At 38.6% G+C, this 144,179-nt stretch overlaps 1 protein-coding gene across 1 annotated transcript; it reads left to right on the top strand.

Moving 5' to 3' along the window:
* Positions 1–38,762: 38,762 nt before the first annotated feature.
* Positions 38,763–111,091, top strand: SLC27A6 (solute carrier family 27 member 6). The gene is made up of 10 exons (XM_004008652.5): positions 38,763–39,781; positions 53,353–53,556; positions 66,823–66,981; positions 68,260–68,384; positions 89,008–89,202; positions 96,422–96,512; positions 99,947–100,145; positions 101,149–101,246; positions 102,419–102,549; positions 110,511–111,091. Exons 1-10 carry the CDS (start codon positions 39,256–39,258, stop codon positions 110,685–110,687), a joined length of 1,905 nt encoding a protein of 634 aa, XP_004008701.1. The 5' UTR covers positions 38,763–39,255; the 3' UTR covers positions 110,688–111,091.
* The last annotated feature ends 33,088 nt before the right edge of the window (positions 111,092–144,179 follow it).

Raw genomic sequence — 144,179 nt, 5'->3', positions numbered from 1 at the left:
CTTCTGCTTCTGTTAGGTTTCTTTATTGTGCCTATCTTTGCATGAAATGTTCCCTTGGTATCTCTAATTTTCTTGAAGAGATCTCTAGTCTTTCCCATTCTATTGTTTTCCTCTATTTCTTTGCATTGATCACTGAGGAAGGCTTTCATGTCTCTCCTTGCTATTCTTTTGAACTCTGCATTCAAGTGGGTATGTCTTTCTTTTTCTCCTTTGCCTTTCGCTTTTTTCTTTTCATAACTGTTTGTAAGGCCTCCTCAGGCAACCATTTTGCCTTTTTGCATTTCTTTTTCTTGAAAAGTAGTAACATAGTCATTTAGAAACACATTTCTATTTGGCCACAAGATGGCAGCACATGCAAGGATGCCTATTCACAGTAATAAATCTATTGCATGCTCAGTCCCTATGTCTGACTCTTTGAGACCCCATGGACTGAAGCCCATCAAGTTCCTCTGTCCATGGGATTTCCAGGCAAGAACACTGGAGTGGGTTGCCATTCCCTTCTCCAGGGAATATTTGTATTCAGTTCAGTTTAGTTCAGTCACTCAGTCGTGTCCAACTCTTTGCGACCTCATGATTCGCAGCACGCCAGGCCTCCCTGTCCATCACCATCTCCCAGAGTTCACTCAAACTCACGTCCATTGAGTCGGTGATGCCATCCAGCCATGTCATCCTCTGTCGTCCCCTTTTCCTCCTGCCCCCAATCCCTCCCAGCATCAGAGTCAACTCTTCCCATGAGGTGGCCAAAGGACTGGAGTTTCAGCTTTAGCATCATTCCAATACAATATTTGTATTAGTGTATAGTTAATGTATCCCTTGGGGGACATGTAAAGAATGATTCAAAGGTGAATTCCATCTTGTATAATGTAACCAGTTTACATTATTGCTTATTTTATATTTTGTTCATGTTCTTAATTCTATAGCAATGTGTATTTTTTTACTCCATAATTCAGGAGCTAAACTTGTTTCATACATTAAGCTACCTGGTGAAAAATCTATTTACTTTAAGTGCAGTGGGAGAAGACAATATCTTGAATCATGACTTATTTGGCCTTTCTTCTGACTTAACTGACTTAGGGAGGGAAACATCTCAAACTGCTGTTCCCTCCGAAACGTTCCCCCTGATTCCACATGGCTCTGTAATTTTCACTGGTCTCTGCTTAGTTTAGGTCAATCAGTTTTCCATGACTATCCTGTAAAAAGTACTGGCACAATAAAGTCCCTTCCTCCTGTAATACACCTTCTCCCCTCACCCTGATTTGTTGTTAAAATCTACATTCATCATCACTCAGCCTACTTGTGTTGTTGCTTATTTGTGTTCCCATGTAATGAGATGCAAGCTTCACACAGATTTTGTCAGCTTTGTTCATTGTTGTGTCTGCAGCCTCTGGAATAGTTCCTGCGTATGGAACACATGTCAAGAAATAGGTGCTGAGGGGGGTGCCATGGAGAATGGAACAAAGAAGTATAGTAAGATGGTAGGTATACTTCAGGGGTCCCTAGTAGCTCAGCTGGTAAAGAATCCACGTGCAATGCAGGAGACCTGGGTTCGATCCCTGGGTTGGGAAGATCCCCTGGAGGAGGGCATGGCAATCCACTATAATATTCTTGTCTGGAGAATCCTCATGGGCAGAGGAGCCTGGTGGGCTACAGGCCATGGGTTGCAGAGTCAGACACGCCTAGCAAAGCAAAGATGTATTTAAGCAGGACAGGTATTGTAAAGGAGAGTCCTAATCTAAGCTACAAAGATAAATGCTTTATTTCTGTTCTGTTCCACTGATGAGGCACTTGTATTGTTTTTCAAACTTTGTGGGTCTGGAGTTTCTATTTAGTCAATACAGACGATAAAGCCATTTTTACTCACATCTAAACAAAGGTATGACTCTTCAAACATGTGATGACTTCCAAATTTGTATCTCCAGCCTGGAAACCCTTTTTTCACTTCAGACCTCAGTGTCCACTCTATGTCTCTATTTGATGGTCTCATGGGCTCCTCACGTCTAAACACTGAACTCCTAGCAGTTCTGTTTTTTCTGGTGATTCAGGTCAAAACCCATGGGTTTGTTCTTGCCTCCTTTCTGCCACATCCTAACTTCTAATGTATCTGTATACACTTCTAGCTTCGTTGCCTTAAGAGATACAAGCTCTGACCACTTTTCTCCATCTTCACAGTGGTCAGCCAGGTCCAAGGTACTCCCCTTCCTGGAATAGATGAGTGCAGTAGCTTCCTAACTGGTCTCCTGATTCTTCTCTGTCCCATCAGTTTGTTTTTCACCCAACATCCAAGGTGACTTTGTTAAATCGTATGGTAACCTTGCTCTTCTGCTCCCAAGCACCAGTGGCTTCCCATCTCACTCAAGAATGGTTAAACCAGCAATACCAAGCAGGGATACCCTCTGACATAGGCACTTGCTCCTTATCCCTGTGATCTCAACTCATGTCAGTTCTCACCACCCCCACCACTCACTCTCCTTGTTTATACAAAGTTCCTCTTCGCTCACATAACAGGTTCTTTGCCATTCCTTAAACATGCCAACCAGACTTCTCCAGCAGGCTGTTTAGACCTGCCTGGACCACTCTTTCTCTATATACCTGCTATGACTATACCCTCACCTCCTTCAAGCTGATGCTCAACTTTTACATTTTCACAGAGGCCTCTCTGATCACCGTTACTACATTTTATGTCCTCCGATAACCACTATCCCCATGTCCTGCTTAATTTTTCTATAATTCAAGCTACTATTACCTAACATGGTGTATTTTTCATTAGTTTTGCCCATTGACTTTCTTTTCCTACTATAGCATTAGCTCCGTAAAGGGAAACTGTCACTTGTGTTTTAACAGAGCAATTGTGATCATGGAGAGGGCTGACAGTCCGCCACTTCCCTCATCTTATCTGCCGAGAGCAACCACAAACAAACATTTGAATTGCCCAGCTAGAGCCATGATACTTTGTTATGACTAATCACATATGTATGCGCTTTCCTCATTAGATATGATCCTCTTGTCCTTGTTCAGTCTGTACGTTTTGTCTGACTCTCTTTGTAACCCCATGGACTGTAGCACACCAGGCTTCCCTGTCCTTCACTATCTCCCGCAGTTGGCTCAAATTCACGTCCATTGAGTCAGTGATGCCATCCAACCATCTCATCCTCTATTGCCACCTTCTCCTCCTGCCTTCAATCTTTCCCAGCATCGGGATCTTTTCCAACGAGTTGGCTCTTTGCATCGGCCAAAGTATTGGAACTTCAGCTTCAGCATCAGTCCTTCCAATGAATGTTCAGGGTCAATTTCCTTTAGGATTGACTGGTTTGATCTCTTTGATGCCCAAGGGGCTCTCAAGAGTCTTTTCCAGCACCATAGTTTGAAAGCATCAATTCTTCAGTGCTCAGCCTTCTTTATGGTCCAACTCTCACATCCATACATGACCATTGGAAAAACCATAACTTTGACTATATGGAACTCTGTCGGCCAAGCCATATCTCTGCTTTTCAGTATGCTGTCTAGTTTTATCATAGCTTTTCTTCCAAAAAGCAAGTGCCTCTTAATTTCATGGCTGCAGTCACCATCTACAGTGATTTTGGAGCCCAGGAAAATAAAGTCTGTAACTGTTTACATTTGAGATATTTTATTTTGTTTCATTTTTATTTCTATCTCTAGCAAGGTGGCTGGATGACGAAAGATATTCAGTAAACATTTTAACTGAAAGGGACCATATAAAAACATTCATAGTGTATAGCTAGAACACAACAGTATATTAACAGAAACACCAGAATTTATAAGTATAATGGAATATTTCTTTTTTATTTATCTTCAAAGAAGTTTCACTTTGTTACTGAGTCCAAGCTCATACTTCATGCCACATGACAGGCTAATAAATCAAGAGAGAAGCTGTTAGGGCAAGAAATAGTAACTTTATTCAGAAAGCCAGCAGACTGAAAAGATGATGGACTAGCTTTGCCCAGAACTACCTTGCCTAAGTTAGAATTCAGGCTTCTTTTATGCAGAGGGAAGGAAGTTAAACCAAACTTCCTTCTGGTCAGCCTCTGGAGGGGATGTGTTAATTTCTTCCTCCCTGTAGTCATTCAAAGTGGGTCTGGTCAGAATGTTCCCTATGACCTAAACAAAGGTATTTTAGCTTAATGTTCATTACCCAGAAAGCAAGATTCCCAGAGATGGGTTATTATGCATAAATTAAGCTTATAAGCAGTGTCCCTTTGGTCATTAACTTGTGGTGGTGGTGGTTTAGTTGCTAAGTTGTGTCTGACTCTTGTGACCCCGTGCACTGCAGCCTGCCAGGCTCCACTGTCCATGGGATTTCCCAGGCAAGAATACTGGAATGGGTTGATCAACTACTAATAGAATATAAAGGTTCTTCCCTATTACATCTTGGGAGTCAAAAACATACAATTTGCCTTTGTGGGGAGGAACATTTCCTTTGTAATTGCCTTCAGTGTCTGAACTAGATTTTAAAAATCTTATCAATAATGTCAAATCATCCTTTGAAGGTAGATTTGTTTTAAAGGCAACTCAATTTGGAGCTAAATTTAGTGAATACAGCGCATGTCACCTGGAATCCAAAACAAGTTGTGGTGATAATGTAAGATTTATCTTGTCTCATGTAACTTGTAAACTGGCTCTGATTATAAATTTTTAAAATATATTTCAATGATGATGACTAAATAATCCAGTGACAAACAGACCATCTAACCTTACTTGGAAGTGTAATGTGTATTTTTGATTTTTTGAAAAATTAGGAACAGTCTTTCAGGCACATATGGAAACAATCTTATTTTTTCCAAAGAGTAAAAGTGAGACAGTAGCAGGCTTAACTACATATTCCACAATGTCAGAGTAAGACATACTAAAAACAATACAAACTAGGAAAAAAATACTCAAAATCTTTATTGAGGTCCTGAAGATGTTTCTTGACCACATATCCAAGTCATTTCCTGATGTGGTCACATATAAGATATTATATATTTTGGGGACTTATATAACCAAGAGACCTCATATTACTTTCAGTTTTGTTAGATCATTCTACTTGAACTCTCTCAATACTCATTCATTCAATAGACAAAAATCGTCCGTTAGGAGCAAAACATAATTGTTAGCTGGAAAACAGTAAAGTTTCATATACAGGAGTAATTATTATTTAAATACCTAATTAGAGAAACCTGATTAAAGTTTAAAATAATAATCAACGAGATGGAGAAGTATATAATTAGGTGCTAAAATAAGCAGATGAAAAATTAAGTGCTACAGGAATTCATATACATGAGTGCCAAAGATATTGAGATATTTTAAAAACAAATTGGGCTTGAGCTAAAGAGCTGAGAGTTTAAGGGGCAAGCGGCATGAAAAGCATAAGATAAGACAAAGTTGGAAGAGCACAGTTTTGAGGCACAGAGCAGTATTAAGTATTCATAGAAGACATAGGTGAATAGTTGAGGGGAAAAGAGTAGTTAGAAAGCATGTTATAAGCAGGATGGGAGATTTGAGTTCTGTCTTTCAAGATAGCTGAGGGGTTTTGAGGAGAAGAATGACCTAGAATTGGTACTTTAAAGATACTAATACAGCTACTGAGTGAAAAATGGGTTGAAACAGAGATAAATTGTTGTTTTTAAAAATAATAATTTCAAATAAGAAGCTATTGCTGAAATCATCCAATGCTCTCATCTGACTCAACCAGCCGAACATCTACAGCTCTGGCTGTGCACGTTCAGCTTTTGTGTCATCATCAGTCAAGCGCAGGGCTCGCCTGGTGGTTCAGATGGTAAAGAATCTGCCTGTAATGCAGGAGACTCCAGTTTGATCACTGGGTTGGGCAGATCTCCTTGAGAAGGGAATGGCTACTCTTGCCTGGAGAATTCCATAGACAGGGGAGCCTGGCTCGCTACAGTCCTTGGGGTCACAAAGAGTTGGGCATGACTGAGCAACTAATACTTCCCCTTTCAGTCAGAGCATACACGGATGTTTCCTGCATCTATCTACATGAAATGTCTCTAGTACAGACAGTTGTTTTTTTTGAAGTGTGGATTCTGACCACCCTCTAACTCTTGGGTCTATATTGTGGCTAATTCTGTCTACTGCTTGACTATTAAAATGTAAATTAAAAAAAACTCATCTGTGTTTATTAAGTTAGTTTATTAAAAAGAACTCATGGGGATCTATCTGCAATGAAATTAACACACTTATCTTTAATAAGAATATTTTCTAAAATCTTTAGACTTACCATTACTTTTGTAGACTTAAAAAGAAATATTCACAGCCTAAAAGTGACCTTTTCGATTAGATTTTCAATTACTTCATGCTCATGAAACTGTAAATGATTTAAAAGTGGGGAAGTGAGAAATATTTGTGATGTGACCATGAGGAAGGTCAAAATATTCTCTGTTCTATCCAAGCAACTTGTAAACTAGGTCAGTACAGTCCTTGGCTCAATTATTTCTTTCTTTATACTCAACTTTGACTCCAGATAACTTGAGTTAGCCTATATAAAATACAGGAAGATTACTCAAATGCTCAAAGTAGAAGGAGAAAGAAAAAAATAAAACATAATCCTAGGAAACATAAAGTCAAGTCAGTAAAAGCCTTGTTTTAAAAAGATCTATAAAATTAACTTGATTATGGTAGTCTTTTCATAGTGTATACATTTATCAAATCATCTTATTGTACAGTAAAAACATACAATTTCATTTGTCAATTATACCCCAGTGAGACTGGAAAAATAAATAACTAAAGCCACAATACTTCTATATATATATACCAAAATAGATGGATGAAAGATCTAAATAGGTATTTCTTCCAAGAAGATGTATGAATACCAATAGCACATGTTAAGCATAATTACTTATCATGGGAATGCAAATCAAAAGCACAAGGAGACACCACTTCACAACTATTAGGATGGTAAGTAATCAAAGAGAATAATAACAAACATTAGTGAGGAGGTGAAGAAATTTAAACCTTCGCACACTGATGGTGAGAATATGAAATTTGAAAAATATTTTGGAGAACAGTCTGGCATTTCCTTAAAATGTTACCAAAGAGTTACCAAATTATCCAGCAATTCCAAAAAGACATTTGGAGAGTAAGGTGAAAATTATGATTAACTTGCCCTTTTTTCTGGAGAAATGACAGGATCAGGCCTTCATAGAGTATTTGCTTCTCTCTCCACACTCAAAAGGGCTTTCCTTGTAGCTCATTTGGTAAAGAATCTGCCTGCAATGCAGGAGACCTGGGTTTGATCCCTGGGTTGGGGAGATGCCCTGGAGAAGGAAATGGCAACCCACTCCAGTATTCTTGCCTGGAGAATCCCATGGACAGAGGAGCCTGGTGGGCTATATAGTCCATGGGTTCACAAGAGTCAACTTAGCAACTAAACCACCACCACCACCACCACCACCACTCTAAATATCTTCCTCAATTCCTGGAAGTATTATAGAGATCTCTACAGGAAATGTTCAATAATTCCACTAGAGTTCTGTTTTCTCCTCTCTTTGAGATTAAGACATATACATCCATTTAATATAAAGGAGTGAAACTTTACAGATTTTCTCAAAAGATATATAACATAAACAAACCACCATTTGGCTACCATAGCTATTGGAAATGAATTGCTAAATGAAGAGAAAAAAATGTAGGCTAAATAAGGACCTGGTAGTATAGTTTCTGTTTCAAGAGACAAAAATTGTAAGCATGTTAACAAAGCTAATAACTTTGTTATTAATAAAACAGAATAACTTAGCATTCAAGGCAAGAGACAAAAATAAAGGAATTATAATTTATAAAGAACTGAACCAAAATCTCTTGCTGAATTTAGAACTTACAGCATTTCGGGCATTTTATATTAATCCCTTGTTTACCATATGGTCTATATATAAGCAAGTCTATGATTGGTATTTTTTTTAATTTTTTTATAGCTGATCTACAATATTGTGTTAGTTTCAGGTATACAGCAAAGTGAATCAATTATGCATATATCCAATTCTTTTTAGATTCTTTCATTATTAAATGAAAGATACTATTTAGGAACTCTATTTCCTTCTAGTAAGATAAACTGTGCCTATTTTGAAGAAGGACATTTTAGTACATTTACCATTTTGTTAACTTTAACAAAATGATGTGTTAATGTCGCATTCCTAGACCTCCAGGCCTAGGATACACCTTTCTGGGTCTTGCCTTTGCTTCTAGATCAAAGTCATTGACAAGTTCTACATACATTCTTTACTTAAGTTCCATCTTCCCTGCACTGCAATATGGCATTGGCATAAAAATAGACACCTAGAACAATGGAACAAAACAGAGAGCCCAAATATAAACCCATGCATACATGGTCAATTAATTTATGACAAGGGAGCCAAGAATATACAATGGGGAAAGGTCAGTCTTTTCAATAAATGGTGTCAGGAATACTGGACAGTTCAGTTCAGTCGCTCAGTCATGTCTGACTCTTTGCAACCCCGTGGGCTGCAGCACGCCAGGCCTCCCTGTCAATCACCACCTCCCGGAGTTGACTCAGACTCATGCTCATTGAGTCAGTGATCCCATCCAACCATCTTATCCTCTGTCGTCCCCTTCTCCTCCTGTCTTCAATCCTTCCCAGCATCAGGGTCTTTTCAAATGAGTCAGTTCTTCCCATCAGGTGGCCAAATTGTTAGAGTTTCAGCTTCAGCATCAGTCCTTCCAATGAACACTCAGGACTGATCTCCTTTAGGACGGACTGGTTGGATCTCCTTGCAGTCCAAGGGACAATTAAGAGACTTCTCCAACACCACAGTTCAAAAGCATCAATTCTTTGGTGCTCAGCTTTCTTTGTATCCAACATCCACTGGATCACTGAAAAGGCAAGAGAATTCCAGACAAACATCTACTTCTGCTTTATTGACTATGCCAAAGGCTTTGACTGTGTGGATCACAACAAACTGTGGAAAAGTCAAGAGATGGGAATACCAGACCACCTGACCTGCCTCTTCAGAAATCTGTATGCAGGTCGGGAAGCAACAGTTAGAACTGGATATGGAACAACAGACTGCTTCCAAATCGGAAGAGTACGTCAAGGCTGTATATTGTCACCCTGCTTATTTAACTTATACGCAGAGTACATTATGAGCAATGCTGGGATGGATGAAGCACAAACTGAAATCAAGATTTCTGGGAGAAACACTAATAACCTCAGATATGCAGATGACACCACCCATATGGCAGAAAGCCAAGAAGAACTAAAGAGCCTCTTGAAGAAAGTGAAAGAGAAGAGTGAAAACCTGGCTTAAAACTCAGCATTCGGAAAACTAAGATCATGGCATCTGGTCTCATCACTTCATGGCAAATAGATTGGGAAACAATGGAAACAGTGAGAGACTAATTTTTTGGGCTCCAGAATCACTGCAGATGGTAACTGCAGCCATGAAATTAAAAGACGCTTGCTCCTTGGAAGAAAAGTTATGACCAACCTAGACAGCTTATTAAAAAGCAGAGACATTACTTTGCCAACAAAGGTCCGTCTAGTCAAGGCTATGGTTTTTCCAGTGGTCATGTATGGATGTGGGAGTTGGAATACGGGACAGTCACATGCACAATGAAACTGGACTCCACCTGGGCTACTCAAAATAGATTAAAGACTTGACCATAAAACCTGAATCCATAAAATTCTTAGAAGAAAAGTGGTAAGCTTTTCGACATTGGTCAAGGCAATGATTTTTTTAGATTCATAAAAATCGAAAGCAACAAAAGCAAAACTAAACAAGTAGAACTATCTCTCAAAGTAAAAAGCTTCTTTCTATACAGCAAAGAAAACTGTCAACACAATGCAAAAGCAGCCTATGGAATGGAAGAAAATATATCCAAAACATTAATCTGATAATGAATTAACATCCAAAAAAAATCTGTAAAGAGCTCATGTAACTCAATAGCAAAAAGCAAGCAATCCAGTTTAAAAATGGGCAGAGGGTCTAGTTAGACATTTTTCCAAAGAAGACAAACACATAGCCTACAATTACGTGAAAAGGTGACCAACATTACTAATCATCTATAAAATGCAAATTAAAGTGATATTTCACTTTCACTTTGGTTTCTAACTCTTGTTAGAATGGATATTATCAGAAGACAAGAAACTATAACTATTGGCTGGGAATCCTAGTGCCCTGTTGGTGAGAATGTAAATTGGTGCAGCCACTGGAATGTAAATTGGTGCAGCCACTGGAAAACAGAATGGTTGTTCCTCAAAAAATTAAATCTAGATCCAGCAATTGCCTAAGATCCAGCAATTCTTCTGAGTTTCTATTTGAAGGAAACAAAAACAAGAACTCAAATATCTGCAGCCCCATGTTAATTGCAACAGTACTTACAATAACCAAGGCATGCAAATAACCTAAGTGTCTGTTGATGGATGAAAATGTGGTATATACACACACAATGGAATATTATTCAGCCATAAAAAGAATGAAAGCTTGCCATTTGTAAGAGTATGAATGAATCCCAAAGGCGTTATACTACTGAAGTAAGTCAGAGAAGAAAAATATTGTATAATTTCACTTAAATGTGAATCAAAAAAAGAAAAAAAAATGACCACAGAATTAAAAATGCAAAGAACAGTTTGGTGATTACCAGAGGTGGGGGTGGGAATGGGGTAAAATAAGCAAAGGTGGTCAAAAAGTACAAACTTTCAGTTATAAATAAGTTTTGAGATACACTGTACAGCAGGGTGACTGTAGGTAATATTACTGAATTGCATAGGTGAAAGTTGCTAAAAGAATAAATCTTAAAAATCCTTATTATCACGAGAGAAGAAAGTATTCCCGTGTGTGGTGAAGGATGGTAACTAGACACACTGTGGTGATCATTTTGCTAATTATTATACAAATATATATATCAAATCATTTATGTAGTATAACTAAAACTAGCACAATGTTGTACATAATTATATCTCAGTTTTTTAAAATGCACTATCTTTAGCTCTTATATTTCTTACTCTCTAGCAGTTCACAGTCTGGTGTTTCATATTCTCATGGATGAATTCTCTTTGTAGTTCCTGTGGATCACAGCACAGGTAAATTACAGAACAGTGTTTAATCAGCAGATAGATTATGCAGTTCAGTGCATCCTTCATTGCCAAGAATAGACGCTTTGGTGTAGCACACAGGGAGATCAACACGATGGTATCATGAGATACTAGCCCCCCCATAAGAAGAAAAAAGTAGTCTGGCTCTTAATTTGTTCAAGCTAATGATAACTCCCAATTTTAGGGAGACCAGAAAACAAATAATGACAGAATATGGCAACATTAAACCTGTCTAGCATTACTATAATTTGCAAAAATGCCAAATTATAAGCTTATACTTTATAGACCTTTTGATGAAGAATATTTACACTGTGAAAAAAGAAACAAAGCAATTTCTACATGGTTTCTACTGCCTGTTCCTGTGTTTAAACTGAGATACTTCCTGCACTATCCACACGATTTTTTACCAGCCCCCACTGCTGCTTAGAACTATTAGAGGAGCTTATCATATGATCAGAAAATTGAGTCAGTTCTTTAGAAATCAAACTTATTTCCTAGAAAAATAATATTATGCTTATAGCCTATCTGACGGAGAAGGCAATGGCACCCCACTCCAGTACTCTTGCCTGGAAAATCCCATGGATGGAGGAGCCTGGTAGACTGCAGTCCATGGGGTCGCTGAGGGTCGGACATGACTGAGCGACTTCACTTTCACTTTTCACTTTCATGCATTGGAGAAGGAAATGGCAACCCACTCCAGTGTTCTTGCCTGGAGAATCCCAGGGATGGGGGAGCCTGGTGGGCTGCCGTCTATGGGGTCGCACAGAGTCGGACGCAACCTAAGAGGCTTAGCAGCAGCAGCAGCCTATCTGACTCACACTTTGCTCAAATATAGCAGTAATAACACTGTTGATTCCAGCATTGTACTCCAAGCCCTCTCAGGGGATATGCAAAATGAATTCTAACTTGTGATGACAGGAACCAGATCCCACTGCTGTAACTCTTTTGAACTTTTGTTCAATCACAGAATGATTATTAGGATCCGGATAAAGAGTTCAGGGGCTTCCCTTGTGGCTCAGATGGTAAAGAATCTGCCTGCAATGCAGGAGACCTGGGTTCTATCCCTGGGTTGGGAAGATCCCCTGGAGGCAACCCACTGCGGTATTCTTGCCTGGAGAATCTCCATGGACAGAGGAGCCTGGCAAGCTACAGTCCATAGGGTTGCAAAGAGTCAGACACCACTGAGCGACTAAGCACAGAACAGCAAAGAGTTCCAGACATCTGAGGCTTGGGTGAAGGACAGTGGAGAGTGAGAATAGTCCTCTGAGGTCCTTCCTTCCACATCAGCTTCTAAGCACATTTCTCATAAGGCCCTCTAAGGACATTTCTGAGAATGGCCCACTGATTCTCCGTTCTGCTACGCTGACCTGTCCCTCTTTCCCATAGTTTGTCTCCTTCCCCAGGCCACTGCCCTGCAAAACCGAAGTTATTCTCTAGTCTCCACATCTGTAGACATTGTTCTTTGGAGCAGAGGTTTTCATTTAAAAAAAAAAACCTAAGACCCACAGTAATAGAAGCATTTTACATCATAATTAAATAGATATATTCTTATGGCTCAGCTGGTAAAGAATCCGCCTTCAATGTGGGTGACTGGGGTTCAATCCCTGGGTTGGGAAGATCCCTGGAGAAGAGAAAGGCTACCTGCTCCAGTAATCTGGCCTGGAGAATTCCATGGGCTGTATAGTCCATGGGGTAGCAAAGAGTCAGACACGACTGAGTGACTTTCACTCTCACTACATGTATACATAACTGAAAAAAAAAGTTCTATGGACAAAACTCAACATACTATGTGATACGCTCAATGAGAATTTCTGTTCCATTCTAGTGTATTAAAAACATGTTTGTGAAACGAATCGCCAGTCCAGGTTCGATGCATGATACAGGATGCTTGGGGCTGGTGCACTGGAATGACCCACAGGGATGGTATGGGGAGGGTAGTGGGAAGGGGGTTCAGGATGGGGAACACATGTACACCCGTGGTGGATTCATGTTGATGTATGGCAAAACCAATACATTATTGTAAAGTATTTAGCCTCCCATTAAAATAAATAAACATATGTATTAAAAAAATGTTAGTCAATGCTCACTAACTGATTTCATGACTGACTTATAGGTTACATCCCGTTGTTTGAAGAACTCATTTTAAGGTTAGTGGCAGATTCATGTTGATGTATGGCAAAACCAATACAGTACTGTAAAGTAAAATAAAAATAAATAAAAATATATTTTAATAATAATTTTTTTTAAAGTTTAAACTAACAAGGGAAAATTCACAAAATTTCTAAAATGTGACTCTGCTGGTTTGACTCTCTAGGTGTTGAAGCTCATTCCTACTTTTGGAAAATTCTCCACCTCTTGATACCTGAGGAGGCAGGGCTTTCTCCTACTGTAAAATAATCCCTTTTCCCTACCCAAACACCCTCTTTCTCTGCCCGCTGGAAATGAGGGATAAGTACAACCTTCCTCCTTGGTCTGGAGCATGAGGTCATCGGGCAGCCTGAATTATTCTTGGCCACAGACACCATGGTACGACAGTGTACATTATCCAGTGCCGGGTAGACCTGTACACGAGATGCTGCCTCCAGTATCTGTCGGGAAGAACAGCAGTGTCTGCATCCACAGGGTGTTTGGTGGTGTGTTTTAGCCGCAGTCATGCCCAGGCTCCTTCAGTTTTTGCCTTGCCTATGTCTTGTTCTCTGCTGTACTGACAATTCTTCTCCTGTTTAAATCGGCATAGTGTAAGTTGATTTCTCTTGTTTGCAATCAGTTGCAATAATTTCCCTAAGGTTTAATTACATTGGGGATTTTAGCTCTACTTTATGCAAAAAAAATATTCTGTCTTGGCAATTCTCAGCAAAATGTGCATTAGAGAAGTCCAGGAAAGATAAGGTTGGGGAATTCTGAGATGAAAGTTTAACTGGGAGATTGAGAATGTGGCTTGCTGATGAGGCATTATGTTGAGGAAGAATGCATCTTGGAGTTTTCCACCTTTCCTTTCCAATTAGCTTGCTCATTATTTTCCTTCTTATTGACAAAAACTATGGGGTTACTAAAAGATCAAGATTCAAAGTCATAGGCAAAGAAAAGAAAGGAACCCTAGTTGCAGCATTGGGGAATAAAAGCAAGCCATCGTGGTGACTTCCAGAGATAGACTTTCACATGCAAGAGGCCAGTCCCGGGTATGTAAGAGTAGAGAACTATGCTGCTGCTGCTGCTAAGTCGCTTTAGTAACGTGTCCAACTCTGTGCGACCCCATAGACGGCAGCCCACCAGGCTCCCCCGTCCCTGGGATTCTCCAGGCAAGGAAGCTAAAATACATATCTACTATCCATGAGCATTCATCTGAGTAAAAACTAATAATGATTCTTATTAAATAATATAAATACTAAAATAATTAAAATTATTTTATTTTATTGACAGGCTGTGATATCCAGTTTAGTGCTTCCTGATCAAGAGCCAGATTAACAGTATAAATTCTCTGGTTGGTTCATCCGGATGGTGCTCAATTTCTGTACAGTTTCTAGTCAATAGGACTGAAACAAGGAGTACCCACGTATTACAAAGATGCAGGTTGGTTGGGGCAAACACTCATTAAATTCCAGTGCTCCTCTTATTTGAAACATTATGTTGTCGCACTTTGGCCATGCTTACCGCACAAGAGATTTCAGACTAAATGTTTTGTGTACAACTCTAGTACAGATATGTTGAAAACTTTAATTCACACCTCAGATATCACCAGACTACCAAATCTGCACTGGATTGACAGATGTGTAAATGTGATGACTCTTTATGCCTCCTCCTAAGATGAGTGAGCGCAAATACATTTTTGTGAGCAAGTAAGTGCTTATGAAATATCTAGGGAAACAAACTTGAAATACCAATAGATTCACAAAAACAACAACAAAAAAGGATGACGTAAAAAACAATTTCATTTAAACTTAGGCTAATTTATCTTTGGTAGTGAACATATAGGTATAATTAATATAAATATTCTTTTAATGTCTAAATATCAATTTTAATATTAAAAATTTGGAAAGCTAATTTTACTGGCATTGATGTCACGAATTTTCATTAAAAATATAGACTTAGATGTATTTTATTTATTTTCTTAGAAATTTTTCTTTTCTGAGGACTTTTCTTCACCTGCATTGTGATAATGAGTTATAGATATAAGGCAGATATTTTGTTCATATAGACTTTTGTGCAGTAGAGATTTTTGAACAGGATGAATAAATGATCAAAGGGTATTACCTGTCATTTCAGACTTGAGTATAATTAAAGCTGTGCTGCGTGCACTTGATGCAGTTCTGAGATGTGAAGAAAGAGATCTTTAGGGGCATCATCTAGTTTATCCAATAAAGTATTAATGTGTTGGAAAAATAATTCTTGCTAAAGGTAGCTTCCAGAAACTGACAAATAAATGTATCTTCACAAATAGTTACATAATCAAAATGAGAAGGAAAGTACCTAATACATTTTAAGTAAGAACAAATAGTTTTACAGTTTTAGTCTTTGATCCAACCGATAAAAAATAATTAAGGGTTTATCAAAACTATATGACTATTTAAAAATAATGTTTTTGAGTGTTGCCTTCATTAGGAATGAGAAGTTCAGGATCTAAACCTATTTAGAGTCAATAAAAATGAAAATAAATTCTGTTTCTAGAAGAGTTTAAATTAACTTTGGAAGTTATTTATGGAGATTAATTACCTGTGTGTCTGTGGCTAAACAGCTTCTCTGGGTTTACTTTTCCTCTGCTGTGAATCCTGAGCTAGATGGTATGTACTAATACCTGATAAGATTAAATAATCATCTGGTAATGCAAAGAGAGCAAGAATGGATCATATCTACTAGAAACTTACTATCTGCAAAACAATGCTGTTCTTTATCTCATTTATTGTCCATAGTAGTCATGATGGTAAGTGGCTAATATAAAACACAAAGAGACTAAGTAGCCTGGCTGTGTAACAGGAAGACCCAGGTGACACCCAGGTGGTCTGCCTGTGACTAGAGTACCCCTGCTCTGATATGAGAAACCTCAGAAAAGCTCATTTCAAGTCTTACTTCCTTTAGAAAGATTTCTCTGGCTCTCCCAAGCAGTTCAAGAAATGTTTCCTTTTGCCCCATCAATATACCATATTAATATACTTTATACTTTATATTTATTATACTTTATTGGGCTTCCCTGGTGGCTCAGATGAAAAAGAATCTACCTGCAATGCAGGAGACCCAGGTTTGATCCCTGGCTGGGTTGGGAAGATCTCTTTCCTCAGATAGGGGGCTGTGATATTTCATGTTGTATCCCCAGAATATATAAAAATATACTATACAGTAGGTACTAAATGTATATCTATTAAATAAGTAAATGGAATATTTAACATATTTCTATGGAAATAAAAGCTAATAGGCTGATAATCGTGCCAAGTGCATGCTAAGTCACTTCAGCCGTGTCCGACTCTGACCATCAGTTTAAATAAAATAAGACTATTATACTCTCAGTGGGAATGTAAACTGGTACAGCTGGTATGGAAAACGGTACGGAGATTTCTCAGGAAACTAAAAATTGAGCTACTGTATGATCCAGCAATCCCACTGCTGGGCATATATATCCAGAAAAAACCATAACACGCAAAGATTCAGGCACTACAGTCTTCGTAGCAGCACTGTTCACAATAACCAAACCATGGAAACGAACTAAATGTCCATCAACAGAAGAACAGATGAAGATGCGGTACATATATACAATGGAGTATCACTCATCCGTATAAAAGAATGAAATAATACCATTGGCAGCAATATGGATAAACTTAGAGACTGTCATACTGAGTAAAGTCAGTCAGATGGACAAAGATAAATATCATATGATCTTACCATGTGGAATCTAAAAATATGAAACAGTTGAACTTATTTACAAAACAGAAATAGAATCACAGACTAAGAAGAAAAACTTATCATTACCAAAAAGGAAAGGATGGGGAAAGGTTAAATTATAACTTTGGGATTAATATATACACACTACTATATAAACCAGGTAGTCAACAAAGACCTGCTATATAGCACAGGGAACTCAATATTCTATAACCTATTAACACATCCACCAATATCTAATTTACTAAAAGATAATTTGCTGAACTATTGAGAATTTCTTTAATGTTTCAAAGTTTCTGTTTGGCTTATTGCATCTCTGTCTATTACTACCAATATCTCAGGCTTGCCCTTGTACCTTCCAGAGGCCATCAGACAAATACTAGAATGTGTGTAAGACAATTTATTCCAGCCCTGTTTGCTACTTGAGGCAGGGAAGGGGCAGACCCTAGTGCAGGAGCTGGGTGGCATTAAGCTGCAAACAGAATTTAAGGCTTAATATACCTTCAATATGAAAGAGGAGGGTTAGCCAGGGTCAAATGTAGATGGTGGAGCAGAAGAATGGGTAGGAAGCAGGGACACTGGCAGCAAGATGGAAACTTTCCAAATAGTCGAAGACTTTTCTTTCCAGGCACAGCGCTTGCTGTATTTCCTTGCAGTGGATTGGGAGAAGGGTGGAGTAAATGTACAGATTACTGGAGATTAAACTCTGGGAGATAGTGAAGGACCGGGAAGCCTGGCATGCCACAGTCCATGGGATCACAAAGAATCGTACATAACAGAACATCAACAATGGAGTTAGACTGAGGAAGGGATTAACAAATATGAATGAAGTGGTTTTTTTTTTTTTCTTAAAGCATCTTCAGTTCAGTTCAGTCGCTCAGCCATGTCCAACTCTTTGTGACCCCAGGGTGCAGCATGCCAGGCTTCCCTGTCCATCACCAACTCCCGGAGCTTGCTCAAACTCATGTCCATCGAGTCGGTGATGCCATCCAGCCATCTCATCCTCTGTCGTCCCCTTCTCTTCCTGCCTTCAATCTTTCCCAGGATCAGGGTCTTTTCCAATAAATCAGTTCTTTGCATCAGGTGGCCAAAGGATTGGAGTTTCAGCTTCAGCATCAGTCCTTCCAATGAATATTCAGGACTGATCTCCTTTAGGATGTACTGGTTGGATCTCCTTGCAGTCCAAGGGACTCTCAAGAGTCTTCTCCAACACCACAGTTCAAAAGCATCAATTCTTCTGCGCTCAGCTTTCTTCACAGTCCAACTCTCACATCCATACATGACTACTGGAATAAACCATAGCTTTAACTAGACAGAACTTTGTTGGCAAAGTAATATCTCTGCTTTTTAATATGCTATCTAGGTTGGTCATAGCTTTTCTTCCAAGGAGCAAGCATCTTTTAATTTCATGGTTGCAGTCACCATCTGCAGTGATTCTGGAGCCTAAAAAAATAAAGTCCGTCATGGTTCCCATGTTTCCCCATCTATTTGCATAAAGTGATGGGACCGGATGCCATGATCTTAGTTTTCTGAATGTTGAGCTTTAAGTCAACTTTTTCACTCTCCTCTTTCACTTTCATCAAGAGGCTTTTTAGTTCCTTTTCACTTTCTGCCATAAGGGTGGTGTCATCTGTGTCTCTGAGGTTATTGATGTTTCTCCCAGCAGTCTTGATTCCAGCTTGTGCTTCATCCAGCCCAGCATTTCGCATGATGTCCTCTGCATATAAGTTAAATAAGCAGGGTGACAACATACAGCCTTGATGTACTCCTTTCCCTATTTTGAACCAGGCTGTTGTTCTATATTCAGTTCTAACTGTTGCTTCTTGACCTGCATACAGATTTCTCAAGAGGCAGGTCAGGTAGTCTGGTATTCCCATCTCTTTAAGAATTTTCCACAGTTTGTTGTGATCTACACAGTCAAAGGCTTTGGTGTAATAAATAAAGCAGAAGTAGATGTTTTTCTGGAACTCTCTTGCTTTTTTGATGATCCAACGGATATTGGCAGTTTGATCTCTGGTTCCTCTGCCTTTTCTAAATCCAGCTTGAACATCTTGAAGTTCATGGTTCACGTACTGTTGAAGGCTGGCTTGGAGAATTGTGAGCATTACTTTGCTAGCATGTGGCTTCCCTGGTGGCTCAGAGGTTAAAGTGTCTGCCTGCAATGCAGGAGACTGGGGTTCGATCCCTGGGTCAGGAAGATCCCCTGGAGAAGGAAATGGCAATCCACTCCAGTATTCTTGCCTGGAGAATCCCATGGACTGAGGAGCCTGGTGGGCTGCAGCCCACGGGGTCACAAAGAGTCAGACACGACTGAGTGGCTTTACATTTTTACTTACTTGCTAGCGTGTGAGATGAATGCAATTGTGTGGTAGTTTGAACATTTTTTGGTATTGCTCTTCTTTGGGATTGGAATGAAAACTGACCTTTTCCAAATGCTTGTTCAATAGATTAAAAGTAGAGATTCATCAATAATAGAAATGCATATACAGAGGTATCTACTGCTAAGGCAGTCACAGTAATATGTGGGTTCTTTTGTTTGTTTTAACATCTCAGCAAGGCAAATAATTCAGAATTAGTTTATGTGTCTATATGCAAAGTAATATATGTATGTATACATGTATATGTATGTACAGATGTATATTGTTTCACTGTAATATCCAATAATAAGAAATCTTATTATTATTAGTCAAATTTAAATGTTTTTAGGTGACTCAGTGAATTTCTTAAGAACATCTTGTTTGTTTAAACAACTTTGTAAAATATGCTAATATAGAAAAGGTAAAAATTCAAAATGTACAACTTAATAAGTCATGATATATGTTTATGCCTGTGACATCATCACCAGTCAAGATAATGGAAATATCTATGAACCTGCAAAGTGTCTTCCTTTGAAATCCCTCCTTCCTGCCACTCCCCACCACCCCTGCCCGACTCCTGTCCCCAAGGACCTCCTGACAATGCTTTCTCTCATTATACGTTAGTTTGCATTTTCTAGAACTCTATAGAAGGAATCATATAGTGTGCACTTTTGGTTTGGTCTGGCTTCTTTCATTCAGGATAATTTATTTTGTATTAAGCTATTTTGCTCTAAGTGGAAATGACTTATTTCTTTACATTGATAAATAGTATTGCCTTGAATGAACATGTCACAACTTGTTTATCCATCTACCTTTTAAAGAAAATTTGAGTTTTTTCCCCAGTTTTTGGGCATTACAAGTAAAGCTGCTATGAACATTACTGTATAAATATTTGTCTAGACATATTCTTTCTGTTTTCATAAATAAATAGCTGGGGGTATAATGGCTGAGTCATAGGATGAGTATCTATCTAACTTTAGAAGAAACTCCCAAACTGTTTTTCACAGGGCTTGGACAGCTTTTATTCTCATTGACAGTGAATGAGAATTTCAGTTGCTCCACAGCCTAAAAAACACTTAGCAAGCTAAAACATTTTCATTTTAGACATTCTAATATCCATGCAGTGATACCTCCTTGTGATTTTAAGTTTATATCCCTAGTGAGTAATAATGCTCTACTAATCAAATGCTAATTTGACATCCTACAACTTCCTTGGTGAAGTGTCTATCCAAATCATCTGTCTACTTTATATTGTGTTTTTTGTTGTGTTATTTCCTTGTAGAGTGTTGAGAGTTCTTTCCATAAATATTCTGGGTAAAGGGTCTTTATCAGCCTGTGATTTGTAAACATTTTCTCCTAGTTCCTCAGTTTGTGTACTCCCACTCTCATCCCAGTTTTCATGAGTGTCTTTCAAAGAATAGAAATTCTTCATTCTGATGAAGTCTTACTTATTTTTTCTTTTATGATTCATGCTTTTTATATCCTATTCTAGTTCTTTTGCCTAAGGTTTCATAATAATTTCTACTTGATGAATATGAATTTTAGGTTTTATGTTTTCATTTATGATCAATTTTGAGTTAATCATTTATAGAGTTTGGGTATGGATTAACTTCATTTTCTGATATGTATTTCAGCAACATTTGTTAAAAAGACTTCTTTCTGTACTAAATGTCTTCTGCAACCTTGTTGGAAACCAGTTGTCTATGAATGAATGGTTTTATTTTTATAATCTCTCTACTGTTCTGTATGTATCTGTACAGACTTTTTTCAATATTATCATTATTCTAGCTGTAATCTTAAAATATGATATCATTTGTCCTCAAATATTAATTTTCTATTTCAAAGTCATTTTGGCTTTTCTATATCTTTTTGCATTTCCATTTGAATTTTAGAATCAGTTTTTCAATTTCTACGAATAAATTCTGTGGAATATTTATTCAGAAAGCGTTGGGTTTTTAGATCAATTTAGAGAAACTTGATATCCATCTTAACATCATTGATCTTCCACACCAGTAACACAATATATATCTCCACTTATTCAGTCTCCTTTTAATATCTGTCAACAGCCATAGGACTGGAAAAGGTCAGTTTTCATTCCAATTCCAAAGAAAGGCAATGCCAAAGAATGCTCAAACTACCGCACAATTGCACTTATCTCACACGCTAGTAAAGTAATGCTCAAAATTCTCCAAGCCAGGCTTCAGAAATATGTGAACCGTGAACTTCCTGATGTTCAAGCTGGTTTTAGAAAAGGCAGAGGAACCAGAGATCAAATTGCCAACATCCGCTGGATCATCAAAAAAGCAAGAGAGTTCCAGAAAAACATCTACTTCTGCTTTCTTGACTATGCCAAAGCCTTTGACTGTGTGGATCACAATAAACTGTGGAAAATTCTGAAAGAGATGGGAATACCAGACCACCTAACCTGCCTCTTGAGAAATCTGTATGCAGGTCAGGAAGCAACAGTTAGAACAGGACATGGAACAACAGACTGGTTCCAAACAGGAAAAGGAGTATGTCAAGGCAGTATATTGTCACCCTGCTTATTTAACATATATGCAGAGTACATCATGAGAAGTGCTGGGCTGGAAGAAACACAAGCTGGAATCAAGATTGCCAGGAGAAATATCAATAACCTCAGATATGCAGATGACACCAGCCTTATGGCAGAAAGTGAAGAGGAACTATAAAGCCTCTTGACGAAAGTGAAAGAGGAGAGTGAAAAAGTTGGCCTAAAGCTCAACATTCAGAAAATGAAGATCATGGCATCCGGTCCCATCACTTCAAGGCAAATAGATGGGGAAACAGTGGAAACAGTGTCAGACTTTATTTTGGGGGGCTCCAAAATCACTGCAGATGGTGACTGCAGCCATGAAATTAAAAGACACTTACTCCTTGGAAGAAAAGTTATGACCAACCTAGATAGTATATTCAAAAGCAGAGACATTACTTTGCCGACTAAGGTCCATATAGTCAAGGCTATGGTTTTTCCAGTGGTTATGTATGGATGTGAGAGTTGGACTGTGAAGAAGGCACAGCACTGAAGAATTGATACTTTTGAACTGTGGTGTTGGAGAAGACTCTTGAGAGTCCCTTGGACTGCAAGGGGATCCAACCAGTCCATTCTGAAGGAGATCAGCCCTGGGATTTCTTTGGAAGAAATGATGCTGAAGCTGAAGCTCCAGTACTTTGGCCACCTCATGCAAAGAGTTGACTCATTGGAAAAGACTCTGATGCTGGGAGGGATTGGGGGCAGGAGGAGAAGGGGATGACAGAGGATGAGATGGCTGGATGGCATCACGGACTCGATGGACGTGAGTCTGAGTGAACTCCGGGAGATGGTGATGGACAGGGAGGCCTGACGTGCTGAGATTCATGGGGTCGCAAAGAGTCAGACATGACTGAGTGACTGAACTGAACTGAACATTATGTTGGAAGTTTTGTTGCACAGGTATGGCCAGGCTTTTGTCAGATTTATATAAGTAATTCATAATCTTGATATAGCTATATATAGTATTTATAAACTTTTTCAATATCTGATTGTTCATTGTTGGTACAAAGAAGTAATATTGATTTCTACTTGTTAATCTTGTGCCCTGGAACAGTTGCTAGAAAAGACAGAGGAACCAGAGATCAAACTGCCAACATCCGTTGGATCATCAAAAAAGCAAGAGAGTTCCAGAAAAACATTTACTTCTGCTTTATTTATTATGCCAAAGCCTTTGACTGTGTAGATCACAACAAACTGTGGAAAATTCTTAAAGAGATGGGAATACCAAATCACCTGACCTGCCTCTTGAGAAATCTGTATGCAAGTCAAGAAGCAACAGTTAGAACTGGATATAGAACAACAGCCTGGTTCGAAATAGGGAAAGGAGTATGTCAAGGCTGTATGTTGTCACCCTGCTTATTTAACTTATATGCAGAGGACATCATGCGAAATGCTGGGCTGGATGAAGCACAAGCTGGAATCAAGATTGCTGGGAGAAACATTAATAACCTCAGAGACGAAGATGACACCACCCTTATGGCAGAAAGTGAAGAGGAACTCAAGAGCCTCTTGATGAAAGTGAAAGAGGAGAGTGACAAAGTTGACTTAGAACTCAACTTTCAGAAAATAAGGTCGTAGCCTCTGGTTTCATTACTTCATGGCAAATAGATGGGAAACAATGAAAACAGTGAGACACTTTATTTTCTTGATCTCCAAAATCACTGCAGATGGTGACTGCAGCCATGAAATTAAAAGACACTTACTCCTTGGAAGAAAAGCTATGACCAACCTAGATAGCATATTCAAAAGCAGAGACATTACTTTGCCAACTAAGATCTGTCTAGTCAAGGCTATGGTTTTTCCAGTAGTCATGATATGGATGAGAGAGTTGGACTGTGAAGAAAGCTGAGCACCGAAGAATTGAAGCTTTTGAACTGTGGTGTTGGAGAAGACTCTTGCGAGTCCCTTGGACTGCAAAGAGATCCAACCAGTCCATCCTAAAAGAGATCAGTCTTGGATGTTCATTGGAAGGACTGATGCTAAAGCTGAAACTCCAGTACTTTGGCCACCTCATGCGAAGAGTTGACTCATTGGAAAAGACTCTGATGCTGGCAGGGACTGGGGGCAGGAGGAGAAGGGGACGACAGAGGATGAGATGGCTGGATGGCATCACCAACTCGATGGACATGAGTTTTGGTGAACTCTAGGAGTTGATGATGGACAGGGAGACCTGGCATGCTGTGATTCATGGGGGTGCAAAGAGCTGGACACGACTGAGCGACTGAACTGAATTGAACTGATGTTACCTCAAGGTATGCTTAACAGTCCCAGTATTTGTCAAAATTTTGTAGCCAAGGCTTTACATCCAATGTGACAGCAATTCCCTCATGCATATATCATTAATAATCTACTGTAACTACAAAAAAGAGAAATAATATTTTTGACACTGAATGGCCATGATATTCTTTAGACTCCAGAGAAAACTGATTAAAATAAAATCTTTTTTGAAATTGCAAAACCAGTTCTTCTTACACGTGCAGTTAGGAAGAGTTTAACTTGTTGAAATACATTTTTGGAGCTCCAATTCTGCCTGGGAAACAAAAACAGGCCTAAGAAAAAACCTAAAGTTAACTCTTATAAGTCCTTGGGATACACAGCCCACTCTATTTGGGACACCAGCCATAAACAAATTGGTGGAACTCAGAAAAAAAAAAAATATATATATATATATCAAAAAGATATTTTAAATTTCAAGCAGAAAACTATGTCTGTCTGTCTATCTAACTATGTCTCAATGTATGTCTTTCTTTTTGGATAATATGAAGTTAATGAGCTCTATTTAAATTCAAGTTTATATGAACTAAAAAATATTCAATATTAAATATAATGTTTTTCACATGTAAATATAATTTAAATAGATAATTTAAATATAATTGTTTGCTAATCTAATTAAGACATGTCTTAAGTCATCAACATTGTATAATACTTTTATTATGCCTAGATTTAAGGTAAAACTAAATTTGTCAAGAAAAAGATAACTCTTTATATAAATATATAAATAAGATGAAAACTTTTAGATAAACTCTATTAAAAATAATTATATTTTAGAAATGATAAACTAAATGATAAAAGTTTATTAAATAGCTAGGTCATTTTCAAATAAAGTAAGATTTTAAACATTAATTACTGAACACTATCTTCCTCTTACAAAAAGTTTTTCTTACAGAAAAACTAAAGAGCTTTTAGACTATTAATAAATATATAAATATATATTATACATTATATAATATAATAAATATATTCACCAATCTATAAAATGCTAACATATAAGACACTTCATAGTTGCTAAAGAAAAGTAAGACATATGATTTTAATAAAAAATATAAGAAATGGCAAATAAAATGATGAATACAAAAATATAAAAAAGGTTTAAGACAAATGAAAGAGAATTTTATGGCACATGGATGTAACTCATTGCCCTGAACTTTCTTCCTGTTCCTTCTTACATGTCTCGATAGATACAAATTCTTCTTTTATATGGGCCACACCTCTCTGAGGTGAAACTACAGAACATGTTATAACCCACCTGTTAGCTTACTTTGCAATAATGAGAACACCTAATTCTATAAAAACAGACAATGACCCTGCCTATATTTCTAAGCAGTTCAAACAATTTTTACATTCATTCTCTATTAAACAAATTACAGACATTGCTTATAATCCACAAACAAGACATAATTAAACAAACACACTACACCTTGAAATTACAAATAAAAAATTAAAAAAGGGGGAACGCTTCCTTATCCAGAGCAGACTTTACTAGATTCCAATGCAATATATTCTTTAAGCCTGTAACTATTGTTAATATAGCTTTATTTGTTTTAAATTTTTTAAACCTACCACAAGGAGATATTTTGACAAAAGCAGAAAAACATTTTGAGACATTGAAGGACACCTCCCTTCCTCTGCCCATTTGGTATCAAGACGGGTTAACTAATCAATGGAAATCTAGGAAACTAATCTTACAGTGAAAGGGGTATGCTTCTATTTCTCCAGATGGATCCAATGAACTCACATGGCTTTCTCTTTGGAAGATTTGACCTAAGGGGGCCCCCAACATTCAAACTAGAGATGAAACAACAAAAACCCCGGGAGGAAGAAATTCCAGTACAAGCCATGGTGGCTTTAAAGATTTCCAAAAAATGCCACACTAGACGTCACAGACCTTATGATCTCCCTACTTGGAGAGAGATAAAAACCCTTATGAACCAAGCTGAAAATCTGATTCCTCAACAGGGAATGCCTCGGAATCCTGAAAATATTTTTGTCGGTATGCTTGCTTTGCTTGCTTTTTCTTCCCCCGCTCAGGCTGACTTGATTCATCACACTTTTTCAGCTTATATACCTAACCCCCCTTTTTATTGTAGGTAAACAACAGAATGGGAAAGACTAGAGATCTCTTCAAGAAAATTAGAGATACCAAGGGAACATTTCATGCAAAGATGGGCACAATAAAGGACAAAAATGATATGGACCTAACAGAAGCAGACGATATTAAGAAGAGGTGGCAAGAATACACAGAACTGTACAAAAAAGAGCTTCAAGACCCAGATAATCACAATGGTGTGATCACTCACCTAGAGCCAGAAATCCTGGAATGTGAAGTCAAGTGGGCCTTAGAAAGCATCATTATGAACAAAGCTAGTGGAGTTGATGGAATTCTAGTTGAGCTATTTCAAATCCTGAACGATGATGCTGTGAAAGTGCTGCACTCAATAGGCCAGCAAATTTGGAAAAGTCAGCAGTGGCCACAGGACTGGAAAAGGTCAGTTTTCATTCCAATCCCAAAGAAAGGCAATGCCAAAGAATGCTCAAACTACCGCACAATTGCACTCATCTCACACGCTAGTAAAGTAATGCTCAAAATTCTCCAAGCCAGGCTTCAGAAATATGTGAACCGTGAACTTCCTGATGTTCAAGCTGGTTTTAGAAAAGGCAGAGGAACCAGAGATCAAATTGCCAACATCCGCTGGATCATGGAGAAAGCAAGAGAGTTCCAGAAAAACATCTATTTCTGTTTTCTTGACTATGCCAAAGCCTCTGACTGTGGGGATCACAATAAACTGTGGAAAATTCTGAAAGAGATGGGAATACCAGACCACCTAACCTGCCTCTTGAGAAACCTGTATGCAGGTCAGGAAGCAAGTTAGAACCGGACATGGAACAACAGACTGGTTCCAAATAGGAAAAGGAGTATGTCAAGGCTGTATATTGTCACCCTGCTTATTTAACTTCTATGCAGAGTACATCATGAGAAACACTGGGCTGGAAGAAACACAAGCTGGAATCAAGATTGCCGGGAGAAATATCAATAACCTCAGATATGCAGATGACACCACCCTTATGGCAGAAAGTGAAGAGGAACTAAAAAGCCTCTTGATAAAAGTGAAAGAGGAGAGTGGAAAAGTTGGCTTAAAGCTCAACATTCAGAAAACGAAGATCATGGCATCTGGTCCCATCACTTCATGGCAAATAGATGGGGAAACAGTGGAAGCAGTGTCAGACTTTATTTTGGGGGGCTACAAAATTACTGCAGATGGTGATTGCAGCCATGAATCTAAAAGACGCTTCCTCCTTGGAAGGAAAGTTATGACCAACCTAGACAACATATTGAAAAGCAGAGACATTACTTTGCCAACAAAAGTCCATCTAGTCAAAGCTATGGTTTTTCCAGTGGTCATGTATGGATGTGAGAGTTGGACTGTGAAGAAAGCTGAGCGCCGAAGAATTGATGCTTTAGAACTGTAGTGTTGGAGAAGACTCTCAAGAGTCCCTTGGACTCCAAGGAGATCCAACCAGTTCATCCTAAAAGAGATCAGTCCAGGATGTTCATTGAAAGGACTGATGTTGAAGCTGAAACTCCAATACTTTGGCCACCTCATGCGAAGTGTTGACTCATTGGAAAAGACTCTGATGCTGGGAGGGATTGGGGGCAGGAGGAGAAGGGGACGACAGAGGATGAGATGGCTGGATGGCATCACCGACTCAATGGACATGAGTTTGAGTGAACTCTGGGAGTTTTGATGGACAGGGAGTCCTGACATGCTGAGATTCATGGGGTCGCAAAGAGTCAGACACGACTGAGCGGCTGAACTGAACTGAACTGATGAATGGACATATATAGGACCAATTGTATCCACTAACGACTCAACACATATGCCCCCTCTTTGGAGCCTGGAGGGGCCCTCTTATCCTGAGGAAGAAGGAAGACTAATTAACATTTCTCTAGGCTATGAAATCCTTCCTTTATGCATGGGCCCAACAAAATTATATTGTAATGTTAGTTGACAAACATGGGCTTTCGTCCTGCCTCCATAAAGGAACTTCCACACATTGCTTGGACTGTTTACTGCCCTGTCGTTTTATAAAAACCATGTCAATACTTCCAAAACTCTAAGAAAAGGACAAAAGTTAGAATGTAAGGGGTTTACTTATAAAGACTTTAAATATACTCCTATTTATTGAGATAGATGTCCAGCTAAATCAGGAAAATTAATGTTTGTGGCCAATGAACATCATTATTGATTGGGGACCCTATGGTATGTGGGTATCTAACTTCTCAGATGATATTAACAACACTATGTGTGACTATGCTACTCAAGTAGCATAGAAGTTTACTAACATTACAGTGGAGCATTACCCTGACAAAGGACTTCTTGGGGGGCTTGATGGTGGAATGCCTCCCCCCTCGTCATTGAATCATCCTCAATAAACAAATTGGGCCTAACAATGGGACATCTGGAACTTGCTGCAAGCACCGAAGAACTTGGGACTTGGACTGGATATCTCACAGGGACCAATTGTAGACATAGAAACTATTTCTTTCATTATAATCAATCATATTTCATACAACCTTGTGTTCCCCTTCCTTTTGTCCTAGCTATAGGAAGTTTACAATTCAATAAGATTTGACATTCTGTAACTTGTATAAGACAGTTAGAACTGGACATGGAACAACAGACTGGCTCCAAATAGGAAAAGGAGTACGTCAAGGCTGTATATTGTCACCCTGCTCATTTAACTTATATGCAGAGTACATCATGAGAAATGCTGGGCTGGAAGAAGCACAAGCTGGAATCAAGATTGCCAGGAGAAATATCAATAACCTCAGATATGCAGATGATACCACATTTATGGCAGAAAGTGAAGAGGAACTATAAAGCCTCTTGATGAAAGTGAAAGTGGAGAGTGAAAATGTTGGCTTAAAGCTCAACATTCAGAAACCTAACATCATGGCATCTGGTCCCATCACTTCATGGGAAATAGATCGGGAAACAGTGGAAACAGTGTCAGACTTTATTTTTGGGCTCCAAAATCACTGCAGATGGTGACTGCAGCCATGAAATTAAAAGACACTTACTCCTTGGAAGAAGTTATGACCAACCTGGGTAGCATATTCAAAAGCAGAGACATTACTTTGCCAACAAAGGTCTGTCTAGTCAAGGCTATGGTTTTTCCAGTGGTCATGTATGGATGTGAGAGTTGGACTGTGAAGAAAGCTGAGCGCCGAAGAAATGATGGTTTTGAACTGTGGTGTTGGAGAAGACTCTTGAGAGTCTGAACTGAACTTGTATAAATTGCAAATTATATACTTAACTCTTCTGTTTCCTTAAGAAATGATTCCCTTTTTGATTCTTCGATCTCGACATAATCCATGGTTACCAGTAAATCTCCAGCGGCCCTGGGAAGAAGGTCTCATGGTTAGACTTGCTTCCCGGTTAGTTACTAAATTGCTCCGGTGATCTAAACGATTCACTGGATGGCTGATTTTTTGGCATTTTTGGATTAATGACTATTTGCACCACTGCTGCCGTCACTGGCACTGCTTTACAAACCTCAATTCAAACAGATAATTTTATCCAAAATTGGACTTAAGAGGCTCATACTATGTGGGCCACTCAGGCTCAGATAGTTGAGGATATTCAAGATGAAATACAGGAACTAAAAACAGCCATCAGATGGATTGGAGATCAATTAATAGATGTACAAAATCAGATGATACTAAAATATGATTAAAATTCTACTCAATTTTGTGTTACTCCTGTTCAATTCAATAATAGTGCCTATAACTGGGAACAAATCAAATTTCATTTACTAAACATACATGATAATGCCTCTCTGAATGTATAATTATTACAAAAAGAAATCTTTGAAACCTTTTCTAAAAATCTGCCCTCTTCCACTAATTTGAAAACTTTAGCTGAACAACTAGCTTATCAATTATCTGGGCTAGACCCACACAGATGGTTTCAAAGCATTACTCACAGCATTGGGTCTAGAACTGAAATTTTGGTGATTGTGTTGACAATTATATTTGTCATTTACTGTTGTCTTCAAAAATTGTTAAATCTAAACAAACTCAAATGGTCAAACCCTTTTTACAAATATTATAAATAAATAAGGGGGAATTGTCAGGGAATGTTTAACAGGAGGATTCCTACATGCTGTTTCTTATAAACTCTCTGTTCCTTATCAGTTCCTATTCCAAGAACAAGTAGAGCTGTACACAGCTCTCAGGACTGAGATCATGAGAAATGGTATCTGCGTGGATTCCTTTCAGTAACTCCCTTCAGTGAATCTTTTCAGTGTCAGCAACCTTGTATGTATTGGACTATCCATATTGTGGCTATTGATAAAATTTCATCCTGTGTAATAGCTGAGTAATCATCTTACTAATGATATATAAGCCTGCATTTCTGCTAATAAAATACTTTTGCTCCATCAGAGCTTGGGTCCCCGTGTCTTTTTCTTTCTTTCTCTCTCTCTCTCTCCCTTCCTCCGTCTCTCTCTTTCACTTTCTTATCATTGACTCCAGACCACCAGGTTCCGGTCCATTAAAGGACCCCAACAAAATAGTTTTATGTAAAATAAAAGAAAAATTTATATTTGATAGGCATGAAACACTTTGTTAATAGCGTTATAAAACAGAACCAAAAGCTTTTCAATATATAACATGAACTAACTTGTATGTATGTGAACTAACTTGTATAATATGAAAATGTTATACATTGTCTCTGATATTTCCAGTTCAATGAAAGTCATTAGTAACTGCTTTTGCACTTCCTAAATACTTTCATACCTTGATGGTGAGCATGCCATGGAAATTGGCAATATCTGGAAAAATCACAGAAACGTTTACACTTTCACTCAGCAATCTCATTTCTAGGAAGCTATCCCAAAGTTACACTGGCAAAAGTATATACTATGTACACAGACTCATTAACTGTAACAATATTTGTAATGGCAAAAGATTAAAAAACAAGTCTATCAGTAGAGAGTGAGTTGAGCAGGTTATGATAATAGCACACAGTGGAGTACATGCAAGCACACAAAAGAATAAGGATTTCTAAATAATGATAGCTTATAACCACAGGGATTATTAGGTGAAGGAAGCAAAGTGGAGATAAGTGTATACAGTGTATACAGATACCTTTAATCATCAGTAGTGATGTGCTATTTCAGGGCAACTAGATATGTTTATCTTGATGAACTACAACATAAAGTATATAGCATCACCTAACATTGTCCCATCACTTCATGGGAAATAGATGGGGAAACAGTGGAAACAGTGTCAGACTTTATTTTTGGGGGCTCCAAAATCACTGCAGATGTTGACTGCAGCCATGAAATTAAAAGACGCTTACTCCTTGGAAGAAAAGTTATGACCAATCTAGATAGCATATTCAAAAGCAGAGACATTACTTTGCCAACAAAGGTCCGTCTAGTCAAGGCTATGGTTTTTCCTGTGGTCATGTATGGATGTGAGAGTTGGACTGTGAAGAAGGCTGAGCGCTGAAGAATTGATGCTTTTGAACTGTGGTGTTGGAGAAGACTCTTGAGAGTCCCTTGGACTGCAAGAAGATCCAACCAGTCCATCCTAAAGGAGATCAGTCCTGGGTGTTCTTTGGAAGGAATGATGCTAAAGCTGAAACTCCAGTACTTTGGCCACCTCACGTGAAGAGTTGACTCATTGGAAAAGACTCTGAGGCTGGGAGGGAAAGGGGGCAGGAGGAGAAGGGGACGACAGAGGATGAGATGGCTGGATGGCATCACCGACTCGATGGATGTGAGTCTGAGTGAACTCCGGGAGTTGTGATGGATGGGCAGGGCTGGCGTGCTGCGATTCATGGGGTCGCAAAGAGTCGGACATGACTGAGTGACTGAACTGAACTGAACATTGTTATGTCATAACATATTATGTTATGTTATAGGTGATGCTGTATAGGCAGTCTCAGCCAAAAATATTTAACCTGAATCCCATCAGGTCCTTAAATCTAGTTGTCAGCTTATTTTAAATACAGGGGACAAAGAACATGTTAAAGGAGATATGGGGAAGCATCATACCAGTGCAGAAGTTAGGACACTCTGCGAGACCACTGGCCTGTTGTCTTTAACCAGGAAATGTCCTGGGCAAAGATACAGAGGTTTATGATGAGGTCTATTCAGATTAAAAGAGAACTTGGAGCTTGAGTTGGTTCTAGTTTAGACCAACTAACTCTAAAAGACATTTTGGAAGGAATTAAATATGGACTAAGTATTAGATGGCACTAAAGAACTGTCATGTATGGATGTTAGAGTTGGACTGTGAAGAAGGCTGAGCACTGAAGAATTGATGCTTTTGAACTGTGGTGTTGGAGAAGACTCTTGAGAGTCCCTTGGACTGCAAGGAGATCCAACCAGTCCATTCTGAAGGAGATCAGTCCTGGATGTTCATTGGAAGGACTGATGCTAAAGCTGAAAATCCAGTCCTTTGGCCACTTCATGCAAAGAGTTGACTCATTGGAAAAGACTCTGATGCTGGGAGGAATTGGGGGCAGGAGGAGAAGGGGACAACAGAGGATGAGATGGCTAGATGGCATCACTGACTCGATGGACATGAGTTTGAGCGAACTCCGGGAGTTGGTGATGGACAGGGAGGCCTGGTGTGCTGCGATTCACAGGGTCGCAAAGAGTCGGACACGACTGAGCGACTGAACTGAACTGAACTGAAGGAATTGTTAATTTTATCTCATGTAATTATGGTACGGTAATTAGGTAGACAAACATCCTTTTATCAGATATGCAGGCGCCCAGAAGTATTTATGGTAGAAATAGTCTATGTCATCTGTAATTTAAATATTTCAGGAGAAGAAAAAAAAAAAAACGGTTGAAACTAAATCAGCAGAAGGTTAACAGTTATGAAACCCAGGTGATAAGTATGGGGGCAGAGGGCAGGCAGGTGGCCTTGTGAAATCAAGTCCCCCTAAACTGAGCTCCCCTGCTGAGTTTGTGATTAATGTCTCAATCAAAAATGTTATTCTCTTTCTTGCTCTCCCCCCTGTTCCTCTCAGGATTGAGGAGTAGCAAAGAAAAGGGAAGACTGAAAAGCAGGACTCTGCAGGGCCTTCCTGGGTACAAAAGCCCCTCCATATCCTCCATTTCTTGTTTGTAGAAAAAGGCTTTGGTCTCCTAGGCCTTCCCCAAGTTCTGAGGAGTAGACTCAAGTAATTACAAATTAGAAAGTTGAGGGAATGCAGAAACAAAGAAAAGCACTTAAGCAAGAAAAATATGATAGCTTAAAAAATAGTTCAGCAATAAGAGTCCTATTTCCTCCGGAAGGGATATGTATAACAATCTGATACATATATTTGAGTTTCTGCCAAAACTGATGCCTTGCCGCCCAAATAGAGGATGGGAACTACCATACTGACCACAAGCAGTAGATGCCAGACTGACTGGAACAAGGTTAATTGAAATTCCCAAAATATTACCCTGTTACCTCACTGCCAACAATCAGAGGAAAACCCATGAGCTGATCAGATACCCTACAACCTTCCCCCTTAAGTTTGACTTTAAAAACCCTTCCCTTAAAGTCATCAAGGAGTTTGGGGCTTTTGAGCTTGTTCTTGCTTGGCTCCCTGCAATACATACTGAAATTTGTTTTCACCACAACCAGGTGTCCTTAGATTGGCTTTGCTACGTGTTGGGCGAGCCAAACCAAGTTTGGTTTGGAAACAATTTTTTTTTTTTCGCATTATTTCTCTTTTTCTATCTTGATGTATATTTGAAAATTTTCATTTAATAAAAGGCTAAAGAGTGAAGCTTAAACGAAGAAACACCCACTAGATGACTTCCCTGGTCCCCTCTCTCCTCCTCTTGGTGGCTGGGGATGGGCAAGAGCTGAAGTGGCTGCCTTGCTTTTTTCATGGAAGGCACTCCCTGAAGTCTGTGGAGTCATGTCAGCTCTGGATAACACAGCTACCCAGGGAGAAATCATTACTATAATTAAGCCATTGGGGAACGTCTTAAAAATTTTAGATGTTATAAATTTGCAGATGTGTCAAGAAATTAGATCTACGCTCTGAACCTCAGAAGTCCTACTCACCCCTCCCTCACCTGCCAGACTAAACCTCAGGCTTTATCAGACATACAAAAAATTAGGGTCCTTGAATAACTCACTGCAATATTCAGAACATTGTTAGTTCCTAATAAAAGTTGCCCAAGAGTTACTTTGATTTATCTCACTAATGATCAAATAACCTGCCTCAATAAAGGTTCAGTTCAGTTCAGTTGCTCAGTCGTGTCCGACTTTGCAACCGCATGAACCACAGCACACCAGGCCTCCCTGTCCATCCCCAACTCCCGAGTCCACCCAAACCATGTCCATTGATGCCATCCAACCATCTCATCCTCTGTCGTCCCCTTCTCCTCTTGCCCTCAATCTCTCCCAGTATCAGAGTCTTTTCAAATGAGTCAGCTCTTCACATCAGGTGGCCAAAGTACTGGAGTTTCAGCTTCAACATCAGTCCTTCCAATGAATACCCAGGACTGATCTCCTTTAGGATGGACTGGTTGGATCTCCTTGCAGTCCAAGGGACTCTCAAGAGTCTTCTCCAACACCACAGTTCAAAAGCATCAATTCTTCAGTGCTCAGCCTTCTTCACAGTCCAACTCTCACATCCATACATGACCACTGGAAAAACCATAGCTTTGACTAGACAGACCTTTGTTGGCAAAGTAATGTCTCTACTTTTTAATATGCTGTCTATGTTGGTCATAACTTTTCTTCCAAGGAGTAAGCGTCTTTTAATTTCATGGCTGCAATCACCATCTGCAATGATTTTGGAGCCCAGGAAAATAAAGTCTGACACTGTTTCCACTGTTTCCCCATCTATTTGCCATGAAGTGATGGGACTAGAAGCCATGATCTTCATTTTCTGAATGTTGAGCTTTAAGCCAACTTTTTCACTCTCCTCTTTCACTTTCATCAAGAGGCTCTTTAGTTCTTCTTCACTTTCTGCCATAAGGGAGGTATCATCTGCATATCTGAGGTTACTGATATTTCTCCCGGAAATCTTGATTCCAGCTTGTGCTTCCTCCAGCCCAGCGTTTCTCATGATGTACTCTGCATATAAGTTAAATAAGCAGGGTGACAATATACAGCCTTGATGTACTCCTTTTCCTATTTGGAACCAGTCAATAAAGGTGGTTTATATTAAAATAGAAATGAGGCTACACTGAGGACTCAGAATCAGTGATAAAACACTATACAAGTGTTTTATCTTTTCCAAATAGTGTATTTCACCAACACTGAGGAAGTTATCATAAACAGAAGTATTTGGGCATATGCAAACTCTTTTTAAAAATCATGAATAAAATACGAGTGTAAAGTGTCTTCCTGGCAGAATTCTGACTGGCAAGAGTTTCTTGGCATAGTTTGTAGTCTGTAGCAGAAATGATAATTAAATATTTAGTTTATTTCAGAATTGTTCCCCAGACTATTATTATCGAATCGCTTGTTTCCTACTATAAAAATTTTATACTTCAGGAAGTGTTTAGTGTATCTAAGACATATGATAAAGTTAATGCTGCCCAACTCTCTAACAACAAGCCTCATCATCTTTAACGTTGAGTTCACTTCATGTATCCTTGTGAGGAATAATTGTGGGCAATAATTGTTCATTAATACAAACAAAGAGATTGCAAGCTTCCCATTAAAAAAAAATAATAAACTCTGATCAGAGAGTAAAACACTAATTAAAACTTGAGCAAAAGTCTGTTCTTTAACAGAATTTTAAAGGGAATAAATCTTACACTCAGCATTTCTCACCCTCCTTTCAGCATCTTTCTTCCTCACACATTCTATTCCATCCCCACCCTTTCCCCATGTGCCAGCTGCAGTGTAGGAACTCATTGCTTCTTGGCATGGTGCAAATACCTGCTGTGGTATTTTGGTGCCAACGTAGCATCATCTGGTGCCTTTCTAAGCTTCTGCCTTTCCCCCCATACTTCCCATATTTTAAAATGTGACTGCTGTACAGTTTCATCAGAAAACATGAACACAAGTAATTGATCTGCACAAAGTCAAAATTTTTAGCTTACATTGGTAAAACCCTATGGGCGTCAAGATGAGTCATGGCTCATCATATGAAGCTTTGTTCAGTTTTACTTTGATCTACTCACTGAACAATTCATCTTCAACATACTAAGGCTACAGAGGTGGATAGGAGTGGATTAGAGAGGAAAGCAAATCAGAAATGAGAGAGGGGTAGAGTAGAGCATATTTAGACTGAAAATAAGCAGAATTTTTCTTCTACATAGATTTGTATTTAGTCACAATAATTATTTTCAAATTACATTAAAAAATACTTTTGTTTTTATATTTCCTGAAGGGGAACCTGAGAAATATTGCATTGTTCTTAAATGTTAACAGAAATGTCTAGACTATGTGTATGTGTTTATTTCTCTTTATTTTAATTAAATGACAAGCTTAATTATAATTACTGTTACTGCCTTTCCCCCATTATTAATGTAATACTTAACATTTATAATTAATGATTATATCTATTTTTACTTAGCTGTCTTTGACACTATTTGAAAGTGAATCAACATCCCTGGAAAAAATGAAAACAGATTCACAGGCTGATGTAGAAATACAAGATGATCACTGATTCCTTCTTTTGTGGTGAGATTTCAGGCATGGAATTGGCTCTGGCCAATATAAATTTTGGCAACATATATTTTAAGTTTTGCTAATAAATCAAACTGTCTTACATTTATGGTGCCAAATATTTTCTCAACTCACATACATCAGTAGTTACTAAAAATTTTGTTCCATGCCCTGTGATCATGTTAGGAGATCCATAATATGAAAAATCAGTGTAACACATGAGTTTTTCATGAAGTTAATTTGATTTATTCTCAAAGACTGTCTTTTATTATAATGGTATTCCTTTTCTTCTTTTTAATACTGAAGTAAATTCTTCTGTTTATGAAACAATGGTCACAGTAGATGATAATTGTTTTAATGTGAGCTTCATGTTTTTAATTTTACATATTAAAAATATGGGACACCTATGTTTCTGTACTCATTTTCCACTAGAGAAAGACAGATTTTACTTGTATTGGAATTCAAAAGTCTGAGACCAAGTGCTACATATTCTATTCTCTGCTTCAATTATTGTTTTCTAGGAGGTGTCTGATTCAAACTAGAGCTAGGAAAGAAAAGCATAGCATGTCAAAGATGCTTTTCAAGTTGTAAACTAACTTCTCAGTTGTAAACTACTGGATACTAATACTTTTCTTCAAATGGAAAGGTGTTTCTGAATTGAAAAGAGTAGTGTTTCTGAATAAATTCAGAAAGGATTTTCTTGATCTACACAAAAGAGTTTTAAGATCCTCTCATTCTTTTAAGCTCTTCACTATGACTTCAAAGTAATCATTTTCAGATTAATAAACCAAAGTCTGCCTTGGAGTTATAGTTTTTCATTTATTAGGAAATCTGAGGTTATCTAGAACCCAGCTGGAGAACATGATTGAAGAAGGAAAAGCTGACAAAGTGAGGCAGTGCTTAGTTATTTCAATATGTGCAATTAACCTTTTATACACACTTCTTAAAGGCAGAGCGCTGGAATAGTGGTATCTGCAAGGAAAAAAATACATAATTAAGTACCCTTCAGTTTATCTTCAGTAAAATTTCACCGTTGTATAAAATTTATTGTTATTTTTAATTACCTGTTGCCTCTCCACTTTGCCCTCCCCCCTTTTAGAATCTTTAGTTTGATGTTCTGATCGTTTTTAAATGATCTCACTGGAAAAAAATCATTTTATCCTTTTTTTTTTTTTATAATGTGGTTGTGAATATGGACTTAAGCTCGCACCTCAAACAGTACTTTGGAAAATTTTGTAAAAAGCACTATCAAGGCACTCTAAGGATTGAACTTTAGTATAAATGTCAATACCAACCTACTAATACAAGTTTTCAAAACTACTTTTTGTATAACCGCAAACTCACTTTGTGATGTTTTATGAACAAAGAGTTCAAATATTCCTGCATCTGTCCAATTCATAAATATCTTTTTCGTCGCCTGTTTGCCTGTTCCCTGCCTATCCTCCCATCCCCGCCGCCCCCTCTCGCCCCCCCCCTGCTGGCAGCTTTAGTTTTTCTTGTCTTTAATTCTTCCCCTCGCCTCTGTAGCCTCTAGTTTAATTTCCTTTATTGACCATTTATGGAATGAATGAACTCCCCGACCGGGTCCCAGGAGCCTGGCTGCCCTCTGCCCCATGCTGTGCGGCTGTATCTCCTGGGACTCGGGTCGCTGCACACCAGCCAGCGGAGGACGGGCGGAGGAAGCTGCTGCATCGACCGCGGTCCAAGCAGGGTTGGCCCGGCGCCTGGTGGCAGACGGGAGGCGAGCCCCTTCGCTGGGGCTCGGAGGAGAGATACCTCAGCTCAAGAACCTAGCAGGGGACCTGCGATCCGCGTAGAAGGCAGCTTTTCCCAGCGGGCGCGGCCGTCACCTGGGAGTAGCGCGGAGACCCATCTCGCCCGAGGGGATCCCAGGGGGCGCTGGGCTGCTACTCGGGGCACAGCCGAGGCGGCGCTGCGGGCCCGGAGATCCCACAAGACCTGGGGACACCCTGGACGGAGGCGTGGCCCCGACACCGCGCGCGGTTCTGCAAGATCGAGGCGGGAAGCCGCTGTGTATCTCAGTCTTCGCCACCTCAGCTTCTCTCGACTCGAATTCAGCCTCCAAGTTGCAGGCACCGGAGAGCATCTGCCCCCGAGGGTGGTGGGGTATTCTCAGTTGCTTGAGAGGCACCGGGGACTGATCCAACCAGCCCGGAGAGAACTGGTAGGTGCCTCAAAACTCCGCAGGGCGCGGGCCGCCGTCGGGGTTCAGAAGTCAATGTGTGCTGTGCTGCATTCCTCGATCCACCCCGGAGGCCTCTGAGCTTATCTCACACTCGAACTGCTCACCCGCCAGGTGTCCTAGGCCTTATCCCCAGCATTCTTTGGAGCACCTTCTGTGCAGAAGACTTTTAACTCAGTTTCGCAAGAATTCTTCTCCCTCCCATAAAGGTTGGGGCGAACTGCGGGTGCTAGCCTTGCACACTGCTGACTGGTGGTCTCGGCAGAGAGGTGCCCCCGGGAGAGAACAATGGCAGAACCGGGATCTGGGCTGCCTTCTGGTCTTGCGGCCCCCAGGTTCCTGCCGTGGCTAACAGGACTAGTAGCTGGAATGGCCTTCCTGAGCTTCTTGCAGAAACTCCTGTACCCTTACTTCTGGAGTGACCTCTGGTACCTGCTGAAGGTGGTTCGCTGTGGACTTTGGACAGGGAAGCACAGACAGAAAGGGGAGCTAGTCACTGTCCTGGATAAATTCCTGATCCAGGCCAAGAAGCGGCCGCAGAAACCTTTCATCATCTACGAGGGAGACATCTACACCTATGAGGATGTGGACAGGAGAAGTAATAAAGTGGCCCATGTCTTCCTGAACCATTCCCCGCTGAAAAGGGGCGATACTGTGGCTTTGCTGATGAGCAACGAACCGGATTTCATTCACGTGTGGTTTGGCCTGGCCAAGCTGGGCTGCGTGGTGGCCTTCCTCAACTCCAACGTTCGATCGGTCTCCCTCCTGCATTGCATCCGCAGCTGTGAGCCCAGGGTCCTCGTGGTGGGTGCAGGTAAAGTGTGGGAAATGAGCTGCTTGAGCAGAATGGCAGCCCTGCCTCCTGTCCCACCCCCACCCGCCTCATTTTTTTTTGTTAGAACCAATTAGCAACTAGTATCCTGGGTATGTGATGAAGTATGGATGTTAAGGGTACAAGTGGTTTAATTTCCCCTTCTCTCACTTCAATCACTGTTGTAGATGACTAATTATCAGGACAGCTTCTGAAGAGCTTTACTGAAATCTCAGACTTTTCTGAAATCTTATTATTTTAGCAAAGGGACAGGATGAGTCTAAGGGGCACGTTTTACTGTTCTTGCTACCTTCAGTGAGTACAAGAACACAGAGAGAGCTTGGCAAATTCTAAATTTTGTCAGATCTGACAAAATTATCTGATGTGAAGGAAGACGATCCTGTTTCATTGTTGAATACCTTCTGCCTCTAATAGTAGCACTATGGAGGTTGACTGCCTTTGCAGAAGAAACATGCTTAATTAGAAGTGCATGAATTCTTGTCTTTACGTCTGCTCTTATTCTGCACTGCCTGCAAGCTAGGATTTGCCTGGCAAAGTTGGACTTCCACCTCCCAGCCAGTGGCAAGGTCTTGGCAGACTCTCAGTCTCTTTCTCCCCCGTCTCCTTACCCCACCGGTGCATCATTTATTTTTCTTTCAGTAAGTGCTGACCTTCTTCCCCTCCCCTTGGATTTAGGCTTTGGGTATGTGTACTGACAGTGAACTATAAAGAAAAGGTTTTGGTTGAGTGCCTGACTAATGAAGAACCTAGGATGATAAGTTGCATAACAGGGGAAGCGAAGTATGAAAATTGATAACTTATTTGATGTAATCTAAGTGGTCTATGCATATGTTTCTTTCATGAGGGTAGGAAGGTAGAGGATCCTGGCAAAGACCTTAGTGAAAATATTTAAGTATTTTAGGTTAATAGATACACTCTGACACCTCATATGGACTTCTCAGATGACGCTAGTGATAAAGAACCGGCCTGCAAGTGCAGGAGACATGAGAGACATGGGTTCGATCCCTGGGTCAGAAAGATCCCCTGCAGGAGGGCATGGCAACTCACTGCAGTATTCTTGCCTAGAGAACCCCATGGACAGAAGAGCCTGGTGGGCTATAGTCATATAGAATCTTTAGATTCACAGAGAAATATGGGGGGAGGGGATCTATATTTATATACCAGTGATTTATAAAGTATAATACTTTGTGTGTACCCTTTCTTATATAATAATTGTATAGCACATGAAAATGAGTTAGCCAATATATAGTGTAAAAAAAAAAAAAAGGTTATTTATTCAAGGCTTTCACGTTTGCTTGTTTCATTTGTCCTTCCAGCTCAATTTGTGACTAGATGAAGAAGCAAAATGTTTGTTCTTTTTAAAGGCATTTTATTTTAAATATAGCAGTGTGTACATGTCAATCCAGACTCCCAAATGTGTCTTATTACTCTTAAGGACTAATTTTATCTTAAATTACTGGGGCGGAGAAACCAGAAATCCTCTTTTTTTTTTTTTTTTTTTTAATTCAACAGTCATATCCTCCGAGATTGAAATTCAACTCTTCACCTTGGAAATTTTCTTTGAACTGTAGCAGTAAGCAGAATAAAGGAGTCACACTAGGTCCCATAACACGGTGAAGCAGTGTTTACCTCTCGTGCCATGGGCAGTGACAATATGAATACAGCAGGGAAAACTATCACAGTTCATCTTTGGATATATTCTGACATTTTAGTTGCTCATTCTAATTTAGATTGCAGTTTCTGGAGCCACTCTAAACCTTAAATTGTGCAAAGAGATTAGTAAAGCCATAAATTCTCTTCAGAAGAGCAAACTAGAAGGGCCACAATATCTCTGAAAAGATTTCTGTGGCTATGATGTTGAAGTCAACCTGAGAAACATCCCATATCCTGTCTCCTGAGGGACTCCTCCTGAAGTGTGTAGGGCTGTTTAACTCTCAGAGTTTTCAGACTTTGGTGTTGACTGAGCTGTTGCCCAATTAGGACCAATTAATTTTGCAGTTTTACTTGTGCCAGCTTTTGCTTTGCCAATAACTAATAGCATTGTTTCCTTGTCTTTGTTTTTACCATTACCAGACAAGTTTTGTATATGAAAGCCACATTGGCATGCTGGAATTCTAAGCCAAACATGTTTAATTACTTTGCTCAGTAAGTAGGTACCTGGAGAATTCAACCTTAAGTCCTAGTAACAGTTCTTTATTAGCGCACCTCCAAAATATATAAATAGCATATGTTTCTTTCAAAGATGGGACAGTTCCCTTTTAATTAACTGCTAGTTTTGTTTTGTTTTATAAGACAGCATGGTTTCCATCGCAGTCACTTTTCTGTATTTGAAGCTCTTACCCTGAAAACTGTATTTTTGGCATCCTGAGTCTAATCCATGAGCCATATATACATACAATTTTTAGAACTTTGCATTTCAGAGTTCTTAAATTCTCACTGGATGTTTCTAATGGAGATGTGCTATTAAATCCTTATATCTGCAGCAAGAGTGTATTAAAGCGGAAACAACAGACAGTGGTTTAGATAAGCTGGACAGCCCCAGGTCTCACTTCTGATCTGCCTCTTCTTAATTGTGTGATTGAAAAACAAGGTCCTCAGCTGCTTGGAGTGATACTTTGCTTTGCTGTGAATTGGTGATAATACCATCTCCTTCACAATGTAGTTCTGAGGATTAAATGGCAAAGTTTTGGTGAAATGACTAGCTGAGGCAGTAGTGCATACAAAGTAAATCCTTGGTGAATCAAAATAATTGCTATTATCATTGTAAAGTCATTGGAGTCTTTTACTAAAGGATTTCACTTGAATTTTGATGCCACTTTCTAATTTGGTATTAGCTACAAAAAAAGACTAGTAACTCGTCTGTTTGGTCCAGGACGTTTAACACTTTGCTATGTTTTAGCAAAATTCATAAGTTATGTAAAACCAGTGTCAAACACGTTTTATAGGCAGGCCAGATAATGTCCATGGTGGTCCATGGTGATAGATGACATTACAATCATGACAGTTGCCTGATAGTTCTGTCTCCAGAATAAGAATAAACCTTATTTTTGCTCTAGTGGTTGCTAACAAAGATGTCAATGTTGCCATTTACTCAAGGTTGACTATGTAAAAAGTGCACCCAGTACCTTTTGAAAGGCAAGTGCACAGCTATAGTTTAGAAACTGAGAGGGAAAGAAGTTCACCTAGGGTCTAGGGTGACACAGCTTAGTAGGTGCAGAACAGACTCAAAACCTCGTCTCTGATCTAAGACTCTGCTGTATTATACATTATAGCCCAGTGGTTTCTGGGGCTGTTAATCCCCTTTTGCTATAACCATGAAAAAATTGCATTCCAGTTATATAAATATAGTAAAATTAAAAGCTGCCAGTGTTAAGACATCAGGTTTTTCATGCTCCTATCACTAGAAAAAATGTAAATGCTTATAAAACTATTAGTCCTTTTTCTCAGTCTGAAGACTCAAAAATAAATAGTTGCAAAGAAGTATTACTGTATTTGTGTAGTTTGATTTAGAAGCTGTACCAAGTGGCATCCCAACTTTCTTTGGAAAATTTCAGCACTTACTGAATATTAAATCATCTTAGATCAAACCTAGTCCTTCCCCGCCAATATTTCAACTCTGATTTTGCCAACAATACCTGCAGCCAATATTATCATCTACCTATATAGGCTTTCCTCTTTACTCAGAACAAACATGAAATGTTGAGGTATTTGTATGTAGTATTTAAAAGTTTATATAATTATATCCTTTGACATATTTAGCAATAATAACTGTCTTCCTTTTTAAAGCACTATGTAAGTAATAAGGTGTTTTTAGACACATTGTCTTTTGTCATCTTCACCACAGCCATAGTCTGGTTCTAAAGAGGAGGGAAGCATGGATTGGAGTGGGCAAGTACTTTGCTCAAGCTCGTGCATTTAGGAAAGGCAGTGTGGGAACGGGAGCCTGGATTTTCTGATGTTGAGCACACCTTTGTCTTTGTCCTCATTTCTGCTCTTGCCCACTTCCTCATCTCCATCTTTTCCCTTTCTCTTCCCTTCCCTCCAGGCCCCTCCGTCTGCCCTGCTGCTTTCCCGCAGTTCTCTCTGTCAGCTTCCATCTGGTCACCTACTTGGTTTCAGTATTTTCCCCACCAATCCTCTTGCCTCTGGCACTGTGTGCCATGGCTCTCTCAGTGACTTAGTGGAAAGGCAAAGATGTGTTTGCCAGATCACGTAGAGGTACTTGTGCAACTTGGAGGACATGGCCAAGAGCTCAGATGTAAGCTCTTTGAGCTGAGGAAGTTTGTTCTGTTTGTTGTTAAATTCTTGGAATTTAGTGTAAAAGAGATGCTCAATAAGTAATTACTGCTTGGATGAATGAATAGGTGATTGACCTAATGAAAAACTGTAAGGTACACAAGGGGCATTCAGTAACTCTTTACTTACTTGCCTGTTTTTGCCCAGGAATTGTCCCTGTGCTGTTCTTCTGATAGTTGATTTTGGCAGTAGATATATCAGTGAGTTACTGGTTATTTTATATCAGTGTTGCTAAATGTTAGAATCATGACTCCCTGAAAGTCAAAAGCATTTTAAGCTTTGTAGTCTTTAGTTTCTAGACTTAGTATCCCCAAAATTTCAGATTTACTTGCATTTTTGTATTTTCTGGGCTCAGCAGTAAAGAATCTGCCTGCAGTGTAGGAGACGTAGGAGATATGCGTTCGATCCCTGGGTTGGGAAGATTCCCTGGAGAATGGCATGGCAACCCACTCCGGTATTCTTGCCAGGAAAATCCCATGGACAGAGGAGCCTGGTGGGCTACGGTTCATGGGGTTGCAAAGAGTCGGACACGGCTGAAGCGACCGAGCATGCATGCATTCATGCCTGCGTGTACTTTGCACTCTCTCCTTTCTCAGTGTATCACATATTAAATCATTATAATTATAAGTAAATAACTGAAAAGTATATATTAATATTACCCTGGCCCTTTTTACTTTAGATTCAATAGTATGTTGTGTCTCAACCTTCTGGGAAGGGTTTTGTTTCTTTTCACAAGAAATACGCTCTTATGTCGGTTCTCTAAACTTACAGTAATGCGTGCAGCGTTGTCCTGTCTGTTTTCATGATCTGACGCATTCACACTCTGCAGGGGCAAATGTTCCAGTTAACAATCAAACCATTGTAATTCTCCAAATGACTTTCAGCCATAAAGACATCTGCTTTTCAAAGACCAAGAGGAATAGTTAGAGGAAAAAATAAAAACCCTGTAAGTTCTATAGAAAGGAAGATGTATTCAGATAGGTATGTGGCTCATGTGAACCTGTATTATTTTATCCATGTACTGTGCTAGCCTCGACATATCTATTTTCATTTTCAAGGCATTTCTATACTTTTATGTAGAGTAGAATGAATGGCCGTTTTGCCTTTTTTTTTTTTTTTCCTCCCATTTTAGACTCAGCTAGGTCAAGGAATAACTCCATTCTGAAAAAAAAATGTGTATATATATATATAACTAATTTTGATTGTTCATGATTTACTAGTTGGAAAAGGTAGTATTCTAAGGATGATGATTTTCTTCACTGATCATGAGGATACCGACCCTAGAGTTCTTATATACAGTTTATGTTGAACACATGTTTGCTATAAGGGAATGAAACTTGAATACTGACAGGAGCAAAAACAATTTAAACAGGGACTGTGCCTCCTCAGAGAAGTCGCAAGGCCAAACTGGAAAAACACACATCTGAGTAATAATTATTTATTGGAAATAGAGTGTGTTGAAATAACAACAAATGAAGTATTCTACATTTTACTTTCTTGCACAATTTTGCCTATAATAAATATACTGTCTGTGCCCTAAAAGATGTGGGGACAGCTGAAAATGAAACCCAGAAACCCATTTACAAACTTGTGTGTACCCATTCAGAGCAGTTAATAAAATTGCTTCAGGGAGGAATATGTTATCATGAATGAAATAATTATGTACTTCCTAAGGCTATTATTATCAGTAAACTATTGTTTGTAAAAATAACTGACACATTGTTGATGATGAGATTAGTGTCTGGCCTGATAAGAACTGTTGTTATCTACATCATGATATATATTGCTTTAGGATTGCTTACTTAAGCATCAGTTTCCTTAGGCACCATAACTTGCCCAGGTGTTTTGTGAGAAACCCATTAAGCTGTTGTTAAGCACCAAATTGGTAGTTAAGAGCATGCGATGAGATCTACAATTTCAATTTGGTTTCTGTGTAAATATTGCTTTGCAGTATGGAAACCTCACGTTAACCCTGTATAGTTGAATTTCATATTAGTTTTAGTAATGCATAGAAGTTTATTTTTTAATATAAATTTATTTATTTTAATTGGAGGCTAATTACTTTACAATATTGTATTTGTTTTGCCATACATTGACATGAATCCACCATGGGTGCACATGTGTTCCCCATCATGAAGCCCCCTCCCAGCTCCCTCCCCATCCCATTCCTCTGGGTCATCAGAGTGCCCCAGCCCGGAGCATCCTGTATCATGCATCGAATCTGGACTGGCGATTCATTTCACATATGATAGTATACATGTTTCAATGCCATTCTCCTAAATCATCCCACCCTCTCCCTCTCCCCCAGAGTCCAAAAGACTGTTCTATACATCTGTGTCTCTTTTGCTATCTTGCGTACAGGGTTATCGTTACCATCTTTTAAAATTCCACATATATGCATTAGTATACTGTATTGGTGTTTTTCTTTCTGGCTTACTTCACTCTGTATAATAGAGTCCAGTTTCATCCACCTCATTAGAACTGATTCAAATGTATTCTTTTTAATGGCTGAGTAGAAGGCACTGGCAACCCACTCCAGTACTCTTGCCTGGAAAATCCCATGGACAGAGAAGCCTGGTAGGCTGCAGTCCATGGGGTCGCTAAGAGTTGGACACGACTGAGTGACTTCACTTTCACTTTTCACTTTCATGCATTAGAGAAGGAAATGACAACCCACTCCAGTGTTCTTGCCTGGAGACTCCCAGGGATGGGGGAGCCTGATGGGCTGCCGTCTCTGGGGTCACACAAAGTCGGACATGACTGATGTGACTTAGCAGCAGCAGCAGCAGCAGCAATACTCCATTGTGTATATGTACCACAGCTTTCTTATCCATTCATCTGCTGATGGACATCTAGGTTGCTTCCATGTCCTGGCTATTGTAAACAGTGCTGCAATGAACACTGGGGTACACGTGTGTCTTCCAATTCTGATTTCCTCGGTGTATATGCCCAGCAGTGCAATTGCTGGGTCGTATGGCAGTTATATTTCCAGTTTTTTAAGGAGTCTCCACACTGTTCTCCATAGTGGCTGTACTAGTTTGCATTCCCACCAACAGAGTAAGAGGGTTCCCTCTTCTCCACACCCTCTCCAGCATTTATTCCTGGTAGACTTTAGGACGCAGCCATTCTGACTGGCGTGAAATGGTACCTCATTGTGGTTTTGATTTGAATTTCTCTGATAATGAGTGATGTTGAGCATCTTTTCATGTGTTTGTTAGCTATCTGTATGTCTTCTTCGGAGAAATGTCTGTTTAGGTCTTTGGCCCATTTTTTGATTGGGTCACTTATTTTTCTAGAATTGAGCTGCAGGAGTTGCTTTTGTGTTTTTGAGATCAGTTGTTTGTCAGTTGCTTCGTTTGCTATTATTTTCTCCCGTTCTGAAGGCTGTCTTTTCACCTTGCTTATAGCTTCCTTTGCTGTGCAGAAGCTTTTAATTAGGTCCCACTTGTTTATTTTTGCTTTTATTTCCAGTATTCTGGGACATGGGTCATAGAGGATCCTTCTGTGATTTATGTCAGAGAGTGTTTTGCCTATGTTCTCCTCTAGGGGTTTTATAGTTTCTGGTCTTACATTTAGATCTTTGATCCATTTTGAGTTTATTTTTGTGTATGGTGTTAGAAAGTGTTCTAGTTTCATTCTTTTACAAGTGGTTGACCAGTTTTCCCAGCACCACTTGTTAAAGAAATTGTCTTTTCTCTATTGTATATTCTTGCCTCCTTTGTCAAGGTGTCCATAGGTGTGTGGGTTTATCTCTGGGCTTTCTATTTTGTTCCAGTGATCTATATTTCTGTCTTTGTGCCAGTACTATACTGTCTTGATGACTGTGGCTTTGTACTAGAGCCTGAAGCCAGGCAGGTTGATTCTTCCAGTTCCATTCTTCTTTCTCAAGATTGCTTTGGCTATTTGAGGTTTTTTGTATTTCCATACAAATTGTGAAATTATTTGTTCTAGCTCTGTGAAAAATACCGTTGGTAGCTTAATAGGGATTGCATTGAATCTATAGATTGCTTTGGGTAGTATACTCATTTTCACTATATTTATTCTTCTGATCCATGAACATGGAATATTTCTCCATCTATTAGTGTCCCCTTTGGTTTCTTTCACCAGTGTTTTATAGTTTTCTATATATATGTCTTTGTTTCTTTAAATAGATATATTCCTAAGTATTTTATTCTTTTGGTTGCAATGGTGAATGGAATTGTTTCCTTAATTTCTCTTTCTATTTTCTCATTATTAGTGTATAGGAATGCAGGGATTTCTGTATGTTGATTTTATATCCTGTGACTTTACTATATTCATTGATTAGCTCTAGTAATTTTCTGGTGGAGTCTTTAAGGTTTTCTATGTAGAGGATCATGTCATCTGCTAACAGTGAGAGTTTTACTTCTTCTTTTCCAATTTGGATTCCTTTTATGTCTTTTTATGCTCTGATTGTTGTGGCCAATACTTCCAAAACTATGTTGTACAGTAGTGGTGAGAATGGGCACCCTTGTCTTGTTCCTGACTTTAGGGGAAATGCTTTCAATTTTTCACTATTGAGGATAATGTTTGCTGTGGGTTTGTCATATATAGCTTTCATTATGTTGAGGTATGTTCCTTCTAGTCCTGCTTTCTGGGTTTTTATCATAAATGGATGTTTAATTTTGTCAAAGTCTTTCTCTGCATCTATTAAGATAATCATATGGTTTTTATTTTTCAGTTTGTTAGTGTGGTGTATTACATTGATTGATTTGTGGATATTGAAGAATCCTTGCATCCCTGGGAGAAAGCCCACTTGGTCATGATGTATGATCTTTTTAATGTGTTGTTGGATTCTGTTTGCTAGAATTTTGTTAAGGATTTTTGCATCTATGTTCATCAGTGATATTGGCCTCTAGTTTTCTTTTTTGTGTGGCATCTTTGTCAGGTTTTAGTATTAAGGTGATGGTGTCCTCATAGAATGACTTTGGAATTTTACCTTCCTCTGCAGTTTTCTGGAAGAGTTTGAGTAGGATAGGTGTTAGCTCTTCTCTAAATTTTTGGTAGAATTCAGCTGTGAAGCCATCTGGTCCTGGGCTAAAAGTTTAAAGTTAAATGTTCGCCAGTGTTTTAAGAGCTATGAGCAACTACCTTTGAAAATATCAGTTTGTTTTATGTAGAATAAAATAATTTATGGAGTCAGAAACGGCAACCAACTCTAGTATTCTTGCCTGGGAAATCCTGGCGGGCTATAGTCCACAGTGTTGCAGAATCGGACATGACTGAGCGACTGAGCACAGCACAAGATAATTTTAAAATAATGTCTGTAAGTCAGGCAGAGAAACACAAATATCATATGGTATCACTTATATGTGCAATCTAAAAAGTGCTTCAAATAGATTCAAATGGACTTATTTACAAAACAGAAACAAACTCAGAGACATAGAAAACAAACTTACAGTTACCAAAGGGGAAAGGAGGGAAGGGATATATTAGGACAGTACTATATATAAAGCAGTTAATCAGCAAAGTCCTGCTGTATAGCATAGGAAACTGCATTCAATACCTTATAATAAGCTATAATGAAAAAGAATATATATGTATGTATGACTGAATCATTTACTGTACATCAAAAACTAACACAGCAATGTAAATCAACTATACCTCAATTTTAAAAAAAGTTTTTAATGCAGAATGAATAGCATAATTCACACTAATGGTATATTCAAGGGATATATTACATTTTTACTCACTGATTTCATAGTCTCAGAAATGTGAATGAAACATAGCAATGGTATAGAAACAAGAAATTAATTTGTACAAACAGTGGTAAATGTTTATAAGCAGAGATCATTATTTACCTCTTTTTATGCTTGCAAACCCACGTAAACCAGTGCATGCGAGAAACAGTGTGTATTTCTTGGAAGAATCTATTGCTTTGAAAAGAGAGATTCAGTCTTTTCCTGTGTTGTAGACTTTGTTAAATCTCATAGAATTTTCATCTGTCTCAATTTCTTATGGTAATTTACTGTTACTACCTGTACCTACAGTGGAGCCCATGAGTTGCATTCCATACCCAGCGCCTATGGTTGTGTGCCAGGCACAGCTGGTGAAAGGGTAGAGTAGGACAGCCATTATTCTTTTGAGGTACTTACAGTTCTGTGGCTTTCAGTGGTAGGACACTTCACTAAGAGTAAATCTTCACGAAACACAGCCAAGTTTCATGAAGTATTTAAACAAAAGCTATTTTGGGGGGCAGGAATAAATATGTAAAATTTACTTTCAAAGTGACACTAAAACTTGCCATTTTATCAAGAAAGCCTGACAGTGACAAGTAAATAATGATCCTTTATCCCCTACAAGATGTTTCAAATTTCTATCTCAATTTTCACTCTCCTCATCCATACTTCCTACCACTATTAAAGAAATAACTTGTTTAGATAAAATTCTGTTTGTTATTTCTAAATGTCTCAGCTAAGTCAATTTCATTATAATGTATGAAGGAGATTAAATTGTATCTCCTCTGATTCCTAGATATCCACTCACTTCCTTTTTCTTATAAAGGTCATCACTCTTAGTAAATACTATGATTTTTCTAGAGTCTACGGTTCCAACAAAGATTTTGATCCACAGTTAATCATATTGAAACTTTCTTGGCACCTATTTTGCCAATTTAGACACACATATTATTAAGAACATGTAAAATTTATCTTGTTGATTTACAGTTCCACATGACAGATTTGAAGTTAAGGGAATGAAATGGGTCAGTTTAGACTTGTACTTATATATTCAAAATGCCAGAGAGAATCATTTAAGCAAAATCTAGTGCCAAAAATTAAGAAAAAATACAAAGTCCAGATCATTTGCTTGTCTCGTTTTTTCATTTATTTATGACTCATCCTTCCCCCAGTATTCCTTATGATTTTTTCACTTCTCCTTCTTATCTAAGCAATCTGTATACAGCAATATGCTGTGTATGCTCAGTAGAAAAAGATTTTTCTCTGGAATCTGACATCTTATTTTATTTGGATTTGTTAAAAAAATAAAAATTAATTCAAAAAATTTTAATCGCCAGTTTGCCTCCCCAATCCTAACATATCAACTCCTTACCATTTTTCTGGGTTTCCTTAGTTTTCTTATGAGTTTCCCAGTCCTATTTGACATCTTTCTCTTGCTGCTCCTTTGTAATCAATCTGGATTATAGATTTTGAGGGAGTAAATCATGAGTATTTTTTTCAAATGTTTTGTATTTATAGTAGAACTGAGTCAGGGCTGACAGATGGCTGTTTGAAAGAACCAGACACTGCTTTACATTTCTAGAAGTATGTTTAATGCAACACCCTGAATTTAACTTTAAAATAAAATATATCAAGTGATTATTTTTTAATTCTTGTTAAAAAATTATTTTAAAAAAGTACTTAAATGGACAGGTCTATAATTATGTGGACTTTACCATTCTGACCAGGGTATATTTTACATTTAGTTGTATTTTTTTATCACTGGCTTCATTTATGAGGTAATATATAGATTTTAGAGTTAGTTAGACTTAGGTTAGACTAGCAGTTCTATTCACTAACATGTGACCTTGGTTGAGTTAGCTTCCCAGGGCTGCTGTAATAGAATACAAACTGGGTAAGCTTAAAATACAAAAACTCATTCCCTTTCAGATATGGGGACTAAAAGTACACAATCAAAGTGTCTGCAGGCCCATGTCCCCTCTGAAGGGTCTAAGAAAAAAAATCTTCCCTATCCTCTTCATAACTTCTGGTGGTTGCTGGTGACCTTAAGCATTCCTCACATTAACTCCAAAAGTGAAAGTGAAGTCGCTCAGTCGTGTCCAACTCTTTGCCACCCCATAGACTGTAGCCTACCAGGCTCCTCCATCCATGGGATTTTCCAGGCAAAAGTACGGGAGTGGGTTGCCATTTCCTACTCCAAAAGGCCACTGCTTAATGTCCCTGTGGATGTTAACATAGATTTTAAAATAAATAATGTAGCACTCAGAAATCCCTTTTATCTCAAAAAGTATGATGTGTTGTAGGACTGTGAAATAAAACTGCAGCACCCATGTAGAACATGAAAGTGAACATGGTTAAAGATCCATGTTAAAGGAAGGGAGCGTTACATTTTAAAAGAATTTAAAGAATATCAAGGACTGTTTGTCTGTCTAATCTAGTGAGAAAAAAAAAAAAAAAGATGCCTCACTTTCTTATACATAATCCAGGAATGATGATGCTCTGCTTCTTTTGTGTCCCATAGAGTGCCAGGTACCCTCACACTAAATATTTCCTTCTCAAGGATTTGTACCCACCTTGCAGCTCCCTCCTTTTCTACCAGTATTGTCCTCCTAGAGAGATGACAGTTTCTCCTACATTGAAGAGCAGATTAAAAAGGTCTAGTCAATCTCCCAGAATACCTCAACACAGTCTCCCCTACACAATCACTCTTTGGTTATCTGTACAATAGATGATTCCTGAGATGAGTATCCCTTTGCCTTTCTCAAGCCTGGATTTCAACCCAGACCCTTGATATTGTGAAAATGCCTAAGCTCTTCAGGCCTGAGGACACCCGCGTTTGCAGATTTCTACTCTTTTGACTTCTTTTTTGCTTGATGCTGGTTCTAATGAGGCCTTGGATCCCACTGCTACTGTGCACTGTGAGTCCTGCCACCTTTTCTGAAAAGCATTCTTTTCCTTCTTTTGCTTTCAAAGACCTTTTACCTTTAATAATTCTGATCCAGAGGAAAGAGCATCTCTAAATCTCCTTCTTTAACTTTTCACTCTGAAATGGCATCTAAGGCAGACTCTTGTGAATCCGTAATCTGGAATCTTGTGCTTCCAGAGAAGTCAGATGTTTCTCTTGGATTGTTGCATTACAGTGGAGCTGAGCAGTGACAGACAGATGGTTTTTTAGAATAATGAGATACTGAGTTGTATTTCAGAAAGAATGTTCAGGGCAGTGTCCAGAATTTAAATTTAAGGCAAATTACAGAAACAGAGTTTTATTTAAAAATTGGGGGGAAAAAAAACACATCCAGATCCCTGGATAATGGGATCTCCAAATTTCAGTTTGAATTGGGTTTTTTGCATTGATGAAATTAGGTAATAACTAGATTTTCCTCTAAGTTGGTCATGTTGAAACAGAATCATAAAATGGCTAGGATGTTACTTATCCAATGTGAAAAGGAAGTTGGCATTGTATTTGCATTTCATCCCTGTTCCAACAGGCAAAAGAACGCACAAGGTGAGTGGTTTGAGATTTATGTCTTATTTACTTTTTCCTAATCCTTTGGTTTTTAGATTTTCTAGAAACTATAGAAGACATTCTTCCAAGCCTCCCGGAAGGTATCAGCGTTTGGGCAATGAAAGACTCTGTCCCACAAGGCATAACTTCACTCAAAGAAAAACTGAGCACAGCAACTGATTGTCGGGTGCCACGCAGCCACCATGCTATCTCAAACACCAAGTCTCCTTATCTTTATATTTTTACTTCTGGAACAACAGGTATGAGCCATTTGTTCTTGAAACTTAAAAAGAACACAATGTGTTATATTTGAAAAGCAACCAGTTTGGACAAATCTTTGCCATGTGTAGCTGTAACTGAGCAAAGGACTTGAGTACCCAAGGTATAGAAAGCCAAACTCTGATAGCAGGAGATTGCCAAAAAATAAGGATTTATTGCAACCCACCAAGCCTCAGATCCACTTCAACTTGACCTTTGAGTTGGGGGTTTCTTAAAGGAGAAGAATAAAGAAGCTAGGGTTAGTCATCATCTTGTGACAGTTCTGTGACAATTTTGGAAGTCAGGATGATTCTGGTTTACAAATCTCTGGCAAGGTGGTCTATGGCTTGAGGGTCTGTGAGCTCATCTTGCCCTGGAGAAACAATCTGTTAACAATAGCTATGATAATCACTTTAGTGCTTTAATTATGTCATCAGCAACAGCAATTTTAGTCATCTGACACTGGTTGATTACTGTTCAGTTCCCGGGGGGTTGAGGTCGGAGGGGACAAGAAAGGGAACAAAGCTTTGGACAAAGAGTTGGTAAAAGAATTTTAGGTTTTAGTGGGGCTCAGTTTCATAGCTACCAAAAATCTGAGAAAGCATGTATCCAAGAAGACCTGGGTTTCTTTAGGTCTTTGAACTCTCAAACTTGGATGGAAAATGTAATTGCTTTACCTTTAGCTTGGCAAGTCACCATGTTCACTTGGCCATTGTTGCAAGTGGAAAGATTTTCAAGTTTGGTAGTACAAATGGCACTGGAATATCTGAAGACTTGATCCAGCTCAGTTACTCAGAGTGTGAAATTTGGACTGCTTCTTTGGCAGGATCTTTGCTAGCTTCCCTTAGATGCCTGATATATAAATGAAAAGATGTTTAAATATTTGTAATCATCCTTCTGAATTAAAAAATCCATTAGTCTACTTTAAAACAGGTTTCTCTATTCTAGGATAAAATGTTAATTCCTAAACACAATCCAAGTATAGAGCTGGCATTTAAAGACCTGTAGTAAGCTCTCCTGGTTTTCCTTGGGTTGGCTGAAACACGTGAGAAACAGGAAATCTTGAGGTTTTTGCACGTTTGGGGGAGGTTACAAATAAAAATTAAGAAACTAACTTTCCTTTTATCAGGTAAACAACACACACACACTTTGCAATGCAAAGAATAATGAAACTACCTGGGAATTCAAAAGAAATGTTAAACTTAATTGATTCTGAGAAAAATTGAATGGTATTCATGGTAGTTTGAATAAACTTTTGTAATTAATTTGAAGATGACCAGGAGTTTGAATTGAGATGTGTTAAAAGCAGGGTACAGTCCCTGGGGTTGCAAAGTCAGGCTTGACTGAGCGACTTTCACTTCACTTCAAAAGTATTGGTACTTATTTCTTATACACAGGTAAGCAAAACTACTATTGCATAGTAAAGTTTACTTTGTTATTTCTTTTTGTATTTGCAGGTTAACAATAATCTCTCTTATCCTGGAGATGTGTTGTGCTTTTCTGTTGTTGCTGTTTTTCAGTTCAGTTTAGTTCAGTCGCTCAGTCGTGTCCGATTCCTTGCAGCCCCATGGACTGCAGCACGCCAGGCCTCCCTGTCCGTCACCAACTCCCGGAGTTTACCCAAACCCATGTCCATTGAGTTGGTGATACCATCCAACCATCTCATCCTCTGTCATCCCCTTCTCCTGCCCTAAACCTTTCCCAGCATCAACTCTTCACATCAGGTGGCCAAAGTACTGGAGTTTCAGCTTCAACATCAGTCCTTCCGATGAACACCCAGGACTGATCTCCTTTAGGATGATCTCTTTGGATCTCCTTGGAGTCCAAGGGGCCCTCAAGAGTCTTCTCCAACACCACAGTTCAAAAGCATCAATTCTCTGGCACGCAGCTTTCTTCACAGTCCAACTCTCACATCCATACATGACCACTGGAAAAACCATAGCCTTGACTAGATGGTCCTTGGTTGGCAAAGTAATGTCTCTGCTTTCCAATATGCTGTCTAGGTTGGTCACAACTTTTCTTCCAAGGAGTAAGTGTCTTTTAATTTCATGGCTGCAATCACCATCTGCAGTGATTTTGGAGCCCAGGAAAATAAAGTCTGACACTGTTTCCACTGTTTCCCCATCTATTTCCCATGAAGTGATGGGACCAGATGCCGTGATCTTCATTTTCTGAATGTTGAGCTTTAAGCCAACTTTTTCACTCTCCTCTTTCACTTTCATCAAGAGGCTTTTTAGTTCCTCTTCACTTTCTGCCATAAGGGTGGTGTCATCTGCATATCTGCGGTTATTGATAGTTTTCCCGGCAATCTTGATTCCAGCTTATGCTTCTTCCAGTCCAGCGTTTCTCATGATGTACTCTGCATATAAGTTAAATAAGCAGGGTGACAATATACAGCCTTGACGTACTTCTTTTCCTATTTGGAGCCAGTCTGTTGTTCCATGTCCAGTTCTAACTGTTGCTTCCTGACCTGCATACAGGTTTCTCAAGAGGCAAGTCAGGTGGTCTGGTATGCCCATCTCTTTTACAACTTTCCACAGTTTATTGTGATCCACACAGTCAAAGGCTTTGGCATAGTCAAGAAAGCAGAAATAGATGTTTTTCTGGAACTCTCTTGCTTTCTCCATGATCCAGCGGATGTTGGCAGTTTGATCTCTGGTTCCTCTGCCTTTTCTAAAACCAGCTTGAATATCTGGAAGTTCATGGTTCATGTTGTTGTTGTTACTCTGTTTAAAAAACAGCTCTGATAAATGAACTGGGAAATGCTAATGTGTATCAAGTTGTCAACATAAAGATGACCTGACTTAACTTTGAAAGAGACAATAAAATTTTGGAAATTATATCTTTGAAAACTTCCAACAGAAGGTACTTGACAATTTGTCTTTATGCTGTTTTCTTATAAAAAGTGACTCTGGTCTTCAAAACAGTCTTTACCACTCTCCTCTCCCTACAACCCTCCTTACCCCAAAGAGAATAGTGTGAAGTAGACTATTAACAGCTCCTGTTCTTGAAGATTAAAACCAGTGTTTGATACATTTGCACAGCAGGCTGAAAGCAAAAGCACTATTAATTTTCTATTTGATATTTATTCATATTAAAGTTATACAGTACAAAGATGAAAATGCTAATAGTTTTAGAAATATTGAGTTCCAGAAAAACATCTATTTCTGCTTTCTTGACTATGCCAAAGCCTTTGACGGTGTGGATCACAATAAACTGTGGAAAATTCTGAAAGAGATGGGCATACCAGACTGCCTTACCTGCCTCTTGAGAAATCTGTATGCAGGTCAGGAAGCAACAGTTAGAACTGGACATGGAACAACAGACTGGTTCCAAATAGGAAAAGAAGTACGTCAAGGCTGTATATTGTCACCCTGCTTATTTAACTTATATGCAGAGTACATCATGAGAAACGCTGGACTGGAAGAAACACAAGCTGGAATCAAGATGGCCAGGAGAAATATCAATAACCTCAGATATGCAGATGACACCACCCTTATGGCAGAAAGTGAAGAGGAACTAAAAGCCTCTTGATGAAAGTGAAAGAGGAGAGTGAAAAAGTTGGCTTAAAGCTCAACATTCAGAAAATGAAGATCATGGCATCTGGTCCCATCACTTCATGGGAAATAGATGGGGAAACAGTGGAAACAGTGTCAGACTTTATTTTGGGGGGCTCCAAAATCACTGCAGATGGTGACTGCAGCCATGAAACTAAAAGATGCTTACTCCTTGGAAGAAAAGTTATGACCAACCTAGATAGTATATTCAAAAGCAGAGTCATTACTTTGCCAACTAAGGTCTGTCCAGTCAAGGCTATGGTTTTCCAGTGGTCATGTATGGATGTGAGAGTTGGACTGTGAAGAAGGCTGAGCACCGAAGAACTGATGCTTTTGAACTATGGTGTTGGAGAAGACTCTTGAGAGTCCCTTGGACTGCAAGGAGATCCAACCAGTCCATTCTGAAGGAGATCAGCCCTGGGATTTCTTTGGAAGGAATGATGCTAAAGCTGAAGCTCTAGTACTTTGGCCACCTCATGAGAAGAGTTGACTCATTGGAAAAGACTCTGATGCTGGGAGGGATTGGGGACAGGAGGAGAAGGGGACGACAGAGGATGAGATGACTGGATGGCATCACGGACTCGATGGACATGAGTCTGAGTAAACTCCAGGAGATGGTGATGAACAGGGAGGCCTGGCGTGCTGCGATTCATGGGGTCGCAAAGAGTCGGACACGACTGAGCGACTGAACTGAACTGAACCCTGCTTACCTATTCTGAAACCCAATTGCGTTCGGTATTTTTCTTGTTGTTGTTGTTCAGTCACTAAGTCATGTATGGCTCTGCGACCCCATGGACTGCAGCATGCCAGCTTTCCCTGTCCTTTACCATCTTTCACAGTTTGCTCAAACTCATGTTCATTGAATCAGTGATGCCATCCAACCATCCCATCCTCTGTCACCCCTTCTCATCCTGCCTTCAGTCTTTCCCAGTATCAGAGTCTTTTCCAGTGAGTCGGTTCTTTGCATCAGGTAACCAAAGTATTGGAGCTTCAGCATCAGTCCTTGCAATGAATATTTGGGGTTGATTTCCTTTAGGATTGACTGATATGATCTCCTTGCTGTCCAAGGGACTCTGAAGAGTTTTCACCAGCACAGATCTTTCTGTAATCATCTCTAAATATCTAAATAGCTTGAGAATTTTATTGGGTACTTAATAGGTGCCCCCCCGCCAAATAGATACTGCTTGTTCTCAATGGAAGATGAAAATTTTATCTTCTTTCTTTACCACTCTCTGACATCAGTCTATATATTGTTTCATCATAAATATTGGTTTGATTAGTTATCAATATCATCACTTAGTATTGACAGTTTGATAGTTATCAGTATCATAACTATTTCTAGCTGTCCTCTATAGTGTAATAAAATTATATTTATTTTCTTTCACATAAAACTCTCCCCAATCTGGAATGGATCATTTGTTTTTTCATTTGCTTGCTTAGTTTTCTCTATATCTGTGACCAGTCTGTACCCATCCTTCTATCAAAAAGTAACTCACCTTTAGACATTGAAAAGCTTGTCTGTATTTTGTCAAGCCTATATTCTTTTGGTTGCTGTTGTTCTATTTTGTTTTGATTGGGGTAGAGTTGCTTTAGTTCCTCTTTAGTTCTTTAGTGAAGAGGAACTAAAAAGTCTATTGATGAGGGTGAAGGAGGAGAGTGAAAAAGCCGGATTAAAACTAAATATTAAAAAACTAAAACCTTGGCATCCAGCCCCTTTCAGTTCAGTTCAGTTCAGTCACTCAGTCGTGTCAGACTCATTGCAAATCACAGCACGCCAGGCCTCCCTTGTCCATCAGCATCTCCTGGAGTTCACCGAAACTCATGTGCATCAAGTCGGTGATGCCATCCAGCCATCTCATCCTCTGTCGTCCCCTTCTCCTCCTGCCCCCAATCCCTCCCAGCCTCAGAGTCTTTTCCAATGAGTCAACTCTTCGCATGAGGTGGCCAAAGTACTGGAGTTTCAGCTTCAACATCAGTCCTTCCAATGAACACCCAGGACTGGTCTCCTTTAGGATGGACTAGTTGGATCTCCTTGCAGTCCAAGGGACTCGCAAGAGTCTTCTCCAACACCACAGTTCAAAAGCATCAATTCTTCTGCGCTCAGCTTTCTTCACAGTCCAATTCTCATATCCATACATGACCACTGGAAAAACCATAGCCTTGACTAGACGGACTTTTGTTGGCCAAGTAATGTCTCTGCTTTTTAATATGCTATCTAGGTTGGTCATAACTTTCCTTCCAAGGAGTAAGCATCTTCGGTCCCTTTACTTCATGACAAATGGAAGGGGAAAAGGTGGAGGTAGTGACAGATTTCGTCTTCTTGGGCTCTAAAATCACTGAGGATGGTGACTGCAGCCATGAAATTAAAAGAAACTTGCTCCTTGGCAGGAAAGCAGTGACACACCTAGACAATGTGTTGAAGCAGACATTACTCTGCTGACAAAGGTTCATGTAGTCAAGGCTGTGGTCTTCCCATTGGTCACGTATGGTTGTGAGAGCTGGACCATAAAGGAGGCAGAATGCCAGAGAATTGATGCCTTAGAACTGTGGTGCTAGAGAAGACTCCTGAGAGTTCCTTGGACAGCAAGAAGATCAAACCCATCAATCTTAGAGGAAATCAACCCTGAATATTCGTTGGAAGGACAGATGCTGAAGCTGAAGCTCCAGGCTTTTAGTCTTCTGATGCAAACAGCCAACTCATTGGAAAAATCCCTGATGTTGGGAAAGACTGAGGGCAGAAGGAGAAGGATCAGAGGATAAGATGACTGGATGGCATCGCCCATGCAATGTGCATGAACGTGGGCAAACTCTGGGAGATGGTGAAGGACAGGGAGGCCTGGCATGCTGCCGTCCATGGGGCTGCAGAGTCTGGCACAACTGAGCAACTGAACAACAAAAACAACATAGTTGCTTTACGTTGTGTTAGTTTCTGTTACACAGTGAAATGAATCAGCTAGACGTGTACATATATGCCCTCATTTTTGGATTTCCTTCCCATTAGGTCACCACAGAGCATTCAGTAGAGTTCTCTGGGCTATACAGCAGGTTCCCATTAGTTTTCTGTTTCATACATATTAGTGTATATACGTCATTTCTTGATCACATCTTTCCCAAAGCTTTCCTCCCTATGATTTCAATCTTGACGTGTCCTGGGTTCATTTCTTACCATCACCCTGAGAATTCCCTTCAGACCTTCTTTCCAATCCCCTGATTCTTAGATTCTAAATTTATTTCCTTTGTATACTTTTCATTTTATCACTGCACTTTTTTTTTTTAGCAGCTGCTTGTTAGTAGGTAAGTTGAAGTTCTCACATGCCTGAATGTCTTTTTTTTTTTCTACCCTTACACTTGTATAGATTTCTAGGTAAGAAATGATACTGGTACAGGGGTTTGAAGGCATTGCTTTTTTATCTTCTGTCTTCCAGTATATATATTGAGAGGTCCTTTTTTCTGCTTTCATACCATTTACGTCAACCTGGTGGTGTTTTTCTTTCTTTTGGCGGGGGCAGGGGTGGTGGGTGGCAAGGCGGAGGAATTTTTAGAATTTCATGAGCCTTCAGTATTCTATGATTTCAAGATTATTTGTACTGGGACTAGTCTTACTTATCCATTTTGCTGGTAAACTTGTCAGCCTTTTAAATCTAGAAACTCATGTCTTGCAATTCTAGGTACTTGAAAATTTTTTTAAAGATGACTGCATGTTCTTTTCTTTATTTCTATTTTTTTTCTGCCCATTCTCTCCTTCTATTATTTTGTTTGTTTGTTCATTCTTTTATCTCTGGATCTCTAACTTTTTAAAGCTTGGCCTCCTTGAACTGTTATTAATTTTCTAATCTCTTCTATTTTCCTTCTCTTACCTTTTGGTTTATTTTTTGAGAGATTTATATTTTAGCTGTATGTTCTCTGAATATTTCTCATTTTATAGCATGTTATTTTTGTATTATTGATACTTCATTGTCTCATACCTCTCAGAATATTAATACTTTTAAAAAAAAATTTTTCCTCTCTACCTTGTCTCTATTTTCTCTAATGTCCTTTTACCTTTTATTTTACAGTGGCCTCTGTTCTTTACTCTAGAGGATTTCCTCAAATATTGGTTGACCTTTGGCTGCTCATGTTTAAAGTTTAGCCACCAAAACACACATACCAAAACAAACAAAATCCTAACTAGAAGCTCTGTGTGACTGAGCGGGATTGAGAGCTGGTTAGTTTCAGTGTCCAGGACATTTTGTTGGCAGATTCATGACTATCAGTTTTACATCTAGGTACTTTAGATTCCTCAGATCAGAATCTTGAAGGGAAAACTAGTAAACTGTAAAAAAGGAGCTGGAGGAGGATGCCCACTTTCTCTTATTCCCACGATATGTTCAGTCTCTCTCCTTCCTGATGTTTCCAGAGGCTCATCTTTTTCCAGAGAATACATATCAGATCTTTACCGGTGTGGGGGAAGCAATGTGGTGCTGTAATTTCATTTTATTTTTTACATTTTAAAATGTCAAAAGCATTTATTGACATTCTTTCACATTTGGAATGTGGATAATCCTATACAGGATAAGTTACACAAATATCATCTCTCTTTAGCTTGAAGTTTTGAGCAACTTGGGGTCTTATAGAGCAGAAAGCAACATACAGAATTGGGCATACAGTAGATGTCATGCTTTATAAATACAAAACTGTCAAAAAATGTAGCAAAATCACATTTGCTACAGACTAGGGTCCTTGGACTCTTTAATCAATAGAAAATGGAAAGGGATCGGATGAGGAATTCAGGCAAGGCTTGATTGGGACTCATGCCACAGCACAGAGAAGTGAAAACAAGTAACAAGCACTCTTGCTGGCTCCCTAACTAGGGAGGGCAGGCTGCTTCCTAAAATGGGGTCAGGGTAGAGGTGGATTGGTGGGTGGGGCTGCAGGGGTGGCTTAAGTGGTCTGCCCACCCCCTTGGAGGTGCTGTTTATAGGCATCATGTACAGTAACCTCCTTTTGCTCCTGGCACCTCAGAAATGGCAGTTGATTTGTGCCCCTTTTGAATGTTTTCATAATTGCCTGAACTGTACATGCATGCAGTTATTTTTAGTCCCTTATAGTTTCTTCTATTCTGTCACTTGAGGTACAGGGAGCCCAAGTAAAGGATCACAGGCCCCAGAGCCCAGCCTGTCTCACACTGAGCCTCATTAAAGATTGAATTGATGCTTTTTATTAAAAGCATCTCTCTCTCTCTCTCTCTCTCTTCCTTGATCTCTCTCTCTCTAAACTGATGTTTTGCACCCCGAAACCCAGAGCTGGATTAAGTGATAGTAGTTGTAATGATCATGAGAATTTATATTAGTGTTGCCTACTATCATAAGAATCAAACAGATTTTCTCAAACAAAAAATCTTATAATGTTGATAATGAAGTAAGTGTTGGTGTAAGTTAGGGAGTGATGTAAAGAAGTGAGACTTAGAAAAGTTAAAAATGATGGAAGCAGTGTCCGCTCACAGGCCCTATCAAGCAGGTTGTATGGGAGCCCTTTGGATGACATCAAACCTTCCCTAATCATTTTACTGCTGTGAAGCTCACCAAAATATTATATCCATCGACCTAGGGATAAACTTAGAATGTCTCTGAGTAAGGAAAGGACTGAGGTCAATTTTTATACCATTCATGTGTCTTCGACCTGGGAGATTCTGTGAGATCTTAATGAACAAGAGAGGCTCCCCTTATTTATGACCAAAGGAATTGCTTCTTAAACAGAACTCCCATTTAGCTCCCTCTTTATAGTTCCATATTGATACTCCACTTTGGGAGGTACCTAGTCTCCAAGTTTCTGAGCCTTGCTGGGATTTTGTGGGAGCAAATCAGCTTTCTTCAAGGCTCATCTTCCTGGGTCTGCTGTGTCAGCTGTCCACCTGCTTTTCTAAAATCGGGTAGCTGTCACCTCCAATTCCATTCTTTTTTTGACTTGAGGGCCTATGTATGTGTTCAGTCTGTCAGTATCTACTTCTGAGCTGGCTCGTTGAGTTTCGTTAGGTGCCTCAAGATCTCCAGGAAAGGCTTTTTAACCCTGGAAACAGCAGCCTTCTGGTCAGCCACTCCTGCAAGCAGTGGAAGGAGAAAAAAGATGGAACTGCCTTCCAGGCTGCACTGGGACCGGTTGCAATCACCACTAAGTTTATTTCCTTCTGTCTTGCCTGCTTAATCTTAGGGATTCTTTCCCATTTCCAAAATCATCCCCAGATTCCCCAGATTTTTTCATCCCTACCCATAAATTAGTTTTCTCTTAATAGCATCTCTTCTTCCTTCTTCCTGCTAATCACCAATTCACTGGACAGAGCCTCACTCCCACCTTTATGCCTGGACCTCATCACAGTGGTCTCCCCACATCTGTGGACGTGTGGAGAGTTTTAATGCTAGGGATCCAAAGAAGGTTAGAAAAGCAGAGGATTTCAGAGACCATCTAAGGTAGCATTTTTCCAAGCTTGTGCCACACATATCCCTTCATGTCTACAAAGAAAAAAAATTAAACTTGAAGAGGTGCTTTATGACCACAGGAGTTTGAGAAACACTGTTGAAAAAAGCAGTAACATTTTTGCACAGTTGGGCCCCGCAAAGGCTTTACTATGTTAATAAACCAACTCTTTCAAGAGAGACTCTAAGTTCCAGTTTTAACAAGCTTCATTTATTCTGTTGGTTTTTTTTTTTTAAACTTTAAGCTGCATGAACCTTTGATCATTTTCATTGTTAGATAAGCTCCTGTTGTCTCCTTTATCAAAACATCTGAGTACCTTAAATAATTTATAATAACTTTTATAATAAGTTAATGAGATCATTATTCACTTAAAACTAACCAAATAAAGAACCAAAACATGAGTAATTTGTTTGCTACTAAAGCGCATTACAGGAGTGACATAACCACACAGGTGAAAAATAGCTAGATAAAGCATCCTTATTTTTTGACACACTTTCAACTGAAAAATTATTTTTAAAGCTGGGCTGCCATGAGATCAGGAACAATATGGAAAGTAGGGAATGTGGTAACTGAAGAACAGCAAGTAGGAACTTCTCAGAGGCAGAAAATGAATAAATATTAGATTCTCTGGATGAAGACGAGAAAAGCAATGACAGTCTCAAGAATCAAGGATGCTAGTCTCACTCAAAATCTTTATAATGGCTTTGACAAGAAATTTTGGAGGGATCCTCTATCCATGTGGAGGACAAGAAACTCTTTCAGGCTGTGAGACGCCTAGCTATCAGAAAGAGCCACAGAAATTTCTTTTGAAAAAACATAATAAATGAATTTTACTTAGGATTGTAGGCAAGACCATGCCAATTTCGTGTATGAGATCAAGTCTCTTCCAGTTGATGAAACTGAAGCACAAAGGCTGTCAGAAAATGTTGAAGCAGGTGCAGAAACAAGGCAGACATGAAGCTCACTCTGGAAGAGTGTCCGGAAGTCACTGTAGACTGGGGTTTGCAGTCACATGTGCTGCTCTCACTAAAAATCCCATGACAACTTTAGTTTTATTCAGTAAATAGGTCAAACCAGAGAGAAAACTGTGTATTTGGGGCATTTTTCTAGCAAATATGGCTCTTTGAAGCTTCCTAGATAAAAGAAATGCAAAAAAGCAAAATGGCTGTCTGTGGAGGCCTTACAAATAGCTGTGAAAAGAAGAGAAGTGAAAAGCAGAGGAGAAAAGGAAAGATATAAGCATCTGAGTGCACAGTTCCAAAGAATAGCAAGGAGAGATAAGAAAGCCTTCCTCAGTGATCAATGCAGAGAAATAGAGGAAAACAACAGAATGGGAAAGACTAGAGATCTCTTCAAGAAAACTAGAGATACCAAGGGAACATTTCATGCAAAGATGGGCTCGATAAAGGACAGAAATGGTATGGACCTAACAGAAGCAGAAGATATTAAGAAGAGGTGGCAAGAATACACAGAAGAACTATACAAAAAAGATCTTTACAACCCAGATAATCATGATGGTGTGATCACTCCCCTAGAGCCAGACATCCTGGAATGTGAAATCAAGTGGGCTAAGAAAGCATCACTATGAACAAAGCTAGTGGAGGTGATGGAATTCCAATTGAGCTGTTTCAAATCCTGAAAGATGATGCTGTGAAAGTGCTGCACTCAATAGGCCAGCAAATTTGGAAAAGTCAGCAGTGGCCACAGGACTGGAAAAGGTCAGTTTTCATTCCAATTCCAAAGAAAGGCAATGCCAAAGAATGCTCAAACTACTATACAATTGCACTCATCTCACACGCTGGTAAAGTAATGCTCAAAATTCTCTAAGCCAGGCTTCAGCAATACATGAACCGTGAACTTCCTGATGTTCAAGCTGGTTTTAGAAAAGGCAGAGGAACCAGAGATCAAATTGCCAGCATCTGCTGGATCATCGAAAAAGCAAGAGAGTTCCAGAAAAACATCTATTTCTGTTTTCTTGACTATGCCAAAGCCTTTGTGTGGATCACAATAAACTGGAAAGTTCTGAAAGAGATGGGCATACCAGACCACCTAACCTGCCTCTTGAGAAACCTGTATGCAGGTCAGGAAGCAACAGTTAGAACTGGACATGGAACAACAGACTGGTTCCAAATAGGAAAAGGAGTATGTCAAGGCTGTATATTGTCACCCTGCTTATTTAACTTATATGCAGAGTACATCATGAGAAATGCTGGGCTGGAAGAAGCACAGGCTGTAATCAAGATTGCCAGGAAAACTATCAATCACCTCAGATATGCAGAGGATACCACCCTTATGGCAGAAAGTGAAGAGGAACTAAAAGCCTCTTGATGAAAGTGAAAGAGGAGAGTGAAAAAGTTGGCTTAAAACTCAACAGTCAGAAAATGAAGATCATGGCATCTGGTCCCATCACATCATGGGAAATAGATGGGGAAACAGTGGAAACAGTGTCAGACTTTATTTCTGGGGGCTCCAAAATCACTGCAGATGGTGACTGCAGCCATGAAATTAAAAGATGTTTACTCCTTGGAAGGAAAGTTATGACCAACCTAGATAGCACATTGAAAAGCAGAGACATTACTTTGCCAACCAAGGACCATCTAGTCAAGGCTATGGTTTTTTCCAGTGGTCATGTATGGTCATGTGAGAGTTGGCCTGTGAAGAAAGCTGAGTGCCGAAGAACTGGTACTTTTGAACTGTGGTGTTGGGGAAGACTCTTGAGAGTCCCTTGGACTGCAAGGAGATCCAACCAGTCCATTCTAAAGGAGATCAGTCCTGGATGTTCATTGGAAGGACTGACGCTAAAGCTGAAACTCCAATACTTTGGCCACCTCATGTGAAGAGTTGACTCATTGGAAAAGACCCTGCAGCTGGGAGGGATTGAAGGCAGGAGGAGAAGTGGATGACAGAAGATGAGATGGCTGGATGGCATCACCGACTCGATGGATGTGAGTTCGAGTGAATTCCGGGAGTTGGTGGTCGATAGGGAGGCCTGGCATGCTGCAGTTCATGGGGTCACAATGAGGTGGACTCGACTGAGCGACTGAACTGAGCTGAGTTTTCAAAGTCTTATATAATTTTATAGTTTTAATCCTCTGGGTTGATCCAAGATTCTAGAGATTAACTTAAGTCATAGCTGGCATTTGTATGGCCCCTTTTATCAAGCATATAGACTATTTTGATGTCTTTTTGTCTCAGTTGCTGTTGTAGTTGATACCAACACAGTATCTTTTCTGTTACATTTTCTTTTTCCTTTTCTTCTAGGTCTACCAAAAGCAGCTATGATTTGTCATCTGGTAGCTATAAACAGTTCTATTGGATTATGGGCTTTTGGTTGTACTTCTGATGACATCATTTATATGACTCTTCCTCTGTATCATAGTGCAGCATCTCTTCTCGGGATTGGTGGATGTATTGAATTAGGTATGCTTTTATTGTGTGTTTGAAAAAGTTTTCACAATGTCTAATTAGAACTTGTCTTCATTAAAGTTTGAAATGCTATTGGTAGAATTCAGAGTAATTGTGCACATGTTATTCAACTATAAAACGTTTACTAAAAGGACACAGCTTCATCACTCATTGGAAAGAGCAGTGCTGTGGGAATTTAGCCTTGTGGTTGGAACTGGATGTTGACAGCATTTCCTTCTCCATGTGATCACTCACTGTTTAGTGGCCAAGCCCTGCCTCCTTAAGTGGAGGTAGGAGCTTTCCCAATCAGAAGCCTAGTATTTCTTAAATCTTAGCTTTGGAAGTCACATGGATCATTTTATCTGCATTTTGCTGTTCAAAGCAAGTCACAAGACAGCTCAGGATCAAGATTTGACGAATGGGGAAATAGACCCCACTTCTTGAAAGAAAGGGTGTCAAATTCACATTGTAAAGGTAAGTGCAGAGGAGGAGTTATTGAGGCTATCTTTGCAAACATTGAATTCCAGATACCCAAGAAGTCATTTGGTGGAAATGACAACTCAGTAGATTTCATTGATAATCGTGCTGAGATTATGTGTCTGTTACTAGCTCACTCAGAAATAATATTAAGAGATCACTCACCAAGATTTATATATATATCTATCTAAAATACTATAAAGTAATTTTGTAGAATGGTATGTTTAGAATGTGATAAATGTCTACAGTAAATAAAGATGAAGGTCGAGACATTAGCATTTTCCTCGGAACATATTCATATGACTTAAAATTGTTATTAAAATTAAGTTGTTAAAATTAGGCTCTGCAGTCATCAATGAACCTTTTTGTTGGTGTTTTCTTACTAATTCTGCCTTGCTAACCCAACCTCAAAATATATGAGGCTGCTTTAAAATTTTTAAAGATAAATACTATGTATATATACGAGGTCAAAAGTAAGTGAATATTCTTGGTCTCTGTGAAGAAGGATGGCCCTTATCTATATTCATTCTCTACTACTTATAATTGTCCTGTTTATTTTGACTACTTCTTTCATCCCATGTATTGTAAGAAGTGTATCTACAGTCAAATATAGAATTACAGCATGAATATTTTTAAAAGATTTATTGGACTGTAAAATTAATGTTTTCAAATGAACTTGACATAAATGGCCACTGATAGATTATAAAGCCTTGAAAGTGAGCAAAACTCTTCTGGACAGAGCAACATCATTTGTGTTTTATGTTAATTCTGCCCTTGAATTTTTTCCCTTGTGCTTTTTTATGCCTTTTCTCATAGGTGCCACTTGTGTGTTAAGGAAGAAATTCTCAGCAAGCCAGTTTTGGAATGACTGCAGAAAGTATAATGTGACTGTGTTTCAGTACATTGGAGAACTTTGTCGCTACCTTTGCAAACAACCTAAGGTAAGAGTAATCTTTGCCAGAGAGAAAAAGTAATTCCAGAAAGAAGGCATTGAGAGATAATAATTTTTGTTTGCTTATACTCCATTTTTTTTCCAGAACATACTTTAACTGACTTACAAGGATAAATGCAAAACTCCAAAATAAAATAAATATGAAACAATCAAAGAAAATAAAAGAGGAGCTATTTAGGAATGTACTAATGTGCTTTTTATTGAGGCAAGGGAAGAGAGACTCACAATCCGGTCTATTTCATGCTTATACAGATTAAAATTTCTGTAAACAACAAAAAAATTTCTGTAAACATAGCATGCATCTGGTTATGAAATTACTTTCTGTTTACAGAGAGCAGTTATTCCAAGGGTTGAATTAGATCATCTTTTAAAATGTTGGTCTTTTAAAAAAAAACACAATAACTAATGACACTGATTATACTTGTTTTTCTATTTTTTTTTCTTTTGAACAAGTGATTACATTAGAATATTTTTTTTTTTTTGGTTTGGTTTTGCTGTAGACTTAAAAAGAAATGTTGCTTTGTACTTTGCACTTATCTTCCAGCTAAGGTGGTCATTTTCACGACCTTTTGATAAATCACCCCTTCTGAAACAGACAGATAGGGACAGTTGCGTAAGCCTGAAGGCTGTCTTTATATTAGTTGGTTTGCTTTTTTGCCTTCAGGAGTTATCATCCTTTTCCTGGTCTCATTTGTATTTCAAGATGCTTTTTTTTTTTAGCTATCTGATGGTCTAAACATACTTGAGGCTACAAAGAAGGGACTCTGTCTGTAATCAAATCTACACCAGCCCCCTGAAGGGTGCTAATAGAGGATGCCTCCCTATGCAAGGTGGAGCAGCAGAGCCTGACTGATAACCTGCCCTTGACCTTTGAGAGAAACATGTTTTCTAAGACATCTCTCACTCATTACCTTTTCCCATCTTCACCCTGGTTTAAGGCATGGATGGTGCACTGGAATGCCTTCTCTGGCAGCTAGAATATGGACATGTAATCCTTCCTTACCCACAGCACAGCTGAGGCTAGACTGGAGGCATTTAAATAAGACTGTATTAAAGATATGGAATTACACAGGAGAGATAACACAGAGAAGAATCTGAAACTGGAGAATCTTATTTACAAAATGCTTGTCATTTTAAGCTTGGAGTTCACCATCATGAGATCTCCCATCTGACTCCTGACCTGCCTTCTGTGGGAGAGGCCATCCTACCCTTTTGTTTGGTCAAGAGTGCAAATGACCAAATCCAAAGGGGTCCAAATCCCTATGGATTCCCCACATTCATAGCTTAGACAAGGAGTCTCTTGAAAGTGTTTCAGCTTTTTGACTTTTATTCTTCTCTAGGAGAGTTTGCCAATGTCAGAATTGTGGTCTTACCTGAAGATTCCCAGTAGAATAATTATAGGGGTACAGACTGATTTATTTCTGCTTACAGATTTTATTGTATTTTTTGATGATGTGATACCTGAACTATTTGAGGAATTAAATGCCCTCTAGTAAAATGAAAGGCTTTTTCAGTGCAGGTAGTCTAACAAACTTCTTCATAGCCTTTCTAGGCATGGCCCCAGCCATTCCTATTTCCTCTCATCCTTTATTAGCAACATGAACTTTTGCAAGATCATTTGCTCTGTAAGTCATTATTAAATGGTTGGATATATTCATTAATTTTTTTCTATAAGTTTTACCATCTTAAATGATGCTATATTTAGTGTCTTCGTGGAATATAGTCAATGTAGGGCCTCAGAAGTGAAAGTAGTCAAAGAACATGGACGTTTTGGTGAGTTTTATGTCATGTTTCCAGATTGCTGTTCAGAGTGATAGATGTGATTTAGAATCTCATTGACAATTTGGACTATGCCCCCTGCACAGTCTCTTATTGATACTGAGTGGTATTAAAAATAACGGTCTTCCAGTGTCCTTCACAGAAAACTAGACACTAGTTGTTTTTGTCATTGTTGTTGTTAGTAACGCTTACATTTGATTTATGTGGGTAGCGCTGAAAATACGTTATGCTTTGTAAGTTTCTTCAAAAGTCCCTGTAGGATGGAGAACAGGGAGAAAAGACCAGTATCCCTGGCTCACTCTTTCAGATATAGTGGATGAAACCCAACTTGCTTGGGCTTTGTAGTAATATTGTTCGAACAAAGAATATTGTTTCTTTTTTTAAAAAATGAGGAAAAGAGTTCTAATTTTATTTCTAATTTTATAAACTAGAAGCTAACATGTTTTTAATTTCTTTGTTAAGATTACTGGCAAGGTGGGGTAGTTTTTAAATTGTAATTCCCTTTTAAAATACCTCTTTTACTTATCTCTTTGGCACATGTTTTATCTTATTCATTTGAGCTCCTGTTTCATATAATACATTAATTAATAGTTTGTTATATTTGCTATAAGCCTTTTTTCAAGATGTTTTCCTTTGACGTTTTTAAGTGAGGTGAAATATTCTTTTCTCTAAACTTGTACTGCGCTGATTTGGGAGAAATACTGTAGCTGAAGAAAATTTGAGAGAACTGAACTGAGAGCAGAACTCCTGGTTGCTTTTAGTTAATTAAGTATTTTAATTCTTAAAGTTCTTTGAGGAAAGACATGTGTTTGTGAAATAATCTCTAAGCACTTACCTAAAGACAAGTTGATGAGGAGAGAGGGAAATAAACATATTTGCCAAAAGGAAAACATAATGATCTTTTTTGAACAGAGATACTTTGTATTACCTAATCTTCTTTGTTGATTTCTCACAGAAAGAGTACAAACAGTTCTTGGCATTAAAGATTGGGGAATGAAGAAAGTCGTTTTGTTATGACATCTTATCCTTTCAAGGGGATCTTGTTCTCTTGCTGTCCAATGTTCATTCCTTTCAATGAACTTCCCTTGAAAGGATGTGGCAGTGTGTGCTGTGCAGCCAACATAGCAGCGGGTTCAAGTAGGGCCATAGAGCTAACAAGTGACACAGTCCACACACCCTCAAAGAAAGTAAATTGCATGTCTCATGAGACATGGTTTTAAGCCCCGAAGATATTTAATAGACATATTTAAAAGAAAGCAAAACCACATATTCTCTATATCTAGAGCTGTTGTCCATCAGGTTAAGTAATATATTCTGGACATTTACCTGAAGGCAGAAGCCACAGTCTGAGTTGAGTGTTTGTATGTAGTTGCATAAAAACCTCTTGGAGTTGACTGTCCCTAGCTGGAAGCACTTATCCACCCCCCGACTCAACCCCATCATTTTTCTCTTTTTAAAAACTTCAGTTACAAAATCTCCTTTGGCATAAACATTTGGATGTGCCTCAAACTTCTGGCAGCAGCACTGTCCTTAAAGAAAATCCAAAAAAAATGATCTGAGGTACTCGCTCCTCTTAGTTAGGGAGTGTTAGGGAATTATCCTCTTCCCCTGAGACTAGAAAAGCAGCTCTTTCCCCTTCTTCCAATCTTACATACTTTCTACATTACTGAAGGCCATCATACATTATATCATAGATCTAGCAGTATATTTTCTTAATATTGGGGCTTCTCAGGTGGCACAAGGTAAAGAATCTGCCTGCCAATGCAAGAGACACGAGAGACACTCAGGTTCAATCCCTGGGTCAGGAAGATCCCTTGGAGGAGGAAATGGCAACCCACTCCAGTATTACAAAAGTGATTACAGATAATGATAAATATTACGAAGAAACAAAACCTTTTGAGGTGATGGAGACCAATGAGTGGTGAGGGATTGCTGATTAGATTGAGCATTCAGGGAAGGCTTCACTGACATGGTGACCTGTGAGCTGAGGAATCATGATGGTGTGGGTGGGATGCCACCAAGGCAAAGCTAGGGGACTGCAGTCACGATGGAATAAACTGAAAACAACGCAGCCCACAGAAGACACACCACTGAGTGTTTAATGAGATGCAAACTGTGGCTGGGCCATCCATGGACCAGATCTTACGAGGCTCAGTAGATCCTGGAGGTGACATTTGGATTTTGTACCCTTCGGAGTATTTGTGAAAAGATGAAGGTAAACTGGAAAATATACCAATTCGGGAATCCATTTTGAAGGAAAGATAACAAGATAATAAGATTCCTGTTAGTTCAGGAACAGGGAGAGTGAAGAAATGGATAGAATAAAGGAAGAGTCAGCCCCAGGATTGCAGTTCAAATGTCTAGGTGAATTGTGAACTATTTGTCGAGATAAGGAAAACTGAGATTCAAGAAGTGAAAATTAAATATCTTTTGGACGTGTTAAGTTTGGTGTGTTAGACATCCGGTTTAAGTAGTAAAATAGGCAGTTGAATGCAGGACTCTGGAGCCCAAAATGTACAGGGAGTGGGGCCTAATTAGCAAAGCCCTGTGTTATGATGCATATGTATGATGCCTCTTTTTCAAGTTAACATTATAGCTTATCATTTACACTATGTAGTTTGTCTATAGCTCTCAATGTAGAACACCCACATTTTGACATTCTCAAAGCATAGCTTATTTTCTTTAGTATATGTACATTTTTATATATGTTTTCTATTAATTATATCCTATTTCCCTTATATTATTTTCTTACAATTTAAGAAATTTATTGGGAACTAGAAAATATACTGATGATTCTGAATATTATAGTGAATATTAATGTTGAGTATTAAACTTTGATAATATTAAAACTTTGACAAAATAGTTTATGCTCAACTCTCATCATGAAGAGAGACATTTTTAAACATATTTGATAAATATTAGTTGAATATTTTTCATTAAATATTAAATATTCTTCATTCAATTCCATATGGATTATACTAAGCTTTCATTGGTAATGTTTAGACAGTCCTGAAGTGAACCCCTAAGTGTTTGCTGTGTTTTTTTGAAGGTAGCAAAATGAAAATGTTGACATTGATGATGTGAGATTTTTTTAAGACTTCATTATGAAAGGGAACCTGCTTTACTTTCTCCAAAGAGAATCCATCATTTCTTTCAAGCTTTCAGAGGTTTCCTTCCATGGACAGAGAAGCCTGGCATGCTACAGTCCATAGTGTCGCAAAGAGTCAAACGCAACCAAGCAACTAACACTTCCACTGTGTCCTATTTAGATAAGATGTAAGGATAAAGACAATTCACTAGTACTAGAGAATAAAATTCCAATTTTTGTGGTTTAATCCCGAAGTCCTTTCCTACTCTTTTGCAACCCTATGGACTGTAGCACGCCAGGCTTTGTTGCCCAAGGGGTTCTCCAGGCAAGAATTCATAGGTGGGTTGCCATTTTCTTCTCCAGGGGATCTTCCCAACCCAGGGTTCAAACCCCCCTCTCATGCATTAGTGGGCAGATTCTTTCCCACTCAGTAACAAAATGATGCTGGCTTAACCTAAATCTCTTGAACTTGTATATTTGTTGTATCAGTTATGTTTTTAACGGGTCTGAAGACACTTACAGGCTTTCATTGGCATCACCTTGTCCCTGATTCAGGGCGTTACCATTTTTTCTTTTCTAATTGAAAAATGAATATTTTTAAAGCATTTGTTCTTTTATTGTGTTTTCATTTTCTGAGTCTCTGTATAACTTCAAGTGTTTCACTGTTAGGTTTTTCCCATTTCACATCTTGTGAAAGATGTAGTTTCTCAAAGCATTAAGCTCTGGAAACTTTGCTCATCCCATGTAGTAACTTCCAAAGAATGACACTTTAAAATTAATGTGAATTTTAGTTGTTATCAAGATGTTCTGATTTAGTTTCATTGCCATTGTCTTCTTGACAGCACTCAGAATAATTGATTTTATCTCCAAGACCTAGTTGTTTAAAAATATTTAGCACTTTTTAAATTTTTTCTTTTCCTCAGATATTTGAAGCATATTTTTACATGGTTGAGAAAATCAGCTCTCTTTTAAAACCCAGTTTTTCTTTAATAAATCAGAGATGTGTTTACTATCTTCATACTAAATATGAAAGCTTTAGAAAAGTTGGCAAGGAACCAGAACTTTCTTTTCTGCTGAGAAACTATAAACATAGAAATATGAGGGACTAATATTTAAAAAATAGCTATTAGCAACCTAAATGTTGGTAGAATTAGAAGGGAATTCATGTTTTGGCAAGTTTTAGAACTGTGTACATATTAAAGACATTTTATAAATGTATTTTTAATACTTAGTGATTCATAGTTCCTGGGTAGTGGTACATATAAAGCATACATATCTTTTTCTGTCTATCTGCTGAAACCTTTCCTGCTGTTACTTCCACTAGAATACGTATATCCTTTTTTACTAGATTTCCCCACAAATTTGCTTTATATGGAAAGCCATCAGGTAGTGTGTTGGCTGTGGAATCAAAAGACACAGGCTCAGTTCAAGCTTTTATTATGTGACTCTCTACTGGTCTCTTCTCTTGGAGCCACAGGTCCTGTCTTTATATTTGTTGTTGTTCAATTGCTCAGTAATGTCTGACTCTTTGTGACCGCATGGACTGCAGCATACCAGGCTTCCCTGTTCTTCACAATCTCCCTGAGTTTTCTCAGACTCACGTCCACTGAGTCAGTGATGCCATCCAACCATCTCATCCGCTTTCATCCCCTTCTCTTCCTGCCTTCAGTCTTTCCCAGCATCAGGGTTTTTCCCAATGAGTCAGCTCTTCACATCAGGTGGCCAAAGTATTGGAGCTTCAGCTTCAGCATCAGAACTTCCAATGAATATTCAGGGTTGATATCCTTTGGGACTGACTATTTTGATCTCCTTGCTGTCCAAGGGACTCCTAAGTGACTTCTCCAGCACCACAGTTCAAAGGCATCAATTTTTCAGTGCTCAGCCTTCTTTATGGTCCACATCCATACATGACTACTTGGGAAAATCCAAAGCTTTGACTTTTGCCAACAGACCTTTGTTGGCAAAGTAATGTCTCTGCATTTTAATATGCTGTCTAGGTTTGTCATTGCTTTTTTTCCAGGGAACAAGTGTCTTTTAATTCCATGGCTTCAGTCACCATCTGCAGTGATTTTGGAGCCCAAGAAAGGAAAGTCTGTCACTCTTTCCATTGTTTCCCCACCTATTTGCCGTGGAGTGATGGGACCAGATGCCATGATTTTCATTTTTTGAATGTTGAGTTTTAAGCCAGTTTTTTCACTCTCCTCTTTCACCTTCATCAAGGATTTCTTTAATTCCTCTTTGCTTTCTGCCATAAGGGTGGTGTCATCTGCATATCTGAGGTTATTGATATTTCTCCTAGCAATCTTGATTCCAGCTTGTGCTTTATCCAACCCGCCATTACATGATGTACTCTGTATATAAGTTAAATAAGTAGGATGGCAATATACAGCCTCGATTTACTCCTTTCCCAATTTGCAATTAGTCTGTCATTCCACGTCCGGTTTCTAACTGTTGCTTCTTGACCTGCATTAAGGTTTTGCAGGAGGCAAGTAAGGTCATCTGGTATCCCCATCTCTTTAAGACTTTCCCACAGTTTATTGTGATCCACACAGTCAAAGGCTTTAGTGTAGTCAAAAGTTAATTCATGTTTTTCTGTAACATCTTATGGAAAAACCTGAATGAACTTTTTGGCTAACCCAATATAAAATAGATAACAGTACCTACCTCTCCTAATTTGGCCATTGATTCTAATCATCCAGTTATGAGATATATGTGAAAAAACATGAAGTGATAAGCCAAACACAAATGGAAGGATATTATTTTTAAGCAGAATGTGGTAATATTTTCCATGAATGTCATTATAAAATTAGAGTAATTTTGTAGTGTTAAAAAATATTTGGCCTTTGAATAATAAAAACCATGCAACATTGATTGCAAAAATCAATTTAGATCATGATTATTTTAAAATAAAGCTTTACTAATGTTAAAATGTTAACAGGTTTATATTGCACTTGTCACACAAAAACATTAGAAATAAAAATACAAAATCGGAAACCCTGAAAATATTATACCTGTTTCCTCTTGGGTTATATCCTGCTGTTACTATAAACATGGTGTATTAGTTAGGTTTTCCTACCTTCCATATTGATTTAACATTTTAACATTTATATTCAAGATTATTTATTTTACTATTTATTTGCTATTTTCCACATTGCCTCTTCATTTAATAATCCTTTTCTAATGTCCGTGCTATGGACATATGAAGTCAAGGTCGGAAATGGTGGATCTCTGCCTTTCTAGTAAGGCGTACCAGAAAATACAAGATTCTTTAGCAAATTATTAGCATCCTGAATTTTCCAGCAGATGATTTTATTCCCAATGAAAGAAAGACAATGAATTTAAATAAAAAAGAGAGTTCTAAGTCCATCTTTTCCATTAATTCATCATGTGGCATCAGGCAAATCATTTAATTTCTTTGCACCTTGGAGTTGGAGCTTCACATTCAAGCCTGTCTTCCCTATCTTACAAGCTCTGTGATCATGGACGAATTGTTCAGCTTCTCTGAGCAGCCCCCACACCAGTTTTTTTCATCTACAGTAGTATAATAACAATTACATCCAAAGCTGACATAAGTATTAATGAGCTAGATATTGAAGTACAAATGGAGACAGATGGGCCATAATGATGGGTCTCCTGGAAGAGGAGATAGCCTTCTCCAAAGAGGCCTTATGAGATGTTTTTGTTATTGTAACAAATGTGCCAAAGTTGTTCCAGTCTCCAGCTTGACGGGTTTGCAATTGCATCTATCAGCCCCTATCTCTATATTAGACTCATATAAACCAAGTTCAGGAATAGCTGAACCAGCCAGTTTATAGCTTTACATTGGCTCTATTGCTGAGATCTTCCTCAGTCTTCCTGACCTCTAAATGTTAGCATGTCCAGAACTCTCAGTCAAGCCTTTCCCTTCTCTCTGTCTCTGGACATGTTCCCAGCTGTAAATACCATCTACAACTCAACTCTTAAACGTGTATCTGTAGTCCCGTCACTAATCTTCCTTGCAGCCTCTCTTTTTCTCACACCTCCATGAGCACATCCTGCAGTTTCAACGTTTAAATATATCCAGACTCAAACCTCCTCTTACTGCCCTGCTGCTCTCATCTGCGCTGGCGCAACTTCTCCCCCAAAATCCCAGAAATGGCCTCTTCTGAATTCCATTTTGCCCTTCTAACTGATTCTTATCTTACGTAGCAGTTGGAATAATTGTTAAAATGTAAATCAGATTATGTTACTTCACTATTCAAATCCCTCTGATAGTTTTCCTGGAGGAAAATCCAGATCCCCTTAGCATGGGGCCATACAGCTCTGTGGGATCTGCTTGCGCTGCTAGGATCCCCCCACCCGCCCCCCGACACACACTCTGCTTGTTTCATCCACCCCAGCCTCAGTGGCCTCCTAGCTTTTTCTTCCATGCACCAGGACTCTCAGTTCCTCCCCTTGAATGTTCCGCCAGATATTTGCATGTCTCACTCCCTGGCTATTCACATCCTCCTCAGAGAGGGCTTCTCTGGCCACAGCCCATATTTATGTCTGGTACAAGTCACCTTCCCAACTCACGTGGACCCCACACTCAAAATTGGGTTGTAGTGTTGAGACTAATGATGTCACACATACACTAAGAGAATGTGAATGGATTTATTACTCACACAATGTGACTTTCTGGGGAGACGAGGACAGGTGCCCAAGCAGGTCAAAAACTGGCTTGAAATAGCGGAGGAAAGAGACCAGTTCAGCTTTTATTGTGCTAAGAGGCTGGCACTAGGGTGAGGGACCTTGTGCATGTAGCGTTGCTCAAGTGCTTTGAACTTCCTGTTGCTGCCAAAGGAAGGAGCCCTGGCCATTCTCAATAGTTTGCGCAGATTTAGGGCAGAAGAGGAAGGGGCATGGGGGTGGTTTGAAAGCTCTGCGCAGTCAACCATAAAGAATGGAGGCAGGCTCTTACTACAGTCTCCTAGCTCTCTTTCGCTGCCTCATTTTCCTCATAAAACTTATCACCTCATTATATATTTCATAGATAATTTTTATTTGTTGTCTTTTAATCTCCCCACCCTAACTATTACATAAGTCCTAGGAAACCAGGAGGTTTATCATTTTTATCTATGGTTATATCCTCAGTACTCAGAATGGTGCCTGACATCGTAGTGCTCAATAAAAATTTGTTGTATTATTTTTAAAAATAAAGTAACAAATATGAGAAGACCAGTTGCTGGGACCCACAAGTGTTCCTGATCGGCACAGTCTTTGCCTAGTCCCAGACCTGCAAGGGAAGCTCAACTGCAATGAGAAACTCAAAGTTCCTGGGGAAGACAGAGTCCAAGGAGAGTTCAGAAAAATCACAGTTGGCATTATTGCCTAAAGGTGCTGAGGCCAATGCGGCGCTCAGCAGAAATTATCCTGCGTTTTTCAGAACATTCTTTAGTGACTCATGGCAGTTGTGGCTCAGGTGAACGTTTTCTGGGTCTCCAGGGAAGATCATCCTCCCTTTTAGGTGAGTGAACTCAGTCATTTGGGTTAGAGGTGAGTCTTGTCAACTCCTGGAGCTGGTCTTTATCTACAAGGCCACTTTGCAGCGCTGCTGGTCTGAAGCACTGCTTTCCTCCCATTTTCAGTTTTCCCACTGCTGCCAGGATAGAAGGCACCTGTGCAGAGTGGTCTACAAATGATAATCTTGATTACTTATTATTTTCTAGAAAATGAGTGGAAATAAGCCCATTAGGTGTCACGGTGTGATTAGAAGGACTGATGCTAACACTGAAGCTCCCTTGATGCAAAAACCCAGTTTATTGGAAAGGACTCTGATGCTGGGAAAGATCAAGGGCTGGAGGAGAAGGGGGTGACAGAGAATGAGATAGTTGGATGGCATCACTGACTCAGTGGACATGCTGCTGCTGCTGCTAAGTCACATCAGTTGTGTCCAACTCTGTGCGACCCCAGAGACAGCAGCCCTCCAGGCTCCCCTGTCCCTGGGATTCTCCTGGCAAGAACACTGGAGTGGGGTGCCATTTCCTTCTCCAATGCATGAAAGTGAAAAGTGAAAGTGAAATCGCTCAGTTATGTCCAGACTCTTTGCAACCCCATGGACTGCAGCCCACCAGGCTCCTCCGTCCATGGGATTTTCCAGGCAAGAGTACTGGAGTGGGGTGCCATTGCCTTCTCCACAATGGACATGAGTTTAAGCAAACTCCGGGAGATAGTGAAGGACAGGGAAGCCTGGCATGCTGCAGTCCATGGACTCGCAAAGAGTAGGACTTAGGGACCGAACAACAATGTGTTACAGCTTTTTGTGGTAACACTTGCAGTCCCAGAGGTCTTTTCTTACTGTTATTTATGACTTAGATTGGTTTGTTGAACTGATGACTGTCATCTCTGAAATCGTGGCTTGCCCATACCCAGGCTGGAAAGGCAGCTTGACCATGACTTTCAGGGGCAGTTGAGCCTATACTGTCTTAGCAATAGGGGACTCTGCTTTCAAATCCTCTTAGGTCCTTTCTGAAAAGAGTCCCCTGGCCTCTCCCCTCCACCACTGCTTTCCTGCTTCAGTATAAAATCTGCTCTTTTGTGCATGTTTTCTTGTCAACAGGATTCTCTCATACCCTGTTTGAACTTAAGTTTCTTTGTCCCTCTTCTGTGACACCCACTGGGCTTGCTGTCTGTATTTTTCCAGTGTGTAGTAGTAGAGTGTCCATGAAAGAAGCAAACTGTTGGAGTGTTACAGTCATTCTTTTATACAGGGATGTGTGGGTGTGATACTTGTATATATGTGATTACAGTAGGTTTTAGAGAAAAGAGGTCTTCTGTTAAATAGACTCAAGATGGAAGAATCGTAATCCCTAACACAAGTTGTTGTCTGTTTTTGATGATCCTTTACGAATTACACCATACTTTCGTTCTGTGCCTTAACTCACTGCTTATCCAGGACTAAAAGGCAGAAAAGATTTGCCCCTTTGTTTTCACTGTGAGTTGTGTGGTTTGTTTTTTTTTTTTTTTTGTCTCTCCATCTATCAACAGTCTTTGTTTCCTGAGAAATCAGGCTTGATACACAAAATTACCTATATTAAAACAGCCTCCAGTTTCACTTTTCATAAGTATATAAAGAGGCTATTCAGCCTGGGTGTGTTGTAGAGTCACTGAATAGGATTAAGCACGTGGTCTGGAAGAAAGGAGGCTTTGTTTCTAAGAGGCATTGTTAGAGACCTGTATATTTCAGCACAGGAATAAATCTGTGACTGGGTAGGAGGTAACTGCAGTTCAGCCACTCCCTCAAGTACAGAAGCCCAACAGACTCTCCTGGAAAACAGCTCCCAGAGGATATGTTGAAGAAACAAGAGCCTTGGTACAAATTACTGTGACTCCTCCACTGCTACGGGCACATCGTTGTGATGCGTGGCACTGAAAGCCAGAGGGAAAAACTGTGACCCTGGAATGTTGGCATTGAAAGCTCTGATCCATTGAGCAAGTTCTCTCTTAAATTTCAAATGGGATAAAACGTGTCTGTTCTGTGTACAATGAAGTAGCTTACTCTGTGTGTGCACCAGTGTGTAAACACTTGAGCCCTCACTGCTAAGTTAGAGTTTCCTTTTTTTTATTGTTACTAAATAGTTTTATGTATTTATTTAGTTTTGGCTGTGCTTCGTCTTTGTTGCTGCGAAGGCCGTTCTCTAGTTGTGGAGAGCGGGGCCTAGTCTCTAGTTGTGGTATGAGGGCTTCTCGTTGCAGTGGCCTCTCTTGTTGTGGAGCACAGGCTGTTGCAGGCTTCAGCAGTTTGGGCTCCCAGGCTCTAGAGCACAGTCTCAATAGTTGTGGCACACGGGCATAGTTTCCCCAGGGCATGTAGGATCCTCCCAGATCAGGGATCAAACTCTGATCTGTGTCTCCAACGTCTCCTGCATTGGCAGGCAGATTCTTCACCACTAAGCCACCAGGGAAGCCCAGACGCCCAGGTTTCAATTGTTTTCTATTACTAAAATCATGCGGAAAGGCTTGGGAAAATAGAGCAGGAGCTGTTGAGGGCTTTTGAGTTGGTTTTCTCCCTGCTCCCCTTCTTTCTTTCCTTCTGTCCGTTCCTCCTTCCTTCCCTCCCTGCCCACAGAGCACTTAGGCTTCGATGAGTTCACATTCTATCTCTATTTGATGTTTGACTTTGGACCTGAACTTCATTATCCCAATGTGCAAAATGAGGATAATGCTTCTTATTTCGTAGAGTTGTCATGGTGATTAAAATGAGATAATATAATAACCTGGTCACGGGGTACAGACATACTCCCTTGCTTCTTCTGACATGACTGCAGGCTTGTCTTTCATTCCCGTCCCACACGGTCCAGATTTCTGCTTGGCCCTCTTTCTTGGACTCTCTCTGTCTTGGTTTCTGATCGTGAGTCTCTCCATTTGCACGTGTCTCGTTCTGTGTGCCTCCACACTGATGCCTCTGCGTGCAGCTGTGTGTCTCTGTGTATGTGCTTCGCTCTGTCTTCCAGGATATCCGTGTCTAGTTTATCTCTTTTTTTTTCATTATTTTCGGTTTTGTGTGCACGTGTATGTGTGAGAGAGAAAACATCCCTCTGTGCGCGTGTGTCTTTGTCACTATCTCTCACTCTGTGCTTTGGATCTCTGTGCTGTGTGACTGTGTCTCACTTTACATCCCTGCACACACACACGTGTGTGTGTGTGTGTCTTCAGCTGTCTTGAGTGTCACTGTGTCCATGTTTCTGTGTTGCTCTATTTTACTCTGTTCCTTTTTTTTTTTTTCATCTTCTCTCTCTAAGTTTTACTCTCTGCCTTTCCTCTTCCATCTGTCTCTTTGTCTCTGCCACTCTGTGTCTTGCTTTTGTGTATGTGCCTATGTAGGTGCTATGTGTTTATTTGTTCATCTAATTGTGCTTATATTTATGCATGCTCTCCTCATCCTGTTCCCAACACAGCCTAGATATCCAGTGACATTTAGGCAGTAACCTCATAACTCAGGAAGAAGTGAAAGGAATTGGAATTTTTCCAAAAGAAGTCTTTAAGAGACTTTCAGACAGAGAGGAACTCCTTTAAATTATAGATGGGCATTAGGAAGATTGAGACCTCCCAGGTGACGCTAGTGGTAAGAACCTGCCTGCCAGTGCAGGAGATGTAAAAGACAAGGGTTCAATCTCTGGGTCGGGAAGATCCCTTGGAGGAGGTCATGGCAACCCATTCCTGTATTCTTGCCTGGAGAATCCCATGGACAGAGGAGCCTGGCAGGTTGCGAAAAAGAGTCAGACACAACTGAAGCGAGTTGGCACACATGCATTAGGAAGATTTGGTTGCATTTTAGATGATTTACCACTGATTTCACAAATCACCTTCAAAAAGGACACACATGAGATTAAGTATAATTCACAACCTCAGACCCTGCTCTCGATTTCCGTATCAGTTCAGTTCAGTCTCTCAGTTGTGTCTGACTCTTTGCGACCCTCTGGACTGCAGCACGCCAGACTTCTCTGTCCATCACCAACTCCCAGAGCTCGCTCAAACTCATGTCCATCGAGTTGGTGATGCCATCCAAACATCTCATCCTCTGTCATCCCCTTCTCTTCCTGCTTTCAATCTTTCCCAGCATCAGGGTCTTTTCCAACAAGTCAGTTCTTAGCATCAGGTGGCCAAAGTATTGGAGCTTAAGCTTCAGCATCAGTCCTTCCAATGAATATTTAGGGCTGATTTCCTTTAGGATTGACTGATTTGATCTTTCAGTCCAAGGGACTCTTAAGAGTCTCAATTTTCATATATGCCAGGGTATGCTTGACGTCTCCGTTTACCAAGCTTGATAATTTTTTCTTCCACACATTTGTCTTTTTGCTGACCCTCCTCTACCATTTCTCTGACCATATGGTGGGTTCCTCCTCTTATCATCTTTTATCTGGATCATTTCAACTGCTGTCTGCTGCAAAACTCTCAGTCCATCATGCCATTGGTGCCAGCTTACTGTTATTATTACCTCAGGCTCTGCTTGGTACCTTTCCTTGGCTTCCAGTCATCTTGCAGGGTCACCAAGAGAGCTTCCCAACATCACTAGGTGGGTAGGAATTTTTTAAGGCTCATCTGAACAACCTTTTGCCCACCAACCAATGTGCTTGTATACATAAGAAATTCTTCACCTGCTTTACAAATAAAACGAACTCCCCTTTATTTCCAATAAGATAAAGCCCTTCTTTTAGGAAGAAAACATAGAATGAATCTGGATGAAAAGGCTTAATGAACTAATTTGTAGCACCAATGTGTTGTCCAGTTTACCAGGTGGTGTTAGCTATGTGTTAATATTAAGTTGTTGCTTTTCTCACTTTGTGTATAATTTAGGGCAGAGGTCAATAAGCTTTTTCCATAAAGCACCAGATTAGTAATTATTTTAGGATTTGTGGATTATGTTGTCTGGCACAACTACTTGCATCTGTACTTGCATCTGTACTGCAAAAGCAGGGTAGACAATTCAAATAAATGGGTATGATTCTGTCCTAATAAAATTTTATTGACTAAAAGAGGAAGTAGGCTGGATTTACCCCAGGTAACCCTTGATAACATCTTGATGGCATTTATGATAGCATCTCCCTGGGTATCATATATCTTTCAGGTAAAGTTTCCACTCCTGTGTAAACTAGTCTTTTAAAAACTTCTGGGAGAATGACATTCTAACATGTATACTATCATGTGAATTGAATCGCCAGTCTATGTCTGACGCAGGATGCAGCATGCTTGGGGCTGGTGCATGGGGATGACCCAGAAAGTTGTTATGGGGAGGGAGGTGGGAGGGGGGTTCATGTTTGGGAATGCATGTAAGAATTAAAGATTTTAAAATTTAAAAAATAAAAAACTAAAATTAAAATTTAAAAAAAAAAAAAAAAAAGAATGGAATATCTTTCAAAACTTTGATTTATCTTAAATGTTCCAGTGATTGTTATGAGCCTACTATGCAACTGTTTTTGTTTTAAGAATGCAATTAAATTTTAAAATCTTTAATTCTTACATAAATAAAAAACTAAAAAATAAATAAAAATAAAAAAAAAAAAATAAAAACTTCTGTTTCTCTTCTCCGATCACCTTACAGTATATGTGTATATATGTGATTTTGTGTGGGTATATGCCAAATATAATTATATAGTTTGGTCTTGCTCCAGAGCTTCATATATTTTTATATCATTATTATAATAAAAGAATCATATTATTTTCATTTATATATTTCCACACTCATGGTTTTAATCAGATAAACAAAAATTTGAATAATGTCATTGAAACTTTATATCTCAATAAACTGTAAAATAACTGTAATCTATATACCTTATATTAATTATGTCATTTGTATTTTACTCTTAGAAGTATATGCATACCAACAAAAGAAGAAATATTCATTTTCTTTTTTCCCACAACACTAAATAATGAATCTGTTGACCTTTCTTCAAACCCCTCAAAGCATGATCTTCTGGGTTTTCTTCTAAAGGAAAGAAAAGTAGAATAATTATTTAAACATTTTAAATAAATACATATCTCAAGAGTTAAATATGTGAATTTAATATTTCTAGACAAAAGCCTTATCCTAGTTTTGGTGATTTTATTTTCTATATCGTTGAATGACTCTGAATGAATATTCTTATTTATTAATAGTAAGCTTATATAGCTATAGACCACACAGGTTAAAATCTATGTAATTGGGTTTGCAAACAACCTTCTTACTGGTTTTCCAGAGTGTGCCAGTTCATTTTATAATTAATGGTATTTGCTATAACTTGTCTCTTACCTGAAAAGCATCCAGGAGTTATGCCGTACAAAAGATTGTTCTCTGTTAAAGCAGAATAAATCCTAAGATTTGCAGGACTACTATTTTTATATACGAAGATGGCAATGAAAAATCCTTAATGCCAGGTGGGCAGTATTGGACATGCCCATGGGAGGAGGAATCAGGACAGAATTGCTCCTGGTTGTATTTAGTGGTAGAGAAGAACCCTCTGTCTTGGAAGAAGCTGCTGTGATTGAGTGCGTTTGTGTTTGTTCATTCATTTTGTTTTGTTTATCAGTGGAATATTTACCTTAAGAATTTAAAGGCCTAACAAAATCAGCAGGTCAGATTCTGATGTATCCACAGCCCTTGGCTCTTATTTTATTTTTTTAATTTAATTTTTATTTTACTAAACTAGTACTTTTACAATTTTTTAAAAAATCAGATAGCACTCTCAAGAGAAAGTGGTACCCAGTCCTGTCAATACTTGATCTCTAGAGGTAAATATATTTAATTATTTTAAGATATTTTGGTTGTTATTTACTTCCATATTTCTTTTTTTAAAAAGAACAGTTGTATTTATTTATTTTTGGCTGTGCTGGGTCTCCACTGCTGCCAGGCTTTTCTCTGGTTGTGGCGAGCAGGGGCTACTCTCTAGGTGTGGTGTGTGGGCCTCTCATTGAGCAGCTTCTCCTGTGGAGCGTGGGCTCTAGGGTGCCTGGGCTTCAGCAGTTGCGGCGTGTGGTTCGGTAGCTGTGGCTCCCAGGCTCTAGAGCACAGGCTCAGTGACTGTGGCACCGGGACTCAGTTGCTCTGCAGCATGTGGGATCTTCCTGGATCAGGGATCTAGCCCATGTTCCCTGAATTGGCAGGAGGATTCTTTACCACTGAGCCACCAGGGCCACCCCTGGTGGCCTACTTCTATATTTCTTAATAAAACATGCATGTTACTACTTCTTGATTTTTCAGTTTTAGCTGTCATCTGCTGCCCTTCCTACTCACATAGTCATTCACGCACACATATGTTCCTTCTCCCTCTGTGGCACCAATCTAATTATATTAATGTTTCAAAATATTTTGTTTTAAATATGTTTTAAAATATGTTGATGATTAGTTGTTTTCATTTTAAAAAGTCATATATAGTTTGTTCATAGCATACACACAATGTAATTAAAATATAATGATAATTTTTAGCTTTTTATCCCTGAAACTAATTGACTTCTAAAATTTTGTTTTCTAAATGCCTGTTACCAATTCATCTCAAAACTTTCCATTATAGCTGAAATTTCTGAACATGATTTAACACTTCAAGTATTTTTAATCAATTTTATTCATTTTCTTCTTGAAAATATTCCTCTAGGTATCATCAAAAATCAGTCATTGTCCTACCAAATGTAAACAGTATTCTGATTTCTACCCCTGCAGATTAGTTTGGCTGTGAGATCTCACCACGTAATATTCAGGCTTGCACTGAATCTACTGTTTTCAATAGATTCTTGCCCCTGAAATGGTATCTGGTTGGCCTTCTCTAGAGAGTAAGTCTCAAGTATTTGACCAATGTGCAGAGGGCAAACCCCAGATACATTGTCTGTATTAGGATGTCTCTGACTGCAACTGCTTCCTAAAATTTCCAACCAAGATTTCTGCCTTCCTCATGTTTTTAGTTTTTTGTTTTGATGCTTTGTTGACACACTCTGGAGTGTGTATTGTGTTCCCAAATACAGGCTTAGAGGTCAAACTTATCCCCTCTGCTTAGTCACATGCCTCTTATCTCTTCACTTTTCAGGTTGAGAAATTACCTTTCCCATTCTCTGTGTTATTTAAAGTTAATAGATAAAAATCTCCTTAAGACTGAGAAGGAACTGAGATAAAGAATGTTCATTGGGCCATTTTTAATTGTGTCAGGGACATTGTGTTCTCTATCTTATTATTATTGCTGACATTATTATTTCTTGTTATTTTATATTACTTTTGTAAGGATGATGGTACATCAGAGGGAATCATGGTTTTACCATGACTAAGCTGATATTATATCCTTACTGTAACTTTTTAATTGAGGTATAATGAACATAAACATATTAGTTTTAGGTATGCAATATAATGATTCAGTATATTGTATGTATTGCAAATTGATCACCAATGTAAGTCTAATTAACATTCAAGACCGTACATAGTTTCAAATTTTCTTTCCCTTGTGATAAGAACTTTAAGATTTACAGTGGCCCTTGAATAGCATAGATCTGAACTGCAAAGGTCCATTTATTCGCAGATTTTTTTCAGTAGTAAATATCATAGTATTACATGATCTGCTGTTGTTGCATCTGGGCATGTGGAACTGATGATACTAAGGACCAGCTAGAAGTTATGTTTGGATTTTCTACTGCATGGCAGGTCCTTGTCCTTAATCCCTGGTTGTTTAAGAGTCAACTCTGGTGCCTCAGACGGTAAAGCGTCTGCCTACAATGTGGGAGATCCAGGTTCAATCCCTGGGTCAGGAAGATCTCCTGGAGAAGGAAATGGCAACCCACTCCAGTATTGTTGCTTGGAAAATCCCATGGACGAAGGAACCTGGTAGGCTGCAGTCCATGGGATCGCAGAGTCAGACACGACTGAGTGACTTCACTTTCTACTCTCTCAGCAACTTTCAAATATGCAATTCAGTATTGTTAATTATAGTCACCACGCTGCCTTGTGCATCCCCAGGACTTGCTTATCCTATGACTAGAGATTTGTACATTTTGGCCCCCTTCACCCGTTTTTGCCCACTCCTTACCCTGCCCCTGGCAACCACCAATATGTTTTCTGTTAAGGGTTTGGGGGTTTTGTTTTTGTGCTGTTTGCTTGTTTCTCAGAGGCCACATATATATGAGATCATACAGTATTTATCCTTCTTTGTCTGACTCATTTCACTTAGCATAATGCCCTCAAAGTCCATCTGTGTTGGTAAGGTTTCATTCTTCTTTATGATGGAATAATATTCGTGTGTATCTATATCACATTTTCTTCATCCATCTGTTGATGGGCGTTAGGGTCTTCCATGTCTTGGCTTTTGTACATAATGCCACAGTGAGTATTTGTTACTGCTGTTCAGTAGTTCATTCATGTCTCACTCTTTGTGACCCTGTGGACTGCAGCATGCCAGGCTTTCTTGTCCTTCACTCTCTCCTTGAGTTGTGTCCACTGAGTCAGTGATGCCATCCAACCAGCTCATCCTCTGTTGCCTCGTTGTCCTCGTGCCTTCAACCTTTCCCAGCATCAGTGTCTTTTCCAATGAGCTGGCTCTTCTTATCAGGTGGTCAAAGTATTGGAGCTTCAGCTTCAGCAACAGTCTTTCCAATGAATATTCAGAGTTGATTTCCTTTAGGATTGACTGGTTTGATCTCCTTGCTGTCCAAGGGACTCTCAAGAGTCTTCTTCAGCACCACAGTTCAAAAGCATCAATTCTTCGACGCTCAGCCTTCTCACATCCATACATGATTACTGGAAAAACCATAGCTTTGACTTTATAGACCTTTGTCAGCAAAGGGTCTTTGTCTCTGCTTCTTAAAATGCTGTCCAGGTTTGTCATAGCTTTTCTTCCACGAAGCAAGCATCTTTTAATTTCACAGCTGCAGTCACTGTCCGCAGTGATTTTGAAGCCCAAGAAAATAAAGTCTGTCACTGTTTCCATTTCTCCCCATCTTCATGGGGTGCACTACATTGGATCACATGGTGGTTCTGTTTTTAAATTTTTGAGGAACTTCCATTCTGGTAAGGAAGGAAATATATATTAGGGAAAATAAGACTTCAGCATCTCAAATTTAGGAAGAGATTTCCCCAGATATAGGAAAATAAAAGCTGGATTACTGTGAGCCAGTGTTAGTTCATTAGCTAGGGGACCCAGTTATGCCAGGGACTTACATGAATTTTTTTACTCTTTGCCATATACAACTTCTGGATTGTTGCCATTTAAGTAAAGCAATAACAAAAAATTGGGATCTGAAATTAATAACTTAAGAGGAAAATATTTTCTTCTAACAGAGAGAAGGAGAAAAGGATCATCGGGTGCGTTTGGCAATTGGAAATGGAGCACGCAGTGATGTATGGAGAGAATTCTTAGACAGATTTGGAAATATTAAGATATGTGAGTTTTATGGAGCTACTGAAGGAAACATTAGCTTCATGAATCACACTGGGAAAATTGGATCAGTCGGGAGAGCGAATTTCTTCCACAAAGTAAGTACAATATTTTATTTAAAAAAGATATATTAAGATCTGCTGATCTCTCTTCTAGACTTTATACTGTAACTTATAGGAAATATTATCACTTTTTTTTTTTTAAATTAAGAACTCCTATAAATAACATAGTTGCCTCTAGGTAAACTGTGGTGCCATAGATTATGAAAACCTTGCCTATCTCCCATCTTTTCCCTCTGTAATATGGGGATAGTGATAGTTAATTCTTTTGCTCAGCTTTCAAATTTAATGATAAAATGTATAAACAGCAAGCACAGGTTCTGATATATATTAATTTGAGTCTTTTCATTTTCTGTGTTTTCCATCTACAATTTCTACTGTCATTCATTTTTATATTAGTCAAAAATTATATGTAGGCTTCTAATATATAGTTTCCTTAAAAACTATGCCAAGATATTACTAACATTTTAAAAGTAGCCAAGAAATTACCTTCTTAGGAGTAAAATACAGCTGATTTCTCAATAGCAACCTTGGAAGACAAACTATAGTGGACAGATACCTTCAACTTGCTTGGAGAAAATAATTATCGAATAGAATTTATATTCAATAATAATATTTTTAAAGAATAAAAATGAAAATTTGAAATAAGCAAATCCTCAAAGGGAAATAAGCAAGTCCAGAATCACAGTAGAATATTTTATCTCTTTAATAGAACATGCAAAAATTTTTTCAATGATATAATGTATTAAATAATACAGTAAAGAAACTACTTGCACTGATGAACATATATAGGACACTGCATTTAAAAACTGCTGAATATCTGTTATTTTTAAGCATTTATAAAACATTCACAAAGATTACAGGACCACTTAGTGAATTCCAGCAAATTTCATAGGATCAAATATATATGGATTATATTCTCTGATAACAGCTTAATTAAGATAGAAATGTTTAAAATAACAGCTAGATCTTTTCCTAAATATTTGAAAATGAAGCATCTCAATATCTATGAGTCAAAGAAAAATTATAATAGAAAAATAAAAATAATTTAAGCCAAATGATAATGAAAATGTTACATTGAAGAATAAGAACTGAAGAGTAACTGAAAATTAGTGAGCTAAATATCCATTTCTGTAAGTTAATTTTTAAAAACAGCTAAAACAAACTCAAAGAATATAAAAGGAAGAAAATGATAAAGAGCATAATTTAAAGAAGTAGAAAAGAATTATTTAGTGAGTACCAAGAGAATTTTTAAAAGTAAAGAAATAGATTCAAAGATGATATTAATTGCTCTGATATTTGAAACTTAAAGAAGGTACAGACTGTTTTTATAAATATGTTCTTTGGGATTGACATTTTAGAAATTCATGTGAATTGTGAACAAAAATAATTGGTGGAATAATAAGTGCTGATATTATCAAGTACTACATTCTTTACGGTTAGTTTTCTCAGTGAATTGCGCTGGTTCCATTAAAAATTTGCTATTAATATTAAACATTTTTGGTGAAGCTGAGTCATTCCTAAGTAATTATGTAGTAGGAATACAATGAAGCTTGACTTCATTGTAATTTTCTAATATGTTAAAGTCCCTGTCAGACTCTTATAATGTCCATAATACAGAAAGTTATGATTGTCTCCAGTTTATTTGGAAAAACTTCTGTTTTTTTTTTTTTTTTCAGTTTGGAAATAGAAGGAAAAAATGTACCTAATGTCATATGAATTCTAGTCTTTCATCATTTCATTTGCATATTGTTCCATTATATAAAAGGTAATCAGAAAAAAATTAGATCAATAATTGTTTCATAGTTATATGAGGAAATTTGATGTGTGTCTCTCAAAAATGTAAACCTATTGGAGGCTTACAGTTACCCTCTCAGAAAGGAGTCTAAACAGAGGTGGGATGTTAGAACCAAAAGAAAAAGGTGAAGCAACAGCACTAAGTTCCTGTGACCCAGATGTCCTTCTTGTGTGCTGTGTCTTATTTATTTCAATGCATGAAGGGAGGCGTGTCCCATAAATGCCTCCAAAGCAAATAATATAAAAAATTTGGTGACAGCTCAATTGAGAGACATCCACGTAAAAGTTGTAGACTCCCTTCTCCTTTTCTATGCGTAGTAATTATAACTGGGAAGGAACAAACATGAAATCGAAAGAAATAAAACTTGAAAAAAAAGAAGGAAGAAAATGAATCTAAATAAAAAGCTGCTAAAAAAATATGGATGAATATCAAAATAAGTCCCCCCAAATAGCTAGAAAATGTTTAGAAAAATAATTTCCCATGGTTCAAAAACTTGTAATATTATTGTTTAAAAATAAGAGCCCAAAGGAAAGTACAAGAAAGGCATGAATCAACAAAAGGAGTTGAAAAGTAGCCATGCTCAACCCAAAGGAGAATAATATAAGAGAAAAATGAAAATGTTACAGAGCTAAACATCACATTGAAAGACTTAAAAATAAATAAGACTGTAAACACTGCTAGGGAGCAAGATGGATGGGATTAAGAAGTCACACAAACAATATAAAGAATAAGCAAATACTAATATAAAATAAATGAAAAAGATAAAATGAAAACATAGACAATGATCTGACGTGTGCTTAATTTGTGTTCCTACAGAAAAAAAAAAAAAAACAAAAACACCTCAAAATGAAAAAAAACTACTTGAAACCTAATAGAAGAAAACTTCCTGAAAATAAAGATTTGAATGTTTAGCAAAAAGAGCACATATTTCAGGGATGGAATATATGGTCCAGAATGATTATCAGAAAATATTTTCTGGTGAAATTACTGAATATAAATTGAAGAACCATAAGCAGATGCTAAGGCAGAAAAAGCAAAAGATGTACGAAGTAGAGGGTGAAGATGGGAAATGGCTCAGGCATCTTTCAAAATGAAAACATCACACCTAGTTCCCCCCAAAAGGGAAAGTAATGTTTTCAGCTAAGAATGCTAGTTTAAGGAAGTTATCCTCCAAGTCCAAATGCAACAAAGTAGCATCCTCAAACTTTCAAGAAATCAGAGAATGTAATTCCTATGTACTTACAGGAGTATACTACTGCTTTATATTCACTGAATGAAAAATTCTGGTGAACATGAAGATAAAGCAGGCTTTAGAAATGAAGGAACCACCTTCTATTAAAAGGTTTGATTGAATCCATTTAAATGTAGAAGATTTAAAACTCTGAATTACATTTGTAGATGGAATGGAAATGTAAATCCTGACAACACAGAAATATTCATAACTAACAAAAATGGGAATTGGGTGAGAAGAAAGAAGAAGGTTATAAGTGCTAATTATCTTCATCTTTCATGGTGGTAAATCCATAGATACAAAAAGTAAACTATGAGATTTGGTAAAAAGGCTTCTTTCCTTCACATTGTATAAACATTTCTGCTGTCTTAAAGTAAGTATCTTTTGAGCTTTCCTGGTGGCTCAGACAGTAAAGAATCTGTAAAGGAAGACATGGTTAGCAACTGAGAGCCTGCTCACAGCTTGGTGGAGGATGCTGACCTCTGGGTCTCTGGAGCTGAGACTGGAGCAGCCCCTTGCCTTCAGGCTCTGGCTGTCGCTCGCCTGCCTCTCTGCCTCCGGCAGGGCGGAGGGGCCTGCACCCAGCCGGCTTGCTCTCCTTTGGTGTTCGCTCAATCCTTTGTGAGTGAGCGGGCCGGGCTGTGAGTTAGAGCCTTGTTCAAGTCAAGTTCTCTCTCTCTCTTTTCTCTCTCTGGCAATCCCACAGTTTGGGCTGCTATCTCACATTAGCTCCCTCAGATTGTCCTCAGGGCATTCAGGCCTGGTCCTTACCCTAAGAACTGATAATGACACCCACGCCTCCCTGTCCAGCCCCTGCTCGCTGGTGGCAGATGCGAGTGTCTGGGCTACTTCTCTGCTGGGAGTTGTGGTTAGGCGCCTATTCTCTGGGCTTTTCCCCCCCTTTCCTCTCGGTTATGTTGCCCTCTGAGATTCCAAAACTCCCCACAGACCCGCCTGTGAGAGGGTTTCCTGCTGTTTGGGAACTTCTCCTTCACGACTCCCTCCCCAGGCCGGGTCTCCAGCCCTAACTCTTCTGTCTCTCTCTTTGTCTTTCGTATTTCGTCCTTCCTCCTTTTAAAGAGAATGGGCTGCCTTTCTGGGCGCCTGGTGTCCTCCGCCAGCGTTCAGAAGTGGTTTTGCGGAAGTTGCTCAGCATCCAGATGATCTTTTGATGAATTTGTGGGGGAGAAAGTGAACTCCCCACCCCATTCCTCCACTGTTTCGGGACCCTCCCTCACAAATGATTATTTCTAAAATATAACTCTGTGAACCAATCAGAACTATGCTGTTGCACCTAGAAATATGTATTCATAATGGCCCAACTGTAGATAATATTACATGTTACTATATATAAATATATATTTATAACAGATGGGAAGTTTATATTTGTGTGTGTAGGATAAATGAGCTTGTAATGTACAGGTTTAGGCAACGTGGTATAATGTTGAGGCCAAACATCCCAAATTAGAATCACTGTACCTAGGGACTTAATTCTAGCTCTGCTTTCTCACTTTGACAAGTCACTTTCTCTGGATTCAAAGTATACTCATGTATTAATAGAGAAAATAATTTTTGTGTTCCCTTTCCAACTTCTGAATTTACAAATTTGAATATGCAGAAGCATACAGGTGTGGGAACTCTAAGGGCCAGTGTGCACAGCCACACAGATGAGTGCCATACAGTTCTGGGGACCCATTTGCCTAGACAGTTACAAATGAGACCCCCTGTAGCTGTGTTCTACACATGCATACCTCTTCCTATATCTGTATGTATACATTCAGGAGATATTAAAATGTGGCATCTACTTTTTATTTGTGTTGTTATAACACAACCATTTTTGTAACCTTGTGGGATCTCTTCAAGGTAAAGAAAAAAAAAGTAGAAACCCTTATAGCTGAGACTTAATACTCTGATCCTGGCTACTTCTAGAAGATGCTATGATATGTTTAAATTTCATTTGTTTTATAAAATTACTTGATTTCTGACCATCAAGTCCTCTGTATCCAATAAGGAGTGCACTGACAGTGATTTGATGCAGAATGAATTTACTCATGAATGTGGTTGCTAAATTAATCTCAAAGAAATAAAGTTAAAGCTGATATTAACAGTTGCTGGGCAAAGTTTTCAAGATATAAAGCATGTTAAAACAGGTAAAACAGGAGGGAGAAACATGGGTCGTAAACAGAGTTCTCTTCTTGTTTGCCCAAAATGACAAATGCAGTTCTGGAGTTTCTGGAATCTTTCTTCTTAACAGTTATTAGGAAGTGGCCAGTCTCTGGTTATGCCAATTAAAGACCAAAACCACCAAGACGCAAGCTTACATTGTAACAAGAATCTTTATGTCTAGAGTAACTATATATTTTGCTTTGCTGTCTGTTTCATTGGTCCCCATCTTAAAACAGGATAATATTAACTTCTACCTCATACTGTGTTTAATGATTAAACTAAAAGCTCTATGCACAGTGACCGGAAAACAGTAAGTACTCAGTTACTATTAGTTGCTGTCATTTGTATTTAATTGAAATTCATTAGCTCATTTGAATTGTGATTGTGGTCACATGCTGGTTATCCAGATAGTGGTGTTTAGTCTTTGATAGCAAATAGTATTATTACACTTAGCTCATTGATCTTATCCATCTTTTCTCCTTTGTTCTATGTTTGTTCGTTTCTTTCCTTCTCCTCACGCTCCTCCTCCTCTCTTGCTCTCTTTCATTTGTCCTTGCTAGGTTTTGTTTTTACTTTATTACTTTCATTTTAGTTTACTGTGTGCTGGTTCAGCTTAATAAGATTGCTTTTTTAACTGATTGGGAAAACCTCAATTTTCTTATGTATGACATGAGGGAGTTGGATTGAACCAACCTGCAGTTCTCTCCCAGGGTCAGATTTTGAGGCTCTGTGAATCTGCATGATATGGTAACATGAATGTCACAGGAGCAGAGGAGAAGGAAGTATGGCGAGTCAAGGAGAGATGTCCAACTAGCTTGTTTTCTGGTGTGACAGTGAGTGAGTGAAAGTCGCTCAGTCGTGTCCGACTCTTTGCGACCCCATGGACTCTACAGTCCATGGAATTCTCCAGGCAAGACTACTGGAGTGGGTCGCCTTTCTCTTCTCCAGGGGATCTTCCCAACCCAGGGATCAAACCAGGGTCTCCTGCATTGCAGGCAGATTCTTTACCAGTTGAGCCACCAGGGAAGCCCTCTGGTGTGTTCCAAAAAATTCCCATCTTACACAATAGAGTGCAGAATTGCTGGGGGTTAGTTTAAAGACATTAAGGTGAAAGACTGGGGAAAAGGCCTAGGTAAATGACAAAAACAGTACTTTTAAGGCATCAAATCCCTTCTCAGAGGATGATAAGTTACAATATACAGCAAAATCCTTGCATTCACATAGTATCTATTTTGTTGTTGTTTAGTCACTAAGTCGTGTCCGACTCTCTTTGCAACCCTATGGACTATAGCCTGCCAGGCTGCCCTGTCCATGGGATTTTCCCAGGCAAGACTACTAGAGTGAGTTGCCATTTCCTTCTCCAGAGGATCTTACCATTTACATTTTAGTTCTATTAAAATTTCCATTTCAAAGGATGTTTTGAAAGATTGCAAAAAAGAGAAGGCAACGAAGTGGTCCTGTTAACTGTAGTTAGCAAAGTATGTGATTTAGTGCACAGATTGCTTCCTGGTATTCATTCAAGATTAAAACTAGTAAAACTTTTTTTTTTTAAAACTAGTAAAACTTTTCTAAGGTAATATGCAACATAAAAGAAGTGCAAGTAAATGCCAGTACAGGAGTGCTGGTTAATAACAACTTCACTTTTGATTTTGAAATATTCATTTAATTTTTTTACCAGGAAAGCTTACTTGTTTTTAGTAAATCCACATTCTAATCCTGTATTTCAATTGTTCTTGTTGTTCAGTTGCTCAGTAATGACCGACTCTTTGCCACTCCATGGACTGCAGCACGCCAGGCTTCCCTGTCTTTCACTATCTCCTGGAGCTTGCTCAAACTCATGTCCATTGAGTTGGTGATGCCACTGAACCATCTCGTCCTCTGTCATCCCTTTCTTCTGCTTTCAATCTTTCCCAGCATCAGGGTTTAAAGTTCAGTCAGTTGAAACAAACGGTATTTCAACTGACTGAACTTTAAATCTCCTACCAGTGGATGTTACTGTACAAATAAATTACTAAATTTCGTTTTTGTTTAATTTTCGTTTTTGTTTAATTTTGCTTTTGCAGCTTTTTTTCACTTTTCACTTGATAAAGTATGATTTTCAGAAAGATGAACCCATTAGAGATGAGCAGGGCTGGTGCTGTGATGTGAAAAAAGGTAAGATTATTGTATTGGAAGATGCCTCTTCAGGTAAATTTTCTGAATTTCTCTTTAATTACTGAATTTCGAAAAGAAAGAGTGGTTATTTCTGATATGTATTTGGATTTTTAGTGCAAGTTGAATGGTTTAATTGTTAAAAGTTAGAGGCCCCATGTGGGTCACTCAGATGGTAATTATAAAAATTTTCAAGTGATTACTGTTGGGCTAAAAGTTTTCTTAATCCACCACTCCTACAGTTGCATATGTCTAATGTCCTATGTCATCAAGATATAACAATGAATGGCAGTTTATGATTCTATGTACAGAGGAAAGTGAGACAGTCTTGGATTTAAATCTGGGCTCTCACACTTAGAAACTGTCCAACTTTGGGCAAATCACTTAACCCATCAAAGTCTCATTTTCTTTATATGTGGGGTAGCAGTGACAATATTTTTTCATTAGGTTGCTGTTGACAGCTAAATGAGATGATGTTTGCAGAGCCCCGTGGAAGGCCTGGCATGTAGCTTGTTACCTCCCTCCCTTTCTCTTCCTCATCCAGTTCCTCCTTCTCCAAGCTACTCTTTCTTATGGTTTTGGATTAGAAAATTTTTAATCAAAGCAAATGCCCCAATTAACTAGCAGCTACATATAATCAAGGTAGAAAATTAAATGTAGAGATGTGCCCTTAAAATTGGTTTGAGATCCAGTCTGAGACAATCAGGCCAAAGTTACTTTTTATTGCCTCATAATGTTTCAACTGCATTTCAGAAGATGACTTCAAATATGGAGATAAAGTTCATAGACCTGTTCCCTGCCTCCCCTCTGCCCCCACACTACCTGAAAGATTGGACAAAAAGATGAGCCTTATCTATTAAAAAGCAAATACTCCAATCCTCTGAATTTCGAGTCTAAGAGCGTTTATCAAATGTTTCTTTCTAATTCAACTCCATAGACAGTGTCTAAGGGAAAAGTCATTTCTAAGGAGATTGAAAAGACCTTTGTTTATCCCCACTTTTCTAGTGTGTTTTTTTATTAAATTTATCATAATATATAATATTGGAACTTGGATCCCCAAACTGCTTATGAAATCTCAGGGTGTTTCAGAAGCAGATTGTCCCCAGATATCCACTTTATAATTTTGCAATTCTTGAAAAGGATTGCTCAGTTTTTTTTCCCATTAAAGCGTGTCTTTCTCTGTGCTTTCACTGCAGTGAGGCATGGGTTTGATCGCTCCCTAGTCAGGGAACCAAGATCCCACATGCCACGCATGTGGCCCCTCCAAAACAAAATCATTGTGTCTTTCATAAATTATTCCTAAGAGGGAAAGATAAGAATACACTCTAACCTTTTTAAGCATTTGCAATAATTAATTTGTCAGGTAAATAACTATCACCTGTGTCCTGAAGAAGAAAAAGAAAAAATATAAAATTTAAGGAAAATATAAGAGGCTTAGAAACTTCTGAGATGTATATAGGAAATGTGGATTGATGGAATAAGCAAGGGAGGAGAACCTTTGGAGTCAGATGAAAGTGAAAGTAAAAGTCGCTCAGTCATATCGCATGGATTTTGCAATCCATGGAATTCTGCAGGCCAGAATACTGGAGTGGGTAGCCTGTCCCTTCTCCAGGGGATCTTCCCAACCCAGGAACAGAACCCAGGTCTCCCGCATTGCAGGTGGATTTTTTACCACCTGAGCCACCAGGGAAGCCCAAGGATACTGGAGTGGGTAGCCTATCCCTTCTCCAGCGGATCTTCCCAACCCAGCAATCGAACTGGGGTCTCCTGCATTGCAGGTGGATTCTTTACCAACTGAGGTGTCAGGGATGCCCTGGAGTCAGAAGGAGGCAGGCATGGAGTCAGATGGAGGTGGTTAAAAAAAAACTCCAACATTTGGCAACTATGTAAAAGTGAAAGTCACTCGGTCATGTCCAGCTCTTTGGGACTCCATGAACTATACAGTCCATGGAATTCTCCAGGCCAGAATACTGGAGTGGGTAGCCTTTCCCTTCTCCAGGGGATCTTCCCAACCCAGGGATCTAACCCAGGTCTCCCACATTGCAGGTGAATTTTTTACCAGCTGAGCCACAAGGGAAGCCCAAGAATACTGGAGTGGGTAGCCTAACCCTTCTCCAGCAGATCTTCCCAACCCAGAAATTGAACTGGGGTCTCCTGCATTGCAGGGGGATTCTTTACCAACTGAGCTATTTTTTCCCCTCAGTTTCTTCACCTGTAAAATGAAGATAATAACAGGGCCTGACTCAATAGGTTTCTGATGAGATGGAATACATACGTAAAGTGCTCAGAATAGTGACTGGTACCCAGAAAGTGCTCCTAAAGTGTAACAGTGGCAGTGATGATGATGATGGTATTGGTGATGACAGTGACAGTGAGGGGTCTCTGCTGAAGCAGGGCAGGCGAGTTTTGGCAAATGGCTTGTGTGCCCTGGGAACCCTCAATGTCCAGAAGGAGTGGGAGCAGTAAGAGTTGGAAAGAGTGTTAAAATAACAGAAACTACTTTAGAGTTTGCTGGAATATAGCCTCACCAGACTCATCACACAGATGTTAACTGTCTTCATAGTGGCCAAAATAAGTCATCGGCCTTGAAATCTTCTGGGGAAGCGATTGCTGGTCCCCTTTGTCTTCTACTATTAGAAGTAGTTTTTTTTACCTTGCTGACTGCTGAGCAATATCTTGATTAATTTGAATATACCTGATTAAAATTATTTTAAATGATGTGTCTAAATGTAAGTAAAACCAAAAAATTTCATGGCTTATCTCCTATTGAGGATTTCCAGAGGAATAAAGATTTTCTTAAACTTTTAATAATGTATCAATTAAATAAAATCTAATATTATACAGAAAGATCATAGAGACTTGAATTTGAGTTCGAGGCGCCTTCCTTTCTATCTGTTGAACTTTACTAATATACTTCACTCTTTTGGGCCCTAGCACCTTCACTGTGAAATAGGGGTTATATTGATCAACTTCAAAGAATCTCTCTGAAAAAGTAATGACAGTTGCATTTCTCATGGGGCTTGCTCCATAGTAAGTGCCCAATAAATAAATATTGCCACCATCATAATCTTATTTAAAATTATCATTTTAGTTGTTATTTATATTATGGCCATTATTATTGGTGTTAGAATCTATGTAATCCGAAAACATAGCCATTAGTGTATCCACTCAGGATGTAAAATAAATTTAAAATTACTTTTTTTACATTCTCTTTCCTTTTTGTTAGCTTTTGCAGAGTTACTTATACTTTGGTAGTCTGTAAAAGGGTATGCTAGACGTAGGCATCCAGAGTAATTGATGTTAAATATACTAAAAATAAGTTCAGAGGAAAGAAGGATAAGCTACACTGGAGGTATTGGTCAGATGTAACAAGGTATACACATAGTGTGTGTAATAATAGTTTTAATCAAATCATTGAAAATGCCTGTCTCTCTCAGGGGAACCCGGACTTCTCATTTCTCAAGTGAATGAAAAGAATCCCTTCTTTGGCTATGCTGGGAATAAGAAGCAGACAGAAAAGAAATTACTTTGTGATGTTTTTAAGAAGGGAGATGTTTACTTTAACACAGGAGATTTAATGGTCCAAGACCAGGAGAATTTCCTTTATTTTTGGGACCGGATTGGAGACACTTTCAGGTATGGAATAGCATTGGTTGCAAAGCTTGTTTTTCGATTGTGAACACTGCTCTGAGGGAGGCTCTGTGGAAACATTAAACACCACCTGCTCTCTACCTTCAGGGCACAGAGTGCTTTTATCTCAGTAATGGCTCTCCATTTAAAAATTCACTGCCCATCTGTTTCTAGATTGAAACATAAGTTAAATTTCGATGTCATTTTTATAATTATCTTAGTGAATCACTTGGATCACTTGGATCCAAATCAGTGACTTTTTTTTTTTTTAAATATGATACAGGCAGGCTGATGTGAAGTCTAAACTATAGGGTTAAAACAGAAAACAATTTAGTCAAATATTGTCTAATTCTTGACTTCATGGCAAAAATGAAGAAATAGCAAAATTTACCTTTCTTATATGTTTTTTTAATTCTTTATCTTAGGCTTATGAATTTATTTTCCTTTCTAATCAATGACTGTAGAACAGTGGAGGACCAGATTATAGACAGTCCAGAAACATCCTTTTTCCTCAGCTTCTTTATGTCATGTTAGAAGGACACCTTATGCAAAATCATTTTAAAAAAATATTCATTCGTATGCATTAAAAAGAGCCAAAGAGGTTAATCCCTAGAAAATAAAGAGGCGCAACAAACTGAAAGACACCTATCACTTTCCTTTCAGGTTTTCTATCATTATAGATAGAGAATGCTTTATACTTAACTGTTATTATCAATATATTACAAAGCAGAGAGATTTGTAGTTATTTTTATGACATTAAAAAAAAACTTTTTACAGTAAGCCATTTATACCAATAAGACAACAGATAAAGTAATTTTAACTGAAAAACAGATACTGATTTTGCTGACTTACAAAGTTCTTCTTTAGAAATGTCTTTCATTTTGAAAACTGCCATTAATTTTGGTAATTAGGTGCCTGCACAGAGACAAATGCAGGGCACTGAAACTTAAAACCGGGTGCCTCATTCTTAACATATAAGGGTACTAACTGGAACTTGTTTTTTGTGTAGGTGGAAAGGGGAAAATGTAGCAACCACAGAGGTTGGTGCTATCATTGGAATGCTGGATTTCATACAGGAAGCAAATGTCTATGGTGTGGTTGTGCCAGGTATGAATAGATTTCAGGTTTGGATGGGATTCTTAGAATGAAATGAAACTTTTCTTTCATTTGCAACAATCTTGCTAATTGAACATTTCATTTTTCACATATTAAGATGTCTTAGTTTGGGCTGGCAAAGTGATGTCATAACCCCAAGCTAGCAAACTTCACGGTCACACCTGGAGAATGGTACCAATTGCATTTTAGTATATGCATGTATTTTTAAGCACATCTTTTGAAAACTATGGTCAAGTTATAGTGCTAGAAATAGTTACAGCTTTTCAGTGGCCTATTATTTTTCTCTTGATGAGAAAAATGACTAGAATTTGTACATACCACAATGTGTAATGACTAGATGACTAGAGCTTATACATACCACTAAACAGGAACATGTTCTAACTTAAATGTTTAATAACACTGACTTGTAGTTAAGTTGAATCTTTTTCAGAAATTATTTAAAAATCTGTTTGGCCTCAACTTTATAAATATGTATATTAGTATTGTCTCATGTTGGCGAAAATGGCAAAGAGAAATAACCAACTTGAAATCACAGTATAGCTATTCCCCTTCACCATGTTTTTGTGTTGTTTTTTTTTTAAACAAATGACAGTATTTTCCAACTGATGTTTGCATGTGCAGGGGATACTGATGGTGGGGATGTTTGGATAAGGCAGCAAAAAAAAAAAGTCTGTTTAATAGTCTCTGGGTCCTGGGGAAATGCTACAAGAGATTCCAAACCCCTGGGGAAAAAGATGGGATGTTAAGCAGTAAGCAATCTATGGATTTAGTCATGGAAATATCAGTCTCTAGTTTCTTATTTTTTTCACTGATACTTAACATGACATTAAAAAAACTATTTGTCTTGAAAATGTTTCCTGTTAATATTTCATATTAATAGCAGTGGCATAAAATTAGGGGTAATTTATGGTGTTTTCTATTCCATCTATTTCATTTTTGTAGTGTAGGTAATTAAACATAGATTCTGCACTTTCTCTTTCCTAAATCATTTCTAGAGAGTAAATCATAAGCTCAAGGAAAGTCCCACTCATTCATGCTACTGTTGCAGTTATTAATGCAATAGATGTAATGTCTATATTTGTAACAGGGTATAATGAACAGGATTTTTTTTTAAATTCACCTACTACTTGTAAAACTAACTTTTTTACAAACTTTTTTTTCAGGTTATGAAGGAAAAGCAGGAATGGCTTCTATTACTTTAAAACCAAACAAGTCTTTAGACTTGGAAAAAGTTTATGAGCAAGTTGTTACATTTTTACCAGCTTACGCCCGTCCACAATTTTTAAGAATGCAGGTAATTTTACCTACCCCTAAAATTTAAGACCAGGAACTTACAAGACAGTTTAATTACAAAATAATATTTACAACTTAGACAATATGTTCATTTTGTTTTTATTAGAAAATTTCAAGAACAATGAAAAGCATTAGGATGCTAATTTATGCCATATTTGAAGCCTAATTACAGACAAGAGCACAATAAAATGCTAGTCTTTGCCCTTGTCCTATTTGTTGCCCTCCTCCTCTTCAATGGGGATAAATGATGGTCCCCGTGATGGTGGCAAGACAAACCCACATCTTACACATGCTTTTGTGCTTTGTGAAGATATTTGATGCTGTATACCTAAAATTAGATTCCACCAGACCGCCTCAGAGTATCTGCAGAATGTGTGTAGACCCTCAAGGCAATTGGATTTAAGCAATTTTGCTTTTAATTTTTATCCTCATTCTGTCAAGTCTCCCTCAGTGACTATATATCTTGGGGGAATTCTGAACTCATTTGTTTTGAGAGGTGTGTGTGTGTGTGTTAGCCGCTTACTCGTGTCCAGCTCTTTGTGACCCCGTGGACTGTAGCCTACCAGGCTCCCCTGTCCATGGGATTCTCCAGGCAAGAATACTGGAGTGGGTTGCCATTTCCTTCTCCAGGGGATCTTCCTGACCCAGGGATCAAACCTGGGTCTCCTGCATTGCAGGCAGATTCTTTACCATCTGAGATATAGAGAAGTCCTTTGCGAGATATAGAGAAGATATAGAGGTGAGCCCTCTCTTATTAGGCTGCTGGAGAAAAGTCCAGTAAAAAGAAAGCAGATTTACTCAGCTACTAGGTAACTTGCATGCTCATTTATTCAGCCATTTATTCATATAATACTGTGCCTCAAAAATAATTTCCCAAAATTAGTCCTCAACATCTCTTAACATCAGTTCAGTCACTCAGTCGTATCTGACTTTGTGTGACCCCATGGACTGCAGCATGCCAGGCTTCTCTGTCCATCACCAACTCCTGGAGCCTACTCAAACTCATGTCCTTTGCATCAGTGATGCCATCCAACCATCTCACCCTCTGTCGTCCCCCTCTCCTCCCGTTTCAATCTTTCCCAGAATCAGGGTCTTTTCCAATGAGTTAGTTCTTTGCATCTGGTGGCCAAAGTATTGGAGTTTCAGCTTCAGCAACAGTCCTCCCCATGAACACCCAGGACTGATCTCCTTCAGGATAGACTAGTTGGATCTCCTTGCAGAGACTCTCAGGGGTCTTCTCCAGCACCACAGTTCAAAAGCATCAATTCTTTGCACTTGGCTTTCTTTATAGTCCAACTCTCACATCCATACATGACTACTGGCAAAACCATAGCCTTGACTAGACAGACCTTTGTTGGTAAAGTAATGTCTCTGGTTTTTAATAAGCTGTCTAGGTTGCTCAGAGCTTTTCTTCCAAGAAGCAAGCATCTTTTAATTTCATGGCTGCAGTCGCCATCTGCAGTGATTTTGGAGCCCCCCCCCCCCAAAATAAAGTCTGTCACTGTTTCCATTATTTCCCCATCTATTTGCCATGAAGTGATGGGACCAGATGCCATGATCTTAGTTTTCTGAATGTTGAGTTTTAAGCCAACTTTTTCACTCTCCTCTTTCACTTTCATCAAGAGGCTCTTCAGTTCTTCACTTTCTGCCATAAGGGTGGTGTCATCTGCATATCTGAGGTTATTGATAGTTCTCCCAGCAATCTTGATTCCAGCTTCTGCTTCATCCAGCCTGGCATTTCACATGATGTACTCTGTATACAAGTTAAATAAGCAGCGTGACAATTATACAGCCTTGACGTACTCCTTTCCTGATTTGGAATCAGTCTGTTGTTTCATGTCCAGTTCTAACTGTTGCTTCTTGACCTGCATACAGGTTTCTCAGGAGGAGGTTCAGGTGGTCTTGTATTTCCGTCTCTTTAAGAATTTTCCACAGTTTGTTGTGATCCACACAATCAAAGGCTTTGGCGAAGTTAGCAATGCAAAAGTAGATGTTTTTCTGGAACTCTTGCTTTTTTGATGATCCAACAGATGTTGGCAATTTGATCTCTGGTTCCTCTGCCTTTTCTAAAACCAGCTTGAACATCTGGAAGTTCATGGTTCATGTACTATTGAAGTCTGGCTTGGAGAATTTTGAGCATTACTTTGCTAGCATGTGAAATGAATGCAATTGTGCAGTAGTTTGAGCATTGTTGGGCATTGCTCTTCTTTGGGAATGAAATGAAAACTGACCTTTTTGAGTCCTGTGGCCACTGCTGAGTTTTCCAGATTTGCTGGCATATTGAGTATAGTACTTTCACAACATCATTCTTTTAGGATTTGAAATAGTTCAACTATTTCTTATCTTAACATAATCATGTAGAATTTTTCTGGGTCATATCACTGTTAGATCCCTAATAGAGCAACAGCTGGCTTAATATTGTTTATTAAAATATTTGCTGAGAATTCGCTGTGGCCAAGTCACTGCTTGGCTATGTATCATCTAAACTCTCACAGGTACATCTCCATTGACATCATATTTTAAGACCTTTTACATGTATTATCTCAGATTATTTTTATAGCAATGCTCTGAAATGGTAAATATAGTCCAAAGTGCAAGTTGCTCAGTCATGTCCGACTCTTTGCGACCCATGGACTTTACAGTCCATGGAATTATCCAGTAATTATGAAAAAGAAGTAGCACATTTTTAATTGAAATTTTTGAAATAATTGTAGATTCACATGCATGTGTAAAAATCAATACAGAAAAATCATCTGTGCCTTTTACTTAGTTTCCTCTAATGGTACCATTTTTCACAATGATTATTGAATATTGACAATGATACAGTCCACTCATCTTATTAAAATTTCCTCTTGTACAAGTTTTTACTTGTACTCATTTGTGTGTATGTGTGTCTCATTCCATACATTTTTATAACCTTTATGGCTTGTATCAATTACCATAGTCAAGATGTGAACAATTCCACTGCCACAATGCTCCCTCTTGTTACCCTTTTATAACTCCACCCAGCTCTCTTCTGTCCCTCCCATCTTGCCCCAGAAGAATATATTTTAATGGAGTAGAAAGTTGATGGATCAAATAATATTTTAAACATGTACCTCCAAGGGCAACTTAAAATTCATGATCATTAATCAGAAGAAATATTTTGGCCACAAGACTCCTCCAAAGATTAAATCAGTCTTGTCAAATTTAGAAGATATTTTAGAATCATTAAACACCTAAAACTCATGATCCATGAGTGGTATGTTTATTATAGTATTTGCTATAATGTCATGCATAGTGCATGATAGTTGGCAGCACAATTATTTAATTAATTAATTAATTCATGATCTGATCTAAGTCATGCAAAAGTATAAGTTACTTCTGGCAAAATGAATAGGATGACCATCTTATTAAAAATTTGTTTAGCACATATTTTAAAAGGATCCTTTTGCCAATAAATTTACAAAAAAAATTTTTAATGTGATATTACTCAATATGGCCGAGATACAGTTAAACTGGTCCTTTCAGTCTGCTTGTGGAAGCACAAATTGCTATCATCACTCTAGAAAACAATTTGGTAAATGTGTGATCACACTCTTAGAATATGCATATATTTTGATTTTGTAATTTCAGTTCCAAAAATTTGCTCTTAGGACATAACTAAAGATGCACAAATGCTATGTATAAAATGTTATTCTTCACAGTAGTAAAATTTTTTTTCTGTTCTCTGTAAGTTCAAGAATAAGTGTAAGGTTAATTAGCATATTATAATTATGGAACTCTTATGAAACCATTAAATTGTGATATTTTGATGAAAATTACCTAATCTGGAGAAAAATACCTAGTATAATGTTTTTGTTATTTCTTTAAAAATGGCAGAACATCAAATTTTACATACTGAACTTCTAGTTTTCCAAAAGAGAAAAAATAATTTATGCTTCTACACAATTACATCTAGTTCTGTGATGACAGTGCAGGATAGGGGATGAGATTAGAGAAGAAAGTTCAAAGAGAAGTAGATTTAGTTGAATTAGCTCATAAGGATGTATAAAAATGGCCAAACTACTCATAGAACCTGTGAGTGATATGGAGCCTACATGTCATCTGACTTAAAACCAGGTTGTTTCTTTATGCCTGAAACTACCACACAGATCCTTTAAATTCCTTGTCTCCTTTAAGTTCCTTAAAGTGAAGATTCATAAGCTTTCTAGATCCATAGCACCTGTAGTGCCTTAGTAATTATTTCATAGCACTCTTGGGTCAAAACCTACGGTCCCCCTGTGGCGTCTCTCTGCAATGCAGAAGACCTAAGTTCGATCCCTGGGTCAAGAAGATCCCCTGGAGAAGGAAATGGCAACCCACTCCAGTATTCTTGCCTGGAAAAATCCCATGGATGGAGGAATCTAGTGGGCTACAGTCTATAGGGTTGCAAAGAGTTGGACACGACTGAGTGATTTCACTTGGGTCAAAACAAATACCTAAACATTCATTTATTCAGTAGTTAGGACAAAGTAAAATAAATAATAAATTAGTTGCTATTTGTAAAGATAATGCATATAAGTGGAAAGAAAATGCTTTTATTTCATTTTTTAATTTTTTTAAATTTTTATTTTTATTTTTACTTTATTTTACTTTACAATTCTGTATTGGTTTTGCCATACATTGACATGAATCCACCACGGGTGTACATGCATTCCCAAACATGAACCCCCCTCCCACCTCCCTCCCCATAACATCTCTCTGGGTCATCCCCGTGTACCAGCCCCAAGCATGCTGTATCCTGCATCGGACATAGACTGGCGATTCGATTCTTACATGATATTATACATGTTTCAATGCCATTCTCCCAAATCATCTCACCCTCTCCCTCTCCCTCTGAGTCCAAAAGTTCACTATATACATCTGCGTCTTTTTTGCTGTCTTGCATACAGGGTCATCATTGCCATCTTTCTAAATTCCATATATATGTGTTAGTATACTGTATTGGTGTTTTTCTTTCTGGCTTACTTCACTCTGTATAATCGGCTCCAGTTTCATCCATCTCATCAGAACTGATTCAAATGTATTCTTTTTAAAGGCTGAGTAATACTCCATTGTGTATATGTACCACAGCTTTCTTATCCATTCATCTGCTGATGGACATCTAGGTTGCTTCCATGTCCTGCCTATTATAAACAGTGCTGCGATGAACATTGGGGTACATGTGTCTCTTTCAATTCTGGTTTCGTCAGTGTGTATGCCCAGCAGTGGGATTGCTGGGTCATAAGGCAGTTCTATTTGCAATTTTTTAAGGAATCTCCACACTGTTCTCCATAGTGGCTGTACTAGTTTGCATTCCCACCAACAGTATAGGAGGGTTCCCTTTTCTCCACACCCTCTCCAGCATTTATTGCTTGCAGATTTTTGGATCGCAGCCATTCTGACTGGTGTGAAGTGGTACCTCATTGTGGTTTTGATTTGCATTTCTCTAATAATGAGTGATGTTGAGCATCTTTTCATGTGTTTGTTAGCCATCTGTATGTCTTCTTCGGAGAAATGCCTATTTAGTTCTTTGGCCCATTTTTTGATTGGGTCGTTTATTTTTCTGGAATTGAGCTGCAGAAGTTGCTTGTATATTTTTGAGATTAGTTGTTTGCCCATTGCTTCATTTGCTATTATTTTCTCCATTCAGAAGGCTGTCTTTTCACCTTGCTTATATTTTCCTTTGTTGTGCAGAAGCGTTTAATTTTAATTAGATCCCATTTGTTTATTTTTGCTTTTATTTCCAGAATACTGGGAGGTGGATCATAGAGGATCCTGCTGTGGTTTATGTCAGAGAGTGTTTTGCCTATATTCTCCTCTAGGATTTTTACAGTTTCTGGTCTTATGTTTAGATCTTTAATCCATTTTGAGTTTATTTTTGTGTGCAGTGTTATAAAGTGATCTAGTTTCATTCTTTTACAAGTGGTTGACCAGTTTTCCCAGCACCACTTGTTAAAGAGATTGTCTTTACTCCATTGTATATTCTTGCCTCCTTTGTCAAAGATAAGGTGTCCATATGTGTGTGGATTTATCTCTGGGCTTTCTATTTTGTTCCATTGATCTATATTTCTGTCTTTGTGCCAGTACCATACTGTCTTGATGACTGTGGCTTTGTAGTAGAGCCTAAAGTCGGGCAGGTTGATTCCTCCAGTTCCATTCTTCTTTCTCAAGATTGCTTTGGCTATTTGAGGTTTTTTGTATTTCCATACAAATTGTTAAATTATTTGTTCTAGTTCTGTGAAAAATATCGCTGTTAGTTTGATAGGGATTGCATTGAATTTGTAAATTGCTTTGGGTAGTATACTCATTTTCACTATATCGATTCTTCCAATCCATGAACATGGTATATTTCTCCATCTATTAGTGTCCTCTTTGATTTCTTTCATCAGTGTTTTATAGTTTTCTATATATAGGTCTTTAGTTTCTTTAGGTAGATATATTCCTAAGTATTTTATTCTTTTTGTTGCAATGGTGAATGGAATTGTTTCCTTAATTTCTTTTTCTACTTTTCCATTATTAGTGTATAGGAATGCAAGGGATTTCTGTGTGTTGATTTTATATCCTGCAACTTTACTGTATTCATTAATTAGCTCTAGTAATTTTCTGGTAGAGTCTTTAGGGTTTTCTATGTAGAGGATCATGTCATCTGCAAACAGTGAGAGTTTTACTTCTTCTTTTCCAATTTGGATTCCTTTTATTTCTTTTTCTGCTCTGATTGCTGTGGCCAAAACTTCCAGAACTATGTTGAATAGTAGCGGTGAAAGTGGGCACCCTTGTCTTGTTCCTGACTTTAGGGGAAATGCTTTCAGTTTTTCACCATTGAGGATAATGTTTGCTGTGGGTTTGTCATATATAGCTTTTATTATGTTGAGGTATGTTCCTTCTATGCCTGCTTTCTGGAGAGTTTTTATCATAAATGAATGTTGAATTTTTGTCAAAGGCCTTCTCTGCATGTATTGAGATAATCATATGGCTTTTATTTTTCAATTTGTTACTGTGGTGAATTACATTGATTGATTTGTGGATATTGAAGAATCCTTGCATCCCTGGGATAAAGCCCACTTGGTCATGGTGTATGATCTTTTTAATGTGTTGTTGGATTCTGATTGCTAGAATTTTGCTAAGGATTTTTGCATCTGTGTATTTCATATTTAAATAATCAGATGGATTAAGGAGATGTTATGTAGGGTATTACACAGCTCCTCAAATTTTGGAGTTACAAAATATTGAACAGGACCAGACTAATTCCATATTCCACATTGATTTTTGGTTATGCTTGCTTTTTGTGATAGCAACCACTGAAAATCCTGTTTCCCAGAGACATGACATCATGGGAAAAAATGTATCACAAACTAATATTGAAACTGTGAACTGTTCAGTACCTTGAGCCAGTAGTTTTCTTATGTGAAATCAGATGTCACTAGATTTACCTTAAAAATTTAAATATCCCATGGAGACCCTGGCAACTCACTGAGGTACCATGAAGCACCTCAGTATATAGTTTGGGAACTCAAGTTTTAGATTATTCCTTATGCTCTCTGGTCCTTGCAGGGTTCTGCCTTGTGGAATAGATTGCTGTCTTTTGTAATTTTTATCTCCTTACAGTCTAGTAGCATTCTTTCTACATGATATTGTATCGATATTGGACTGGACAGATAAATCTATATGTTTTAGACATGTTTGTAATCAGTTGTAATCAATTATTAACTATATTCGTATTTCTTATATATTGAATGAAGTTTACAGGAAAATCAAGGTAAAGATTTAAGTGTTCTAAAGGGCACTTAGAATTTAAAAATCTAAAAATTTTTAATGTTAAATTATTAGTAGTAAAAATAGAGATGCTTACTGGACATAAAAATGTTATAATTAAATATTATGCTCTGTATTATTGAACATTTATTTGTATATCATAGGTAATGTTAAATGATTCCACTAATCCAGATCATTGCTTTATAGGAAAAGATGGAAGCAACAGGAACATTCAAACTACAGAAGTTTAAGTTGGTGGAAGAAGGATTTAGTCCATTAAAAATTTCTGACCCACTTTACTTCATGGATAACTTGAAAAAATCATATGTTCCCTTGACCAAAGAAATTTATGATCAGATAATATTAGGGAAGATTAAACTTTAAGATGTTTTTATATATGGGATTTTCATACGCTGCTTAGGAGGAATGAGAACAGAGTGATTCTTTAATATGAAAAGGAAAGTGGGAACTGACATTAATTACGCATGTGCTGTATTTACTTAATATGAAACAATTTTTCCTTAAGTAATAATTTAAGTTTGTCTCAACTGATAACAAACTTCAGTTGATTATTCTTTTTATCTATTTGGAGACCCAGTGCATAAGTAAATGTCTGCCTTAAAGTTTTAAAATAATAAACAAGTAGTTAATCATTTAGACACATGCTAAAAATGTACATATTAATATTTAAAATTTCTAGTTTTGAGTGAAGGGTTGCATTTTACTCAAATATTTGATTTTTATGTGCCCTGTCTTACAACTCAATAAAACTATCCTTATTAATATGAGTTTTGAGGTTTTGTTTTGATGTTTTTAATTGTAAATTTTCATTCAGGAAGGTAACTGACTAAATGCATACACTCCTATATCCCTTTTCCTAAATTCACATGAAGATGCTAGAAGAAATGTAAAAATATGAAACAATAAAGCAGGAAACTGGTAAGCCCCAAGCATTTAGGAATTTGGGGAAGATATATAAATGAGATCAAGTTGATGCTAAAACCCAACAGAGCTATGCTGGTGGTGCTTTAGTTGCTAGGTCATGTCCGGCTCTTGCGACCCCATGAACTGAGCCCACCAGGCTCTCAGTCCATGGGATTTTCCAGGCACGGATACTGGAGTGGGTTGCCATTTCCTTCTCCAGGGGAACTTCCGGACCCAGGAATCAAACCCAGGTCTCCTGCAATGCAGGCGGACCCCCGCATTGCAGGCAGATTCCTGCATTGCAGGCAGATTCTTTACTGGCTGAGCTATGAGGTAAACCCTCAACAGAGCTATAGAAACCACTAACAATACAGGGAAATGATAGGCTAGAATAGGACCCATGTGTTAACACCAAGATCAGATGCATAAAGGCTTTGAATGTGAACAGGTTTTCTGAATAGTTAACCAGGAAATGTATCGCAAGAATTGTGTAAAAATCACAGTGGTACTTATCTCCATCTGGAAGCACCAGGCTCCAGTGTTTGGCTGAAGCCAAAAGCAGGTGAAAGACTCTCTTACCAGAGTAAGCTAACTTCCTCAGGAGTGGGTGATGGAGCTGGTCTTCAAAGTACTGTATAGCACAGTGAACTCTGCTCAGTGTTATGTGGCAGCTTGTATGGGAGGGGTGTTAGGGGAAGAATGAATACTTGTATATGTATGGCTGAGTCCCTTTGCTGTCCACCTGTAACTCTCGCAACATTGTTAATCAGCTAAACTCCAATACAAAATTGGAAGTTGAAAAAGAAGAAGAAGACAAAAAGCAGGCCCAGTAGGCAACTCCTTTGCCCATAAACCTAATTCTCTGTACAACCAGAAAGAAAGTTGCCTTTGCATCCTGTTGCTTCCCCATGCTAAAACATTTATTTTGGCTGGAAGAGAAGTTGCAGATAGTTCCTTTTTGGCATTGTTAGAAAAATGTATATTATAAAGGAAAATATTTTTTAAATGTAAAGATTAATCATAAGTAGCATATAAACAAAAGGTCACACTTTCTAATGAAGAAAATGAAAGAGAAAATAATGTCAACTTTGAAAAAATCCATAATTTTAAGAGAAAAATTTTAAATCAATAGGAATAGAAAAAGTTAAATAAATCTAAGGGTATCCATGCTCTTATTATGTAAATGAAAATGGATTATTGTCTTTATTAAAAATTTATTAAGTAAATGAAATTTTTATTTAATTTTTGTATTGGTTATCTGTGATTTACCTTTCCCATTAAAAAAAAACTGTTTTGCTTTTATGTTTATATTTTTAAATTTAGATTAAAATGCTATAAATTTGAATGAACTTTTTTTTATATACTAATTCATAGCTCCTTAAAATCTTTGAAGACTAGATTGAGTGACAAGATGGTGGAGTAGAAGAACATGAGCTCACCTCTTCTTGTAGAAACACCAAAATACAACTAACTGCGAATAACCATCAACAAAAAAACAGTAGTATCTACCAAAAAGATGCCCTTCATCCAAAGACAAAGAATAAGCCACAACAAGATGGTAGGAGGGGTGTAATCATGATAAAATCAAATCCCTTACATGCCATGTGAGCAACCTACAAACTGGAAAATAATTATAACACAGAAGTTTTCCCACAAGATTAAAAGCTCTGATCCCCACATCAGGCTTCCTATACTGGGGGTGGCGGGGGGCAGGGAGCAGTCTGTCAATGGGAGGAGGAACCCCCAAAGGATCTGGCTCTGGTGGTCAATGGAGTTGGAGCTCAGGAATTTCACAGGACTGGGGGAAACAGAACACTCTTGGAAGATGCACTCAAAGCCTCATTCACACCAAAGCCCAGGGGAAAAGCAGCTACCTCGTAAGAAACTAGACCAGACCTATCTGCTAGTATTGGAGGGTCTTCTGAGAAGGAGCAGGTTGGAGGGTGGCATGAAGGGAGGGTGCCATTCACTGCTGGGACAAAGACAGTGGCAGCAATAATTCTGGAGAGTACTCATTGGTATGAATCCTTTTGAAGGTCACCATTTTCTTATCAAGATGTAATGCCACACAACAGTCTGTAGGCTCCAGTGTTGGGACTTGTCAGGCTAAATAACCAATAGGGAGAGAACACAGCCCTACCCATCAGCAAACAGGCTGCTTAAAGTTTTCATCAGCACTCAGCTACTCAATAAATAAGCTCCCTGACACAGCCCTGCCCACCAGTGGGACAAGACCCAACTTCACCCACCACTTGGCAGTAACCAGTCCCTCCCACCAAGGAAACCTGCACAAACCTCTTAGCCTCATCCAGCAGAGGGCAGACACCTGAAGCAAGGAAAACTACAACTCTGCAGCCAGCAGAACAAAAACCTCAGTCATAGAATGTCACATAAAATGAGCAGCAGAGGAAGATGTCCTAGATGAAGGAACAAGGTAAAATCCCAGAGCAACTAAATGAAGTAGAGGTAAGCAATCTACTGGAAAAAGAATTCAGCATAATGATAATGAAGACGATGACCCAAAATTTCAGAAGAAGAATGGAGGAGCAGATTGAGAAGATACAAGAAATATTTAACAAAGACCTAAAGAACAAACAGAGAAGAACAACACAATAACTGAAATGAAAAATACACTAGAACAAATCAATAGGAAAGTAACAGAGGCAGGAGAATGGATAAGGATGCTGTGTAAGACAATGGTAGAATTTGCTGCTGTGGAACAGAATAAAGCAAAAAGAATGATTAGAAGCAAAGAAAGTCTAAGAGACCTTTAGGACAACATTAAATGCACCTAACTTTGCATTAAAGGGGTCCCAGAAGGAATAACAAGGAGAGATAAGAAAGCCTTCCTCAGTGATCAATGCAAAGAAATAGAGAAAAACAACAGAATGGGAAAGACTAAAGATCTCTTCAGGAAAATGAGAGATACCAAAGGAACATTTCATGTGAAGATGGGCACAATAAAGGACAGAAAAGGTATGGACCTAACAGAAGCAGAAGATCTTAAGAAAAGGTGGCAAGAATACACAGAAGAACTGTACAAAAAAGAGCTTCATGACCTGGATAATCATGATGGTGTGATCACTCACCTAGAGCCAGACATCCTGGAATGTGAAGTCAAGTGGGCCTTAGAAAGCATAACTATGAACAAAGCTAGTGGAGGTGATGGAATTACAGTTGAGCTCTTTCATTTCCTGAAAGATGATGCTGTGTAAGTGCTGCACTCAATATGCCAGCAAATTAGGAAAATTCAGCAGTGGCCACAGGACTGGAAAAGATAAGTTTCATTCCAATCCCAAAGAAAGGCAATGCCAAAGAATGCTCAAACTACTGCATAACTGCACTCATCTCACATGCTAGTAAAGAAATGCTCAAAATTCTCCAAGCCAGGCTTCAGCAATACGTGAACCGTGAACTTCCCGATGTTCAAGCCGGTTTTAGAAAAGGCAGAGGAACCAGAGATCAAATGGCCAACATCCGCTGGATCATGGAGAAAGCAAGAGAGTTCCAGAAAAACATCTATTTCTGCTTTCTTGACTATGCCAAAGCCTTTGACTGTGTGGATCACAATAAACTGTAGAAAATTCTGAAAGAGATGGGAATACCAGACCACCTGACCTGCCTCTTGAGAAACCTGTATGCAGGTCAGGAAGTAACAGTTAGAACTGGACATGGAACAACAGTCTGGTTCCAAATAGGAAAAGGAGTATGTCAAGGCTGTATATTGTCACCTTGCTCATTTAACTTACGTGCAGAGCACATCATGAGAAACGCTGGGCTGGAAGAAACACAAGCTGGAATCATGATTGCCAGGAGAAATATCAATCACCTCAGATATGCAGATGATACCACCCTTATGGCAGAAAGGGAAGAGGAACTAAAAAGCCTCTTGATGAAAATGAAAGAGGAGAGTGGAAAAGTTGGCTTAAAGCTCAACATTCAGAAAATGAAGATCATGGCATCTGGTCCCATCAGTTCATGGTAAATAGATGGGGAAACAGTGGAAACAGTGTCAGACTTTATTTTCCTGGGCTCCAAAATCACTGCAGATGGTGACTGCAGCCATTAAATTAAAAGATGCTTACTCCTTAGAAGGAAAGTATGACCAACCTAGATAGCATATTGAAAAGCAGAGACATTACTTTGCCAACAAAGGTCCATCTAGTCAAGGCTATGGTTTTTCCAGTAGTCATGTAAGGATGTGAGAGTTGGACTGTGAAGAAGGCTGAGTGCCGAAGAATTGATGCTTTTGAACTGTGGTGTTGGAGAAGACTCTTGAGAGTCCCTTGGACTGCAAGGAGATCCAACCAGTCTATTCTGAAGGAGATCAGCGCTGGGGTTTCTTTGGAAGGAGTGATAACTGAAGCTGAAACTCCAATACTTGGGCCACCTCATGCGAAGAGTTGACTCACTGGAAAAGACCCTGAACCTGGGAGGGATTGGAGGCAGGAAGAGAAGGGGACGACAGAGGATGAGATGGCTGGATGGCATCACTGACTCGATGGACATGAGTCTGAGTGAACTCCGGGAGTTGGTGATAGACAGGGAGGCCTGGCATGCTGCGATTCATGGGATCGCAAAGAGTCGGACACGACTGAGCGACTGAACTGAGCTAAACTGAACTGAGAAGGAAAAGAGAGAGAAAGGGACTGAGAAGGTGTTTGAAGAGATAATAGCCAATAACTTCCCCAACATGAGAAATTAAACAGTCACTCATGTCCGCAAAGCACAGAGAGTCCCAGGAAGGATAAACTCAAGGAGGAGCATACAAGACACATAGTAATCAAGTTGTCAAAAATTAAAGATGAAGAAAAACATTAAAAGCAATGTATAATGTATAAAAGAATTCCCATAAGGTTACCAGCTGATTTCTTAGCAGAAGCTTTGTAGGCTGAAAGGGAAGGGCACGATATATTTAAAGTGATGAAAAGATAGAAAAACCAAGAATAATCTACCAAGCAAGGCTCTCATTCAGACTTGACAAAGAAATCAAAAGGTTATAGACAAGCAAAAGGTAAGAGAATTCAGCACCACCAGACCAGTTTTGCAACAGTACTAAAGGAAGTTCTCCAGGTGAAAAAGAAAATGCACAACTGGAAACAAGAAAATAATGAATGGGAAAGCTCACTGGTGAAGACAATCATATAGTAAAGGTAGGAAATAATTCATACACAAGTATGATATCAAAACCAGCAGCTTCGAGGAGAGCACAAATGCAGAATACTGGAAATGCATTTGAAATGGAAAGACCAGCCCCTTAAAACAATCTTGGCTATATATAGACTGCTTTATCAAAATCCCATGGTAACAACAAACTGAAAATCTACAATGGATACACGCAGGAAATAACAAAGAATCCAAACATAACACTAAAGTTAGTCATGAGATCACAAGAGAAGAGAACAAAGGAGGAAGGGAAGAAAAAAGACCTATAAAAAACGCATCCAAAACAATGAACAAAATGGCAATAAGAAAATGCATGCCAATAATTGTCTTCAAGAGATTAAGCGCTCCAACCAAGAGAGATAGACTGACTTAATGGGTACATACATAAGACCTGTACGTATGCTACCGACAAGAGACCCAGTTTAGATCTAGTAAGACTTACAGACTGAAAGTGAGGAGGTGGAAAAAAGTATTCCGTGAATATGAAAATCAAAAGAAAACTGGACTAGTAATACTCACATCTAACAAAATATATTTGGAAATAAAGACTGTTACGAGAGACAAAGAAAGAAACTGAATAATGATCAAGGGATCAACCCAAGAAGGCGATTTAACAATTAATAAATATGCACATTGTATTTCAATATTTAAGGCAGATATAAACAGCCATAAAAGGACAAATCAACAGTAACACAGTAAGTGTGGGGGACTTTAACACTTTCATCTGTGGGCAGATCATCTGGACAGAAAATCAATAAGGAAACACTGGCTTTAAATGACATATTAGGCCAGATGGAAGTAATTGAAATTTAAAGAGCATTCCATCCCAAAGCATCAGAATACACATTCTTCTCAAGTGCACATGAAACATTCTCCAGGCCTGATCACATGCTGCACAACAAAGTGAGCCTTGGTAAGATTAAGAAAATTGAAATCATATGAGGCATCCTTTCCTACCACAACTCTATGAGATTAGAAATCAACTACAAGAGGAAAATAACAACTGAAAAACGCAAACACGTGGCAGCGAAATAGTATGGAAGGACTGATGCTGAAGCTCCAGTACGTTGACCACCTGATGCAAAGAACTAACTCATTGGAAAAGACCCTGATGCTAGGAAAGATTAAAGGCAGGAGGAGGAGCAGATGACAACCAGATGGTTGGATGGCATCACCGACTAGTTAGACATGAGTTTGAGCAAGCTCTGGGAGTTAGTGATGGACAGGGAAGCTTGGTGTGCTGCAGTCCATGGGGTCACAAAGGGTCAGACATGACTGAACGACTTAACTGAGCTGAACTAAACAACCAATGGATTACTGAAGAAATCAAAGATAAAAAATACCTAGAGACAGAGGAAAATGAAAACACATGATATAAAACCTGTGGGACAAAAGCAAAAGCTGTTCTAAGAGGAAGTTTATAGCAACACAATCTTAAATTATTTACTTAATAATTTACTTGAATTATTTACTTAAATCTCAGTAAATAAAAATCTCAAATCAATAACCTTAACCTTACACCTAAAGTGACTAGAGAAAAATAACAAACAATACCCGACATTAGTAGAAGGAAAGGGATTATAAAGATTAGAGCAGAAATGATTGAAATAGAGACGAAGAAAACAACGCAAAATAACAATGAAACTGAAGGCTGGCTCTTTGAAAAGATGAATAAAATTGATAAATGTTTAGCCAGACTCATCAAGAAAAAGAGGTAAAGAGCTCATATCAATAAAATTAGAAACTAAAAAGAAATTGCAATGGACACCATGGAAATACAAAGGAACAAAACAACTACTCAAGTGGCACAGTGGTAAAGAATCCACCTGCCAACGCAGGAAACACAGTAGATGCAGGTTTGATTCTTGGATTGGGAAGATCCCATGGAGAAGGAAAAGGCAACTCACTCCAGTATTCTTGCCTGGGAAGTGGACAGAGGAGTCTGGCGGGCTGCTGCAATCCATGGGTCAGAAACAGTTGGACACAACTTAAACAAAAGCAAAATGCAAATAATAATTATAGCAGAGACAATGTGAAATTCAATGGAAAAATTACAGATATTTATGAAGCACTGGGTCTGGTGTTGGAGAAGACTCTTGAGGGTCCCTTGGACTGCAAGGAGATCCAACCAGTCCATTCTGAAGGAGATCAGCCCTGGGATTTCTTTGGAAGGAATGATGCTAAAGCTGAAACTCCAGGACTTTGTCCACCTCATGCGAAGAGTTGACTCATTGGAAAAGACTGTGATGCTGGGAGGGATTGGGGGCAGGAAGAGAAGGGGAAACAGAGGATGAGATGGCTGGATGGCATCACCGACTTGATGGACATGAGTTTGAGTGAACTCCAGGAGTTAGTGATAGACAGGGAGGCCTGGCGTGCTGCGATTCATGGGGTCGCAAAGAGTCAGACACGACTGAGCAACTGAACTGAATGGGGGAAGGAAATCTTAAAGTTCTTTATACATTCGGAAACTACAACTTAAAATAAGGATGAGATACTTTTTACCAATGAGAGTTGAACAATTATGAAGACTGGATGTGTCTAGAGCTGGCAACATACTAAAAATAGAACTCTTCTAGGTATTATTGGTAGGCCTATAAATGAGTGCAACTTTCTAGAGAATAGTACCTGTCAGAATATAAAATGCATATAACTTTGACCCAGCTATTCTACTCATAGGAATAAAAAGTTATTGATAGTGAGCCAGTATATATGTTAGATTAGGTTCAATTCAGGGCAATATTATTAATCGAAGACAACCTAAAAATAGAGAAAACTAAATAAATACAGGTAGAATCTATATTTTGTGATGCTCTGCAATGATTGCAAGATGTGACTAAAATGTCAGTATGTGCTAACATGGAATCATCTCTAAGTTATATGAGTAAGTATAGAGTTTCCAGAGAGTATCATTTGTTAAAAATACATTGAGAAATACAAATATTTGCAAGGACATTTTCAAATAGTCTTAATTGATTAAGAAGTATAGAATTGGATGGGCAATGGGTGGGTTTTTACTTTTTACTCTATACCCTCTGTGTCATTTGAATTGAAAAACTCTGCTTATGTATACTTTTAAGACAGCTTAAAAGTTAACTATCTTGACATCTCTAAGGAAACCATAAGATAGATAGCAGAGAATTGAATTAGTTATTACAGGAGAAAATGTAATATACTCAACCTTTCTCAGTAGAAATAATTTTTAAGTTGTCATCTTCTCTTTCAATATATTTTATTTCCCTGTAGATTATATCACTTCTTGACATTAAATAAGATGATATAAGACAGTTCAAGAGAAGAATAAAAAAAACTGATATTTTTTATAAATTTCATACACGAGTGTTATCTTCTTGAGGAAGCACACTCTGGCTATTAATTCTGCCTACATTTCAGTTACTTTGCAAGTAAAATTTAAAATATATAACAGAAACCAAGTTTAAACCACATTCTTGATAATCTTTCATGATTTGTTACACCTGTTTTTTTTTACTGGTGAAAGGATTTATCACTGGGGCTGTAGTTTTCAGACCGGAAAGCTCTGGGTAACATCTTCACCAAATTAAAAGTCAAAGTTAATATGCAATATTAAAAATGTCTGTGGAGTTTATTGACCTCTTGCAGTGCTCTCATTGTCTTTTCCTTAGTCAGAATTTTGGTTTCCTGATTTAAATGGGCATTTCACCCATGTAAACTATTTGGCTCACTTCCTTCTGGAGAAAGGGGCATAGCTGTACGATTACCATCTGTGTGCTCTGTCATATTTCAACAATGAGGTAAAAAGGGTGAAAGTGTGATTGCATTTCCCAGTCAGTGCAGCCTGACCTTGTGAAGAGAGATGATTTCTCCTCTTCATCTGATTACTACAGGAAGCCCTTATTGCCACAGTCCTCAGCCTCCAACAAGAGGCCATGATTCTCAGGGTCAGAGTGAGCAACAATCATTTGTGCATCTTTTAAGATGTAGATTCTCAGGTGCTCCCCCAACTCTACTGAATCAGGAACTTTGTTGGATATAGGTCCTGGGAACTTGCATTTTAAATATCTCCTCTAAGATTCAGTCCCAATCTTCATTAAACCAGCTGGTTGCTCATGTTTTCTTTACTATATCATACTTCTCCATGCTTTCCCAATCTCCCAGGCCACATCCACCCCACTGCATTCAGTTTGATAGCCTGCCTCACGCTTATTGAGAATATACAAATCACCATCTGGGAACACCGTCATTTTCATACACTTAAAAAACTGGAAGTCCACATGCCACTTACATTCATTTTTCTTGCTGTGGGATGAACGTTCCTTTTATTATCAAAAGTTCTTACCTTCTATGTTCTGGAAGTCATCTTCTCTCCCCCAACTTAAGAATTCTTCCTGATTATCTTCCTTTCTCTGCTGAATTTAATCTCTCCTCTCTATTCAGTTATTGTGCTCAGAATATAAATATGACTTGTTATTTCCAACATTTAAAAAAACTTCCTGTTTCTAGAACTAAACTAAACTTGAACTAGGTGATTTTAAAGTATGTGTGCGATCCAAAAATCTGCAAGCAATAAATGCTGGAGAGGGTGTGGAGAAGGGGGAACCCTCCTGCACTGTTGGTGGGAATGCAAACTAGTACAGCCACTATGGAGAACAGTGTGGAGATTCCTTAAAAAATTGCAAATAGAACTACCTTATGACCCAGCAATCCCACTGCTGGGCATACACACCGAGGAAACCAGAATTGAAAGAGACACATGTACCCCAATGTTCATCGCAGCACTGTTTATAATAGCCAGGACATGGAAACAACCTAGATGTCCATCAGCAGATGAATGGATAAGAAAGCTGTGGTACATATACACAATGGAGTATTACTCAGCCGTTAAAAAGAATTCATTTGAATCAGTTCTGATGAGATGGATGAAACTGGAGCCGATTATACAGAGTGAAGTAAGCCAGAAAGAAAAACACCAATACAGTATACTAACACATATATATGGAATTTAGGAAGATGGCAATGACGACCCTGTATGCAAGACAGGGAAAGAGACACAGATGTGTATAACGGACTTTTGGACTCAGAGGGAGAGGGAGAGGGTGGGATGATTTGGGAGAATGACATTCTAACATGTATACTATCATGTGAATTGAATCGCCAGTCTATGTCTGATGCAGGATGCAGCATGCTTGGGGCTGGTGCATGGGGATGACCCAGAAAGATGTTATGGGGAGGGAGGTGGGTTCATGTTTGGGAATGCATGTAAGAATTAAAGATTTTAAAATTTAAAAAAAAAATAAATAAATAAAGTATGTGTGGAAAAATAAACAGGCAAAAGTATCTAAGATAATTTTGCGAAAGGAGCCATGAGGGCTAATGAGTCATAGCTCATATTAAAACATTTCATAAACACTCAGCAGTTAAAGCAGTGTGTTCCTGGTTCATGGATAGACAGTTGGCTAATGGAAAATGATCAAAAGGTTGAAACAAAGACAAGAATTTTAATGATGTGGATAACCATGATGGTGTGCTCACTCACCTACAGCCAGCAATCCCAGAGTGTGAAGTAAAGTAGGCCTTAGGAAGCATTACTATGAACAAATCTAGTGGAGGTGATGGAATTCCAGCTGAGCTATTTCAAATCCTAAAAGACGATTCTGTTAAAGTGCTACACTCAATATGCCAGCAAATTTGGAAAACTCAGCAGTGGCCATAATACTGGAACATCAGTGTTCATTCCAATCCCAAAGAAAGGCAGTGTAGACTTACATTTTTCAAGTACTATGAAAATGACTTTGTTCCCAGATGGTGATTTGTATATTCGCAAATTACCATACAATTGCAATCATTTCACATGCTAGAAAAATTATGCTCAAAATTCTTCAAGTGCTCAATATTCAAAAAAAGTTATGCTCAAAATTAAAGCTAGGCTTTAGCAGTACGTTAACTGAGAACGTCGAGATGTACAAGCTGGATTTAGAAAAGGCAGAGGAATCCGAGATCCAATTGCCAACATCCATTGGATCATAGAAAAAGCAAGGGAATTCCAGAAAAATATCTACTTCTGCTTCATTGACTACACTAAAGCCTTCAACTGTGTGGATCACAACAAACTATGGAAAATTCTTAAAGAGATGGGAATACCAATCCACCTTACCTCTCTCCCGAGAAACCTGTATGCAGGAAGAGAAGCAACAGTTAGAACCGGACACGTAAACACCGACTGGTTCCAAATTGGGAAAGGAGTACATCAAGGCTGTATATTGTCACCCTGCTTATTTAACTTATATGCAGAGTACACCATGCAAAATGCTAGGCTGGATGAAGCACAAGCTGGAATCAAGATTGCTGGGAGAAATATCAACAACCTCAGGTATGCAGATGATACCATTTTAATGGCAGAAAGTGAAGAGGAACTAAAGAGCCTCTTGATTAAGGTGAAAGAGGAAAATGCAAAAGCTGGCGTAAAACTCAACATTCAGAAAATGAAGATCATGGCATCCAGTCCCATCATTTCACAACAAATAGATGAGGAAAAAGTGGAAATAGTAACAGATTTCATTTTCTTGGGCTTCAAAATCACTGCAGACGGTGACTGCAGCCATGATGCTCGCTCCTTAGAAGAAAAGCTATGACCAACCTAAAGAGCATATTAAGAAGCAGAAACATCATTTTGCCGATAAAGATCCATATAGTCAAAATATGGCTTTTTTCAGTAGTCATGCATGCGTGTGAGAGTTAGACCATAAAGAACGTTGAGTGCTGAAGAACTGATGCTTTTGAACTGTGGTGTTGGAGAAGACTCTTGAGAGTCCCTTGGACAGCAAGGCAATCAAACCAGTCAATCGTAAAGGAAATCAATCCTGAATGTTCATTAGAAGGACTGATGCTGAAGCTTAAGCTCTAATACTTTCACTACCTGATGCGAAGAGTTGACTGATTGGAAAAGACCCTGATGCTGTGAAAGGTTGAAGACAGAAGGAGAAGGGCAGGACAGAGGATGAGATGATTGGATGGCATCATTGACTCAACTGAGATGAGTTTGAGCAAACTTAGGGAGATAGTGAAGGACTGGGAGGCCTGGCTTGCTGCAGTTCATGGGGTCACAAAGAGCTGGACACGACTGAGGACTGAACAACAACAAATGACAGCAATAGAATGAAGGTACATTTTTAAATAAATGGTCTTGAGACAACAAGATTACCATCTGGAAAAGATAAATTCGTTCCACACACTGTATATGAGGATAGCCCCTAAACACATGAAATATTTAAAAGTAAAACAATGAAAGAAAATATGGGCCAATATATCTATAACACCGGAGAGGCAAAGGCCTTTCAAATACAACTCAAAACTCACAAACCAAAATGGAAAGATAAAAATATTTGACGACATAAAAGGAAAGAAGGAAAAATGAGGAGACAGCAGAGGGAGACGATGGGGAGGAAATATGAAAGAGAAAGAAGAAGGAAAGTTGGAGGAGGAAGAAAGAAAAGAGAAATTCCAGTTTGGGGGAAAAAAACCCACAAAATCAAATGACAAAGGAAAAACTAGGGGAATATCTGCAAGTCACATCACAGATAAGGGATAATCTCTTAAAGATCTCTTAGAAAAGGTAAGTAGTGTGGTACATATACACAATGGAATATTAGCTATTAGAAGAACACATTTAAGTCAGTTCTAATGAGGTGGATGAAACTGGAGCCTATTATACAGAGTGAAGTAAGTCAGAAAGCAAAACACTGATATAGTAACACATATATACGGAATTTAGAAAGATGGTAATGACGATCTTAGATGCAAGGCAGCAAAAGAGACACAAGTGTAAAGAACAGACTTTCGGACTCTGGGAGAAGGCGAGGGTGGGAAGATTCGAGAGAACAGCACTGAGACAGGTACATCACCATATGTGAAACAGACTGCCAGTCCAAGTCCGATGCAGGAAACAGGGCACTCACAGCCTGTGCACTGGCACAACCCAGAGGGATGGGGTGGGGAGGGAGGTGGGAGGGGCTTCGGGATGGGGGACACGTGTACCCCCGGGGCTGATTCATGTCAATGTATGGCAGAAACCACCACAGTATTGTAAAGTAATTAGCCTCCAATTAAAATAAATAATTTTTTTAAAAAAAAGAAAAGGTAAGTAGTACAGTTAACACAAACAAACAACAATGAAAAATAGATGAAGGTTATAAACAGAAATAGTTTGGAGAAAATAATTTTCTCAAGTGTGTTAAAAATGTCCTTGCTTATTCGTAATAAGAGCAACACATACATACTGAAAGTACACTTTGCTTCTATTTTGCACTTATGTTGTCAAAATTCAAAAATTTCCCAACAGTTGGCAAGGGAATAAGAAAACAGGCCTTCATATATTTCTAATGGAAATATAAAATTATATAATCCCATAGAAATCACTTTAGCAATATCTATAACTTGACAAAGCAGGTATCTTTGGTCTAGTGATTTCATTTCTGGGAATTTATTCCAAGAGTTGCACCTGGACATATACAGAAAAATATTTACAAGGTCACTGACTTGGGCATTGTCTGTAGTAGTACAATACTGGGAACAGTCCAAGGGTACTCGTCTCCACCAGTTTAGATCTCAGTGGATGGTCTGAGTTAGAGAAAAAAATTGGAATTGCCACATAAATAAGATATTTAGAATTAAGGAGTTCAGGACACTCAAGGAGCTCAAGTAGCAGGATGAAAGGTGATACAAGACCAAGCTCAGAAAGCCTAGGACCAAAGTATAAAGAGAACCAACAGAGCTCAGGTGGAGGTGGAAATATGGGAGTGATAAAGAAGTAAGGGGCGAGTGAGGGCTACATTGTCACAGACCTATGAAGGTAAAGTTCAACAGTGTAGAATGATTCTGATTGACCTAGAAAGACAAGGCTAGAAAGAAAACTGATCCATGGGTTTGGCAAAATAAGTATCATTAATCACCATCTGCAGTGATTTTGGAGCCCAAGAAAGTAAAGTCTGCCACTGTTTCCACTGTTTCCCCATCTATTTGCCATGAAGTGATGGGACCAGATGCCATGATCTTCGTTTTCTGAATGTTGAGCTTTAGGCCAACTTTTTCACTCTCCTCTTTCACTTTCATCAAGAGGCTTTTTAGTTCCTCTTCACTTTCTGCCATAAGGTTGGTGTCATCTGCATATCTGAGGTTATTGATATTTCTCCCGGCAATCTTGATTCCAGCTTCTGCTTCTTCCAGCCCAGCATTTCTCATGATGTACTCTGCATATAAGTTAAATAGGCAGGGTGACAGTAAACAGCCTTGATGGACTCCTTTTCCTATTTGGAACCAGTCTGTGGTTCCATGTCCAGTTCTAACTGTTGCTTCCTGACTTGGATGTGAGAGTTGGACTGTGAAGAACGCTGAGCGCTGAAGAATTGATGCTTTTGAATTGTGGTGTTGGAGAAGACTCTTGAGAGTCCCTTGGACTGCAAGGAGAATCAACCAGTCCATCCTAAAGGAGATCAGTCCTGGGTGTTTTTTGGAAGGAATGATGCTAAAGCTGAAACTCCAGTACTTTGGCCACCTCATGAGAAGAGTTGACTCATTGGAAAAGACTCTGATGCTGGGAGGGATTGGGGGCAGGAAGAGAAGGGGAGACAGAGGATGAGATGGCTCATTGGCATCACCGACTTGATGGACATGAGTTTGAGTGAACTCCAGGAGTTAGTGATGGACAGGGAGGCCTGGCTTGCTGTGGTTCATGGGGTCACAAGGAGTCGGACACAACTGAGCGACTGAACTGAACTGAACTGACTGACTTCAACAAGAGTAGTTTTTAACTGGTGGAGACGCAATAAGACAGATTCAAATAGGTTGAAGAGTGAATGGTAGGTGAGAAAGTAGAGATAATTTTATGAAGTTTGCAGTAAATGGGGACAGAGATGAAGAACTTGAAGAGTACATGATATCAAGAGAGAACTTAAATATTTGTATTTTCTTTTAAATAGACCATATTGTTTTAAATAAAGCAAAACATAAAGCAAGATGTAAAAATTACATGGTAAGTCTTGGTTTCATCCTCATTTGTCTCTCACCCATGGTAGGGAATCATTTTGATTTATTTTTTGTGATAACTTTCAGTATGTCTTTATGACAATATAATAAATATAAATATATATCCTTATTTCTGTGCCCATTTCAAACATATAAAATGCTATTCTGTTTTCCATTTAATAATGTATATGGGAGATCTTTGCAAATTAGTATGCAAGGAGCTTTCTCATTTTTTATAGTAGTTTTTGATGCAAATATCATTGTTTATTTAAGTAGCCCAATGTCCCCCTCCTCCCCAAGTGTCCTTAACACACTCTCAAAAACTTAGACCCAATGTTAAGAGAAATTATAGATGTAAGAAAAGTCAAAATTGCCTGAAATTAAGTGCTGCAATCTTGCCTTTTAAAACGGAAATTAATTCTGGTTTGAACTGAAATTTAAATTCCCTAACTTTTAATTCTTGACATAGAATTATAAAGAAGCCTCTCTATAGAAAGACATTCAGAGGACTGTTTACTGACTGTGCTTCTTGGGGTCTTCTAGAATGATTCATGGAGCAGATCTCTTAGGATTGACAGCTATTTTACTTCTTTCCATTTGTCTGTGAATTAGGTCTGGAATAGGAAGAACAGCCAAGGGATTACTATGGCCTCATTGTGCATGATGAATGAACAAGGAAGCCATTATCAGTAAGGGTGTGTCAAAGAAAGACTTGTGCTGACACCGAGCTGCCAAGTGTGGAAATGGAAATAGGTAAGACATTTGCTATCTTTATTATCATAGCTCTTTGTGCTACTTCTTGAATGTACTATTATCTGTAAGTGAACATCTGAGCCAAAAAAATGATGTTTTCTGTAGATACATGTTTTATATATAAATTGTCAATAACTTAATGGAAAGTTAAAGCAATTCTTCATATATTAAGAACTGCAGCATGGAGACCAGATATTATATTCTCATGCAGACATCTTAAAATTATTGAAGATGATACATGAAAGCTTATGCCAAAGAGGCAATAACATAATGAAAAATTGCTATCAGACTGAGTTTAGTAAACAAAAAGGAAATTCTTTTTTGACATTGCCAAGAAAGTCAGTAAGGGAGAGATATTAACTAATTGGTTTATATCAAAGCTAATGATCAAACCTATGCCTATAAATTCTGTGTCAAATATTTTGGTGATTGATAAGCAAGCCAAACTATTAAGCTCAAAAAGGAAATCTATGAATGGTCAACTGTTTTTAATCTCCATCAAAATACCCGATTTTACTATTTAGTTGCCTTCAAAACCTATTTAAATAAAAAAAATTATTTGACTCTTTTAAGATTTAATTGTGTGCTACATGAAAGCATGAAAGACATTTAGCTCAAATTGAGTTTTGTAGTAAAATGAATGAAATTTTCATAGGCTATGTGGGAAAGTTCTGTATGTAAGGAGAGCAAAGCAATAATACAGACTTCTTATATGCTTTCCTTAGACATTAGTTACTGACACAGAACTAAAAAAAAAAAGAGATAACATGTAAACAATAACTTATAGATAAACCTAGTCTTATCATGAAAAAGAAATTAAGACTTTTTACAAACTACCTGTCTTGTACTCCTTAAAACTACCACAGTCAGTAAAAACAAGGAGTTTAATTAAATAGCAATTAAATGAATGGATAATATATGGTATATTTATTTACTTTTATTTAGCAGACCCCTAAAGAGAGAGAAATTGCTTGATTGGGGAGGTTTGCAGGAGGGGCATGGGAAGGAAAGAATCAGATATAAGAAATTTAGAAAAAGCCTGCTTGAAGCTCCATGCTGAGGGAATAAGCCCTCAGGGTATAACTGGCAAGAGGCAGAAGTGGGAATCTCTACTAGAAAAAAGAAGTTCATAAATGAGCAGTCTGTTTAATTTCCTAAATCTGTCTGAAATGCTGATGATAGTGATGATGATAATGATTTTCTCCTTCTAGTTATAAGATCTGTGTGATTGATCTCTCGGGGTAGAAGTGGTTGGTCTTGCTATTGTCTTTACTGCTGCTGCTGTTGCTGCTGCTAAGTTGCTTCAGTCATGTCCGACTCTGTGTGACCCCATAGACAGCAGCCCACCAGGCTCCCGCGTCCCTGGGACTCTCCAGGCAAGAACACTGGAGTGGGTTGCCATTTCCTTCTCCAGTGCATGAAAGTGAAAAGTGAAAGTGAAGCCGCTCAGTTGTATCCGACTCTCAGCGACCCCATGGACTGCAGCCCACCAGGCTCCTCCGTCCATGGGATCTTCCGGCTGTCTTTACTAGTGAGTTGTTAAGAACAGAAATGAGCTTCATATTCTAATTAATGAGAAACCAGAGCAGGTTTTCTGAGAAAGTCCTTCCTTATTTGGAAGAACAATGGAAAGCCAGACTCTCCAGCCAGACATGAATGAATGAAGATGCAGGATGCCATTACTGTTGATGACAACATTGTTGATGACATTCTGTTACAATGATGAGGGGAATCAAGCTAAAACAAACAAGCAAAAGAACCTGATACCTATGGAAGAATAGGGCTTCCCTGGTAGATCAGCTGGTAAATAATCCACCTGCAATGCACAAGACTCCGGTTCGATTCCTGAGTGGAGAAGATCTGCTGGAGAAGGGATAGGCTACTGACTTCGGTGTTCTTGGGGTTTCCTGGTGGTTCAGATGGTAAAGAATCTGCCTGCAGTGCCAGAGACCTTGGTTCAAACCCTGGGTTGGAAAGATCTCTGGGAGAAGGTAACGGCCACCCACTCCAGTAATGTGGCCTGGAGAATTCCGTGGACAGAGGAGCCTGGCAGACTACAGTCCATGGGGTCACAAAGTGTGACTGAGCGACTTTCACATGGAAGAACAGAGTTTGACAACTGCAGATAAGTGGAGCTAAAGCCCTAATTAGACCACTCTATAATTTGCTCTTCTTCTGGATTATTAGTTATAGGAGGCAATAAATTCCTGTTAGTTTGAGCAGAGTTCCTGTTACCTATCATTGAAAGTATCCTGAAGTGATCACTGTCTACTAGGAATCACATCAGGGACTTCCAGGAAAGCAGCTAAGTCAGGTTCATGCGGAAGTCAAGCACAGAGTCTGATAGTATTAGCAGCAGTAGTGAACCATAAGCAGAAGGAAAAAAAGGAGAGTAAAATTAGAAGTGGCCATTATTATGGAAAAAAATCACTTACAAGAACACATTTTGCTACATATTACCTTATATAAATTGTACTTTAAAGATGGATCAAATATGCTTTCAAATGCCAAAGTAAACTACACGAGTGAAGATATTGGTGTACTTCTTTGCTGCTTGCTGGTGTTAGTAGCTGGCACGCTAGTTCCTGAGTGCCCAGAATAGCTGGGGTTGGCCTGTGTGGCCCAGACAACCATGCCCAAGTTGCCAGCTTCAGACTGTTCCCTTTACAGAACCATAGCATTACATTAATCATAGGGATAAGTAGATTGTGTACTTATACCAGGAGACTATGAGGCTTTTATATACTGGTGCCTGGATCCCTTCTCTGTTACTATGTAGAATGAAACTTACATTGTCCTTTGAAAAATACAATCCTCTAGCAAGAACACAAGTATTACTTTAACAACCGTTTGTTTGTTGTTTAGTTGCTAAGTTATATCTGACTCTTTGCGACCCCATGGACTATAGCTCGCCAGGCTCCTCTGTCCTTGGGATTTCCCAGGCAAGAATACTGGAGTGGGTGTTGCTGTTTCCTACTCCAGGGGATCTTCCCGATCAAACCCAGGTTTTCTGAATTGGCAGGTGAGTCCTTTGCCTCTGAGCCACGAGGGAAGGCCCTTAGTGACAATATAAAAATATGTTTGAGAAAAAGAGAGAGAAAGAGAACTCCAGTCCATAATATTTGATAGGTTATAAAAATGAGTGGATTTTTGCCCCAACACCTTCCATTCCTCATAGCATTAAAAAAAAAAAAAAAACCTTAACATTTAACTTATTTTAAGAAAAATGTTAACTTCTAACTTCTACCAAATGATAAAAGTGAGTTTAAATATTAACTGACATTCAGAGTTATTATTCATTGTATTTTACTGATCTTGAAGGTAAAGATAATCTACCAAGAGCTAGCACATGTTCAGTTCAGTTCAGTTCAGTTCAGTTCAGTGCTCAGCAGTGTCCGACTCTTTGAGACCCCATGAATCGCAGCACACCAGGCCTCCCTGTCCATGTTAGAAGCATGTAAATAAAATTAAGGCTGTGGTGGACAGAATAAGGTCTCCCCTACATACACCCTAAGGTGTCTATGTCCTAATTTCCAGAATCAGTGAATATACTACCTTAAATACAAAAGGTTCTGAATTTGGAAAACATAGATCCCTCAGTTGATTGCTGTTTCCACAATAAGTTGGTTGCACTGACCTGGAAAAGGGGGCCACAGCTTTTCTCAGTTTCTCAAAGTAAGTCTAGAACCTAGAAAAATTTAAGAAAGAAGCACTACATTGGAACCATGGTTTGTTGTTCAATTTAATAAATGAACAATTTAATTTAAATTGTTTTTAACACTTTCTTTAAATCTCCAGTTATCATTAAAACTGAATCTGTATGAAGATGTGAAATAACTGAAGCTTCAGTGACTGCTCATGAGTTCTTTCTGACCTGCTGAGATGTCTGAGTTGTGCACGCTCACCACACAAGGATGCTCTCACGGATGCTCTGGATCTCCTATCAGCATAGTGAGTGAGAAAGCTCAGTAGTGTCCGACTCTTTGCGACCCCATGGACTGAAGTCTACCAGGCTCCATGGAATTTTCCAGGCAAGAGTACAGAATGGGTTGCCATTTCCTTCTCCAGGGGATCTTTTGACCCAGGGATCGAACTTGGGTCTCCTGCATCGCAGGCAAATGCTTTATCATCTGAGCCACCAGGGAAACCCTCCTATCAGCGTAGTGTTGGTAACTAATGGACTCTGGGATTTGTGATCAGACACCTTGGTAGCCATTTAACTTAACATGTTCTAGTTTAATTCTTGGAGCTTCCTGGTGGGGTGGGGGTGGGGGGGGGCGGGTCACAAAGAGTCTCTCCTGAAGCACATGACTAATCAGAAGTGATCTGGGATTTCAATGCACACCAGAATTTTCACTGACTCTAGGAAGTTAAATGGTGATGGCATTGGGTGGGTGGCTGGGGAATGAATGGGGGTTTCTCAAGTAAGTCACAAGGAAGAAGAAATTTTGAGCAGCTAGGTTGAGCTGGGCAGTGGTTTTCAAGAGTGGTTCTGGAGCTGTGGCAGCAGCACATGAGAAGTTGTTAAAAATGCAGTTACCTGGTTCTTCTCCAAACCTACTGACTCAAACTCTGGAGGCAGGCCCAGCAGTGTGTTTTAACAACCCTCCAGGTGTTCATAAGGTGAAAGTTGGTGAATCGTTGAGCTAAAGCATAATATCCCTAACCTATCTGTTGAATATTTTTCATTGATTTTTGTAGTCAAGAAACAATATTCAAATTATTGATTTTTCAAGAAGGGAAGAGAGATAGGGAAGGGAAAGAAAGAAGGAAACATAAGTTAACAGAAGACAGAGAAATTAATTTGATTTCCTTTTTATCACTGCTTTTCTCTCCTTGTGTGTGTGCATGCTGAGTTGCTTCAGTCGTGTCCGACTCTTTGCAACCCTGTGGACTTTGCAACCCTATAGCCCACTAGGCTCTTCTGTCCATGGGATTCTCCAGGCAAGAATACTGGAGTGGGTTGACGTGACTGCCTGCAGGGGATCTTCCCCACCCAGGAATCGAACCCGCATTCCTTATGTCTCCTGAATTGACAGGCAGGTTCTTTACCACCACTGGTGCCACCTGGAAAGCCCCTTTTCTCTCCTTAAAAAAATGTTAATACAATCCTTTCCTAATCACTTGTGGCTGCAAATAAATGCTTCTTTCCAGGGCACTGGGTTTTAACCTAGGAGCTAGGAGACTTGAGAAAGCTTCCAGGGCCTTATCAGCCTCTTAGACATTTTTCCTGGGATAGATTTTTATCATCAGGTCAATAGTTCAGTCTTAGCTAATTTCCCATAGTCTGAACAACTAAACTTATATTACCAAGAATAACACGGTCAAATTAGATTAAAGCAAATTACATTGGGAGTAGCTTAGGACAAATTTCAATAGACATCACCATCTGATTTAAAATTCTTGGCTATCCTAACTTGACATATTCACTCAATTCCAGTGTGACCTTTCTTAGTGTTAACATTCCACTGCTGCTGCTAAGTTGCTCAGTCATGTCCGACTCTTTGTGACCCCATGGACTGTAGCCTGCCAGGCTCCTCTATCCATGGGATTCTCCAGGCAAAAATATTAGAGTGGGTTTCCATGCCCTCCTCCAGGAGATCTTCCCGACCCAGGGATCTAACCCGCATCTCTGATGTCTCCTGCATCGGCAGGCAGGTTCTTTACCACTGGTACCACCTGGGAAGCCCTTCACATTCAACTAGATGTGCCTAAATCTAAGCTCACCATATGACAAATGCTAAATAGAAAAGGAAGCTGGGATAACATTTGTAGACCAGGCAGACAGGGATGTGTGATCTCTGACTAAATTGCAAAAGTTAATATGAATGGAAGATTCCTAGGTGCAGCAAGTTGTAGTGAAAGCTTCAAAAGCCCTTTTCTGAGCTCTTATGTTGTATCATATCTTTAGTTATGTCCTCTTCTTTGACTTCTGTCTCAAATACTCACCCTATCCTGAGGGACTGTATGTACTTAAAGTCTAAGGGTAGCCTAACTGATGAGAATATAATCTTTGTGGAACATGAGCAACTCCCTTATATGCCATAATTGTCATTCAACCTCAATCTTGCATGCAAGATTTTTATTAAAATCTAATTCTTGGATTTGTTCACAGTATATTTTATCTTATTTAGATACTTTATTATGTGGATGACTATTATAGATTGTCATTCCTCGTAATTATAACATTTACATTGAAATCAACTTCTACCGAGTTTTCAGAGTGCAGCTTAATCAATGTTATCTTGCTCTGCTCAGGGTCTGGGTCATGCATCATCTACACAACTCATCTTCTATAAACATATTCACATCTATATCTTCCTTAAGCAATTTCACCTATCCTGTTGTTAAACACGTTCTTCTACATTATAGCCAACCACTTTCTATTACTTTCTGTTAAGACCCCCTTTCTCACTTGGTATTTTCTCCAGCAGTTATGAACATTTCCTCCTGTATGTATCCTATCAGTTTCCTGAGCCTTCCTCAGTCTCTAAGTTTATTCTTCTGGAGGAAGTAAAAGAAACCCTCCCTCAATCTTGCATTTCTTTACAGCTGCCATCCCATCTCACTGTGACTGAGACAGTGAAAGTCTTGAAAGTCTACTCCGACCTTATTTCCAGTTACTTCCTTCCTTTGCATCTTAACTCAGTGATATCTTATTTTTGATGCCAAAATTGCTCTCTAAAAGTCCTTACTGATCAACATAGCATTAAATCCAATGACTTTGCAACATTTTCTGTTTAGGTATACAGACTTTATTTGACACCTTTGAGTGCTTATTTCTTCTTGAAACTCTCAAATCTCTCCACTTCTAAGACACTACTTTCTCCGGCATTTCTGCGTTATCTCAAAGTGCTTTGCCCCTCTTTCTCAACTTAGTTCTTAAATATTGATGCATCACAGGATTTCAACCTACTACATTTCTGGTAACAGTAAATGGCACCATTATCCATCCACACAATTACTCAAGTCAGAACCTTGTGTCTTTTTAGTCAGAAATTGCTCCTTTGGTGGTCACATAAAAATATCTTAAAATATATCTCTTAGATGTCTCCTTGCATCAGTTAACCACCCCCATGCCCTTCTCAACATTTCTAATTCATTCTCATTATTCAATAGTCAAAGTTTTTTCTTTATCAGGAAATCTTCCTTAATCCATAAACAGTTTCTCAACAAAACTGCATTAAGCAAAACTTGAAGTATTAAAGTAACTGAGTCCATCTCTTGCCAATTGACTGCACATTGCTCATTCACACTAAGAAAAGCAACTGCAAGCCTTTGGGTTATTTAAGACTAACTTCTATTCATTTAAGTTCTGGTAGCTGTCTCATCCAGCCTGTTAACTGGCTATACCATCTGGCTTTGTTTTCATTATCAAGAATAGCCAAGCATAAAGTTGTGAAACTGAGATAGGAGAAATACTCACATGAGCCCCCAGTTCAACATTATTTGCATACTAGGAAAACTGCCAGCTATTCTAGAACAGCTGCAAAGAGCCATAGCAGATCCTAGGAATACTGAGAGATAGTAGAATCTGTCTTCTACACATATCTACCTTGATTTCTATCCTTCCTTTTAGCTTCATAGTATCCCTATCTTGTTTCTTCTAAGCTATAAATATTTGGAGTCCACTTTCCCCATATCCCCAATATTTTATTTGTGCTCCCTATGTTTTCCTTAGTGTTAGCTAAGGTAAAGGAAGTTGATGTTAAACATGTTTGCATAAAACTTATGCCTGTTTTAATATTGATAGAATTGGGTATAAGGCATTGCATACCATGAACCTGTTAAATGCTTGACTTATAAATATTAAATAAAATATTATTGATTGAATTCAGAGATTCTGACTTTCCATGAGATCTTATGCTATTCTATTAAAACTCTTAGTTTTAATAAGTTTAAGAAATAAATAAGCCATTTAAACTAGATTACAAAGAGATGAAATGATAGCCCTTATGCATGTGAAAAGCAAGAGGGGAATTATCTTTGCTGGTAATAGCAAATTAGGTAATTAAGACCACGCTTCTCACTGAAACCAGCTAGAAAACTTGCATAAAATTTGTTATAAAACACTTATTTGAAAAGATCACTATCCTAACAAGACAGTAAAACAATTAGTGGCTGAGAAGACAGAAATGCTGAGAATTAAGTCTTGACACAAATGCAGAGACATGCAGCATCTCTTTGGGATTTTGGTCCAGGGGTCTTTGATCAGCCCTGAAGTTGTGGTAGGGAAGCTGAGCAACACTATGGAAGAAATTGGGAGGATATGGGACAGTAGTTATCCTCCAGAGCCCACCAATGATGGGGAACCTTATACACCCCCAATGCTAAAAATTAAGGCACAAAAATTACATTCTAGAAGTTAGGGTAAATGGAATGAATGAGCTTCTGCAGAGACTATAGAATAGCTTTAGGACATCTGAGATGTTCTGAAAAATCCCAACTCTAGCACTTAGTAATTTACATTTAATGTAATTAGTATTTGAAATTATAACCATTATCAATAGTATTTGAATTAAAATTTACCATCTTGCTACTTTCTACATAGTGTATCTCTTTGCCTTTCCTTTCTCAACTGTTATTACTTCTTTAAACATCTTCCTATTTATCTTCCACTAGCTTAAATTTATCTTGATTAATATCTGAGTTTCTTGAATCTAGCGATTGAAGCTCTTCATCAGTTTTAGGAAATGCTTAGTTGTTCTCTCTTTAAATATTCCTTTTGTCCCATTCTTTCTCTCTCTCTCCTTTTTCCTTTCTAGGACGTTAGTTAAATGTATGTCACATCTTCAGAAAAATACAACTTACTTAAGCTGATGCAAAAGAAAATGGTAAATCTGAATATCCTTCTATTAAGTAAATTCAATTTTTAATTAAAGGTTTATTATACAGTTAAATTACTTATGATATTATCATAGCATCACAAACAGAAAAATAAAATAAAAAAGAAAATAGGGAAGTCATAAACGTACCTGTATGCATGTAAATTTCTGATTTATGAGAAAAGTAGCACTAAAGAGTGGTGGGAAAATTATATTGATTTCAAAATATTATGTTAAGAAAATTGGATTATCCATGTGGGAAGAAAATGAAACTTGTTTTGGCATCATGCCACAACCAAAACTCAATACAAGTTGATTGCAAATCTCGGTGTGGAATGAAAAACAATAAAATTTTTAGATAATGAGAGATTATGAACTCAGGATGTGAAACAGTTGAACAGAACCAAAACACTAACTATGAAGATGGCTAATATCTTTAATTCAGTTCAAATTGAGACCATATGTTTCTCTAAATTTATCGTTAAGAAGATGAAAATTCAAGCCACGGATTATGAGAGAACATGTACACGTGCAGAAAACTCACTTTTTATTGAGAAAGAATATTTAACACTGAGTATATGGCTAGAAAGGGCTTCCCACGGGGTGCTGGTGGTAAAGAGCCCACCTGCCAATGCAGGCAGAAGCAAGCTTGATCCCTGGGTCGGGAAGATCCCCTGGACGAGAGCACAGAAGCTCACTCCAGTATTCTTGCCTAGAGAATTCCACGAACGGAGGAACCTAGTAGGATGCAGTCCGTAGGGTCTCATAGAGTCAGACACAACTGAAGTGAGTTAGCATGCAGGCATATGGCTGGAATAGCAAAACTCGTTAACCCTGTGTTAAACTTATCTTTGAATTTTACCTTGCATGAGCATGGATATTTTTATATTGCAATCATAACTCACATAGATGCAATGGATATAAATAATAAGCTATTATGCCTAATAAAATTTGAAGCTAGTATATATTAACATTTTAAAGAAAAGGAACTTTACTGGTACACAAAAAGTATGGCATAGTGATAACACTTGGGAAATACTAAATTAGTTTTGCCATTTTATATTTTATGGTTTCCATTACAAAAATTGAATAGATTAAAGCAACTTAAGTATAAGAAAAGCTTTCAGATTTAAAATTTTGATAACATTTTGTGAAATTAAAATTTCCCTGAGGTAAAGCCTTAATGTTTAAATTAAAATTACACCAAATTATTTAGAAAGTAGAAGAGTAAGCCCATAGTCATAACAAACATTAACAATATATGATTATAAATAATGGAAAAATATTGCTAAACTGAAGATGAAATTTTCATGTGTTAGTTTAAAATTCCAGAAGAACATGACCTTGAAACCATACCATTGAAATTGTAATTTGATTGTTGTTTGAAATTCATCATGGACTACTACTGTAATTAATCTTAATTAAAATATTTAAGCCTCAAAGTTATTAGATATAATGTAAGATTATGATCACAGGAACTAGATTCTGTTCCATATTCTGCCACTTATACGATATGTGACCTTGGATACACTTAACTTCCCTGTGTCCAAGTGCTGTTTATTATATAAAGATGCTTATGTGGCAAAGGTTATGCTTTTTAATTTATAATACATTTTACATGTTTGTATACCTGATTTATGCATGGGTACATTTACAGGAATATGTAAGAACAGAGTGGTAAGACACTCCTCTACGTAAAATTGTTTTTTTCAGATTTCATGTTCATTGTTAGCCATCCACATAAACTGTATCTCAGCAATTATATTCTACACAGCAAAAGAAATACTTCTAGTCCAAAAGGGAGAGTTTGATCTTCATGATAAACAGTCATGAAAACCAACTAGTTGTCAGGCACTGTGTTCGATGTTTTCTGAATGTAATAATATGTGAACAATTCTATTGTTTCATTTTAAGAACTTTTCGTAACTGTCATTTAGATGAGTGCCAGCACCAACAGACATGAATCACCAGGTGATGTATTTAAGATGCAGACTCTGATTTTGTAAGTTTCAAGACTCAAGATTCTGCATCTCTAACAAATTCCCAGATGATCCCCATGCTGCTAGCGCAAAGATCATGCTTTGACAGCAGGAGCGAGTCTCCTTCACTGACTTCTGTTTAAAGGCTCCCCATGTGTTTTTCTTTCCAATTGCTTATTCCCCTTGGTGTTTGGCAGTCTGTACTTCTTTCAGGGTTATTTCATTATTTCCTGGTGTCCCTCCTCTTGAAGTTTAATACACATATTAAAAAATATCCCCATACTTTCTCATCTATAGTTTATTTTTCAGCCAATTGTGCCATCAGTTAATGAAAAGGGTTGCTCTGTGAAAATTCCCCATCCTTGTAAAAAAATATTCCCTTTCTGTTTATAGATCTATCTTCAGTAGGGGAAAAATCAGTTGGGACCAAACAAACTAGATGCCAGAAGCACAGACACTAGCCTTCAGTCCAAATGAGCTCAGGGGCTTATAGACCACACAGGCAGGACAAGGGGAGAAGAAGATAAGGTGGAAATAGATGAGAAATACATTTGCTAAAGGAGTCTGGAGTTTAAATTTAGTCAGCCCCACAAGGTAATTTAATTTTGCAGATCTAGAAAACTATAAACATGCCTGGGATAAAAGTAAACTGTGCCATTATCTTTAGACAGACTACATAGGAGTTTTAACTTCATCAGATTAATTTGGCAAGGTATTGAGTATTGGAAGGCCCTTGTGTCTATCTTTTCCAGGTGTTGCCTTAGTTTAGCATGAATAAAATGCCTGACTGATCATGCTCATTGGTAAAAGTCACAGAAGAATTACCACTAAACTAGTATTTTTCAGCAGATCTTAACTTCCTGAACTAGCCTCCTAGTGCAGCCAGCATTAGCCCATGCATACCCTAATGTATGGTATCTGTGTGCATATGTGTATGTGTGTGCTGGACTTTAACTTGTTGAGTTAAAGTTAACTTGTAGAGTAGCTACATCCAAAGCTACTAAAGTTAACTTGTAGAGTAGCTACATCCAAATTTGAAGTAGAAACTGATGACTATAAGGCAGAGATCCAAGATATTGAGCTTAATGCCATGACTGAGTGGGATTTTTTTTTTTTTTTTTTTTGGTTCTACCACACAATATTCAGTTTATTTAGTTCCCCAACCCAGGATCAAACTCATGCTCCCTACTTTGGAAACCTGGAGTCTGAACCGCTGGCCCACCAGGGAAGTCCCTTGAATAGGATTTTTGGATTGTCTTTCTTGGAGTAGGGGTAAATGTAATCTCTTTGTGGGGCAAAGAGTAAACCATTGAACCAACATTTTTAGAAACAGAGTGACGGTTTTAGGTTGTCATTATGCTCTTTGCCAAAGATCTCCAATTTCTTTCCAGCCAGGCATATCATGGAAAGTCTGTCCGTTATAGGTGGCCATGAAATTTGCAGGGGACAACCAAATGTGGTCATAAATGATGTATACCAACTTAGGGAGAAGGCTCTGATCACAGAAGCTTTCACCTCCCAAATAACTGCATTGGTCAGAGTCTTCTCTAACCCATACTGAATATATAATGTACATAAGGAAAAATTATTTGTTGGGTTAAGTATTATACTAGGGGTTGTCTGTTACTGCAGCATAAACTCTCACCTATTCTGTCTCAAGTAGACTTTAATTTGGTCAATTTCTGTTCTAATCTTTTCTGACTCTTCTCTTTGTTACATCTCTCTCATGCCTCCCTCAAGCTTAGAGAGAGTTCTTTCAGTCCATACCTCATCAGCTGTGAAGAATGAGTAGGCTTTTTCAGCGTCTTTCAGTAAGTCAACATATAAGAAGCCACCAGTATCTACTGTTAGGGTCAACCCTGGGAGATGCCACACTATTCAAGTGAAATTCATACAGACAATATAAATGATCTCTCTATCATCTGGAAATGACTCACGTTAGCTAATGACTGACCTTCTAAGTGCTGGCCACATGGTTTTGTTGTAAATACTATTAACTGATGGACTGTAGTCATTATCTAAATTAGCAGATATTTAAGCCTGGATACATTGGAAAAGACTCTGATGCTCGGAGGTACTGGGGGCAGGAGGAGAAGGGGATGACAGAGGATGAGATGGCTGGATGGCATCACTGACTCGATGGACGTGAGTCTGAGTGAACTCTGGGAGTTGGTGACGGACAGGGAGGCCTGGCGTGCTGCGATTCATGGGGTCACAAAGAGTCGGACACGACTGAGCGACTGAACTGAACTGAAGCCTGGATGAGCAGTACAAAAATCTTTGACAATTGGCAACATGTTTAGATTCTGTTGTGTTTACCTGCAGGGAAGATGAACAACAAGAGATTCGGTGCAATTGCGTACATGTGTGCTAAGTCACTTCTGTCATGTCTGACTCTGTGCCACTCTATGGACCATAGCCTGCCAGGCTCCTCTGTCCATGGGATTCTCCAGGCAAGAATACTGGGGGTTGCCATGACCTCCTCCAGCGGATCTTCCCAACCCAGGGATCAAACCTGCGTCTCTTGCATCTCCTGCATTGGCAGGCAGGTTCTTTACCACTAGAGTCGCCTGGGAAGCCCATCAAGCAATAACTGTGTAACAATTCCTTTAGTAAGTGTTTTAAATAGAGTAAATTCCAATTAATTTTCAAATCCCCTTGAGAGATGATTATCTCAACTAAAAATTAGACAATGTGTAACTTGGCTCAGAGCTCCAACTTATGAGGACCAGAAAAAGTGAGTGAAGTGAAGTTGCTCAGTCGTGTCCAACTCTTTGCGACCCCATGGGCTGTACCCTAACAAGATCCTCCATCCATGGGATTTTCCAGGCAAGAGTACTGGAATGGGTTGCTATTTCCTTCGCGAGGGGATCTTCCCGACTCAGGGATTGAACCCGGGACTCCTGCATTGTAGACAGACGCTTTACTGTCTAAGCCACCAGGGAAGTCTATGAAGACCAGAAGCCAACATTCAAATCTGGATATATCTATCTGTCCTTGACACTTATGTAGTCTGAGTTCTGGGTCTATATCCCCATTACATTGGGTTTTTTTAATATTCAGTTTTATTTCTTTTGAAAAATTAATGTGGCAGAGGCTGTTCATTAATCAACAAAAGATTAGATCCTCTTGTATCTGAGTACATAGCTTGATTACATTCCCAAGCTCTCTTTCAGTTAGGTGAATGATGAGTTTTCACCAGTGGAAGGTGGGGGGAGTTATTGCTGTCACCTCTGGGTTAAAGCTTTAAGTGAATGTAGCTTCCCTGTGCTCTCTTTCCTCTTCTGTTTGCCAGATGCAGATGATGGTGGCCTAAGGGATGACAATGCTTTAGAAATGGATTAGAAATGCTTTAGAAATGCATTTAGAAAGAAGTCTCCTCATTTCGAAGTCATCTCTAAGTCAGGTTGTCTAGGAAAGTCACCCTAACCAGGCTTCCTGAGTACTTACATAAGTGAGAACTTAACTTTTGTGTTTAAACCATTTACATGTTTGGAATCAGTTACAGCACCTCAGCCTACAGCAACTTATGCAATAGAATTCTTAAATCAGAGATCATTAATATGTCTAAGACTTGTGATACATGATGTCAAGTTGTTTTCTTAAAGGGTTACATTAATTTACAGGCTGACCAGAAATATATGAAGAACTGTCATATTGCACCTACCCACATATATTTTAAAAAATATTTTAATTCTATGATTATTATCCTTTGAATACATCCTTCCAGTATTTTGGAAAATAGCAATACCTGTGGTGTCTCAGAACTGGTAGGACAGCTTAAGGCTATAAACTGAAGTGCATGTGGGCTCTCATGCTAGTCTGGCCAAGGGAGAATGAGATTTTGTGGAAGGAAGATGTAGCCTTTGGGCCAAGTGACCTGACCCTCAGAGTGTGGTGATGTGAAGAACTATGAAATTTGTTTAGGTTTATGGGGGAGAGGAATAGAAAATTATTTCACTAAAAAAAGTGCTATAAAGAATGTAGACTTTGAGAAGGGTATAGATAGCTTTCTGGAAGGACCCTTAGAACATGCATACAGATGTGTTTAAACAGCCTGCCCTGAGCAAGATGCAGAGATGGATGGGTCAAACATTTCAAGGGGCAAAAATCTTCTGGTCTCCATAGCCCAAGGGTTCCAGGATTGTCTGCCAGAAGTGTGACGAATCTGATGCCATAGGCTGTTTAATCTAGAAAACCTTCTCCTGGGATCTATGAATGGCTGAAGAAGGCTTAACTGGCTGAAATATTGAGAGTACAGAATCTAGAAAGCTTTTCTAGAAGGGTCTGTCTTCAGTGTTAAAAATGATAAGGAGTACCTGGCTTATTTACCGCTTATTGTTGACAGTGGTGTTCCTTTGATGGATTGGTTGAACGTCCATTCATTCAGTAAATATCTCACCAGAATACAGTTTGTACAGCATACTTTTCTCACATTACTCTAAAAGCCCTGCACTTAAATTGATTACGTACGTATGAAAGGATAAAGCACACACTAGAACAAGGAGTCCTGCCAAATATGAGAAAGTGAGGGAAATTCCATAATCTAGGAGAAAACTTTAAAGGAGAAAGCTCTTTTCATTTGATCTCTGTCTTGGCACCTTCAGCTGGGAAAGTACTTCTATAGGAATGATAGAACTTGGGTTCAAATCCAGATACTGCCATTTAATGACTATTTGTTCTTGGAAAAATTGCATATTCTCCCTGTCTCCATTTCCTCATCAGTAAATGGAAATAACTGTATTATGGCTGTGTGAATTATATGAAGTATAATGTACTGTGCATGTCTGACTCATGACTTTCACAGATATGCGTGTGTGTTATTCACTCAGTTGTGTCCGATTCTTTGTGACTCCATGGGCTGTAGTCCACCAGGTTCCTCTGTCCATGGGATTTTCCAGGCAATAACACTGGAATGGGTTGCCATTCCCTTTTCCAGGGGATCTTCTTGACCCAGGGATTGAACCCAGGTCTGCTGCAGTGCAGGCAGATTCTTTACCATCTGCGCTACCAAGGAAGCCTAGCTCCCACAGATATCTGGTCCTGATCTCTGGAACCTGTAAACGTTTTCTTACATGGCAGAAAGTGACTTTGTAGGTGTGATTAAGTTAAGGATCTTGAGATGTGGAGATTATCCAGATGGCCCTAGAAGTGACCACATGTATATGCATGCATCATATGGAAATATAAGAGGGAGGAAGATGTGACTACAGAGAGACATAGGAAAAGGTGATGGGAAGATGGAGGTAGAGATTGGAATGATACAACCACAAGCCAAGGAAAGCCGATACCCACCGGAAGCTGGAAGAAGCAAGAAGCAGATTCTCCCCTAGAGTCTCTCCAGAGAGAGCATGGCCTTGATGACATTTTAATTTCAGCCCCAAACTTAATGGAAATGACAGAATCAAAAATTTAGGGCATGGCTGGTGGCTCAGCTGGTAAAGAAGCCACCTGCAATGAGGGAGACCTGGGTCCAATCCCTAGGTTGGGGAGATCCCCTGGAGAAGGGAATGGCTACCCACTCCAGCGTTCTGGCCTGGAGAAGTCCATGGACGGTATAGTCCATGGGTTCACAAAGAGTCGGATATGACTGAGCGACTTTCACTTCACAGAGGCAATATGTGTTACGAGAGTGGAGAAGGTACAAGGCTTCCCCAGCTTCTTCCATCGCAATGCTCATGTGTTGAAAACATGGCAAGTTTGCTAGTAGAGTAATGGAGTGGAAACTGGGGCAATTGCCATCTGCTGCCTTCACTAAGCAAAGCCAGAAAAGGAAGACTGGACTAGCCTAACCTTGGAGTAGTTATAGCCCTTATTCTTCCTTGTGCCTCAGAAGCCATTCCCTCCTTCTTCCTTAGTACTAAAATACCTGCTTCTACTAATATTTCTACAGGTGGCTGTGTGAGCCGCTTCTGGCCAATGACATGCCAGCAGGAGTTTGTCCAGGATTTCTGGAAAGGATTTTTTCCTTTCAATAATGGCCAAGGAAGTGGATAAACTTCCTTTCCCTTGTGCTGCCCTTGCTGTCAGGCACTGAACATAATTGTGTGATGCTTGGAACTGCAGTGCCTATCATGGGGCCAGAAGAGGCAAGGCGAGAGAATTAGATGCCAACCTTAAACCAGACGTCACTGCAGCCATCACCCTCCTCTGGACTTGTAGTTGTGAGTTCAGTTGCTCAGTTGTGTCCGACTCTTTGTGACCTCATGAATCGCAACACACCAGGTCTC

Source organism: Ovis aries, chromosome 5, assembly GCF_016772045.2.
Source record: "Ovis aries strain OAR_USU_Benz2616 breed Rambouillet chromosome 5, ARS-UI_Ramb_v3.0, whole genome shotgun sequence".
Lineage (NCBI taxonomy): Eukaryota > Metazoa > Chordata > Mammalia > Artiodactyla > Bovidae > Ovis > Ovis aries.
Note: the sequence above shows the minus strand (reverse complement) of the source record. Positions and strands in the feature narration are given on the sequence as shown.

Coding starts and splice junctions, on each gene's coding strand:
- SLC27A6 (XM_004008652.5), top strand. CDS start 39,256: ATGGCAGAACCGGGATCTGGGCTGCCTTCTGGTCTTGCGGCCCCCAGG. Junction 39,782..53,352: donor GGTCCTCGTGGTGGGTGCAG/GTAAAGTGTGGG, acceptor TTTGGTTTTTAG/ATTTTCTAGAAACTATAGAA. Junction 53,557..66,822: donor TTTTACTTCTGGAACAACAG/GTATGAGCCATT, acceptor CTTTTCTTCTAG/GTCTACCAAAAGCAGCTATG.